The sequence below is a fragment of the Mytilus edulis genome, chromosome 8, assembly GCF_963676685.1.
Source record: "Mytilus edulis chromosome 8, xbMytEdul2.2, whole genome shotgun sequence".
Classification (NCBI taxonomy): domain Eukaryota; kingdom Metazoa; phylum Mollusca; class Bivalvia; order Mytilida; family Mytilidae; genus Mytilus; species Mytilus edulis.
The window spans coordinates 29831709-29953248 of NC_092351.1; the positions used below are offsets into that span (position 1 = coordinate 29831709).

General features: G+C 32.3%; 3 protein-coding genes across 3 annotated transcripts; all 3 read left to right on the forward strand.

The window, feature by feature from the left end:
- Positions 1 to 2144: 2144 nt before the first annotated feature.
- On the forward strand, positions 2145 to 13396 carry LOC139485311 (protocadherin-9-like). The gene is made up of 6 exons (XM_071269724.1): positions 2145 to 5033; positions 9038 to 9178; positions 9560 to 9701; positions 11896 to 12242; positions 12538 to 12654; positions 13101 to 13396. The coding sequence occupies exons 1-4, from the start codon at positions 2400 to 2402 to the stop codon at positions 12213 to 12215; spliced, it is 3237 nt and encodes a 1078-aa protein (XP_071125825.1). The 5' UTR covers positions 2145 to 2399; the 3' UTR covers positions 12216 to 12242; positions 12538 to 12654; positions 13101 to 13396.
- A 15350-nt stretch (positions 13397 to 28746) lies between these two features.
- Positions 28747 to 39210, forward strand: LOC139485313 (delta(14)-sterol reductase TM7SF2-like). The gene is made up of 7 exons (XM_071269726.1): positions 28747 to 28770; positions 30049 to 30183; positions 31653 to 32016; positions 32453 to 32839; positions 33968 to 34048; positions 35412 to 35534; positions 37780 to 39210. The coding sequence occupies exons 1-7, from the start codon at positions 28753 to 28755 to the stop codon at positions 37938 to 37940; spliced, it is 1269 nt and encodes a 422-aa protein (XP_071125827.1). The 5' UTR covers positions 28747 to 28752; the 3' UTR covers positions 37941 to 39210.
- Positions 39188 to 101493, forward strand: LOC139485312 (sodium- and chloride-dependent glycine transporter 1-like). The gene is made up of 15 exons (XM_071269725.1): positions 39188 to 39312; positions 57576 to 57675; positions 58376 to 58562; positions 59072 to 59203; positions 76527 to 76854; positions 77535 to 77667; positions 78327 to 78461; positions 79416 to 79519; positions 80012 to 80136; positions 83088 to 83200; positions 87196 to 87327; positions 92454 to 92553; positions 93521 to 93621; positions 96227 to 96394; positions 97319 to 101493. Exons 2-15 carry the CDS (start codon positions 57652 to 57654, stop codon positions 97514 to 97516), a joined length of 1980 nt encoding a protein of 659 aa, XP_071125826.1. The 5' UTR covers positions 39188 to 39312; positions 57576 to 57651; the 3' UTR covers positions 97517 to 101493.
- The last annotated feature ends 20047 nt before the right edge of the window (positions 101494 to 121540 follow it).

The window sequence follows — 121540 nt, forward strand, 5'->3', positions numbered from 1 at the left end:
GTTTTTGGAATTTTTCACAAAAAGTGTAAAGAAATCTCAGCTAGATACCAAATATTGACTGTCATGATCATTACTCGCTTTCTATCAGTCTAAAAGGTATGTTTTAATACTTTAATGTTGTGTAAATATCAAAGTAGATATTACTTCTTAAACTGTTTGAAATTGTAGCATTAAAATTGCAAGTGTTTGAAAACAATTTACATTCTTTTGAAAACTGAATGAAAAAAGATACATATGCATTCACTATTTTGTCAATTAGGGCTTCGTTTCGTTTATATCTATTTACAATATTTTCAAATTCGTTTAAAAATGTTTTATATAAATTGCAATAAAATGGCAGTAACGGTTTTGTATGACAATATTGTTTGCCATAAACAAACATCTTAAAGAAGGATTTTACAATTTCTTAAATTCACAATAATCTTTGAATTTCTACAAACAAGGTATTTTACAATTTGGTGTTATATATACAAAAATTTTCTATATCTGTAATTTTTAAGATAGGTAAACATGACAACTCATACGGTATTAAGATTAAACTTTGAAAATACCAGAAAGCACTTACAGCCGTCAGTTTTTCTCTTACAAATTGACCAATACAGTTAGATTTTTGATCTAAGGAGTAGTGTTAGTCTCGATGTTTGGTCTATTAAGTGTTAAAATTGACTTTTATTTATAAAAACAAAGTGATTACTTTGTCGAGATAAAAATAAGAGCTTTTGCGACGATACAGTGAGCGAAGTTGTTATGTGAATGCTTTAGTCTCCTATAATGGACAGAATCCTTCTAACATGGATTAGACTACATTGCTTCTAATCCACCAACGCTGGTATGCATTGGAATATGGTACGTTGCTGTCCTTTACAACATGAAATATGGCGGTTCTCATCTTTGAAAGATTACCGGGAGTTTAGAAAAATAAATTACCTATTAATGCACAATTTGATGGGTATTAAGATCGAATTGGACCAAAAGTGAAAGTCTTTTTATCTGTGTGATTGAAGCCTTATTGCCAGGTGTAAAACAAATCTTATCTGGTTCAGAGAAAGTCTAATCCATTCCGAAGCTTTGATATCCTAAAACTCTGACAAATTGAATTTCATCTTTCACGTAAATCTTACGTTATCGGTATGGATAATTCCCCGTAAAGAAATTTGATTAAAAATTTCATGTGGTCTTCTAAATTTCAAAAGAAAGATTTACGAAAAACGGATGGCACTGTTGGTTTTCCTTAATTATAGTGTCCTCAGAAATCCTCAATTTATCTTATCATTAAATATTGATCTCTTGGCTATGTATTTCAATAAATTCGATTTCCTGGGCGAATTTAAAAAGAAAACAAATAAATATCCACAAACTTACTATCGCTAAATTTGTGTATATTGTAGTCATACCTATAAAGTTTTGTGTACACAAAATGTGACAGTAATAAATTTTATAAATAAAAAAAGACTGGAGACAAATCTTTCAAAATTTATTAAAAACATCTACAATGACTTGTAAATGAACTTAATATAATTTATCAATGCACCAAGTGACAATGTTTAGACCGTTCCCTTTTATTGCAGTTACAAGCATATTTGAGCAACAAGTGTCCAATTACTTTACAGTTTATGTGAATATTTATTATTAAGAAAAAACGAAATAATGCTTTGATTTTTCAAAAGGCAATAATTGATCTTTATTAGAAATGTTTCCGAAATTTCTTTTTCTCAAGAAAAATATTTGTTTGTTCACCTTGTGATTTTATTAATAAAATCCGTTTTACCAGTCAATTTTACGATTCATCGAATATTCTCAAGAAATATAAACTGAACTGTTGTCTATTGCTTTTAATTTTGCATCTCAACTTCAAAGTTACAGAAAGTGTTGAATTCGTTAAGTATATTGAACAGTTGATATTACTTCAATGCATCAATAAAGAAATAAAATATAAATTAATCGGCTATTCATATTTTAAATATCCCCAAATCTTCACTCAATATTTCCGCTAGCTATTTACACATGCAGAAGAACTACATTTATTTCAAATCATCTGCCTGATCGAGTCTGTCATTTTCCTAAATATATCACTTTTCATTGGTTGGAATTCAAGTAGGCGGGGCGAAGGTATGTAATCTCAGGTGTAAATACTGTATGTTAGTAGTCTCTTATAGTTTTTATATACGGTAAACAGATGTATTTGTATAAACTAGTGTAAGCAATATTATAATGCAGATGTACAGATCAAAAATAACTTGCGAAAATTTAGAAAGTGTTTAAAAGCAAATAGCCGATGACATTCTAGCGACAAAACAGGAAATTACATTATTTTTTTTTCGAAATATGATTTGACAATTCTGTAATTATTCAGTTTCAGGAAAAACCAAGGATTAAAGTGCTGAAGGAGAGAAAGAAACATGGCTTCTGTTTCGGCATCGTTTTGTTTACTGGTGACATTTTTATTGTGTGTGCAATGCCAAGATCTTTCATACAATCTTCTAGAGGAACAAAATAAGGACACGTTTATTGGAGATGTTAAAACTGATGCCAATCTTAGTATTCCTACAAATGATGCCAGTGATGTGACATTTAGCTTTATCAAAACGGATAACAAATATGAGGACTTATTCCATATCAACGAGAGACAAAGTTCTTTGTACACAGCCCAGAAACTTGACCGTGAGACCATCTGTCCATACCAGGCAGTCTGCATCCTTGGTTTAGAAGTCATTGCTAAAGGTACGAAAGTTAGTTTTTATCAGAAAATCAAAGTTTCGGTTCATCTTATCGACGTAAACGATCACAGTCCTACATTTTCAGTATCAAGTATCAGTAGTGATATTTCAGAAGGGGCTCTAGTCGGTACGTCCATTCACATCTCTGATCAGGGCGCCGAGGACCAAGATTACGGAATATTGGGTGTACAGACCTACCGAATTGAAGATCCTACTGGAACCTCACCATTCAAAGTAAACTTCACAAAGAACGTTGATGGCACGACAAATGTCAAACTGATTTTAATCAAATCTCTAAATAGAGAGGACAAAAGTTTTTATAATTTAAGAATTATTGCTGAAGATGGAGGAACACCTAAAAAGTTCGGTTCAATACAAGTGACAATCACTGTTACAGATATCAATGACAACTCCCCAACATTTTCCCAAACTATGTACAACGTAACTATCAACGAAGATCATCAAGTTAACTCTTCATTTCTAAACGTTTCGGCTTCAGACTCAGATTTGGGGGTCAATGGTGAAGTGTTTTACGAACTTAGTCCAAGACAAGAGAAGAAAAATTTGGAACTATTCGATATTGATCAAAATACTGGAAATTTGAAAGTTGTGGCTTCTTTAATTTATGAGTCGAAGGAATATTATACTATAGTTGTTGAAGCAATTGACAGAGGTCAGCAAGCAAGAAAATCACAGGTTAATGTGTACCTCCATGTTAATGATGTTCATAATAATCCACCACAAATAAATATAAATCTCTTGTCGAATGCAGACTTTGCCGAAATTTCTGAGGATGCCAATCTTGATACTGCTGTCGCTCACATTACAGTGTTTGATCCTGATAATGGTTTGAACGGAATAGTAGAATGTTCTTCATCTAGTGACGTGTTTAAACTCCAAAGGTTCGATGTACACGAATATAAAGTGGTTATAAAAAGTCCTCTGAACAGGGAGACTAAGCCAGAACATCAAGTTTTAGTAAGCTGTCATGACAAAGGTGTGCAAGCTATGACTTCAACAGCAGAATTCATAGTGAAAGTCCTAGATGAAAATGACAACAAACCAAAGTTCACCAAGGATACGTATACAGTCAGCATTCAAGAAAATAACAAAAGAGGAACAGCACTTTTGAAAGTGTCTGCCAACGACTTCGACTCTGGTAAAAATGCTGAACTGACATACAGCATGTCATCTGTGGCTAGGTACGAATTTCACATTGATTCATTGACTGGTCAGATATCTGTCTTGTCAATTCTTGACCGCGAATCAACAGAGAAACTTACTTTCACAGTTTTTGCTACCGATGCTGGTTCACCTAACTTAACCGGAAGCGCTGAAGTTGTTGTCACAGTTTCGGATGATAATGACAAAGTTCCACAATTCGTCGAAGCACACCCCGTCTTTTCTGTCCCTGAAAATTATGCAGCTTATACTTCTATTGGAATTATACAAGCTACGGATGGTGACGAAGGTGAAAATAAAAGACTGACTTTCAGACTAGTGCCGAATCATTCTGTACCGTTTATAGTTCAACCCAATGGTACTATTCAGACAACAGAGCCATTGGACAGAGAAAACATAAGCACTTTCCATTTTCAAATAATAGTAGAAGATCACGGTAAAGTACCAAAAAGTAATATTACTGATATTACAGTTAATGTTCTTGATACAAATGACAATAAACCAGTATTCAAATTTCCAAACGGAAATAATAATACAGTCAGCATATCATACCAAACACAGCAACACACAGTCATCGCAACCGTCGCAACAACTGATGCCGACGACGACACCAATGCACGTGTTACTTATTTTTTCAAAGAGAAAACATATTCAGGTATGTTTCAAATAAACAGTCTATCCGGTCGTATAACTATCGTCAGGCAGTTATCAGTGCACGAGGCTGGAAGATATACCATAACTATAACAGCACAAGACGCCGGAACACCTCCAATGATCGCCGAACAAGTCATAAACTTTGTAATTACTACTCAAGAATTAGGTGGACTTACCGCTAATGACGACACAGAAGACGGCCGACAGTATTTCCTAATAGTAATTGCAATATCTTGTGTCACTGTTGTAATTGCGGTCGTAATAATTTTGACAATTTGTCTGATCAAACGAGCAGACCGACTCCGTCAGAAATATTTAGATTCACATAAGGACGATACAGATGGGGATAAAGACACACAGAAAAAAGTCAGTTTCTCCAACACTATGAACAATTTTGACCAGATACCAAACGGTTCAGTAGACAGTGATGATAATGGTCGCTTGTATCCAGAACTTACTAGGAACACATTGCCAATTGAGGTGAGAATGGATAATTTTGTTCATTTACTTTCAAAATATAAAACAACTTTATTTAACATGAAACCATCAACATTTTTCTTTAGCTAAAGGCCCTTTGTTTTGTATATGGCCGTTGTCAACGTAATTATAGTATAGTCCATTACAAGACAAATGACCACAGCTGGATCCTTGCTATGTCAATTTACATTATTCAGCTTAGGCAAAGTCTAATGTTTATTGTATCCGGAACATTTCTTCTTGTTAGGGTTTAACATCTTATCAACATTTTAAACTTGATTTATAGAGAAGATGCCATAGTCTTTTCTGTGGTCAAATAAACAAAATGGTCTTTTCAATGAATAAAAATTCAATTAATCGGTATAAAGTTTGAATGAAACGTTGAAATTTGACACAAAAACTAATAAATTTCTCTTCATTCTCGTTTAAAGTTCGCCACAAAAGTATGTGTATATCAAGAGTTTATAGAAATCATTAAGATGGACATTTTACATTCATTTTAGTGCTTTATGCTCCTTTAATAGAGGAAAACTTTGAAATATATCCAAGTACAAATTTTATTTTATGTTATGTTGACCACATTATAAAGCCAGAGGGTCAGATCACTGACTAAGCCGTGTCAAAAATAATCATTTTCTATCAGTGTGTGATCAGATATATATACCTTGATAAAGCAAGGTGAATTATACAAATGAAAGCGATTCTTAATCAATTTCACTTGACCTTTTATCTGTGTCCTTCGAATTTGTTTTTTTCTTTTGACTTCTTGTGTTTGATCTCCAGGCTGAATTTTTACATTATTACACTCAGTCCGCTTTGAATTTGAAAATACTACTATGCAGTTAGCAAGTAATATCAACTCCCTTTTATGCTATGGATTGTTGAAATTTGTTTGAAGAAAATTAGTAAAAGACACTTTTGGTGAATTATTTTAAAAATGAAGCTCATTTCTGATAAAAACTGACCGACTGAAATTTAAATGGTTACAAATTCCGTTTAACGAAAAAAAAGTCTTTTGCAGCTATGTTCTTTTTTTTTTTTAAATATCAACATAGGTTTAGTTATTGTATGATAATAATAACTCTTTAGGAATATACAGATTACTACTGGTTAATTGTGTCGTTTGATTGCTGTCTCATTGACATATACCTACATCACATTTTTTATTTATCAAATATTTGAATGTCAAATGAGACGGACACTGATATAAAAGTATGTATCATAAACTAACTGACATTAATTAACCTGTGCATACCAATAGTAAACTGATACATCCACCCAACAAAAGTTTTATCACCCAATAACATAAATTGTAAGCAATTACAAATTTCTCTCATTAAATAGTATAATTGGATATTTTTAAATCCAGATATTGTCCAAGCAATACATATGGATAAATAAAAAAGTATATACCATGACTCATAGTAATTTTGAGCTAATTATTAAAGCGAACAATTTAACTATTATGTTTCCATTAAATGTGGAATAAAATGACTGTCAAAAGATAAAAGAAAGTTAGAATGGAATTGACATCTGTCAAGTTTTAATTAGTTTCATTTATTAAAGGTGTAAATCGCAATAAATTGGTCCTTAAACTTGTGTATTTGGTCTTTCAATTGGTTTAGGAGCAGTTCTAATGACCACCCCATGATCATCCCTCCTTTCTCTGGACAAGATGCTGTGTAGGGAAGTCTTCTTCAGTGTTGAACCCGGGGTGTAGTTTTCAATGTTCCTTTTCATACATAAATGTTTAGTACCCTGAGTAGATGTCCCGAGCTTGGTGTTATTACAAATGGGATGTTGCACGCAAACTAACCATTTAATTTCCAGTCAAACGTAGTCTGAAACGAGTAATTCTTTAACATTCTATTTTGTGGCAAATTTTTAAATTTAGCACTAATTATTTCCGTTCTAATGCATCTTTACTTGTGCGGATAGAAAACAACAACAAACACTTAATAATTCATTAGAAAATAGGAAATGAATTAAAACGTGTAATATAATAAAAAATATCTTATTAAAAAGAAATAGGTTAACATAGCAAAAAAGGCTTATGTGTTTAAATTAAAATCGGCTTTTCATTTGTAATGAAAACAAAAATCGAAATTTTGAAATCCTTGAATTGAGAAGTATATTAGATATATAAACTTATGCCAACGTAGATTAATTTTAACCCTTAATGTTTGTGTAACCAGCTGAGTGGCATAACTAAAAACAAATTTTATCTTATAAAAATATTTTGACTATATATATGGAAATTTAAAGTCATTTCCAAATGAAATTTGTAACTATTGCTATTAAAATCATAATTTACTGCCATTTGTAGTAATAACATAAAAGATAATCCTCTGAAAGCACATTAAAATTCAGCGGAAATCGCTTAATATATGATTCATAAATAATACATAAAATGGTTACAAAAAGTTTATATTTTCTCAATTGTGCATATATTGATGTAAGATAAGATTGAAAAACTTTAAAACCTTTAATAACTTAAAAATGATGGACATTTTGCTCGCGGCTATGTTTGATATTAGATTCAGCGTGTAAAATTAAGTAGTGTATTACAATAAGATATAAAATGTACAAAAACATCTTGTCCTACAAGATCATATCTTCTAAAATCAAAATTTGGAAAATAAAATATTACGTTTTTTTATTTTAAAATACAATATAATTTGAAAGAAACCACATGATTTCATATAGGTGACATCAGGTTTTAGGTAGTTTTGCTATTTAAAAAAAAAAGAATACAAAGTTACAATTTGAATTGAGTACAGTTTCGAATTTGTTTACATTTCCTTTAAAATCTCATTTGTTAACATAAAGGGACATCTTTATAAATTGTAACTTGTGAGGTCATTTCAACAACACGTTTAAGCTGATGGTGTTTCTTTATTTGTTAGATAACCTTTTTGAAACCAAAGACTATCTTCTATCTGTCGCTATAATACTCAAAACAAAACATCTCGTCCGGGACATTACAGTGACTAAAACAACAGCTTGTAATCGGTAGAAAATCTTAAAACATTCTTAAGCCAAATTTGATGAGAACCTGAGTGTTCATTTAAATATTCTGGGACATGAAGAAATGTTTCACAAATACATTAAAAATCAACAAATAGTGTTTATATATACACAATACGTCTTTGTGAACAAAATAATAACAAGATGCGAAAACTGATAGGCGAGCCACGATATACCTTACAATTAAAATTATTATTTAAACCGTTACATTTTACAAATCTTTTGCAATTCATTATAATTCTTTAAAAAATATTTTGAGATAACACAAGATTTTATAATCAGGTGTGAAACAGGTAGTATTCTCACCTTTTCATCAAGTTATCAACCTTAGATGCAATGATATGCAATTCGTTCTCTGAACCACATTTCATAAACAAAGCAAAACACCAGATAAGAAAAAGACCACGGAAACTATATCTTGACTTAGAGTAGTTTTATTCATCATCCCTTTTAGAGGTTAAACAAGTCGTGTATTTAAGGTCTATAAAAGTTTGTAAAGACAAATTATTTTATGAGTCAAAATATCTAGGGTTGCATGTTTGTGATTTTGACGATTTGAAGTTGACACGAGATGATATCATTTTGATAAAGTTGATTTAAATTTCTATTTAAGTGGATTATTATCAGTGATAATATAGGATTTATCGAGCTAGACATATGTCAAAATATTTCATACCATGTTCTGTTGATATATTAAAAATTGTACGTGTTCAAGTCGGTTCAACCACGAATCAGTCCACCTACTGAAACCTTTCATAAGACCAAACCATGGAAGTATTATATTGACTTTCATTTTACTTACATGATCAGAAATATTGGAACAATAAACAAGAAAAAAAATAAGAAAAAAATAAATATAAATATTGGAGATATGACACTACCATCTCTTGCAATTTCAATTTTTATAAAATACTTTGAAATTTATAAATGATGAAATATAAAAATAATCAAAATGTAAAATGTGAGTTTATTTATTTCAGTCGTCACTGAGTTTGTATCCAGCAATAGATCTCCATGGTAAACAGTTAGTTGATAGAAACAAAAACCAGTTGTCATCTTTACAGCTGCAGCAACAGTTACTGGAAACACAACACAAAAATAGGAAACCTACCAATATACTGGTAAATAGCTTTTATACTCTGTAGCTTGTACAACACAAGAACAGGAAACCTATTAATATACTGGTAAATACCTTTTATACTCTGTAGCCTGTACAACACAAGAATAGGAAACCTATCAATATACTGGTAAATACCTTTTATACTCTGTAGCTTGTTTCTTGTTGTCACTATAGTATCTTAGGCAACTATATATTAACGAGTTTCCATACGGCCACCAACAATGAGCAAAACTCAAACAGCATAGCACTTAACAATTCATGATGAATTCAACATAGAAAACAGGCTAAAGAATTGGTACTTTTTCAATTCAGTTTAACTGCAAAGAAGTGTAAAATAATTTATACGATTTTGTCAATTAAAACATAATTTTTGTTTTTACAGTCAAAAGCAAATTTAAAGAAGGTTGATGGTGACGACAACAGCGACTTGTCAGCAGAAGTTACTACTAGTGACAGCGGACGGGGAACCAGTGAACATGAGGACCTCAATACCAGTACAGTGTTATCTTATTCCACAGATTTCGGTAAGTTTCGTTTTTCTGTGTGTAAACTGCTGTTTGTTGATTATAAGTACCAACTCCTTTTAGTAATTTACAAGTTGTATTATCAATCATGGATGTTTTCGAGGAACGTTTCTATATTAACTTGTATAGATTGACGCTCAAAGCAAAACGTTAATAGGAAAGTTTGTCATATTTAAGTTGGAAGACATGGGAAACATTGTAACAAGGATGTTTAAATACAACAAAAGTAGTGTAAAAGGATATAAAAGGAGCAGTATTATTGGATGTATGATTACATCACAAGTATTCTGATATAAAAAGGGTTGTCCCAGAATTGTCAAAATTCTTCAAATTTAAAAAAAAAACTAATGCTGACGTCTATAAATTTTCTCTATTATAATTTTTCGTTGTTGCTTTCTTTTTAATAGTTGTATCATAGTTTATTTTTATTCACACTAAAAATTACCGTCGGACCTTGAAACAATGACTTACATTCCAATAATAAATATTTATTTAAGATACAAGTGTGATACACGGTTCACTACAAATATTTTGGTAGATACACGACCTCATGACCGTCCAATGTCATAATTTATCAAAAATATGATGGCTTAGGGGTATCAGTGTAATAATAGATGGACATAAATTATATAACATATATATCATTGGTCATTATGGATAAAATCAGAACTAAATTATGTTGTACAGCCAGTCATTATATGCACATTGACATTCATGATTTATGCTCCTGTCCGACAAATATTTTAAGCCTAAAACTGCTTCAACTATAATATGTTTTTGATTTACATAGTATGTATCTGTAGGGTTTACAAAGACCATAAAAAATTAAAATATGAACAAAATATAATGTGAAAGAAATTTTTGCCACTTTAATATACAATAGACTTTCAATAAATGAGCGACTAATAAAGTAAAATTATTGTCACAATTTTTATTTACAAATTAAAAAAAAAAAAGATCGATGTGGAGCAATGTACCAAAAATATATAAAATTCTTCGAACAATAATTATTTTCTCAATTTAAGTATTTGAAAAATTTCCTAAATCGTGTTTACAATTCTTCCCACATTATGGGTATTTTAATGTATCGGGTACGACGAGACCACAGCAAATTAATTATGAAATCTAAACCTAGCAGCTGGGTGTCTAGGATAGGAACAATCTAGCCACGGCATATTGATGGATCGGTTACAACCAATAACATGATGGATGTCTCTATACCGCCACTGTCTTCCTTAATCACACATTTTCTGTCAAAATATACAAGTACATGTATGACTTAATCACAATATTTTGACTACTTTTCCTTTCCAAAATGTAGGAGTATATATCGATTTTTAATGATAGTTTACATTCATAATCTATTTTGTGGAGTTTTTGTGTTTTGTGTCTTTTTCTCTTTTTTTTTATTCACGATGTGTTCATGGTCTTAATTGTCTATTTGGTAACTTCAAATAACTTTTGAGTGATAAACATACAGCTTGTAATTTTTTTAGAGGTGACAAATTTGTAAGCTTGTGATATCCCACATCTTTGATACGTAAAATAACGATATTTTCCAAATTATTAAAAGTATGTTTAAAAAGTCTGCTAGAAAAAAAAACTCCTTTCCTATTATAAATGGATACTTTCGGTGACACATGAATTTTTTGTTGAATAATCATTTAAAGAAAACAGTCTTTTTTTTTTAAAATATTTTAAACAACCCTCGCAAAAAATTCCCACAAAATTAATGAAAAGAAGTTCTATGAATCATTTTAACAATAAAATGATTCAAACAACAGGACAGTAAATTTCGCATCTTGTTAAAATATCTACTGCTAAGGGTTACCATTGAATTCTAGTATTTCATATATTGGACCAACACATTAGAAAACAATATAGTGAGACGGAAATATGAGTGGACAACAAAATGGTACATTAAAAATCGTTTTAACACTATAGATTAGAGAGATCGTATTTGTCAATATTGTCACCAGGATTGTCTTACAGTTTCAGGTTTCTGTGGTATACCTGTGGATAATAAAATAAACAATATATACCTTCAAATATTTAAATCTCAAAGAAATGAATCTTTTGATGTTGTCAGTAATGCAGTGAATGACTAGCAACACCTGTTATTTCCAATTTTATTATCTTGTTTTTCATTGTATTTTTCTGTTGATTAATTTCTTTCTATGTTAATTATTTACAGAACAATTGAAGCAAAATCAACACAGAAATTTCTCGCCATTTTACCAATCCAGCCCACGTGGTCGAGAACAGGCCATCTGCACAACAACGAACTGTTCAAATTTTTACCAACAACCAAATTTCAAAAATCTGACTATGTCGTCTGACAACTTTTTTAATTATGAAAATAGTGCAAAAGGAATATATCCAAAAGGAATTTCTCGGAATACTTCTATGACAAGTGGTCATGACGACAGTACTACAACATCCGGAAGTTACGTCATAGATGACGATGATGAATATGTAGATATGGTTCGGCCCAGTAGACAATGCATTGTATGATAAAGTCCTTGGCGGGAGGAAACGAAGGTAAATATGTTTACTATACTTTTAACTTAACTTGACAAAAATAGAGAGCAAAGCATGGTGTCTTTTGTTAGTGACCGCTATGATACTTTTTACAGGAAACCAATTTAGACTAATAATCAGCAATAAAGATATATTTGGTACTTGTTTAACTTGTAAAAATTATTAGTAATTTTATGTGTGGAAAGTAAAATCAACGATGCCAAAAAATATAAGCTCATCTAAACAAGCATCGGCTATTTAAATTTTACATTCTTGTACTTAAATTTAATATTTCTTTTTTGGGTTTTTTTTGCAGTACCAGCTTCAGATGCCTCCAAACTGATAGTGCTATAACCAAAATATAATACGTTCGACGTCATGAATGGAAACGAGACTGTTTCAACTTTAAGTCGAGATAAAACGAAGAAAGCTGGTAGGTAAATTTCTATGTTCAATATTTTATACGAAAGCGTATTATTTATGTTTTAATAGTTTCCAAATTCTGCTCTAACCAATTAAAAAAAAAGTATAACAGGAAAATCTACGTGTCATTGACTATTATCGCAAATTTGCGAAAATCATTTCTTGTATTGTGTTGCATTTACTATAGTATTTTTAATCGTAATCACATTTATTTTTTAACTAAGTAATGTAATAGAAGCATATGATGTTATTGGTAATTTTGATTAAAATGATCTTGACAATGAATTTATTTACTACTACAGCTACCAAACAAAACTTAAAGATATTCAATACAAACATATCATAGAAGCTTTATTTGTATTTTATATTGATTTTTCTAACATGAAATGACAATTTTATCTTTGGTCTATGGTTTTTATATAAAATCTTATTTTTTATTGATTTTTTTCATTTTAGATTTTTAATCAGAAAGACAAAGGATGAAACAGCTGCAGAAACAGATCATGTTAAAAGCTTTGTATAAAACTTGTCGAACGTGGATTGAAAAGACATTTTTTATATGTGAAAATTTGTGTGCCAAATATGTCAGTGCAATATGAAATAATATATGTGTTCATAATTGAAATATATCATAATAGTCCCAAATAAATATTGGTTTATATATATATAAATATATGACCAAACATGTTCATTGTGATATGTACATGTTTTTTACTGATGAAATCAGTACAGAATTAAAAGATATAATTGTTTTCTCGTGTTCAGTTTCTATTTCCTTACAATACAACATGGTCATGTATGTAACAACATACTGATGTTTAGTACAAGCAACTGTAATTTCTAAGTACACTTGCATACATATCAAGAAAAATGACACATAAATTACATCTTCATGTATAATATTAAACAGAGATGACTTGTTCAAAATTGTCACAACCTCTTCCAGGAGAGGTTTATTTTTGGACAATTTTAAATATGTTTCGCCCGTCTATCTATTTTATATGACTCGAAATTTGAAGGCAGGTTTTTATAAATATGCATATAGAATTCATTCACTTTAAAATGAAGGGGCGAAAGATTCCAGAGGGACAGTCAAACTCATAAATGTTAATGATGTGTGAATTTAGTTTATACAATGGTTGGTTGATAGATCGTTGGCTGCTAAATGCCCAGTAGCAAATATTTCATTCATGTTCAGTATAAAAATAAGGAGATGTGGTATGATTGCAAATGAGACAACTATCCAAACAATGTTCAAATGAAGTGACTAAGCAATTATTTCAACCATACGGCCTTCAACAATAAGAAAATTTCATACCGTGTGATCGGATATAAAAGTCCCTGACATGAAAAATATGAAACATTTCACAACTATAACGGCCATATTTACCACAAAACAGTTTACGAAAAACAAATATGACAGACATGAACCAACGACAACCACTGAGCTTCAGGCTCTGGACTTGGGATATGCATATAAAGAATGGCGGGGTTAAACATGTTTGTAGGCGCTCAACCCTCCCTAACCTGGGACAGAGGTGTTTTAGTACAACATATAGAACAAATTATCAAAATTACCTGCAAAAGGGCTGAACTCTTCAGATGGATATACAGAGAAATACAACTAACAAAAACACTAAATGAACGTGGACTCGTACTTGTACAATCCAAAATCAAGCTAGAATAGAGTACTCGCAGTTATTGACAGATAATTCAAAGAAAATAACAACTGAAAAAAGGGCGGTTTTAAAAAGAGAACGGAATAGTTCAACACTGAAGTAAAGTGCAAGTTGATCTGCCTTTTTTCCAACAACCGATATAGTGCTCGATATTGTGCGTGTTCGCTTTTAGTAGTAAAACACACCTCTTTGTAAATAGAAAGGTTCCTCACACTGAAAACTTATTACCTAGAAATACAAAAATAACTGGGGGAATACGGTCAGTTGTTCGGTAATGGTACATTAGCAATTGTTATCAAATAATGGCACCCATCACATTGCTTTAAACTTATAACAAGTACATAGTGGTGATAGTTTTCACATTCTGCAATTGATTGTGTTTGTATTGTTGTTAAACAAATTAACAGTTTAAAAAAGGGAGTAAGGACAGTTTAATGAATAAGGAAAGACAAATCTGAAATCGTGTGGTGAAATCTTCATCAAATACCGTCTCGGGTTGATTGAATTAAACAAAAATATGATTTTACAATAACTATTTAAATATCTTAAAATACAATTGCCTATTACAGAAAAAAAGTGGTGAAACACGAAAATAATACAAAGCACATATATATGTTAATGCAGCTATATTCTAATCAAGAAAACTATTGACGTCTATAAAATGAAACAGCTTTTCAAAGCGATTTATGTAAAGATCAAACGAAACAAATTGTTGCATTTTATTGATCTACTGACAAACATGTACACTTTAATATTTGACAAAAAATCAAAGAGATCAAAAACGAGATATCTTTTGGCTGTTTTTCATATTAATTCGTAAATACTAAAAGCTCTGGAATTTCTGTTCTTTCGATTTCTCACTTTGTCGATACAAATGTACTAATAGCATGCTTTATTGAAAACTGAACTGGGCAAGATTAGAAGTGAAATAAAGAGAAAAAAACATGCATCATTTCACAATATATTTGGTGACTGATATAGAAAGCTTGAGTAATGACATTGTTGTAATGTTTAATAGTAAAATTAAAACCTTCATAGATAATTTACATCCAATCTATGCCCATTTTTAATAAATAGTTTCTCATTGGAAGTCGAACATACATGATCACACATTTAACTAATGTATCAACAAAACAAAAACAAAAACAAAACCGCATGCAACGTTTTATTTGTTATAACATGAGCAACACGACGGGTACCACATATGGAGCAGGGTCTGCTTACCCCTTCCGGAGCACCTGAGATCACCCCTAGTTTTTGGTGGGGTTCTTGTTGCTTATTCTTTAGTTTTCTATGTTGTATCTTGTGTACTATTATTTGTCTGTTTGTCTTTTTCATTTTTAGCCATTGCGTTGTCAGTTTATTTTCGATTTATGAGTTTGACTATCCCTCTGGTATCTTTCATCTCTCTTTTAGTATGAAATAAAGAAACAGCTGGAAACCTCTCATTTAAAAAAAGATTTCGAATTAAATGTTAAAAGAACAGAAAATAGTTAACTGTAAAATTGTAAAACTCATTTCTTTCTAGCATAAACGTATTGTTATGAAATGATAATTTTCTCGAAGATTATCAGTATAATTTGAGTAAGTGTATATTACAGATTACATTTATGTATAATGGAACCGAATCATTTAATAGATTACGTCAGGTAATGAAAAGTAACACTATCTCTTAATTTGTTTGTCCAATGAAATGTGATCTACCATCATTAATGATAATGAGGAGATAACTCCATCATATCATGTGACACAAAATTGCTCGTACATGTTCTATTGTCATTACTCTGCAATTGTAAGAATTTAAATTTTAAGAAATTCTCATTTAAATTTTGAAAATATGATCTACATTTAAAGATGCCCCACGATGTTTTCAGAGTTACCGTTTTATGTAATTAAATCATATAATTACCGGTGAACCCTACACTCTTTGCATGTAAAATATCTAGTATTCAAATAGATAGTAATGAATTGGGGTTAATTGTTTACTTTTTGGAACATTTGTACTGGATTATTTGATAATGCAATCTTTAAAAGATGTTTCGAGTTATTGTGTGTCTTAGACTTAATATTCTTGTAAAACTTGATGATTTTAACAATGTCCAAATATGCAAACCAAAAAAAAAAAAAAGAAAGCACTGTATTTTGTCTATCTTATTTGAAAGATTTTGGCTCGCTTTGTCGCATGCCTCTATTACAGTATTTCATAAATGATGTATTATATACCGTGGAATATGATAAATGATGCGTTATTTTATTGTAACGATGATGTATTTCAAACTTTCTTTTTAAATATGAAAGATCGTTATACATGATTATCATTTTTTTCGTAATATGATGTCTTAACTGTATGTATATACACATTAGTTGCAAATATATTATTTCTAACAAAATACACAAGTCTATAAATGGATGGGCACTGTATACGTTGAAAAGTTATAAACTGACTAAACACCATACAATGATTAAAATCGTCTAAAATCGTCTAAACGTGCATGAAATATTTGCCACTTATAGAAAATGATGATGTCTGATAGGATAATTTAAGGTTTGATGACTTTGACTATGATTGCATCTTTCTATATTGATATTAAAATAAATGATACCAGTTAGCCTTCTTCATATCTTGACGTTCATCTATTATATGATAGAATAAAGCAAATGATAGTACAGTAACGGTCTGATATAGAACTCTAACTATACAACAAGACAGATGACTTCAATTTTTCAATTATGAATTTTTCGAGTTTAAGTACCAAAATTCTAGCAACAGCTACATATGCGCACCTATGTACCTCGTGTCTCCCAGTTGATACGACGTCCCAGGGTCTGCGTTGCCTTTCAGTATATCTTGATATATATAGGGTTTGATTAAAAATTTTTAAAGGTTATATTGAAGTCAGTTCATTGAAAATTTCTTCAGCTGCCATTATAATTTAATGAAAGCTGCAGACTTTCATTGATATAAATGAGTATGGATACGTTTCATTTAAAATCTTGTGGACTGATGCATGTTCCTTCGTTTTTTTTCTGTTGTTATCTGTTTTCTTCAACTTTTGATATTGTCCTCTCGGTGTCTTCTACTTACTTTTTTTATCTATTTTCTCGAGAAATGTGAGGCACATATTTTCAAATACTCGTTCATTTTTGTTTTAGAACTGAGCCCTTTCAAGTTTACAATTCTAGATTGCATTAACAAATGTGACAATTTAAACAAAAATAAGACTGATAATGTGCAATAGTATTTAATTCAAGTATCATTAAACATATCTTCTTACAATTGAAAGTAATGCAAAACTGTTGTTGTCAAAATGTAAGACTAGAAATCAGTAATTTGTGGAAGGGGCCTAGAGTTTGGGATCCTCCTCAATGTCATAGTTCCTTGGGTATCGTCCAATGTAATTTTATAGTTATTATGCTTTTTTTTACCTGACAGAGCTAGACAGTATTGGTTTCCTATGGCGGAATTTCTCGTACAATCAATCGTTTTTCTATTAGATTTACTAAATTATTCATCTTATATGAATGCTAATGGTGCTTAAATTGGAGACACCGCCGTTGTCGAAAGGAAAAAAGACAACGAAACAAACAAAGTATTGTTAGTTTAATGTTCGATTCAGATTGAAAATTTTATATATGGGAAGTTTGTACATAATCTATTTATATTAAATACAGTAGGGAAGTAGCAAAACAACTAAATAATTCGAAAAGTCTGGAATCATAATTCTTTGTTTTTAAAACAACTGGTAGAAAAAAGGTATTATTTAAACTTCTATATGCCCTTTTTAGTTTTCACATTACATCCACTAGCTGATTGCAATCTGGAATTTTGTGCATTATGTATTAAAAACCAGAAATGGGGCAAACATTCACGAGACAGGACCTCATAGACAGAGATATCCAAATTATATATTCAATAATAGACAGATTTTATAGAATATGTCAAATTTTAAAAGTTAATAAGAAATTAAACGGAACATTTCAAAGATTTGCCATCAATACCAAAAAATCAAAATAAAAGAAAGACTAAGATAAAATATAAGACAACAACTGACAAGGTTCCTAACTTTTAACAATACATGAAGCAGGGTTAAACCAGTGTTTTTTTTGTTTTTTTTACAAAGGACTTAATATAAAAATTAGTAAAGGGATAAATATTCAACGCTAAAGAAACAGTTTAATAGATAACAAAAACAAGGCTACAAAGAAAACCATAACACATATAAAAAAATAATTGAAGTTACTTAAGGCAAGTCCAAAGTATTTAATCTGCTGATATGAATTCATGACGTCCTACATTCTAAAATACCAGTTGTACTGTGAATTTCCTGTGCTTCATAGAATATATCCATTGGTATAATTCATAGGAGATATCACTTGTTGTACTGTATATAGGAGATATCAGTAGCTGTTTTCACAGAAGACACATGTTGCTGTACTTTACATAGCCTATCAATCAGATGCTATACTTCATATAAAATATCAGATGCTATACTTCATAGAAACAATCGGTAGCTGTACTTTTAAAAAGTCATTAGCTGTTATTCATAGAAGATGTCACTTGCTGTTATTCATAGAATATATCACCTGTTGTACTGTATAGAAGACACCAGTAACTGTACTTCACATAAAATATCAATCAGCTGCTATACTTCATATAAGCAATCCGTAGCTGTACTTCTAAGAAGTCAGTAGCTTTTATTCATATAAGATATCAGTTGCTGTGATTTATAGAAGGTATCAGTTACTGTACTTCAGATAATATATCAGTTGTTGGTATTCATAGATGATATAAGTTGCTGTACCTCATAGAAGGTATAAATAGCTGTACTTCATAGAAGAAAACAGTAACTGTTATTCATTGAAGATATCACCCGTTGTACTGTATAGAAGATATCAGTAGCTGTACGTCATAGAAGACGCATGTTAATGTACTTCACATAAAATGTCAATCAGTTGCTATACTTCATAGAAGCAATCCGTAGCTGTACTTCAAAGAAGTCAGTAGCTGTACTTCAAAGAAGTCAGTAGCTGTTATTCATATAAGATATCAGTTGCTGCTATTCATAGACAATATCAGTAGCTGTTATTCATAGAAGATATCAGTTGCTGTTATTCATAGAAGATATCAGTTTCTGTTATTCATAGAAGATATCAGTTGCTGTTATTCATAGAATATATCAGTTGCTGTTATTCATAGAAGATATCAGTAGCTGTATTTCATAGAGAATATCATTTGCTGTTATTCATATAACATATCAGTTGCTGTACTTCATATAATAAAACAGTAGCTGTTATTTATAGAAGATATCAGTTGCTGTTATTCATAGAAGATATTAGAAGCTGTTTTTCATAGAAGATATCAATAGCTGTATTTCATAGAGGATATCAGTTGCTGTTCTTCATATAATATATCAGTTGCTGTACTTCATATAATTTATCAGTTGTTGTTATTCATATAATAAAACAGTTGCTGTTATTTATAGAAGGTATCAGTAGCTGTTATTCATAAGATATCAGTAGTTGTACTTCATTGGATATTTCAGTTGCTGCTCTTTATAGGAGAATCAGTAGCTGTTCTTTATAGAAGATATCAGTTGCTGTACTTTGTAGAAGATATCAGTTGCTGTACTTCGTAGAAGATATCAGTAGCTGTAATCCATATAATATATCAGTTGCTGTACTTCATATATGATTTCATACAGCAATGTCATGAAAAACATTTTCGTACTTTTCTACGCTTTTATAAGCATATGCTGGATAAAATTGATTATGATGAAAGATGTCGATCCTAGATTTTTATGCATAAATGAAATTCCGTATGTGCAAACTAGTTGCAGAAACTACAACAAGGACAATTTCAAGAAAAGGATCGTGATGAACGTGTGACAGCTCCTAGTGAAAGCATACGCAGCAAAACTAGAAGAATGCGAGTCTTCTTTTGCCAAAAAGAAAGCTCCCAATTGGACATTGGAATGTACGTACAAGTTCGAAATGTCAAAAACTGGACAAGTTACCAGAGCAATACAGCCGTATGGGATAGATATTTATTTGTAAGTGAATATCGTTGGACAGGGTCTGGAAAAACGAAACCAAGTACTGGACACACACTACTATATGCAGGTCAAAATACTAATCACAATAATTGAGTTGTCATTATAATAAATAAAGAAGCAACAAACATTTTGTTAAGCCGGTAATGGGAACCAATATATGACCACCATATGACATAAAGGTTTAATTTCAAATTTCTGAAAGTCAATGCTATGCACCAACAAATAATGCTGACGAATAAACAAAGAATAAATTTTATGTACAATTACAAACTGTCTCCTCCAAAGTGCCACGACACTATATTGTCCTTGTAATTTAAGATATGAATGCCAAAAAGGATCCAGCAGCACTATTTTGACAACAAAAATACCATGATAATAACAGTCATCAAATCCTTCTATCAAAGTTTTGAGTGAAGCATTATCCTAGGTAATGTCACCACCGATTCCTTCAAAGTAAGATCTGACGTAAGGCAACCATGCATCTATACTATTTCTTATGATTAAAGACTGGATCCAACGAAGCACCCATACAAAAGAATGAAATTCTTGTCCGTCAACTGGAAGACCAAGACATTGCAAACGACCCTGCAGAAATATCAACATTGAGACAACTCTAATAATAAAGGCAACTCAAAAACGCCTATTAGAAAGAAAACAACCACACTATTTTAAACATGTATGCAAGGAAAACAAGTCTAAATATCAACATCTCAAAATCTAAAGTTATATTCATGAAAACCTCATTGCAAGACCCGACCACCATCACCACCAATGGCAACCCAATAGAAAATGTTTACGATTTCCCTTCTCTCGGAAGCATACTCAATATCGATGATAAGGCAAGAAAGATATCGAATTTAGACTTTCAAAAGCACATTTAACGTTGCAAAACTACAACACATCTGGATGTATAAGCCATCAACATTAACAATCAGCAAAAATTATTTAATAATATTAAATCAGTTCTGTTGTGTGAATAAGAATGCTGGCGAATCTTAAAAAACTGACATACAGAAGTCAGAATCATTCCATTACAACTGCCTATACGCAAAATACACAAACTGTTTTTGCCAAAAGAAGCGAATGTAAGAACATCGCCGATGAAATATAGCAAAGAAGTGTTTGCAATGCTCTTCAACTTCGTACTTTATTTGGCCTTTTTAACTTTTTTGGATTCGAGCATCACTAATGAGTCTTTTGTAGACGAAACGCTCGTCTGGCGTAAAAAAATAATTTACTCCTGGCATCTATGCTGAGTTTATTTAGATGTCTAGGATACGTTTTGGGAATTCCAATTAAAAGAACACAGAAAGAAGATCTCAACTGGATACCAACAGGAAAGACAAAACCAGGGTATCACATGGAGGAGAAATGTTGCAGCCGAGCTACTAGAGATTGGATACACTTTGGAACAAGATCAACATGTGGCAAAGAACAGGGAACATGACAGCTTGTTGTAACATTTATTATTATGTTCCGTTCGAGATGGAGAAGATAAGTAAGTTAGTATGTTCAAGCTGTACGCAAGACATATCTAACCATATCATTAATGTCCCGATACACATTTTAATATGCACCCATCATACCATATATCACCGTTCATTGGTGCCTCCTGCTATATATACTGTATTATTTATTATATTTGTAAAAGAATAATATTACAATGATATTATATTATGATGCTTGTGAGCCCATTTTATGGAAGCATCTTCTTCTTCTTCTTCTTCTTCTTCTTCTTCTTTTTTCTTCTTCTTCTTCTTCTTCTTCTTCTTCTTCTTCTTCTTCTTCTTCTTCTTCTTCTTCTTCTTCTTCTTCTTCTTCTTCTTCTTCTTCTTCTTCTTCTTCTTCTTCTTCTTCTTCTTCTTCTTCTTCTTCTTCTTCTTCTTCTTCTTCTTCTTCTTCTTCTTCTTCTTCTTCTTCTTCTTCTTCTTCAATATTAGGATATTGTTTTAGCAGACCCTTCGTCAATTACACGAAAGCAATGGAGCTCTCTATCAGATTTTGTGATTGAGTGCAGTGATTCATACTTAAAACTTATTACAAATGATTCCGTTTATCAAGAGTTCCACAAGTTGACAAATGTGAAAGTTAAATAAAAAATCTTCTAAGTGAACAATTTAACGCATCTATTTTTTTTAAAAAGGAATATAACTATTGACATTTTCGTCCATCCAGACACACTTTGTGTGACATGGGCAATTGTAGGCGGTTCAATGTAACGTTTTACACTCAGATATAACGGTACAGGTAAAGTTGAAGATAAATATCCTGCATTATGATTATTTTTATTATTTCATTTATAAAAACTAATATTGCGAGATTGTAAGCAAAGAAAAAAGAGGGTATATGAAACTAGGACATTTCTTCTGATTATTAAAGTCATTGTTGTAGTGATTATCTTATATCTCAATTAATCATTATACATAAAATTTGACGATTTCATAATTGCTTCTTGGTAAATCGGTTTGCATATTCGACATCAATACAACACATCTTACCAGAAGTCTATTACTCGGATCTCCGTCCTTCACAAGGGTTCATAGTCCATTGTAAGGGTTCCCTATCAATTATTCGGACTTCTGATCTTACTTATACATAACATTACATTTACGTTTCAAAATGTAGGCTATAATAGTTGTGGTCTCCAACCTTCGTCATAGCAATTTCGGGAACACTTGTTGTGAGTACTTACATTTATGAAACCAGTTTTCAGGCTGATTTAACTCTATCAACTTATGAGCAACACGACGGTTGCCACATGTGGAGCAGGATCTGCTTACCCTTCCTGAACACCTGAGATCATCCGCAGTTTTTGGTGGGGTTCGTGTTGCTTATTCTGCAATTTTATATCTTGTGTCATGTGAACTATTGTTTGTCTGTTTGTCTTTTTCATTTTTAGCCATGGCGTTGTCAGTTTAATTTTCGATATATGAGTTTGACTTATCCTCGGGTATCTTTCGTCCCTCTTTTATCAAACATTAAAATTTGTACGATAACTATATTATTAATATTTATCAAACTTCTGAAAAAAGACATAATGCAATACCTAATTAATAAATAATTATAGCAGCCCAAGTTTGAAGACCAACTGATTCAGTACACATAACTAGTGATGCTGGAATCATCAAAACCAAAAGTCTTCAAAGCCGAAATCGAAAACCTTATATGCTTCAGAATAGCTAAAAATCAAATAGGGTTAATCGACCAGCCAAAATCGTGTTAGATGAAGATGAATCATTAGCTTCAGTTCCCTATCCAAGTTTAGCTAAAATTGCTTTTGAATAAAACTTTAGTTCTCTCTTTTTTTAATTTTTACATTACTTGCATCAGAAATGAAAAAAACAAACACGGATGGATGCTTATCTATTCCTTAATCTTCAAAGTTTGTAGATATTTTTATGATTGATTAATTTATTTTTGAAGTGCAATTTCGAACTTTTGTTATAAAGACATGTTTTGCGTTCAAGCTAACTTGTCAACCTTATTGGTAATTAATTAAATATAAAATCATAATACAAATATGTTAACACAATTCCATATTGTGTTTTTAATTAATCATATTTATATAGATTTCAACAATACGTACCAAATAAAGGCAACAGTTAAGTATACCATTGTTCAAAAGTCGTAAATCGATTGAGAGAAAACAATCCGAAAACAAGTAAAACAATGAAAGATAGATAACTCTATTTTTGTCGTACTTGCGATTTCTTAGTGACTTGAAATAGTTATCAAAGGTACCAGGATTATAATCTAGTACGCCAGACGCGCGTTTCGTCTACATAAAGACTCATCAGTGACGCTCAAATCAAAATATTTATAAAGCCAAACAAGTACAAAGTTGAAGAGCATTGAGGATCCAAAATTCCAAAATGTTGTGCCAAATACGGCTAAGGTAATCTATGCCTGGGATAAGAAATTTCTTAGTTTTTTCAAAAAGTTCAAAGTTTTGTATACAAGACATTTATAAAAATGACCACATTATTGATATTCATGTCAACACCAAAGTGTTGACTACTGGGCTGGTGATACCCTCGGGGACGAAACGTCCACCAGCAGTGGCATCGACCCAGTGGTGTAAATAGTTATCAAAGGTACCAGGATTATAATTTAGTACGCCAGACGCGCGTTTCGTCTACATAAAGACTCATCAGTGACGCTCAAATCAAAATATTTATAAAGCCAAACAAATACAAAGTTGAAGAGCATTGAGGATCCAAAATACGCCAAATACGGCTAAGTTAATCTATGCCTGGGATAAGAAATTCCTTAGTGAAAAATTGCCACTAAATCTACTACATAGAGGTTATATCAGACACGTTTTATTCTTGGAGCCTAAATATAACTCCTCCCAAAACAAATATGTAAATATAACAGTACAATATGTACCATTATCTCATTAAACAAAGTTCATAAGCCCTTTTTTATGACTTGCAAATGACAACTTTTAGATTTTAATAACAGCCTTTGAAACGAATTTTAATCTTGAAATCACATTAGTAGACAAAAAACAAAACAAAAACAAGATCCCCGTGTTATTCTGAAAAGATAACCCGTACAATTTGCATTTACAATGCATGGTTTTATATGACAAACACTTTTGTTGAATTGCATCAATTGCACTTACCCAAAAATTGAATGATATTTTTTGGACATTCATATAAACAATGTCCTCATATCAAAACCTCCAGAAAATATGATTTATCAATTTCGGATTGTGACAAAAGGAACAATACCTCTCACTTCTTGGAATGTAATGATATGTATACTCCTTGGTTAATTGATTTCTAAAACTGCTAATTGGTTTTGATATTCAGAAGTCATTATTCCATCTACTATATTGACCCAAACTTTCCCCGTTTGAAGAAATGTCAATCATAAATCCTTGTGTGTTAACCATTTTTCTATGTCAGTTCAAAATTGTAATTATAATAATTTATAATGATATTTTTTTTTATATAAATTTGCGCAAATAATGTTACTCCTCAACATTATATAATTTCTAAAAAAAAAAATATTGCGTTTTTGCATTCATACCCCAGCCATCTTCGCTCAAACCTAAGACAAATTCGCGGAAACATAACACTCCAAATGAATGTGTACAAATGAGTATTTTGTATATTATTGTTGCTCTATTCCTAACGTAATTCAATAAATCAACAGTTGACGGTCTTTGGCCCTTTTGTGTAGACTCTCGGAACGAAAGTTAGAATGGAAGATTTGGATATGTTTGTTTTGATTTAGAAAGTAGTGAATAAACGGTATTTGATTTCTTTTTCCGAAGAGCTATTTTATTGAGGAAAAATAAGTATCATCATAACATCTGAATAAAGTAGATTTAGTCAAAATATAATATTTGTAAATCCATGGACTAAAAATAAACCTGTTAATAAAGTACATTTATTTACGAGCTTTTTCTATAAAGAAAATTCCAAGAATTAAATGCTAGAAAGTTTAGCGGAATTTTACAAAGTTCAGCACTACAGGTATTAATTGGAATCTTGCAAACGAGAGGCAAAGATACAAAAGGGATATTAAAACCCACAAGTCGAAAAAATTGACAATGGTATGACAAAACACGAATAACCAATAAAAGATAAATATCAGTAAACAAAACGAAACGTCAACATAGAAAACTAAAGACTTCAGCAACCTGAACCCACTAGTAAACCAGGTTGGATGCCAAGTGCTTCTTTAATAAATAAAAAAAGGGTTTGCAATGATACTATATTAATAACGGACGAGTCAACAAGCAAATGCCAATCCAATACTTATATAATTCTAGTGAGTATGTTTTAGTATACGCAGTCAACAATGACATGGGGGTTTCCTGTCAAATCAAGTCAAATCAAGTCTTGATTTTGAAATAATAGCGGTACTTTCTTCTTTGGAACCAATCTGACGTTTGCTAAATTAAGATTTGCTGTTTTTAGTTTTATTAGTTTGTTATAGATAGCTTTAAGAAAATAGTTTTCGAAGGGTCTGTTTCTCCTTCAACTTTTCGATTGGTTACATATATATAAATGGAACTAGAACTGTAGAAGACCTGAGTTATTCCGCTTTGTCTGAAGAACTTCCCTTGAACAATCGTTCTTTTCTGACAAAAGTTCAACGTGTACACTGGGTAAGAGTATTTGTTGTTATATAAAAGAATCGTTACCAGTGTGATACTGGATCATGAATGATCTATTATTAAACAAATAGACTTTATCAAAAATAAAATTATATTATGAACTAAAATATATACAACTGCTCTTATTTTTAATGAATAGACCTACAACTGTTCTACTTAAAAAGAAAGAAAAATACTGCTTAGAAAATTATAATGACCATGATAAGTAAAATCAAAATAACCTTGGAAATTAAACCTTTAAAAAACAATCAGTAAGGCACTATGAAAAATATGTTACATACTGCATCTGTTATATATACATACTTTAGAACAACTTTTACCGTCCACATTCTTATTATAGAATAATGTTCGGTGTCAGATCATTCAACTAAAGACAATGTTAACATACATGTACAGGATCTACATTAACATGAAAGGATGTAAACATGGTTAACAAAATCCTCAAACTAAAAAAAAAATGAAATTTATTATACAACTTAAACATGAAACCTTCTATTTTAGTAGCCCTTGTATATACGCTTCCAAAGTTCAAATTAATTTGATTTGAAATCAGTATATATTGTTGAACATGTATACACGTGTTGAAAGAAAGAAACTATGTGAATATATATAAATGACAGTGCATTTTATTACATAACATGATTAAGAAAAGAGAATACAGTTTACTCTAAGTGAATCTCTAGATCTAAATGCGAATTAAAAAAAAGACCTGCTCTAACTTTCTCCGTTATATTTTTACAGTGGTGTACAATTGAGACAATTTATAGCAACATTATAGAACTCTAACTCAGAATATGGACAATTTTATTTTCATGATGTCACTAAGGTCTTGAATTCAGTTTGTCTATTTCAGTCATACCAATGTTTGACCTTTTTCAACCTGACCAAATCATTTCTTTACTTTCAAATTGTTAACCTCTGGTTTGTACGGAATTATAATTACTAGTACCTCATAACTGGATATTTGAGGCACAAAACAATAAAGACTAAATTTGGGGTGTATGAAAAACCTGAGTTATGCACTGTCCCCACTAAGGTCCCAGACATAATATGATGGGATTTCAATTCCGCTTATTTAATCAAAGGCGTATCCAGCAAGTTTTGAAATAAGAATACTAGAGATTTCAATATCAATTGTGAGGATTTTTAATTTCGATTAACCTTCCCGTGGTTCATTTTTGGTCAACGGTTATTCGATTCATATCTAATACCCATCACGGCAAAATATTGACAAATCATATAAATGTTATAAAAAACAAGTTTTATCAGTGACATTTTGTTTCAGTAGATTAATGCATGGCAAAATACCACACAGATGTTGACATATTATACTACACATATTGATTTCAAATCCTCGAATACAATAATGATCTGGTAATATACATTTTATTTTTATATAAATCAATACATGTTTTAACAAATGGCTCTACATTAAGTAAGACTTGTTTTTTTATTTGTTTTATTTAATCAGTTTAACCAAATGAACGCAATGTATTCCTGTATGAAATTACTTTCTAAATGACACATTTTACCAAAATTCTTCGAGATCACCAACCTGAATAGACGAGTATCCACATCATACGACTTTCGCGTAACCCCTTTCCCGTCAATTCTAGGTTATATATTCAATGCCGACGAAAAAAAACAACAAAAAAACGAATACAATTCTTCTGTTTTCAGTGTTTTTTTAATTCTAGATTTGTATAACTGGTTTTAATTAAGTTTCTTATTGAACAGCGGTGTCCTACTATTGCCTTTATTCTTAAATTTATAACCTCAAAATACTCAAAGAAGTGGAGATAAAAAAGAGACATTAATTTGGAGAATTCCTGAAAATGTAACCAAATTAGAAGTTCGTAGAGATAACCCACAACTGCAACTTTGGCTAGTTGTTGGCAAAAGTTGAGTATAGGTAACTAAAACAGATTGACCAAAAAGTAATTTCTATACAATGTTTTACATGCAGACATAAATGATTCCATATTGGCTAGGAATGTCCTTCGCTACATCATTTTCCAAACAGAATGTTGATAACCATTAGATTTTGACCACTTGAGTAAAATAAAAACAAAACAAAAAAACTCAAAGGAAATTGGGGCTATCTATTTCTTTCATAGTCTTCTCATCTTTAAGTAATCAAAAACTTTTAAGTTCGGAATATCATACCTGTACTTAACCTGGCAGGGTTAATTATGTATAAACTGACCCATTAAATAAAGATATCTTATCTACGTTTGAAGAAAATGGACACCACACGGAAGGTAAATACATAATTATTTATAACATAACAATAATATTCAGGCTTGAAAAATGCGATGTTAAAATTACTGGAAAACTTTGTTGAAATCAGGTCTTGGTGTGTTTGCATTCGGATATTTATAGATGGAAATAGAAGCAAAATTAAACAACGATTATGTCGCAAAGCAATGCACATGTAAACCGTTCAAGTTGATCAGTGTTTAACTGTTTTATGTGACGTTTACATTTTCTTACTCCGAACACGCGAAACAATGAATGTGTTTTTTAGTTTGATAGACGCTTTTTGTGCTTTTTGTAAATGTTTATATAAAAAAAGAAAATGTGGAATGATTGCCAATGAGACAACTCTCCACAAGAGACCAAAATGACAACTTATAGGTCACCGTACGGCCTTCAACAATGAACAAAGCCCATAACGCATAGTCAGCTATAAAAGGCCCCGAAATGACAATGTAAAACAATTCATACGAGAAAACTAACGGCCTGATTTATGTACTAAAAATGAACGAAGAACAAACATGTTACAAATAAACAAACGACAAACACTGCATTATAGGTTCCTGACTTGGGACAGGCACATACATACATAATATGGCAGGGCTAAACATGTTAGCGGGATCCCAACCCTCCCCTAACTTGGGACAGTGGTATAACAGTTCAACATAAGAACGAACTATAAAAATCAGTTGAAAAAGACTTTGTTTGTTTTGATATTGTAACACAGTGATGACTGCTGTAACCATATTTTGACCATTTTACCGATTATGTCTGTTTTGTTCACGCATCGTGGTAAATATAACGGAATTTGATGCGACTGTCATACAAGTGAGAGGTTAAGCTCTATAAAACCAGGTTCAATCCACCATATTCTACATTTGAAAATGAATGTACCAAGTCAGAAATATAACAGTTGTTGTCCATTCGTTTGATGTGTTTTATCATTTGATTTTGCCATTTGATTAGTGAATTTGAGGATTTGCCTCGGAGTTCAGTATTTTTGTGATTTTGTTTTTTTATGGAAAAACATATCACCTGGTTAACTATGTATACTCCATATTTTGTTATTACAAATATAAAAAAAGTTACGATAATAAATTGTGTATATTACCTAGCTTTATGATGCTTTGATAATAGATGGTGATGTATCACAAAGTCAAATAACATCATCATACAGTTGGAAGGAAAATATTGGAAGACGATGTGCGTTCACAAAAATGGTAAAATATACGTGTTTCGCAATAATATTATTGCATTTATATTTTGACTTAATATATTTGTAGAGAACATTAAACAAGCCTAAAGACAAAGCAGATAAAGCATCAACAGATGATAACACAGCGACATCTAAAAGTGCAGTCTTCTTCACTTTGTTCTTCACATCATGGATATTTGTCATTGTTGAAAAGTGCATCACAGTAAGTAATAAAATGTTTCGCTAGAATCTTGAAAAAATCATCCATTGAAAGGGTACTAGTAAGTTAATTACTTTTAATTAATGAAACTGTCTGTCAAGGTAGCAACAGCTAAATAACTGTGCGCATTAACACATATAAAGCTGATTTGGTCTTGCATCGGTTACATTGCCATACGCACCATATAAGCGTTTCTCATAAAAACGGAAAACTAATGCATATAAGATTTTATACTTTATGGAATTTGGATGCGACTATCATACAAGTGAGAGGTATATTTAGCTATAAAACCAGGTTTAATCCACCATTTTATACATACAAAAATTTCTGTATCAAGTTAGGAATATGAAAGTTGAATGGATTCCTCAGTATTTTTGGTGATTTTACTTTTCAATGAAAAAGTCAGTGTCAGCAGACTTTGTATATTGCATCTACACCTTTAAAAGTATTGAAATCAAATATTCCGTTAGAATTGTGATTTATTCCTTGATCGTTACATTTAAACGGACCAATGAATCATTTGATCAAAATAAGCGAATTGATCACTGTCCCCGAGGGTATCACCCGCCCAGTAGTCAACACTTCGGTGTTGACATGAATATCAATGATGTGGTCATTTTTATGAATTTCCCGTTTACAAAACTGAATTTTTCGAAAAACTAAGGATTTTCTTATCCCAGACATAGATTACCTTAGCCGTATTTGGCACAACTTTTTGGAATTTTGAATCCTTAATGCTCTTCAACTCTGACTTGTTTGGCTTCATAAATATTTTGAAATGAGTGTCACTGATGAGTCTTGTGTAGACGAAACGCGCGTCTGGCGAACTAAATTATAATCCTGGTACCTTTGATAACTATAAGCACAACGTTAAGATAGCTGTCTCTTACTTTTTTTGCATAAAAGTGAACACCAGAATTGTGATCTATTCACTCATTGTGACACATAATTGATTGCATGCAAACTCTGAAATACCTGCAAATATTGTCTGCATATTTCAAAGTAGTGTAACTGTTTTTTCTATCTGTTGATTCGAGTATTTTTTAAACAGGTACGTTGAAGTGCCGTCTTTGAAACTGTTTGAATACCTTTATACAGTTAGTTTAGACAAACTTTAATAAAAACCAATTCTTTGAAAGACATACACAAACACACCTTGCGTAGCCCAATGATAAGTATTATTACGTATAGAATACAAGTAAGCATAGAGAAAAATAATAAAGGAACCTTGTCATACAAGTCAGAGGTTTAGCTAGCTATAAAACAAGGTTTAATCCACCATTTTCTACAGAAGAAAATGCTTGTACCAAGTCAAGAATATGACAGTTGTTATCCATTCGTTTCATGTGTTTAAGCTTTTGATTTTGCCATTTGGTTTGGGACTTTCCTTTTAGAATTTCCCTTGGAGCTCAGTATTTTTGTGATTTTATTTTTTGTTATACACTTATACTGATTCAAATTTATCATAACAGGGCAATTGGAGCATACTTACAGTTCCAAGATTTCCAAATTATATTAACAGCTACATTGACATTAAAACCTTTGTTATTCTCACCGGGTGGTTTGGCCTGCAATGTATACTGTACATGCTTCCAGTTGGTGGCGAATCAGTTGATGGACTTCAAATTAAAGACTCGGGAAAAAGACTCAAATATCGACTGAATGCATTCTTTGTACTAACAGTAAACATCATGGGCTTTTTCATAGCTCTATTGTCTGGAATTCGAGTGACATCAGTGTCAGATAAACTGCTACAGCTGACCACATCTGGTGTTCTGTTGATTCTTCTTTTCAGCATTGTATTGTACCTCAGAGCTTGTAAATCTGGTAAAACTGGTATGTCTTATTTTCATATATATTGTGCAATTAGTTCGAAAGTTCAAATCATTGCAGGCATTAAGTCTGCGAGTTAACAAATATCAAAGGTTAATTTACTGAGCTACCGCGATACCCTATAGCGGGTTATTTTTGCGGGTATAAATTGCCTATTTTCGAGGCTAGAACAAAATCGTCAAAATAAATTCCGACAATTTATTAAATCCCATACGAAGGTATTGATAAAAGATGGAATTCGCCAAAATATTTCGTATACCGGGCTTATTCATTGAAAATCGCGAAAATTTTAAATAAACCGCTTTACGGTAGTCACGTCTATGTATAACAATTCTTTTTGTATTTACGCTTGATTTTTATTTATACACACAATGACAAAAAATAATTCATGATACTTTGATTCAAGCAATGCTTATGTTGACAATCTATTTTTTTTCAGGAAACAGTTTCAACCATTGGTTCAATGGAGTAGAATTAAATCCAAGATGGGGATTGTTCGATCTGAAATATGTTTGTTTTAGAAGTGGTATTATTGGGTGGATTTTAATGAACTTTATCAACATAGCCAAGGCCTTTGATAAAGGCGAAAGACCATCCGTTACTTTACTGATAGTGGCAGGATTTCAACTTTTATATGTTGCTGATTATTTTTGGTTTGAAGACGGCATCTTGGTATCGAGAGACATTGTCCATGAACATCTTGGATACAACTTATTAGTACAGTTTTTGATGATCCCGTTCTGTTTTGCTGTACAAACACGATACCTGATGATGACGAAATATGAATTACCATGGTATTGTCTACTTGCCGTATCAATATTAAATTGTAAGAAATACATCAGTATAATAACCTCGTGAAAGAGGTTTAACAGTATGATATTGCTCATTGTCACGGCTATTGCAGCCATATTGAATAAGGGCAGATTTCTTTGATTAGGTGGACAAAGTTAGAAGGTACGAGAAAACCTATGCATGTTCTAGGCAAACGTTCTGTTGCAGTGATGTTTTCCTGTGTTTTTCAAATCATTTTCACCTTCACTAAAAATATCCCTCCTTTTCAATATAGCTGCAGTATTAATTGCCATTAAACTAAACGAAGAATATGATTTGGTCATAAAATAAATATAGTACGCTTCTATTTTACATTTTTTATTCTTACAACAAGACAAAGCATCAATTTTAAACATACAAATATCTGGAAATGAAATTATGACTAGTGAAACACATTATTTGTACGTTATCTCTTGTTAATATACAATCTGATTTTTAGTACAAGAGAAAAAAAGTATCATAACAAAACACCAAACTCCAAGGAAATTCATAATGGAAAGTCCGATCACAAATGACAAATGACAATATTAAAATCTCAAACATATCAATGGAAACAAAACAGCTGTCATATTCCTGACTTGGTACAGGTATTTTGTTATGTAGAAAATGGCGGAATATACCTGGTTTTATAGCTAGCAAAACCTCTCACTTGTATCATTGTCGCATATAATCTTCATATTAAAACACATTTGTCATTGTTATATTATAGTTTGTTTCTGTGTGTATTACATTATAACGTTGTGTCGTTTGTTTTCTCTTATTTTTTAGTGTAAATTCACATTGCGATAAGACGTGTCACGGTACTTGTCTATCCCAAATTCATGTATTTGGTTTTGATGTTATATATATTATTCTCGTGGGATTTTGTCTATGTGTGTTACATTTTAGTGTTATGTCGTTGTTCACCTCTTATGTTTAATGCGTTTCCCTCGGTTTTAGTTTGTTATCCCGATTTTGTTTTTTGTCCATGGATTTATGAGTTTTGAACAGCGGTATACTACTGTTGCCTTTATTTTGTACACATTTCATAATATTAGTATCATTAATCTGTTATGAAAAAAACATGTCACATTGTGTTTATTTAAGTTATTTTAGGCCTTATATTTACATATGTATACTTTAGTAATAGGATACTGGACATACAGAGGAAGTAATTCAGAAAAGAACAACTTTCGAAAGAATCCAGATGACCCACAGTTCGCAAGTATATATTATCATCCATAAGTCTTTATAATTATGTGTATCTCCAGTGATGTTAAAAAGCGTCTTGCTTTCGTTTTAATATTGTTAGGTTGGGTAATATCTCCTGTAACGTTCTGTTCTTTTAAAGTTTCAATTTTTGTGTACTCCTGGAAAATTTTACTCAGGAGACGACTTTTTTTATGAGGTCAAGAATGTTCTGAACATTTAAAAATATGTTTGACCATAATATGAATACTTGTTTTTATTTGTGGAATATTAAGATTGTTTATTTCCAAATTAATGGTGACCAGAATATTTATTTCCCTATATAAAGACAACAATTAAATTTTCGTTCCCTTATCCGCAATCGTTTTACGTTTCAGCGATTTATGAGTGTTACATAAAATTATACTTATTTTAACATTGCGGTTACAGAGTAGTACGATGCCTTCACTGACAACAAATTTGATTAGATCAATGATACTGTCAGGGGAAATTGTTTTGCAATCCTTTCAATTATTTCTAGGTTTTGATAATTTAATTGGTGTATGATTATTTAGTTTTTATTCACTTAGTTGCATGCTACTGCAGAAATACCAATTATAATGTTACTGTTGGCGAATTTTCATTTTAATAACAGACAACATAAATATTTACGATGAAATATCAGAAATGTATATCTGTATCCTGCGTTTGGTTGAGTTTCGAATCAATGACAACCATGCACTTTTGAATAATGATTTATCTCTACAAATAACAACAAAACCATACTTTATAGTCGATAATATATAATCAATGGCGCAACATCTAGAAATATCAAAATTCTGCATCAGTTTAGAAATGGTTTGTCATGGGTTAAATCTCAAATTAGTTCGAAGACGTGGATTTTAAAAGATGTTGTGTGGTTGCTATATTGTCTATGATGTTAAAAACGACCTTTTCAAATTTATTTTTAATAAAACTTTTTACTCTTTTTAATCCTGACGCGATTGGGGTTTGTTTTGCTATCAGTATTTTTGCTTCTTCGTTTTAATCAGATATTTTTCAATTCTTACAATCGAATTTAAAGAATTTAATGTTGTTAATCATATAAAGTCATGGCGTTCTATCTTGAGAAAAATAGTTTTTTATACTTAAAAGCTCTGGAAAATAGCAAGGCAATTGTGTATGGTGTAAGTAACAATTTTCTAAACTGTTCTTATTTTCCCGTTTGAATAGTTTTACACTTGTAATATTGGGGCCCTTTATAGCTTGCTGAACGGTGTGAGCCAAGGCTCTGTGTCGAAGGCCGTACCTTGACCTGTAATTGTTTACTTTTATAAATTGTTGTTGTCTCATTGGACTCATATCACATCTTCCTATACCTATTTATGCTTTCGTTTCAGATTATGAAGTAATTCCAACGTCAACCAGAAAGAACCTCCTTGTTTCTGGGTGGTGGGGTTTATGTCGACATCCAAACTATCTAGGCGATCTAATCATTTCAATGACATATGCACTTCCAACGGGTAAATAGAAGTTTAAATGAAGTCTCAATAATAAGAGTTCCTTTGTTGCACTGAACAAATATATTGATATATACAGAAGGAAAAGAAGCTGTTCTATTTTCTGACAAAGAGCATATTATTACAATATAAGACAGCATTTAAACAATATGCAGGTAAACATACAAAGAAAAGAAAAATAAGTTTGTGCATGTATGTACTAAACACACATGTAAATATGTAAATATACGTTTCCAAGTGTAGTACTTCATTCTTAGGCACACTCAATATAAAAAGTACTAGTTTTAATGAAAAAGCAACTGGATATGTAACGTAACTGTACGTAACAAGGTGAGAGACAGATGCATATACAGTATGCATGTATGTACATAGACAATTTGTTTCAACTATTATGTGCAGATGCACTATTACCTGGCATGTCATCCTCTTGCCTGGAGCAGAGTGTTTGATACCAGTTGTAAAGGTATCCGATCACAGAAAGCACCACTAGACGATACCATATGATTGAGTGATGGATTGTTGGTTTATCCTTTCATGCATGTTCACATCAAGAACAAACTACCAATAAATACAATAGGTATGTAAGTCCTGTAATAGGGGACGTTTTGGATAAACGTCGGAGAAGTTTAGACTGCCACTAAAAAATGACGGCAAAACTATAGTTGATAGGAACAGATATTTTGCCTGATAACAGGTATTCTAAGAACCCTTCAAAGAGTTAAAACAATGATTTTTACGTGCAGAGAGCGTGGCACGCTTTCTACATAACGATTTGGATCTAACGTACCCATTCAGACTGGACGTGACTGCGAACTTGTGCATCCCGCACAGTCAAACAGACGCCACACTTCGGCCAATGTTTTAATATTGGTCGGCAGAAGACCAAAAGTGACCATATCTCTATTCCCCCACTCACCCTTGGACGGTCGAAGTATAAATAACACCAATTAGAAAAATATTCATTAAAATAATATAATATGGATGGCAATAAGTCCGATTGTCTATGATCAAATGCTGAAGCAAACAAAAAGGAACATTATTATTATTAGTTTCCACCATATCATCCCCATGTCTAGTGCAGAGAGGTTAGATATATATTTTGCCTTCATCAATCAAATCACGAACAGATATACATATATCAACTTTTTCTGAATTCTCTTCTAATAATTTACTGTACAAAAATTTAAAAACACGAAAATACCTCACAATTATGAACGACAATTACCATATTATATCATCTACCGATTATGAAGATTTTCAATATTCAATTAAACTTAAACTTTGCCGGTTAAAAGGTTAAAGTAAAGTACAGTTAAGAACATACGAACCTTGGGGCGTTTAGAGTATTACAATAACACTGCTAGGTCAGATCAACACACGCTAACACCGGTATAAACGATTATAATATATGATATATTTGAAGTAAAAATTGATTTCAAAAGAAAACGCTTCCGTATCTGCTTTGGTAGAACTGTTTCTACATTACCTACGTTTTATATTATTACAAGTTCCACATTCATTGGTATGTGTAGAATGTTTTTATACGAAACCAAGGTGTTAATAAAGACCCTAGTCGAAGACGGACAACACTATGGCAAAAAAGACTTATATTCAACAAACTACTAAAAGTTGAACAAAACCAATCCCGCCAAAACTCGTGGTGAACTCAAAAGATCCTTGCGGGTTTAGCAGTTCCTGTTCACTATAGTAGCGGCACCTGTACAGTTGCTCATGACAAGAAAAACTTCGATGACATTGGGTAATAGAGGGAAAGCAGGACGGAATTTCTATATCATATGGAACATATTCCAGACTATTTGGAACACAGATATTCAATGGCGTCCAGTCAAATCATGATGGCGACTGTACTACAAATGTCGATGAGACGACTTCAACTTTACCATTCAATAACTTCCCTGAAAGCCGGAACCGTCTAGCAAGTAAATCAGACACGATAGGAAATGCAAGCCCTGGATGATCATTTCCACTGCAAAAGGATGTATGATCAATTTGATTAAAAAAATCTGTTAAAATAATATTGTTGATTTGTAGACTATCATCTTTTATTTATCCTACCGTTCTATTTACTGACATTTTAACCCTCATGCAGTTGTTATTTACCTTACACGAAAAGTATTAGCTCAGCCGCTGGTAGACCATCTTTACTTCTGGGGACGAAACTGATTTTGTATTGAACGTGAAACTGGACAATAAGAACAACAGATTTCTTATTTATTTTTCATTTCAGGTTTCAGTTGTTTCCTGCCTTATCTGAATCCATTGTTTTTGTTTGTGATGTTAGTCGGAAGGGAACGTACAGATGGCGACGAATGTAGGAAGCGGTATGGAGAAGCTTGGGAAACATACTGTCATCGTGTCAAATACAGAATTATCCCATATGTATATTAATGGAGAAAAGCTTGGCAAACACACTGCCAACGTGTCAAATACAGAATTATCCCATATGTATATTAAAATATTAACATGGTTTTTGCAAAATTAAAATTATTGTAAATAAATTTAAACCGCAAAAAGTGGTAAAAACCGTTAAAATGTTATCAGAGAAAAATAAACAAGCAGTTTACTAGAGCACACAGATTGATCCAATAACGCTCCGGTATGTTGTACATAAAAGACGGTATCAGGGGTTACCTTTTTTCATCAAAATCGTACTGTTTTTAAATCAAGTGTTTCAAAAATCAGTTATTTTTGTCTGTCAGTCTCATCGAGACTTCTATATATGCGCAGTAGTCCCGTTACCATTTTAGTTTTTATTCATTTTCTGTGTACAGTAGAGCATACAACTGGTATCCTAAATCGTTCCAGCTAACATTGTACCAAGTCAGGAATATGACAGTTGTTGTCCATTCGTTTGATCTGTTTTATCATTTGATTTTGCAATTTGAATATGGACTTTCCGTTTTGAATTTTCCTCAGAGTTCAGTATATTTGTGATTTTACTTTTTGCTGTCGTTAACTATTACAACCGAAATCCGTGCATTTTGATCCATCGGTGTAACTTTTTCTGAGAGGATTAATCTTTAATGGTTTTGACTTATACATGTTATAACAGTATCAACAGTTCCGTTTTTATGCATCCTTGGCTTTTATTTCAAATATTCGGCTTTGAGGCCAGAAATTAAAGCGCTTCGGACGTACATACAATTTATCTAGTATATTCAATATTTCATATTGTATTAAGACTGCTATTTAACACTTGTCCACGGAAAGATACGCAGATTTGCAAATATTGTATACATTAACGACTTGTTTTCATAATAACTGACATCTGATTCGTTTCAGATACTTATGATATAACCAAGCGACCCTTATCAAATATTTACAATCTAAATTTATCGTCCTTATCATATATACTGAAGCTTGATATAGTGACCAGTTCCAGCGGCTCATCGATACTACACAGTTAATAGTGAGTGACCCTCTCGAATATTACACCATGTTAAAACAATTGGTTGCCTTGGTGATAAGATTCATAATTATTTATAAATTTAATGTGAAAAACGTAATTCTTATCGTCCGCTATTACAGGTAAAAACTACATTGTGTAACATACATCATACACCACTTTGTTGAGTTTTCGGTACGCTCTAGAACTAATTAGGATTTAATACATTATTGTTATCATGGTTATAGAATACAACCATTCCTTCTTTAAAATCCACATTTTAGCGCATGACAACACTCCTCTATTGTTAGAGAATAGCATTAATTTACAAGTTTTGTGGAAATCGATAAGGCCAGCTGCGCGCTGTGTAGTGAGGTAAATATTTTCCATTTTTTCCATTTAATGTAAATTGATAAATCCTATTTATTTGTAATATTGTTTTTATTTTATGTTTATGAAGCTTCATTGTTTAAATATAGTATTTTTTTCATTAAAAATTATTACTCGATTAAATGGGGGTAAAATCCCCGTACGAAGAGCTGACTAATAACAAAGAAAGTGTTGCCCAAGGATTACGATAATTTGTAACATGCTTAGATAGTATTGTGAATGACAATATACTATTTTTCTCAATGGGTTTATGAAGTATTTTATGAGATATACACGTGTATATATATATGTCTCTGATTTTATTTAGCTGCACCATGGCGGAATCAATGTGAGCCCCCTTAAAAAATTTATGGCAATTTTTTTAAAAATAAGAAAACGTTTTTATAACGAATTTTGATAAACCTCTCCGGTCCCCCTTATTTTGAAATTTCTAAAATCCCCACGTGTTTGGTAGGCTTGCACCTAGTCTTCTTCATTGAAATATCTTGATAAATTATAGATGTTAAGTGTATTCGAGGACGGCATGGAAGTGGTGGATTACATTTTTATTGTATCAAAGCTCGTTTAATGATCATTGAGATTGTGTGTTAAAATGTGTATAAACTTAAATAAAGGGAGAAGTTATTGCTTTATAGTTTATTTGTTCAGAGATCGGTTTATAGTTTATTTGTTCAGAGATCGGTTGATTTGTTCCAACCCTGTAGTTATACTGAGAGAACACACTGGAATCAGAAGATAACGCGAGATTTAAACTAGAATTTCAATACCAGAATTATCAATGTGTAAAGTAGAGAACAAAAGAAGGAAACTAATAAAACTATGTGTGTGATTACTATTAAATCATATCAACAAACATAAAGAGCATATTTATGACTATGGCAACACCAAATATCAGAATTCTGTTGTAAATATCAACAGTAGTTTTCTGTATTCAGATTATACAATTTTCTTTATTAATTTAAATTGATATGTCAGAAATTGAAAAAATAGAAATAATCCCAAACTATATGTTAGTAATTCGGCGATTGATGTCATGATATTAGAATTATCTTTCAAAAGTATAACAATCCAGTAGAAATAATTGACTTGTATAGAAAAAAGAAGTATTAGCACATGCGAAATGGGAGGATGTGAGGGGTTGAGGGTTGTCTATCCCTATCTATATATTCAGTTTTCATGTCAACATTAATATTTATCTGACTCGTCTGTATTCCTATCCTGGAGTACTCAACCTGCGACGGTAAAACCGATGTATTATTTTGGCGAAGCTGATAATACAATGAGAATCATTTATATATCCCCCGATTAAAATACAATTTTTTAAAAGCGTTCATACAAATTTATGTATAAATATCATAAATTGGACAAAACCTTTTTCAAAAATTTCTAATATTATATGTATTCATTGTGGAAATACGATTTCACCTGCAGGAATTTATTAAAAAAAAGTGTTATTACACCTAGACTTTTATGGTAACATTTTTTTTACATGACATTTTAAGAACTATTTTTTTTCTTTCGTAAAATCTATCTTTTTGGCTTAAAGTTTAGTGGATAAAGTTAACGTAACAATTTACTGTTGTTTAATTATTTCGTCTAGTAGTTTTTAAGCCAGACTTTAATCTTTCCTTTGTTTTATTGCATTCAAATTGTGTACATTTTGTTCTGTTCGACACATAAGATCTTGTCTTCCTTTACTGTTTATCATGTTTATGAGGTTGGATTATATATAAAGTAGCGTCACTGATATTTTAGGGCGTATGATTGCGTGTTAAAATATCAGCAGGAAAATTACACATTTGCTTTCAGTATTATAACTGCGATTATTCAATATTAATATTGATTCTTCTGTATTGTTTGTACTTGATTTGTTATCTTTATTTTATCATTTTTTTAAATTTCAAAATGTGTTTTTCCTGGTTTTTCGTATATGTGTTCTTTATATTACTTCCTGTATAACCACCAATTGCGATTAAAAAGAATTTAAGGGGGAGGGTGAAGAAATCGAAGACCCAAATTAAACTCTGCATTTCGCAAATTAGGAACCTCGTTAGTGTTGCGTTTTGTGATATACATCTCAACTCAATTGTCATTCTTTGTAGGAACTGCTGGCAAACAAAGCCCACTGACCTTACAATCCTATTTGAGAGTTTCCCTCATCCTGAGTTAGAAATTGTAGGTCTTTTCGTTTCTGCGTGTCTGGGAATTCCAGAAATCTTTAGATAACATTTTTGGACAGAACGATAAGGCAAATTATGAAGTTGGCTCCCCTTAATATAATTAATATTATTAATGGTAATATAAAAAAGAAGATGTGGTATGATTGCCAATGAGACAACTATCCACAAAAGACCAAAATGAAACGGACATTAACAACTATAGGTCACCGTACGGCCTTCAACAATGAGCAATGCCCGTACCGCATAGTCAGCTATAAAAAGGTCCCGATAAGACAATGTAAAACAATTCAAACGAGAAAACTAACGGCCTTATTTATGTAAAAAAAGAAATGAACGAAAAACAAATATGTAACACATAAACAAACGACAACCACTGAATTATAGGCTCCTGACTTGGGACAGGCACATACATAAATAATGTGGCGGGGTTAAACATGTTATCGGGATCCCAACCCTTCCCCTAACCTGGGACAGTGGTATAACATTACAACATAAAAACGAACTATAAACATGATAAAAATCAGTTGAAATGTCTAGTGAATTTCGAACAAACAATTTTATATCAAAATATACCAGAACAGGAAAAGGAAACACATTTGCAATTCGCACACCTCCATACATTTTGAACCTCGGATCGATCGATGTTAACATGCGAGGGTTTTTGTTTGTCACCACTGCCTGAATTTTAGCGAGATTGGCAATGTAAATATATCATATTTATAGTAGAATGAATTCAACGACGGCGATTTTGAATAATTAATTAAAATCGGACACAATTCCGACAACTAAATCACATAAATGAATAATGATATATATATTAGTATATCTAAAATAAAGTTACTTAGACATATAACGATATTGACCATCAGTGTCCTAAATAGATGTCAGACTTCAGATCAAGGTCATTTTCTTAAAAAAAAGTTACAATGGTCAAATGTTTTTTTCAAATCTATAAAATTATTTGTACAAAGTAGGCAGATGGCGAAAGGGACATTACAACATACCATAACTGAATAAATATTTAGGAATAATGTATCATAATTTACTAATAATTTTATTCGCTGGATTAAACAGGAAATATTTTTAATGTGAAGTAGATAAATTTATTTTTATCCCATATTTGACACTATTGCAGGCACTTCCTATTGCAAAGTTTATTTAGGTTCAAATTCAACTATATGACCTAGCTGTTGGGATTTAACTGTTAATTCAAATACCGGTAACTGAATTTGATTTAACTTGGATCTAATTCATAAATATAGTACACCAGGGATCAAATCGATAACTTTCGAACCTGAATTTTTGCAACATTATTTATTATGATTGTATATGTGTGTAGATGTACGAAGCTGACGCCCATAGTTATACTGATTTTAAAAAATAAGATATTGTACATGTACCACAAGGTTCCATATCACAAAAGGAATGCTGGGATTGAGTTTGCGGGTAATTGCCCCAACCATGCAGGAATTAGGGACAAAAAGGTACCAAAACATGCATTTTTCTAGTTTCATGACAATAACTTGTGTTTAAGAATGCGAATCTCTCTAAAATTCTACTACAAGGTTCCATAACACAAAGGGAAGGCTGGGATTGAATTTGGGGGTAATTGCCCCCAAACGTTGAAGAATTAGAGGCCATAACGTACATGACGTAGCCAAAACATGCATTTTTCTAGCTTCCAGGCAATAACTGGGGTAATTACTCTAAAGGGAGGGGGTGGGGGTAAAAAAGATTGGGGGTTGAGTTCCATTTTTTTTTGGAGGGTTCATAATTTTTTTTTATTCAAAATTTTTGAAATTTCATTTTTTTTTAACAGTTTCAAAAAGAAATCTTCGATGGCACATTATTTAGCAATACATTTTAAGATCTTTCACCACATTTTTTGTGTGTAAGAAACCTATTTATGTATAATAATATCATCACATTTCAAATTCAGACAGTAGCAAACTTGAAATGTGTGTCCAAACCTGCCCCAACTGTCCAGGGTTCGACCTCTGTGGTCGTATCAGGCTGTGCTCAGCGAAGCATTTCATTACACTTTATTAATCATTTCTGATTCATTTTGCCTTTTTACTATGATCCATTTGTTTTTTGAATCAAAGACCTTACTTAACACCTAATACAATAATATACATTGACATCACATTAATGACGGTGTTTTTGAAGGAATAAACATGATATCATTTTCTTTGAACAAATAGTCTTTCAAATATAAAATTATCACCTTTTCCTTCTTTTACTTTCTTTCAACGTAAAATCTAAAACACACCAGAAATGGTGAAATATAGTTTGAAGTCTCGGGAAGGAAAATAATGTGTTTTTTAACAAGCTAGAATTTATTTTCTCTCGCTTATTCAAGAATTTATTGAGTCACGTGAATTGTAAATCGATAGGACTTTTGTGTGAGTCAGTAGGAAACTTGGAAGAAACAAATATCGAAAGCTCATCGGTTTGATCTAATCAAATGGTAGATTTGTTTGAAACAGCATGTGCAATATGCCGTCGTCTTAATTCAACAGATAGTATAGGTTTAAATATCATGCACATTTACATGTACATATGTATCTATGTACATATGTATGTTCATGATATAATGTAAATTTCATTTCAATGCGGAAATGTTAAATGCGAGATCATAGTTCAAATAAATCATTATGCATGTTAATGTAATGCACATTCTTTTTTTCTTATTTTAATCTTATAACTGTAATTTTCAATAAACTTATAACTGTAATTTTCAATAATCTTATAACTGTAATTTTCAATAATCTTATAACTGTAATTTTCAATAATTTCAATAATCTTATAACTGTAATTTTCAATAATTTCAATAATCTTATAACTGTATTTTTTACTGATCTTTAACCTATATTTTATAAGACTCTGCGAGTTAATCAATACCAGGAAGAATGGTTATACACAAATATATATCAAAAGCATTAGGTGTTCCATGCGTCAGTACATGACAAATCAACATTTTCTATATAATTTCTAAGACTAAAGTTTAAAAAAACAAGCACTTGCACCATTGATTTTTGTGAAATCATTGAATCATTCATGAATTGTTCCCTTGTTGATAGTATTTCAGTGGCGGATCCAGGGGGGTTCCGGGGGTTGGAACCCCCCCTTTTTTGGCCGATCAATGCATTTGAATGGGAGCATATAGTTGGAACCCCCCTCCCTTTACTCTGGGTTGGGAACGCCCCCCTTTTTAAAATGGCTGGATCCGCCACTGTATTTGTTTTTGAATAGATTAATATTAATCACTTATTCTATTTTTTTGTGGGTTGAACATTTAAAAGTACTAACGCCCAAAATGCACTTAAGCTTGCATACATTTTGCATACTTTAAAACTTTTTATTGGTTAGGCATACGAGGATGTCTATCCATATTTGACTTTCAAAATAAGGTTATTTTTAGACTGACCTTTTTTAGTTTCAAGTCCAGTAGCAAATATTTCGTGTTGTTATGAGATCACATTTACAATATAAATTGAGGTAGAATTTGTAAAGAAGGTCAAGTAGGAATGAAGGCCGCCAACGGTTGACTGTTTCCTAGATGTAAGTTGACCATGTATACTTTTTGTTTAGTATCCAGCTGAAGCACGACTCCGGGTGCAGGATTTTCTCGTTGTGTTTGTGGCCTTCGGCTGTTTTTCGTTCTTTGGTCTTTGGTCGGGTTGTTGTCCCTTGTACACCTCCCCAATTTCCATTCTAAATTTTTATTTGAATCTTTCAAATAGAACTCCAATCAGAACCGAGAGTGCCGTCGGGTTCTCTCGCGGGTAGAAATAACCTGCTTAGTGTATAGCACTGTTTATGTGGGCAATGATCAGCGAAATTCTCCGATTATATTTGTTTGCGACACACATATGTAGCAGTGGCGGATCCAGGGGTGGGGGGTGGGAGGTTCCGGGGGTTGGAACCCCCTTTTTCCTGTACGATACGAGTTGCTGTGTTAAACTAAAATAATTTTATAAAACTTGTCCGGTCAGGACTACCAAAGGTGCAGACCATCAATTACTCCCCCTACTCTGACACAAAATAGTGCTTTTGATGTCCTTGTTTACTTACACTAACCAACAAAGGAGTAGGTCCAGTAAGACCACTTTTTGGCCCCAAAATATAGCAGTTTTACAAAATTGTTAAAATGTAAACTTTTAGTTGTTCATTCATTATACAGTAAAATGCTTCTTCTACATAAATATGGGCTGTTTTTGACATATTAATGCACATTTATCGGGTACTAGCACCATAAAGTCATGCTTAATTACTGAAATCGTCACAATTCTAGCATTTTAGTTAAATTTTAGACGGTTTTCGTGTAAAACGAAAGTGGCCGCATTCGTGTTCATCCTTAATATTGAAATGTAAGTTGTATTTTATGATAATACATAATATATATAAAGGTTGAGGATGAACACGGATGCGACCACTTTCATTTTTGACAAAAAACATCTGAAAAGTGACATGTTGCGGCATATTTGGTAGATTTTTATACGACCGCAAAATTTGAAAAATTTTTCGTCGTATATTGCTATCACGTTGGCGTCGGCGTCGTCGTCGTCGTCGTCGTCGTCGTCCGGCGTCCGAATACTTTTAGTTTTCGCACTCTAACTTTAGTAAAAGTGAATGGAAATCTATGAAATTTTAACACAAGGTTTATGACCACAAAAGGAAGGTTGGTATTGATTTTGGGAGTTTTGGTCCCAACATTTTAGGAATTAGGGGCCAAAAAGGGCCCAAATAAGCATTTTCTTGGTTTTCGCACTATAACTTTAGTTTAAGTTAATAGAAATCTATGAAATTTTGACACAAGGTTTATGACCACAAAAGAACGGTTGGGATTGATTTTGGGAGTTTAGGTTTCAACAGTTTAGGAATTAGGGGCCAAAAAAGGGCCCAAATAAGCATTATTCTTGGTTTTCGCACAATAACTTTAGTTTAAGTAAATAGAAATCAATGAAATTTAAACACAATGTTAATGACTAAAAAAGGAAGGTTGGTATTGATTTTGGGAGTTTAGGTCCCAACAGTTTAGGAATTAGGGGCCAAAAAGGGACCCAAATAAGCATTTTTCTTGGTTTTCGCACCATAACGTTAGTATAAGTAAATAGAAATCTATGAAATTTAAACACAAGGTTTATGACCATAAAAGGAAGGTTGGTATTGATTTTGGGAGTTTTGGTCCCAACAGAATAAGGGGCCCAAAGGGTCCAAAATTAAACTTTGTTTGATTTCATCAAAATTGAATAATTGGGGTTCTTTGATATGCCGAATCTAACTGTCATGACTGTGTATGTAGATTCTTAACTTTTGGTCCCGTTTTCAAATTGGTCTACATTAAGGTCCAAAGGGTCCAAAATTAAACTTAGTTTGATTTTGACAAAAAATGAATCAGTTAGGTTCTTTGATATGCTGAATCTAAAAATGTACTTAGATTCTTGATTATTGGCCCAGTTTTCAAGTTGGTCCAAATCGGGGTCCAAAATTAAACTTTGTTTGATTTCATCAAAAATTGAATAAATGGGGTTCTTTGATATACCAAATCTAACTGTGTATGTAGATTCTTCATTTTTGGTCCTGTTTTCAAATTGGTCTACACTAAAGTCCAAAGGGTCCAAAATTAAACTTAGTCTGATTTCAACAAAAATTGAAATCTTGGGGTTCTTTGATATGCTGAATCCAAAAATGTACTTAGATTTTTTATTATGGGCCCAGTTTTCAAGTTGGTCCAAATCAGGATCTAAAATTATTATATTAAGTGTTGTGCAATAGCAAGTCTTTTCAATTGCACAGTATTGCGCAATGGCAAGAAATATCTAATTGCACTATATTGTGAAATAGCAAATTTTTTTTTAATTAGAGTTATCTTTCTTTGTCCAGAATAGTAAGCAAGAAATATCTAATTGCAAAATATTGTGCAATAGCAAGATTTTTTTTTTTAATTGGAGTTATCTTTCTTTGTCCAGAATCAACTTAAATCTTTGTTATATACAATATACAATGTATATTCACTTTTTACTACCAACTGATAAATTATAATAAATAACATTCAGTGATAACAAGCAGTTTTTTTTACATCTTAATATTTTATGATGTATTTAAATGAGTAGTAATTGTTGCAAACTCCATTAGAAATTTTAATTGAGATTAGTTTTGGAATAAGGGAAAAGGGGATGTGATTAAAAAAATTGGGTTCAATTTTTCTCATTTGAAATTTCATAAATAAAAAAGAAAATTTCTTCAAACATTTTTATGCCCCACCTACGATAGTAGAGGGGCATTATGTTTTCTGGTCTGTGCGTCCGTCCGTCTGTCCGTTCGTTCGTCCGTCCGTTCGTCCGTCCGTCTGTCCCCCTTCAGATTAAAGTTTTTGGTCAAGGTAGTTTTTGATGAAGTTTAAGTCCAATCGACTTCAAACTTAGTACACATGTCCCCTATGATATGATCTTTCTAATTTTAATGCCAAATTAGAGTTTTTACCCCAATTTCACGGTCCACTGAACATGGAAAATGATAGTGCGAGTGGGGCATTCGTGTACTGAGGACACATTCTTGTTTTGAGAGGATTAATATTCAACAGCATAGTGAATTGCTCTAAGAGAAAACAAAAATTTTAAGTTCATTAGAACACATTCATTCTGTGTCAGAAACCTATGCTATGTCAACTATTTAATCACAATCCAAATTTAGAGCTGAATCAAGCTTGAATGTTGTGTCCATACTTGCCCCAACCGTTCAGGGTTCAACCTCTGCGGTCGTATAAAGCTACGCCCTGCGGAGCATCTGGTTCATATTTGAACTTGAATCGGATCGTTTTTAATGACTAAATCAGTTAAAATGTTCTCAATAAACTAATTGATTCAAATGAAATAGACACTTTTAAAAGTGATTAAAAATTGATCAAAATCTTTCGTTAGATGAACCTGAAATTTGAGGCCAAAATCGGTCCTTACCGGACCTACTCCTTTGTGAAAATGAAACTTTTGGTGAAATAGAATTATATTTAGACCATTTTGAGTCAAAATTTACTTGTCTATGAGTTTGTATTAAAAATTGAAGATTAATGCGTTCCACAGTATACTAATTTAAGATTTCCAGAAAACCAGGGGTTATTTTTGGAGTACCTCTTTTTGAAGGTCAGTTTTTTCTTAGAAGGCTTTAAATGTATGTTGAAAATTGGCATCCAGAAAGCTGATACATGTATAATTCAGGCTATACCTGGTTTCTATGAAGTTAAACTGAAGGTAAAATATTTAGAAAGCTATGGAAATTGCAAAACTTGGTTGAACAGATAAATGTTTAATTGATGGTCAGTCTAACCTAAAGTATTTAAAAAAAAAGTAAAAAAAAAAAAGTTTTGTAACAATATTAGTTCAAGAGGTTTATATTGGCGCTATATATTTTCGACCTGGTGTATCTCGCTTTGAATTTGCTTTGATCTGAAGGGCATTCACCTTAAATGTGTTAATCTTTGCTGCATATATCAATCAATTTTGTGGGTATCCCATGCCATTTGAATTGATTCTGCTTTAGCTTTAGACTTAACGATATAATTCGAAACATTGCCACATAAAACCATTTTACTAATACATCTATAATGCTACGTGTTGAATGTCTTCTCAAAGCATCAGCATAGAATTATTTTTCTCTAAACTTTTGTTGTCGATTTTCCATAGACTAAGGTTCTAAAAGAAGCATTTTCGAAGAGAAATTACATTTGATCAAATACCAGTATTGATTTTCCAGTTCACTATAGCATAATTGGATTGTAGAGTTGGATGTCAATAAAATGTTGCCTACATTACCCTAAAAAAAAATGGTAGGTACATATGTACTTGCTTAAATGTTATGCAAACAAAAAAGTACTAGCTTATTTACAAGACAAGAATAATATGTACAACTTAATTATATACATCATAACAACAGAAGACCTGATTGCAATCGTCACAGAGAAGTACCTCTGTTATACTGAGCACAGGGCTAAACGAATCTGTGAGAACATTGATACATATTTGAAATAAACATCTCAAAAGATTAATAAAAAATAATAAGATATGCTATTATTTTGAATTAAAATATATCAAGTTTCTATGAACAAATAACAAGTCTTACAGAAGAAATAAGAAGCCAGATCTAACACCTATGCCTTGTATCATCACACCACTGTTTATCACACAACTGTTTTGTAATAACACATCCTTGTCTTATATCATCACACCCCTGTTTATCACACCACTGTTTTGTATCATCACACCTTTTTGTTATATCATCACACCTTTTTGTTATATCATCACACCACTGTTTTGTATCACCACACGCTTTTCGTATATCATCACACCACTGCTTATCACATCACTATTTTAAATCATCACTGTTTTGTATCATCACACCCTTGTCTTATATCATCACACCACTGCTTATCACATCACGGTTTTGTATTATACCTCATCACACCAATACTTATCACACCACTCTTTTGTATCACCACACCCTTGTTTTATATCATTACACCACTGTTTGTATAACCACACCCTTGTCTTATATCATCACACCAATACTTATCACACCACTGTTTTGTATCACCACACCCTTGTTTTATATCATCACACCACTGTTTGTATAACCACACCCTTGTCTTATATCATCACACCAATACTTATCACACCACTGTTTTGTAAAATGTATCATTACACCCTTGTCTTATATCATCACACCAATACTTATCATACCACTGTTTTGTATCACCACGCCTTTGTTTTATATCATCACACCACTGTTTTTTTATCACCACGCCCTTGTTTTATATCATCACACCAATACTTATCACACCTCTGTTTTGTATCACCACGCCCTTGTCTTATATCATCACACCCTTGTCTTATATCATCACACCACTGCTTATCACATCACTGTTTTGTATTATCATACCCTTGCCTTGTATCTAACATTATACCCCTGTTTTGTTTCATCACAACCTTACATAGTAGTATCACACCAAGGTTAAGTACACCTAATAATCAGTTAACACAATGTTTCGTGGCATTTTGCATACTATAATCTTATATTAAGACCTTTCTTTAAAGGTGATAACACACACATTTTTTTCAAGTGACAAATTAGGAGAGATGACATGAATAAAAACAGCAAACCCTTGAGTATAATTAGAGAAATCAACAATATACCAGTAGACAAAGTCTTTAAAATATTAACTGAAATGTATATTTCGATTAGAAATTCAACATTCGGAAATCCCGGAAGTACACTTATCATTGAAAAGGTTTTTGACTACAAACTTTAAAAATCATATAAAAGTTACGACAATAAGATAACACTATATTTTAAACAGATCAGAAATTTACTTGGTATTATCTATCATCTCACTTCCTTAGTTACGACAATAAGATAACACTATATTTTAAACAGATCAGAAATTTAATTGGTATTATCTATCATCTCACTTCCTGTTCCTGTTCACTTCTAGGGATATCATTGATATTGGCCGATTTTACTTGAACCACTCGAGTTAGCCCCGCGTATCCTGGTTCCAACCCTCACCGAGCCAGGGTTAAACTCGAGAAACTTTTGAATGATGTCAAAGCAATGAGAATATTTTATTTTTTATGCTTGGTCAGGGCCTTACCCTAGAGTTACTTAGAGTTGTTCCGAATATCAACTCTGCGTTCACGTGATAATCTCTTAACTCTGAAGTCGATTGTAGAGTTTCAAGTGAACTCAGCCTATTGTTATAAGCGAATACGTGGGAATGGTCTAGTGCATGACAAAATACCTTAATATAATATTTACTAAATAAAGCGCACACGCAACTCGAACCAGATTTAATAATTAAAATAGTCTCCGACACAGAAAACAAATACACATATGTAGTGTGTGCTTTTCCGGTCTCATACGGCATTATATAATGTGAAGTTCTCAGCTTAGGGTTTATATTTCATAAGCATTACATCATTTTAGGTTTTGATTTTGTTAAATCATAGATGTAATTAATCTCTGACGCAGGCATTGTCAGTAACACACGTCGACGTGGCATGCGCAATGATACATGGGTCCGTAGATTTAGCCAAGAGCGTATACTTTCCGTCGAATAGCCATGATTCCAATATTTGCGCAATTTTATGATATATTTAGATTGTTGAAATCTTAAGTAAATGCACCAAATTGTACAGGCAGAGTTTATTCCTCCGTATAGTTAATATTGTTTTGTGTAAGTCCCATTTGCGTTCGATACTCCCCTGCAATTGGTCTCTAAGCAGTGGCGGATCTAGAAATTTTCATAAGTGGGACCCACTGGCTTGCTTTGAGGGGTCCGTTTCCGTCACGATTCAGTGATTCTCTATATCAACCAAATTTTTTTCTCAAAGGGGCCCGGGCCCCCTCCCCCCCCCTAAATCCGCCTCTGCTAAGGCTTTGGTCGAGTATAACTGATGACGGTTAATTTAGATATAGATAACTGTCGGGCACACTACAATTTGTAACCTACGTTTATATTACTACCTTAGAATCCGTGAGACTGCTGATGGAAGTCAGCCTGAGAGTATTATATAAATTTAGTATCCAGTGTGAGGATTATTGAATGGTACTTTGTTGTTTTTAATTTTCAGTTACTTAGATTGTCCTTTAATGTTTCTCAATGTTTTATGTATTTTATTTTGGAAACTACAAAATAAATATACTTGTCTCCAGAGTAACTTATGGAGGTAATTCAAGAAACATGTCAAAAATAGCTTTTATTAAATAGATTAAAGGTGAATTATAGAAAATAACAGTCGGCGTACTTCTTACATATATACGGGGATAGTTTATAAGATTTCCCGAATATAAGTAAAAGGAGATGTAGGGTATATGCCAATGAGACAACAACTCGACGAATTCAATTATCCAAAGTTTTAGACTGAATCTGTATACAAATGGTTATATCACTTCTTGAAAATCATTAGTACTGAATGTAATGCCGTAACGAGAGAAAAAAGTAGCTGTTGAAATCCATTACCGATTTGCGTCTTACCATTATATTGTGCTATTGTCTACGATTGGAAATTACTATTTAATTCATTCTGAAAGGTCAAACATTTTAGATTGTAACATAATCAATAATTGATACTGGCTCGTGCGACTTTTTACCTTCCATTTTGTGATAGAAACAATTAAAATATTAACAAACTGCTGTAGTTTTCGTCACGCTCCCTGTCCCCGTATACAGAGACCAGTACGAGTAACTTGGATATTGAACTGGAACTTAAATTGAATTTTAAACGTCTCATTATAGTCTTTTTCCGTTGAACCTAGATTAGCCTTGCTTCCTAACGGACTATTTACATTATGAAGGACTGTTACATTTCAATAATGTACTAGTTTTAGAGTTTCATGTCGAAAATAAGAAAAATAAGATTTTTCGACATGTATTAAATTATTTATCATTTAAAAAAAATGGAACCATACATTATTAATTCAAGCATGAAATTCATTGACCTGAAGGTGACATGTTCTTGTTGACCTACATACATGTTTTTGAATTTCAAGGACCATACCACTCCCATTCGTCTTCATCATGTTCATGACTCAGCAGTTTATCTTCAATTTCTGTTATCTTGCTTATCCCTCATAGTGCAACCTCATTTTACCCTAGCCGCATCGTACCCTAGACGCATCGGTTGTAGAACGATCGCCTCAAATGTTTAAATGTGTTGGATCATAAAACACTTTTAAATAGGTTTTTTATATTTCTCCACTAAGTACGCGTCTTATAAAATGGTTGACAAGGAGTCAGAATATTGCACCTGGTTAGGTTGACTTGAAGCTTTTTACCATAAAGGCAAAAAGAGGTAATTTGTATTTTTCCTTACACGATATTCATCATTGTCTTTGTACAACATGCATTTCGCAGTTACTATTTTGGCAAACCAATCTGGACGATTATGATCGTAGAATGTTAGACAAAATTCATCCAGGATTTGATCTAACAGAGTTGATTTTTTTAACCACATAATTTTTATTTACAATTGCTAGCGTAACGAATTAATTTCACTCAACGAATTGCGAAGATAACTGAATGATAATTATTATTTGTCTTGCTTAGTTGGGCTTAACAATGTTTCAAACTCCAGAATATGAATATGAATATTCATGACTTCAGAAAGTTGTAATGTTGTGTAACTATCTTAATTATCTGAAAAATTTTCAATTCCTCTCTAGTATTTTTTTTTTGGATTTCTTTCTTTTGCACATGAGCATAATAATTTACTTATTTAATGCATACTATTTCAAGTCATTATAAGGAATGCAAAGGCAAACAATGAACTTCGGTTCAATAGGAAACCATTAAGTAATTAATGTTAGAACGTGAGAAGGCAAAAGGTTGCTTGGAAAACATGTATTTTACTAATAATGATAACTTTTGTCTATTATGGTGAATTAACTTCCATAGCTGTAGGCTATAGCTACATGTAGTATATGATTAAACATTCAAAACATAAATGACTACATTAAAAAGTCATTTATAAAATATCAAGTGTAGCATGATATGACCACAACAAAAACAAATGGTTAAAAGGGGTCAATGTCACCTCAATTTAAAGTACAATGCAAATGGAAAATGTCTTTAAAAGATGCTGAAAAGTATACAAAATCCATTAACCTACTTGCTAAAGTGCATTCAAAAGAAGAAAAGTGACAATTTCTGTCTTATTTCGCTCAGATAGCATTTTGCTCCATCTACTTTTACCCATAAAGTAATGTTATTTGAGTAATATCAAAATATATCTGCACAACAGTGAACAAAGCCAACACTGTATACTTCATAATGTCCCGACATGATAAAATGCGATAAAACCAACGGCCTTATTAATGACAAAACCTGAAATACACGAAAACCAAAGTAAACATTGACACATTAGAGTTACATGCTCAATCCTGACTTGGAACAGGCGTATATTGAACCTGTTTGCATGCGCTCAATATATGTTTTTAAATCATAATAATCCATAAACTTAAATGGTGTTGCAGCGAGAAAATCAGTCTTGCGCTGCACGCACATCTGAGTATAGTCTATTTTCAACGTTTACACTTAAGTTATTTTCGCCTCTTTTTAACACCACTGTGCTAGGCTGTAGGAGGGCTGATAGCTACAAAAATATATCAAAACCCCGCCGTATTCTTTACCTGATTGTCATAATTCGTGATTTGTGTTGGTGCCTGTGATATTTGTTTTCGTTTATCATGTTTATATACCTTTTGAGCATAAATAAGGATATCACATCCGTTTCTTTTACATCGTTACTCATTTTGTAATCCGAAGCCTTTAGGGAGGTATATATACAACATGAAAAACGTAACGAAATTATTTGCAGTTATTGAGTGTGGATTAAGCTCTTTCCTTGTGTATACATTGCAATACATTCCTGCGAACGCATTGTACATTTGCATTTACATACATAAACACATTTGTACAGGTGCATATTAACATGCACGTGTAAACTTTCACCATGTGAACGAACTTAAGGATAACATAAGAATAGTAAACAATTTGACGAATTTTGATATTGTCATGTTCATAAAGAAAGACATATTTCTTCCAATTAAGGGCCACACAATGCAAAGAATAGAGTTCGATAATTCGAAATAATATATGATTTTTGACCATCGGATATATGTAACAATATAAATTTCAGCTTTGGCGAAGAATAGTTTTCTTAGTTATCACATGATTTTCCATAATTACAAAGAACAGTGTCTGAAAAAATTAGGAGGGACATATGTCAATAAATGACTTTATAGCACAAATCTTGATTGATGCGTAGAGATTTTTTTTCTTATTCATTTCCGTTTACCTGGCGACAGGTAGCCTTGTAAACACAATTGTAATTTTCAAATTTCTACAATAAATGTTTCCAAAGCTTTTAATCCAATTTAGCTATCTCAATTATAATACAATACTAAAACAAATATTTTAATTGAACTTTGTTTGTTTCCAAATAAATTCCAAAAGTTATTGTTTTTAACTTGCTTATATCAATATGATATTATAATAAATAAAAATTGCAAAACAGTTACACGTGTGACTTGGTGCGTTTAATTGTGACCTTGCAGTACTGCATGTTGTTTCTAGTTGCACATTGGGGTAACAATGTATCTAGCAGGCAGTGATGTTTATAAACTTGTCAATGTTATTTAAACAATGGTGGTGATGAGCGATACTGCCAACAATATATAACATTGGATACACTTATAAAGTGATACATATATATATATTTAATCGACTAATATGGCGTAGTGTAATCTCTGGGCTAGACTGGAGTCTTGGATTGGAACCTTGGACTGGACTGAACCGGACTCTGCGACTTGACTGCAAAGATTGTAAAGCATTCACTATTTTAAATAAACGTCTTATTTTTTTAACTGTTCTCCCCAAAGTTGGTTTCTGTTCTTTAACTTTAGTTTGCCTGAACCAAATGTTTTGAAACTTTCAGAAAATGCTTTTTTTTAACACGAAACACAGATCAAGTTTGAATTTTGGTGCCATCACTTCAACCGTTCTAGAGTTATTACCCTTTACCAATGGAAAGAATGCTGAATTTTTAGTTTCCGTTCTCTCACTCTTGTTTGCCTTAACCAAATGTTGCATGAAACTATAACACAATGCTTATTTTCACAAAATACAGATTATGTTTGAATTTTTGTATCGTCACTTCAACCGTTCTAGAGTTATGCCCTTTATAAATATTTCCGTTCTCTAACTTAAGTTTACCTGAACCAAATAATATGAAACGTATACGCAATGCTTATTACTACAGTTAAAATTTTTGTTGTATCACTTTTTATGTTTTAGAGTTATGCCCCTTTACAAATGGAAAAAAATGCTAAATGTTTCGTTTCCGTTCTCTAACTTAGATTTGCCTCAACTTAATGTTATGAAACAAATACACAATACTGATTACCTTTTGTTTGAGCTTTTGATTTTGTCATTTGATAAGGGACTTCCCAGTTTTTTGTGACTTTACTTTTTCTTCATGTTCCATTTTTAAGTTTATTTTATGATTTTGTAATTTTGCTAATGGCCTTTGTTACATATGTGTTGATATTCATGTAGTCATATTCATTGTTATATTTAGCTGTATAAAAAAATGTTTCCATCCATTCTTTATGGAATTTTGAATCATCAATGCCCTTCAACTTTTCACTTGTCTGGCTTACTAACTATTTTAACCTGAGTGTCACTGATAAGTCTTATGTAGACGAAACGCGCGTATGACGTATTAGATTATAAGCCTGATACCTTTAATAACTATTTATCATTACGCTGAACTCTTTTTAATTAAAAGTTATTTTCCAAACAACACCTAAAATTAATATATATTCTTTCTTGATTTTGACCCCACTTCTATTATTGGCATTTACACACCCTTTGCTTGTTGACATCTGATCGATATGACCTTTATATATATCGCATCTATTCTCAAAATACATGAAATATATATTTATAAAATAACAACCATACTTTTAAAGACAAGGTCAGATTTCATACGTGACACATAGTACACAATAATAAATTTCAAAAAATTAAATCGAACAAGGTGATACATGTATTACACACATAAAAATACACAATATAGGATACTTGTCCGACCTTAGTGTCTGCCTTATACAAGACAAATGACGATGATATTCCTATCTACAGCTTAATAGAAAAAAAAACATATCTGGGAGGCCGAATGTCATCATTTAATGCAACCTCTTATGACCGGCAGATTATCAATTCAAATCATATTATTGAAAAAAAACTGCATTGAGTCTAGTACTATATTCCCAGATCAAGTACAGCCATAATAAACAAGATGATAACAAGTACAACAAGTCCAGTCCAGTCTATTCCATTCCAGTCCAGACTAGATATTACCCTTTGCCATGAAGATAAAAATATAACATTACAGATCAACACGTTGCGTATTGGTACATAGCTACCGACTATATTATTGAACACACTTTATCATTCTACATAGACAGTGCTAACCAGAAATATACATGCAGTTCTTTTTTTCTTTGCAGTATTGACTGAATTTTGATGCTATTTTAAAGTGATACAGATCAAATACTGAAGAGATTGTTAACTTATAAATACAAGATGGATAAGATGACAGAAGCTGCGGTAAGTCCTAAAGCGATTTCAGAATACTACGGGAGGTCGGGAAATTGATATCTTCAAAGGTTTGACTGGTCATATCATGTAACAGTTTTCTAGGCATCTGCCTATATAAAAGTTCAATTAATTATGACGCTTTTAGTTTTTGCTTTGACGTCTTCATGCGTCAATGGGGAATCTTTAAAAATCAAATTTGAAAAAAAATACACTTAGTATAAACACATGGACTTGGATTCTACTTAATATCCGACATGCATATTAGGAAAATGGTATGAATTTAAAAGATTTTTTACTAAATAGTGTTGACCTCTTTTCTATAATCATGATAATGAACCCTCATAATGCTGTAAACATAATGATGTGATGGCTGAAATTATCGAAAGATGGTATTCACCGAAGCGTCAAATAAATATTTACATCAAAATTGAAGGTCAATTTTGCATCATAATGTAAAATAATAATTTAACTCTATGTGACCATTCTTATCAAACTTAAAAATTAAATTGATAAGTTCATCGTTTTAGGGTGTTGCATTGCTTTGGGTAGTAAGTAAGCATGGTTAAGACATAATTATATTTGGATCTGATTTAATTCTTATTCAACAAAAACAGTGTTGTTCGGAAATTTTTGAAAAATATAAAGTAAATTACCATATCCAATAACGTAAATTGTCAAAGTTTGATTTTCAATTAATTTGATTTTTCAGAAAGAATTTAATGACGACGAGTCCTCCTCTTCGGACGGATGTTCTACAGTATCAGAAAACAGTGATGAAAACAAAGAACGTGGAAACTGGACAAGAAAGATGGACTTTTGGTTGTCATTGGTTGGTTACGCTGTTGGTTTGGGGAATATCTGGAGATTCCCCTACCTGTGCTATAAAAGTGGTGGAGGTATGTTACTTAACTACAAAAGTTAAATTATGTACAATGAGAGTTTCTGTGTAGTAATTATCCCCCATGCCCTCCTGACCTCGGGATGAAATTAATATGTCCTAGGTGCAAGGTCTCCGAGAGATGTATATACCAGAATGCATTAGTTTGTCGGTTTGTTTAAGGAAAATAAATAAAAACAAACTATGTAGTAATATTTCAAAAATTGATATTGTTACGTTTGATTTAGTAATTAGAAAGTAGCTTCGTTTTCCTGCACACTAATTATACGTTTAAAACAAAACAAGAAAAAACTGCTACCTTGCAAATATAGTATACGTATTCAACAAATAAAACAAGGAAAGATGCATATTTTGTGTATCCGTGTAACCAATATATGATTTGATTTTGTAAATTTATCTCAATATAAAAAAATCAGAAAAAAGACATAAGAAAACTAATAAATCGAGTTTCCATTAAATTTTGGAGTACTTTTTGTTTTAAAGAACTTTTTCGATTATATCTTTCAGGAGCATTTCTTATACCATATACAATATTTCTGTTTTTGTGTGGTGTGCCATTGTTCTTCTTGGAAGTATCATTTGGACAGTTTGCTAGTCTCAGTCCTATTACAATATGGAGAATATGTCCGCTGTTCAAAGGTAGGTTATTAGTTTCATGACATTTGTTTCGCTAATCTGGCTTCAGACTATAACTTTGACTCCATAATAGTATGTTGTACCTAGCAATAAGAAAAAGAATGCCATCAGAAATAGTTTTAAAGAAGAATCTTTTTAACCAATTTGGATCCCAGCAGGGTCACTGCTTTGGTGTTCTGCGCATGAGTAAAACTTGCTATATAGGGAATGTTGCTGGATTTCAAATATTTTGACCACGAGCATCACTGAAGAGACATGTATTGTCGAAATGCGCATCTGGTGCAGGAAAATTGGTACCGTTAATGTTATTGATGACGTCGACTTCTGCATTAATCTGTAACATGGACACATATGATTTATGCACTTGGGCAACTGTAAGGTTATAATGAGACTGATTGGTTTAATGTTGATAGGCCTCACTTGGGCAACTGTAAGGTTATAATGAGGCTGATTGGTTTAATGTTGATTGCCCTCACATGGGCAACTGTAAGGTTATAATGAGACTGATTGGTTTAATGTTGATTGGCCTCACTTGGGCAACTGTAAGGTTATAATGAGACTGATTGGTTTAATGCTGATTGCCCTCACATGGGCAACTGTAAGGTTATAATGAGACTAATTGGTTTAATGTTGATTGCCCTCACATGGGCAACTGTAAGGTTATAATGAGACTGCTTGCTTTAATGTTGATTGCCCTCACTTGGGCAACTGTAAGGTTATAATGAGACTGATTGGTTTAATGTTGATTGCCCTTTCTGAGGAGACGTCTGTAATGTTGCAGTTATATTACTTTATTTGGCCCTTTATTTTTTTTGGATTCGAGCATCACTGACGAGTCTTTTGTAGACGAAACGCGCGTCTGGCGTAAATATAAAATTTTAATCCTGGTATCTATGATGTGTTTATTTATAATTATGTTAGCATTTTATAAGTTGATTAATTGACATGATTTGAATTTGGATGCATGGATTAGATACTTCGGAGGATTTTGACTAGAAACTCACCAGTTAAACTCACATTATTTGTACTAACTTTTAGAAGTGGATGGTTAGGTGATGAATGAATGCATGGAGAAGACGTTATAAGTTGAAAAACTTGGGTCTGATCATATTGTCAATGTTTTGGGCAATGAAATATGTTTAAACTAGGGGACGAACAAGCAGTTACATTTTTCAAAATTTTATAATAAACCTTGAAATATTTTATTTTTTACAAAAGTCGTTCAATAATGCTGGTTAGCTATATAGGTACTTATAAACTTCCTATATAAGTTCTTTTAGTAACAATATAATTTCACTAGAGTGACAATTGAAATACACTTAGTGTACTATAGAATTAAGATAGAGAATGTCCTATTTTTTTTACCCTATCAAACAGATCATTTTCGCCGTGAAATTCATACCCTCTTTCCTTCAATCCGATCTCGATCGATCCAGTTATTGCAATTAAGGTTATTTGTTTCGTCAAGAATATGCATGCCATGAAATATTTCCCAGTGGCTAACAACAATCAATCAATCAATCCTTCTGACGATATTGATCAAATAAACATTTAAGAAAAAATATGCGCAGCATATACATTGGTACTAGTAAGTACATTTGTAAGGTGTATTGGTCAAGACAATTATATCAATCATATTCTGACCTTTATGAACATGATGAAATACCACAAACAACACTATTCTTCTTTTCTCTTCATAATAGGCGAAATAATGTTTGTTAGAATGTCCAATTGAAAATTGTTCTGAATATATTTGTAAGAGGGACAAACACTGCATATTCTGTCTTGATTCCGTTTATAGTAGCATTGAATGCAATATTTAATGGCAGCTATGGGGACCAAACATATTTCTTAAATGCAATCAGAAACTGATATAGTTTGTTATCATGTTTTGTTTAGTTGGATGAATACAGGCAACAGTAGTATACAATGTATCGGTGTTCAAAAGTCATAAATCGATTGAGAAAAACAAATCCGTGATACTAACTAAAACTATTATTATTATTCTTTCATTCTGAAGATTTGTTTGCAGTATATTGTTTTCAGATTAATTTTTAGGAAATCTTCACAATTTTAGCATTTTAGCTAAATTTTAGACGGTTTCCGTCCTAAATGAAAGTGACCGCATTCGTGTTCATTCATAATATTGAAATCTAAGTTGTATTTGATGATAATACATAACATATATATAAAAGGTTGAGGATGAACACGAATGCGGCCACTTTCATTTTTGACAAAAACCATCTGAAAAGTGACGGTTTCTGGCATATTTGATAGATTTTTCATATTTAAGCTTGAATCGGAGCGTTTTTAATGACTAAATCAGTCAAAATCTTTCACATACACGAATTGAATCAATTGAAATAGACACTTAAGTGTTTAAAAAGTGTCCAAAATCTTTCTTTAGATGAACCTAAAATTTGAGGCCAAAATCGGCCCTTACCGGACCTACTACTTTCTTCAAACATTTTTTTGAGAGGATTGATATTCAACAGCAAAGTGAATTGTTCAAAGGCAAAATAAAATAATTTATAAGTTCATTACACCACATTCATTCTGTGTCAGAAACCTATGCTGTGTCAACTATTTAATCACAATCCAAATTTTGAGCTGAATCCAGCTTGAATGTTGTGTCCATACTTGCCGCAACTGTTCAGGGTTCAACCTCTGCGGTCGTATAAAGCTGGTTTCAATAGTCGTAAATTTTTCTTTATCAGTAATTATGTTTTTGGGGAGTGAAAATGTTTTTTTACTCTGCACTGAAATGAACTAAACGTGTTGTAAATGATAAAACTTTCTCAGTGTCAAATACTTGCTATGAAAATGCCTTTGAGGAGGTTTTTCTTTTTATGTTGATGCATTTTTTTCTTCTTCTTGTTTTATACATAATTATGATGATATTTGCACAAATATTAATACAAAATATATCATTTAGTCGATTGAAAATACCGAGGTAAAAATGCACTGCAATAATAATTTTATGATATTAATTATATATATTAACAAATGAGTTATATTTGTTACTGAAAACAATTGCACCATATTATATGTCGTCAGCTACAAATGCAGCTTACATGTTTTATTTTGCCAGCTTTATTTATTTTCTTTGCCAACTTCACATTGCAGATAGAGATGCAATATCTTTTGTTTTCATATTTTACGTTTGTAAATATTTCTGTGTATATATTGTGGTAGCCCTTCTATGGTTCCCTTTACTATGATATGTGCAAATTTATATTTTATTTCTAGAAAATTATGAACATTGAAAATAGATATGAAAGTGAAATAGAAATGAAAGCAATTAAGTGCCTATATAAAAAAATATGCAGACATGTTTTAAAGCGCAAAATTATATTTATGAATTTGCATAGAGTTCATAGTTCTTTGATATGCTGAATCTAACCATGTATTTAAATTTTGGATATTGGACTATAATATAGCCCGTAACAGAGAAGTGATCGAATTGATGTTTCTTTACCGTCAAAATTAGCTACGTTATCGATAAACTTAATGAGGTAGTGACCAAACTATTGGTACACTAACGTTAAAAAGATTGACAATGCTGACAAACTTTCATGTGTCGATATTCATGTTTTATACCGATAATATTGAAAATAATTGTAATAATATTAAACAAAATATGTCCATGCACCATTTCGATTGGGCGAAAAGTAGTCGTTTCTTCAAAGTCAGAACAGAAAAAAAAAGATTTATAGACGGACGTCTTGATAGTATTTGTCTATATGTTACACAAAGCTGGTTCTTTAATAAACGTTTGTATCAGGGAAAACATTTTTCTTTGACTTTTAAAACATGTAAGGGAAACGGATTTCCTAACCATTCACATATAATATTCCGTATATATTTCTGATTTTTTGTTCGATAACGTAAATTATACGACTTTTTTTATGACTACGTGAACTCGTGCCATTTATTTTTGCTGGTCTTTGGGAAGACAATTTACAATTGTGCAGTGAATGGAGGCACTTATACATAAACTTATAATTCTGTCTGGAAACAAAAATAAATTCCCAGTTTCTAAATAAACATGTATGAATATACATGTATTATATGTCGTGTACATGATTGGATTTTGTAGAGATAACTACCGCACAGAGAAAGTATCATGGATTTCGAGGCTTTTATATTCAAGGTTTTGTATTCTACCCTTGTTGAAAACATGTGGAGACCTCTACAGTTCCTTAAAACATCAATTATCTTTTTGTAAATTGAGTGCCGTCCCCCTGAACTTGCTAACACTTGAGTCATATCTTTTCATTTTCATATTTTTCCCCCTGTTTGTCTCTGTTTTCTTGATTGTTGGAACGATTAGTGGTATCTAACAATATTTACGAAAACTTTCTGAGCACTATGAATATTTCTTCTCTGTCGGATATTGATCATTACCAATGATAAAATGAAATGCCGTACATCACATCTTATAGAGGTTTAAATTTCAAATATTCGTCAATTAATAACTTAAGATATAGAGCAATTTTGTCTTCAACATTTCAAATGTTAAAGGGTACATTTGTATTTTTACTTCGATTTGAAGGAAATTTATTTCAGATTTTTCTGTGACAAAGTACAAGAATGTCGGTATTGCAACAATGTATGATTGACATAATCCCGGGGACATAATAAACAGATAGGTATGAAAAAGAAAAGATATGGGGTATTATGTATCAGACGAAAGAAAAACTATAAGTGTTGAATCCAATAAATATTCACAGTGCAAGCAGTATATAATATCTACATTGAGCAAATCGATGAGGTCATGTTTATTGTAGAAACGATGGATGCGACCCCGATAAAGTCATGATCAATGTTATTCAATCAATGAGTATTTATGCTATTCAGTATTCATAATGAATTTATCTGAGTCGCAGTCATTGTTTCTGTGGTAGTAAACATAAATTCGAATCGCACTGCTAAAAATCGGTGATTTCTAAAATTAAATGAACCTGGATACAGTGATGCAAATAATTCTTTATAACAACTTTCAAAGAAACTATCTATAAACTACAGCATGTACAGTGCAATTCGTTCTTATGTTGTATGTAAACGTAAGCTATATTTGCCTTTTCATGGAAACGAAAGTATAGAGATTACAGACGATATAAAGAATATATGAACGCTTTTATTTTCTTTTTATTCACTGTGACAATAACCAATAAATCAAACATTGAACATTCCTGTCCCATTGAAGAACCCTCTCGTGTCTGATGTGGTTACTTCCCCCAAACTTAGAGAAACAGCAAATTTCAGATTTTCCTTAATGATAGTTTGAAATCGTTCTTGTTTCAAAACTGTTTTCGACTTCATGAAAACTGGCTCTGCCGCGCTGAGATCAGGCGAATAAACAGGCATAAAAATCAGTGTTACACCCATCGGCGCGAAGAAATTTGCAAGAGTTACCTCTGCCCGGTTCCTGTGTAGAGGTGAATTATCAACGATTATCGTATCCCCAGGAGAAATAACGGAGATTCCATTTTCCGTATTGGCATGCGATGCTTCTCCCATAAATTGTAAGTATGTGTTTGTATCGGATGTTCCGTCTACAAAGTTATGATACATTCTCCCATTTAGTCCGACGATCAAATTCAAGGTGACATTAGGATTCGGATGGTATCTTTCCACCTCCACACATCTTGTTCCAACTTCCGAATGGCCTCTAGTTCGATTAGCAACTGTGACCACATAACCCGATTCATCCATAAAAAGAATCTTATTTGCATCTAAAGTTTGTATATGATCAATGAAAGCTTGTGTGTAACGTAGATTTGCAGCAGTAAATCTCTCTGCCTTAGGCCGAGACACCTTTTTGAACGTCATATTCAGATCTTTTTTAATGACTCTGCAGATTGTCATTCGGGAAACATTATTATTGGGCACAACAGAGTTGTGAAGGAGTTTTTCTCTCAATTCAGACAAACTAATAGTTGGTTTTTCCATCTTCTTTGCAAGAATGTATTCTTTATCAGGATTTGATAATTTCGGTTGCAGTCCTTTGTGAGGTTTACACTTCATTTCTTTATCTATACAGAACTGTTTCCACATTTTTCTCACGAAAAAGTCAGTCACCTTTAATTCCTCCGACACTTTTGAAAATGTACCCCTTGGTATTGTTTGGTTATCCGAATTACCACCATATTCTAAACATTTGTCAATAGTCAGTGTTCGAAAGTCATCTGATAATTTGAACCCCTTTTTAAATCTCCTTCCGTATTTGTTTTGTCTCTCCATTGCAAGGCGCAAATGTCAAAAGTAAACTATCAAATAAAGAATTAATGACCAAATCAATAAGGCGCTAAAAAATCTGTGTCCAGAATGAACCATTTATTTCGTTTAGGGGAGAAAACAATACTTAAAAGAAATTAAAAGGCATAAAACGACCGGACAAAGCTTAACCAAAATATAGTAATAGCAATCGTCTAATGCATGAAAGTTGTCTTAGAGCATCAGGATTTTTTGCAAACAAAAAACTTAAAAGATTTTCATATGTAGGACCTTATCCGGCGGCATTGCTTTAAACTCAACTTTGTTTGGCGATGCACATTCTGAATCAATGTGTGTCTGCATGTTTTGTAAGCAATATTTGTAATTCTTATTTTAATTAATAAGTGGATAAGATGAAATCAAATCACGTCGATCTGGACTGCAAATTTGATGATTAAAATACATGTACATTTTCCAGGAAAGGACATGATTTGAAAAGAATTGGTGTCGGCCCCAAACTTGAACTGATTAAGAGAAAACCGAAACTGTGCTGATTCAATACTCAAATGTTGCTTTAATAAAGATCAATATAAGTTTGTTGATAAAATTTGCTAAGTTCGCTAAAATGGAGCTGTCAAATTTACATATTTTCCATGAGTTTTATAAATTCGCAGAATTCAAAACACAACAAAGAAACAATGTCTTGACCAGCAAAGACTATTTTTCTGTTGAGTATTATATTTTCTTTGATTTGACTCTCGTATGGCGATTTTGAGGCACTTTGAAAATACCACAAAAATATGGGACCAAAATGTGGCCTTACCGAATCTACTCATTTGAAGATTTATTAAAGAAATCGCATCGAATAGTGTAGTTTTAATGTTTGTGATTTGCTAATTTTGTACTCGGATACATTAAATAAAAAAAAATTAACATAAGACAATAAAAAAAAATCATAAATTCCCAAATTTATTAAAGACTCTACAGTGGCCGCCTGTGCTGTTGTTGTGATTTTCTTAAAAGTCCTTCGACATCAAATTCAAATAAAAACTTTCTGCCAACCAAGATAGTCGCAACGTCCGAACTTTGTTTAACATAGGACCATGTGGGTTATTCATTATAAAAATCTGTTTATCTGGAAATTTTTAATAAATTAGAACTAATCTCATGCAGGTGTAATGATCATTTGATAGGTGCTAATAAGAATTGTATTCGACGGCCTTGCACACCCAACTGGACGGCCACTACTGTCGAATCCTAGCTTAATATACATGTAGGTACCTTTTGAAAATCCGTTAAATTTTTTTATTGTCTAGATTTATTTTCTTTATTGAAACCAAACTTTTGTGGAATGACTATAGGATGGGTAACTCTGATTTTGTATCCGGTGATCCCGCCCACCAATAAGGATGGCCGCGATGTCCGAACTGTGATTCATATATAGGACCCTATGGGAAATTACTAATAACCTTAGGGGGGGGGGGGGCTTGGTATTTTCCTAAAAAATATATGAAGCAAGATTTCCACCATGTAACCCAAAAAAACTAATGTTATATTTTGAAGAAACAAAATTATTTGCCGCGCAGTTAAAACAGTACAAAAATATTCGCGCGCTACTCTCAAAAAAATATTCTCTTTCGACAAAAAATCAAGCCCCTCCCCGCTTAACCCTTTTCAATTAAATGTTAAGAATTGAACATAACCGAAGGACGATGACAACCATTTGACTTTCTCACAAGGGCCGGGTATATTTTCTCCTATCTTGAAATGGATTAAAAAGAAATGGATGAAGTCTCAAAGTATAGTCAACAGAGGCCTACAAGAAGGACCTCCCTTTACCTTTTAAATCCCATGTTTTTTTCTTATTCTGGACACAAATTGACAAAAAAAACTTTATGTAACAGGTTTTTTTCCCTTGGAGGGGATGGGATTGGTTACCACTATTTTAATGTGACCTGTACAATACTGCTACCATAAACCTCCTGGACTTTTTTTGAACAGTTATACCCTGAGTATAAGAAAATTGATTTCAGTCCGGGGAGCGTCTGATCAAAATTCTAAACAGTCAACAGAAAATCTAATTGTATCTTTCATCGCCAAAAAGATATCCATATTTGATTTTTTTTTCTCTATCAATTCAATTCATTTAAATAAACACCCCCACGTCTATATAATGGACTGTTCTACTGACTTCAAAGGGGCTAGACACCGCTAACTTAACATCTGTTCACTCAAAGTTACGACACGATGGATACCGTGAGAACGCCAAAACGCTTGTCCATTGAGGATTTTTTGTCATCCGTAAATACTGATCTCCTTCAGTATGTTCCAGATTTAAGGAGGCTTGGATTCACAACTTCATACTACATGAAGTTTTTTCAAGAAAAGGATATTAATGAATTTGCGTCAACTGTTCCCGAGGCACACAAGAGAAATCTACTAAATATGGCAGCAAAGCAGAGAACTCCAAACTCTCACCTCGGACTAGACTGTGACATTTTCAAAGACCGAGAGACAGTGAAGACAAAGAAGGCATTATTCGCGCCAGTGAATGATAACAGCCTACATGGCCTTGGTCAATATGCCATGGATACCAAATGTGAAGACGAAAACACTTTCGTTTACAAAACCCCACTTCAGGAAGAAATGGCTACTTTAGAAGACGAAACTCGTGTTAAACAAGTTGAATTAGAGAGTGCCACTGAATTTCTGGAATCACTTACTACAAAATTTAGTAACCCTCTTATTAATGGGGACAGGAGCCGACAGCAATGCGGATTGTGTCACATGCGTAGTGGACATACTAAAAGAAATTGTCCTCAGGGGCCGTGTGTATCGGCAATGCAGTGCAATGACATAGATAAGCATCCACAAGAGAAGAAACAAGTAAACGACGCTGCCGAAAGTAAAAGACAGTTAGAAAAGGATCTCAGCAAATTTCAGACCGATTTAAAAGCTAAACAGCTGCTAGAGAAGCAAGTGTCGTCATCTTTCACAAGTGTCATCACACCACATTTAGTGAATTCCAACCCTGATGATTACACTTTCAGAAGTAATAGAGAAAACGGAAGACTCTTGAAGTCTCAAAAGATAAATTGTCACAGCTACATCCTTGAGCAACATTACAAAGGGAAAATTCCGTTGGATCTGGAAAGGGAGCGAAAGAATTTCCCCCAAATCATCGAAGAATACTTTAATAAGTTCAAGAGACTAGGAAAAAAAGACGTTCGACAAAATGACCCAGTTAGGAAAAGACTTCAGGAAAATCCAACGTTTAATGTAAAGTTTCCGAAGTTTGGTGACGAATGTTACAATTCAGCTAATACACGACAGGCGCCTACATCTCACACTTTTCCCAATCCGGAAAGTTCTGATCCAAGTAATGGAAGAACACCTGAAAATTGTAACCCTCCTACTGGTTTTTATAACCCACCACATACCCCAAATGACACAAACTTTACATACATGTATGGCTACCAGTCTCAGGGTTCTCAAAATTCGACAGTGCCCAATTCAAACTTTGAAGAAAGAAGTTGTGGAAATCAGAACAATTGTTGGCCTGAAGAAAAGGTTTATTATCATCTGTGAATTACCTAACGTGCCGTGGGAAAATAATGATCGTCGAAGGAATTTTTATTTGATTTTTTGATTTTTTGATTTTTTGATGTGTATTAATTCACCGGGGAGTGACCGGTGACATATTCTGCAAGAGTTTAAAGAATAATTTGAAAATTAATATGTGATTTTATTTTTTTTGAAAATTGATCACTTTTGTTTAGTAAGAATATATTGTTAAATGTCTGTTTATTTCTTCTTGAACATGAAAAAAAAAAAATATGGGGTAAATGTCAGAGATAACACCTTGACCACGAGAGAAAAAAAAAACAAGTCTTAAAGTCTCCACAAGACCTTCAACAATATAAAAAAGAAGATGAGGTATGATTGCCAATGAGACAACTATCCACAAAAGACCAAATGACACAAACATTAACAATTATAGGTCACCGTACGGTCTTCAACAATGAGCAAAGCCCATACCGCATATAGTCGGCTATAAAAGGCCCCGATAAGACAATGTAAAACAATTCAAACAAGAAAAATAACGGCCTTATTTATGTAAAAAAAATGAACGAAAAACAAATATGTAACACATAAACAAATGACAACCAATGAATTACAGGCTCCTGACTTGGGACAGGCACATACATAAATAATGTGGCTGGGTTAAACATGTTAGCGAGAAACAAGGTTGGATTTCCAATTCTTGTGAAAAGCTCTAAATCGTGTCAAATAAATAAACGTGTATGCCTAAAATTTACCTGCTCTTACCTGCTGTACATGTAACAAAACATTCAACTCAAAACAACGAAGACAAACCTATGACCACAATTCCTGACTTGGGTCAGGCACAGGAGTTAAACTAGTTCAGTGGTATGCCAACCCTCCCCAACAAGTTGTCAAAGGAAAAATCAATAAAAACAAAAGCAGTAACAGACGAATTACAAAAATCACACAGAAATTCACCCAATCTGCTTTTTGGTAAAGAAATATGGGTTAACAGATATTTGTCATTTCTAACTGAATATTCGTTTATACATGGATGGTTAGACTGCACGCAATTATATATCACAAAAGTAAATACACCAAATACACCTAAAAACATTATCCAGTAGGAAAACCTTTTCAATTATCTTGATTCGAGCGTCACTGACGAGTCTTAAATAGAAGAAACGCGAGTCTTGCATACTAAATTTAGGTCTTGCTCTTTTATGACTTATATTTAGCATTGCAAATTGACATCTGATTTTCATTGGCAAGAATAGGAACAAGAACGAAAATTGGGATTGGCTGGGGAAAGCTGTACATGTGGGGTAGACCAAAATTTACATTCGTAAAATCAAAGCTATATCGTTAGAACGAAACATTTTCATTGCTTAGAAACAGGTGTCAGGGGATCGCACTCCCATGTCTTTGATCTAGGAAGTTTTGGCTACAAACAAAACATGTATTTTATTAAACAAGTGCAGTCCTCTCAATAATAGTATACAGTTTGGTATTTTCATGCACAGACATTTTGAAGATATGAATACTTATTAAATGTTTGGAATAATTCATTGCATTGTATACCGAGTACTATTAATTCATTTTAGACGCGGTATTTCTATAGCTGACAAAGAAGTGTGAACATTTGGTAGCATTTATACTTCCACGGCCCACCATGCTTGTGTAAATGAAACAACTGATTAAATAGGAACCAAATTTTGAAAGAATCTTGATCGTTTCCAGCCAGTTCTTGAAAATGTTTGGTCGCCACGCTGAAATAAAATTGCCACTTGCCAAATCTCGACATATCTGCTGAAATTACACTTGATTAGTCTCCTTCAAACGTTGAATCCAGCGACTTCGATCCTCAACCAAGACGATTGCCATTATGCATCTTAGTTTAACATCTGACCTTCTTTTCTGGAAAAAGGCACTATTCAAGGCCAAATATGTTGTCAAAAATTCTTACTTTTGAAATCCAGAATGTACACATATAAAAAGTAAGATGTGGTATTATTGCCAATGAGACAACTATCCACAAAAGACCAAAATGACACAAACATTAACAACTACAGGTAACCGTACGGCCTTCATCAATGAGCAAAGCCCATACCGCATAGTCGGCTATAAAAGGCCCCGATAAGACATTGTAAACAATTCAAACGAGAAAGCTTACGTATGCTTTTCTTAAAACCCGAGTTAATTCTGACTTCGTATCATTATTACCAGAGACCCTTTATCAAGAAATAAAGCTGGGATTATCTTTTTGTTGGTAAAGTGGAGTTTTGATGTCCCGGATTGTCAGGTCTCGAAATTTAGGACGTGAAAAAGCCCGCCGGAACTTTGGTTTAAATCTTTCTTTTCCATGTAGAACGGTGTGAATTATTCAGCTTGAAGCAAGAAAACTCTCGATCAAACGAAGGAATCTCTGGTGTTAATTTACCAATTTTTGTCGAAATACACATACAATGTATACATTTCCTCTTGTCCGCGTTAATTGAACAACTTAGTGCTAACAAACATCTGCTAAGGCACGAAACATTTGATTTTCAGGAGAGGAAAAGGGGGATATATAGTTATATATCTCAGGATATTTTAATAACCGCTTCGCTGGTCAGATTTTCATGCCCACATCTTTCATAGGCGATGTGGCATTAAGATTTACCCTTGTCTGTACGTCTGTACGTCCGGTCTATGCATTTTTTGTCAAATATATATCGGCTTGTGTATGTCGGATTGGTTTGATATTTGGTCTGAAGCTTTATCAAGGTGAAAAGTACCGTTTCTCCCCTTTTCAGGTCTGTCATTTGTCTAATTCCTGTTTGGCGGGGGCATCTGTGTCTCATAGACACATTTTATATTAAAGTTTATACCGGAAAATTTTGTTGACAATTTTTTTTTCATATGACAAAATATTGAGGCAGCAGATTTTTTAAGTCAAAATCAGGGTCAGAATATTGTTTTCTAAAAACTACCAGGCTCGTTCCTCCATGAAAATTAAATGGTACGTGGCTAAAGTAAAAAAATCCCACATGTTTAATTTCAAAATTTGACCAGATTCTATTCTTAACTTTCGAATAATATACTAGGATAACATAGTCCTGTATGGGACGATTCTGTACTCATTCTTCACGCGTTGTTGGGTAAAGATTTTATTGAGGTCGCACTAACTATTTCTACAGCTAAGATCAGTTACATGTAACATGATCTCGTCGATTCGCACGACGAAGCCATTGTTTATGACAGAACACACATTCTAGATTATGTATTTTTGTTTCCGTCAGTTCGAAAGTATTTGATCAAATCAACTCCTTTGTATTTCATAATATATTTCATGAAAAAAACCATATGTTCGATTGAATAATGCTTTCCTCGTAACAAATGATAGATCATGTATTTGCTCCTTTACCGTTAAAATGAAAATGCCAATGACAGAGGTTGATTACAAAAAATGTTACTGTGTTAAAAAAACTTCGACTTAAACAATGAAAACTTACACGTTGGACATGAAATATTTTGTCGATGAAGAAAATTGAATTATGTCACTTCTGAAATAAGTTTGTCGATAACGTAATTTATTTTGACGGTAAAGAAACGCGAATTCGATCACTTCTCTGTAGTATCGAGAAGAATATTTTTATTGATTTTTTTCATGATTTTTGTTGAGTGTGTGATAAACAGCAAAAGTAGGCGAGACACTGGGTTCCACGTAACCCTTGCAAATTTTATAATAAATACCTATTTGTACAAGAATACTTTCTTTATAGAAGTATAGATCTGCTGGTTATAGATTGTTTTTATAACTTTCATTATTGTGACGACGCGCTATGAAATTCAGATTAATTTATAAATGAAGTTGTATATACATTTTTGGTCATAAACACATATTTTTTAAACAGTTCGACGAGTGCGTCAATGTTACAGTAGTCAGTTTACTGTAAGTTATTAAGCTTGGCCCGATTAATCTGTCATTTATGGAAACTAATTCACCACTTTCTGAGACATTCATTTTTATTTCACCATCGGACATGAGGCTACATTTGTAACTAAAGGAAAACTCTAAAATTAAAGAAATTTGACATGATATACTGAAACTTTCTTATAATCAATTAAACGACTCTATTTCTTAGATATGTAATTTTTCAGGGTCAAACTTTTTCTTTGCTAACGGACATTTTGAGATTTTTTATTGTAAACAATGGTGTTTTTTTTTTTTTAAATCAACATTCAAAATTTAGATTTTCACGAACATGAACAGGAAGCTGAATTATTGCACATCTATGTACTACTTAAAATTGTACTTCGATCTGTGGCGTCCTTAAAATGTTCTGACCGTCCTAAGATTTAATGTACAGAAATCTTTCGGTAAATTGAATTCAAATCCGAATTGAACGTTTCTGACACACACAAAGAGAAACCAGAATCTCTTGATGACCAAACGTAGGTACACATTGGGGCGATTTAGAGCTTTTCAGAAGGAGTGAGATTCGATCCTTGTTTAAAGTCTTGTGGATACCTCTAGATTTTTAAATTCCCTCCGTTTTCCTCATGGATGGAGTGTGGTCTCTCTGTAAATTATCGCATATCTTTTCATTTTCTATTGACCGAATGTTCCATGTGAAAATTTCCTTTGGATCATATCTGTTTAACATGTTAAACTGAATGTACAAAACAGGCTCAAGAAAAGGCGAAATTTCTTTTTTACACCCGAACTAGAAATCCTTTTTTTCTAATAGAGCACCTTACATTATCGTCAATGAGTTCAGGCATGTGAAAAATTATATAATCATACACAAGACAGAAATCCTGAATTTGCTTTCAGTAATAATTTTTAACTATTTAATATTAAGTAAATATGAAAAAAAAATATCAACAAAATTTTCCCGTCTATTACTAGAAAAAAGTTTGACATGTGAAACGGACGAAGACATATTCTAACAGAAGTACAAATACCAGTCCTCCCTTTTGTGTATACATATGAGAAAACATTTCAAAGTTATTGATTGAATTCAAATCCATCACACATACGGTGCACATTATAGTCCGAAAAAAATAAAGGACTATATTCCTATCAAACCGTGACCTTTTTAATTGTTTATCAGTATATTTCTTATAGTTTTGGGTAAAATTGTAAAGGAAATAATACTATCAAGACGTCTTTCCATGAATCTTTTTCTTTTCTGGTCTGACTTATTTTCAATATTTTCGGTATTAAATTTGATTATCGACACATGAAAGTTTGTCAGCATTGTCAATCTCTTTAACGTTAAAGTACCAATAGTTCGGTCACTACTCAATTAAGTTTGTCGATAACGTGGCTAATTTTGACGGTAAAGAAACATCAATTCGATCACTTCTCTGTTACGGGCTGTAGGTAAATGTCCAATTCTAAATTTTTAATTTTTTAAGTTTAAGTTCTTAAACCACATTCATTCTGTGTCAGAAACCTGTGTTGTGTTAACTATTTAATCACAATCCAAATTCAGAGCTGTATCAAGCTTGAATGTTGTGTCCATACTTGCACCAACTGTTCAGGGTTCGACCTCTGCGGTCGTATAAATCTGCGCCCTGCGGAGCATCTGGTTCAGTTATGAACAGATTTAACAATGGACTGGATCAATTTCATTGTTGAAATAGTAAATTATGCAATATCAAAGTTTTTATTCAGGCTTTATGTTTTTATCATTAAAAAAATTAGAGTAGACAAAAACATATAAATCATGCAATGTGTTTGTTTTAGCAGTATTATGTTGTGTACTTGCCTTTATTTAATGTGTTAGCATATTACCATTGAACAAGAGCGTCACACTAAAACCCCTGTAGAAGAAAGAATTTGTCCTTTGTGTCTCATAGAAGTAGAAGATGAATTTCATTTCACTTTAAAATGAACACAACTAAATATAATTAGAGACCAATTGTTTTCCAAAATTAGTTCCATCTTTTTTAAACATGACTAATGAAGCAAGATTTAAATTTTTGTATACGTGTGGTGAGACTGATATAATTAGAATTATTGTTAAATTTATAAGTGACATGTACATTTCTAGAAATGCTTTCTTTAGTACTAAATAACTTTGTGGCACCACCTCCTTATATAAATATACAATGTATATGAATTTGGTATGATACATGTATATATGTTTGTATGTTTGTATGTTTTGTATTGTCTTGGTATCAATCCTGTAATTTTGGATTTCAAACCAATACAAATTACTTACTTACTTACTTATTACCAGGACATTCCTTTCACCAAGGTCAAATCGGTGATTGCGAATATTTTGAACGCTGTCGTTTGATTTAGGGTTTTCCGTTCAAATATACCATGTTTAATGTAATGCTGTATGGTTTGTTGATTTTCTTTTGCACTGTTTGCACTTAAGTGTCTACTAGTTCTTATATTCTTGATATTTGTTTGTTTATCTGACCGATAATCTTTTGTTGTTTGCTTTGTAATTTGTTTTATCAGGCTCATTTCTATGATATCTGATGCTATGTAAAACAACAAATAGTCTTGTCTATTTAAGAGAACGATGATGCTATACTAATTATTGATTGATACAATGCATCGAAATATACTACTCTGACAGTTAATTAAGGGATAAGATACAACCATAGCTATCATGATGAGTACATTCATCATCTAAATTGAGGAATATATTTTATTTTGATAAGTTGATTGCCTAATGCCTTGTGAAACAAATCAACCTTACGTTATAAAGCTTTGGAAATCTCTACCAGTGTCTATCAATGTCTGAACACAAAAGTTTGTTAAATTGCATAAGATTTTATTGCAATAACACTTCATTTCCTTAAAACTATTTTCTTGTAATCTCGTTAGATTTGTTCAGTAAACCAACTTATTTTCGCGGATACTTAATTTCGCGTTTGGTCCTATCTAGTCCACTTCGCGGCTATTTGATTTTGCGATTTTCTAATTAACTTGGGGTGGTTAAATCAGAAAAAAACAAAATTATACATATTCGCGACGATTTAAATTCGCTTTATTTTGCTACTCGCGAAAGTCGTGAAAATAAATCGCTCGCGAAAATAAGTTGGTTTACAGTAATTGAATATGGTATAAATACCTAAAGAAATATAAACATAATTCTCAAATCTGAATTGACTAGGATTGTCAGTTTTCAAGTAGAAAGTCGGTGGTTTTTCTGCTGGCACTCTGGCTTCCTATTACTTAAAGCTGACCGTCAATATATAGCCAATAGTACCGGAAGTGGCGTTAAACACCAACAATATAATCAATCAAACACATTAGACCTCAGTAAGGAAATATTACCAATGAATTTAAAGTTGGCTCAGTAAATTGTTTTTATCCATTTCAATATAAAATATCTTTAAGTGATAATTGGAATACATATATCCATTTATTATATCATTGATCGATTAACTACAAGGAGCAATCAATAAAAAGAACAGCCGACTTAAGCTAAAATCGCAACGATTCCTCTTTTAAAAAAAAATAACCGTAATCATTGCATGTAAACTTATAAAACACGTGTCTAAATTCTTTTCACATTTAACATCAAATTATATATTTTCTCCCTTGCAGGTACTGGAATAGGAATGGCCATTGTATCTGGAATGTGTTGTCTGTACTACAATGTTTTGATCGCCTGGACACTATACTTCCTGTTTATGTCCATGAGGACAGTACTTCCTTGGAGCACATGTGGGAATGATTGGAATACAGAACATTGTTTCGTAAAAGATAAAGATTCTAGCACATCATTCAAACATAATCAAACAGTTACAAACTTTACAAATTCAAAATATAGTTTACTCCAACAATCTAGTGTTCTGATAAACAGCAGTAGTCTCATGAACAGTAGCAGCATTTTGAAACCTAATTACACATCTCCAAGCGAAGAATTTTGGGAGTAAGTTATATTGCCGATTTATGAATTAAAAGGGCTTTTTACTCATATGTGTTTGGGTTTTGAATATATATTAATGAAAAAAAGTACAAGTCATTACAATTGTTCATCTGTACTATGACATTTTCTAGACATTTTCCTAAGACCTAAAAATTATATCAGAGGTTTCTTAAAGTTTGGATCAAGCTGCATCATAGTTTGCATGCTAAACTTTGTGATGCAGTTCACGTCCACGTTCATTTCATGTTAATGACAACTTCATTATACATCTGCATTTTTACACATAATGACCAATTATGTCATTAGAATTTAAATTTCATTTAGAATTTGATGTCAGGAACAAGCAGTTTCAAGAACCTTTTTAGACATTTGTTTAAAGATTCTGGCTTACGAAAATTAAGGAAAACTGAACTGCGTGTCATTGGGGCTTCTCAAATTTTATCTAGACAGAAGCCTTAAAGTGGTATTTTAATTTGATATACAAAAGTTACTCCTTATGACACAAAGTCCAACCCAGTGATATTAACTTAAGAGTAATGTATCTTGTTTTTTATTCAGGCAGCTACTTATTTACATTACATTAAAATGTTCTACAACTTAATAACCTGATTCCTGATTTGTATCCCAAATCAGCTCCATTTACATCTTATTCTAGTAACGAGATAACAACTATTTTATTTTAGAAAGCATGTACTACAAATAACAGATGGCATAGACAACATGGGAGAACTGAGATGGCAACTGTTTTTATGTCTTTTGGGATCTTGGATACTTGTGTTCCTTTGTCTCTGTAAGGGTGTGAAATCGTCAGGAAAGGTAATGAAATGAAATTCAAGCAAGATGAAAGAGATTTATTTATCATAATGATATTTTATTATCATGATTATGAAAGTGTCCGAACATCATGAATAAAAATGTTTGATGATACTTGGTGCAGTCAAATTGGTACCATCAGTATCATTAATGAATTGTAAATGAAAATCGTACTTGTTTATACAACATGTGCCTTACCCTTTTGTTTCTGACATTTTTTTATAAATTCAAAACATATTTTATTAATCATCACCTGTTACTTCAATGTTTTTGACATTTAAATATCGTTGAACATGTATATGCACTTGTAGAATACTATAGGTCTTTCTGTTGTTCTCAAATGTATACATGAATGCTAATCAAGTGACAATCACATTGGCGTCAACGTATACTATATCATGCATATCGGATATGTCAAAATCGGCTGTTCTTGTTCATCGTATTACAACACAGCAATGTTCTGTCTTTTGTAGGACTGCTACTTACACTATCATTTGAATATTAACCTTTTTATTGTACAGGCACATGCATTGTTCTTGATAGACACATTGTTATTGTATATTTCTAAAAAGTAATCAATTGTTTTTTATATGTAAATTTAGCAAGGGATGATGAAAAACTCATATTGTATGAATAAATAAGACCACATTTTTGTTTTTCAGGTTGTGTATATAACTGCTACATTTCCTTATTTGGTATTACTTATTTTATTGGTTCGAGGAGTCACTTTGCCTGGAGCTGTTGATGGATTGAAGTGGTATCTCATTCCAAAGTGGGAAAAATTAGCAACATTTCAAGTACTGACATTTACTTATTGGTTTTTATTTTTATTAGCAAATTTTATTTTACTGAATATACTGTAAAAACTGACTAAGTATAGAACTGACTTCCATTTTATAAGTCACGTTATAGCAATAAATACACGTACCATTCAGTAAAGTATTTATTCTATTTAAAGTATGAAAAACGTGACTATTTTAGTTTTGTCAAAATATTGTTGTTATTTCAAAGATTCCGTTATGATTTCAACATACATTTATATGTCTGTTCGCGGTTTAAAGATTGAGTTTTTCTTGCATACTTTTTGTTATTGTTTTTATCATTTTCAGTCAGCCTCTGAAATAATTTTCTTGATTTTGTGAAAAAAAAGACGTAAATGTTGTTTTGTAATCTGAAGAAACATTAATCAATTCCTGTGTGGTATTAAGTGTTAAGGCTAGCTTAAGTAGTTACGTAGGAGGGTTGGTATTGATTTTTGCATTTCAATTTGGTTGATTGCTGTAAGAGGCATCAAGACTGATAAACCTGTCGACTCTGATCTTTTGAATTATACATGATCATATAATGTTACATCAACGTGAGAATATAGATTTGCCTTGTTGCTTCAGTTTACTTGTCCTTGAAATCAGTTATCATTGCATCAACGAAATATTGTACAAATACATCCTAACGATCTTCAAATTGAAATTTATTATTTAGTTCAATGAAAAAAATTATCAGTGTAGATAATACTGTTTTAAAAACAAATTATAAATATATGGTATACAAGTTCATACCAACTATCATCTATCGAACTTCATTTCTAGAAAGATGGAAAATGAAACTGAATGTGTAAGGCGCATCAACATACATAGGTGAACTTTATAAAGTTTTTTCCCTTTTGTTAGAGTTGACAGTGCTGAGTTAAACAAGTTTACTTTGTCACAAATCAAATCAGAAGCTGTAATTAACGTACCAAATTCATTTTTCAGGTATGGGGAGACGCTGCTGTACAGATCTTTTATTCTGTGGGAATGGCGTGGGGAGGACTTATAACATTATCTAGTTATAATAAGTTTAATAACAACTGTTACAGGTATAAACTGACTTTCAAGCAATATATTGTGGTGTAATTCAGTTTTATTTAATAGTTCTCTATATTTCTTTCACATATACAAATTATAGTTAATATATAAACAGCACACTAACAACATGATGATCAAAGTCATCTTTGAAATACTTATCATGATGTCGAAAGAGAAACATTTTCAGATTATTAAAAATTGTGGAAATTCTATTATCTGTCCAGATTATTCAAGATCGAGTGAAAAAAAATAGCAAAATAAGCATACCTTGTTATTGAATTTAAAACAAATAGATAAATACAAATGTGCAAAATTTCTCATTCAATGATCTTCAGTGATAATGTGTACTGACATCTTTGTTGCCCCATTTGAGCAGTCGTCATCAAAATGCATTTATAACTGTTTTCATGACAATGGAAATGTTAAAACAAACAATATTTAATAGTCTTTTAATTTGAAAAAGTCGCTTATGATAAGGTTTTTCTCTCTTAAACCATTTGCAGACAAGCTATGATTGTTCCTCTAATGAACTGTGGAACCAGTGTTTTTGCTGGACTTGTGATATTTTCAATCATTGGATTTATGGCCCATGAAACTGGTGTTGAAATAGATGAGGCTATTAAACAAGGTACGCATGCTATTGTATTAATGACACTCACTTGATTATAATTCATAAGAACAAAACTCAAGTTTGTATGGCTGTTTTTATAATCGAAATGGCAAGAGGCTATAAACAATATTCGACAATTTTGGAAGTTTAGGTAATCATTGCTACTTGGAACGAATTATATTACGAACGTTACAACTGCCATATCTTTGCATTTGTAAATGCTCAAAATGTTGTTGGTGTGTCTCTCACTATCCAAAATATGACGGACAGGTTACAGGTTGAAACTCAGCTTAGATACCAAGTTTCAATTTAGCACACCAGACTCTCATTTAGAATACACAAGTCTCACTTAAAAAATAATTCAACAATTAATAAACAGTAGAAAACATTGTTAGTGTTAATAATTTGGTTCTGATCCACCAAACAAAATGGCGTCAAGGAAAGGAAATGCTGTTATATTAGAACGGAGGGAAATAAACATAATTTCTTATCTCTTACCGTTTGGCAATACCAATCGAATTTGCTTAAAAAAGGGAGTCTAAATTAAAGTACGAACATTTTTATTTTATATTGAAGATGTTGGAAGTATATAGGGAAACAAATCTGCAGAACCATTCATCCAATTGAAAAAAGACATGTTTCTTGTATATTAAGGTGGTACCTAACACTACAGGGAGATAACTCTGTAAAGTCAGCTTAACGTTTTAATAACGTTGCGTTGTAAAGGGAATATTAAGCTTCTCAATGATCAAAATTGGTGTTTGTCAAACTGCTATATAACCAGTGTATTTTTTCTGACAAAACGGTTGGTTCAAAATTTTTGAAATTTTTATATTTTTGTTAAAGGGTCAAAGTAAATACTTTGACAAAATTTTATGGAAATTAAACGAGCCAAAGACATTTTAGTGAAAGTGTTGGGTACCACCTTAATTGTTGAATATTGTTACTTTAATTTCACTTTAATTTTAATTGGTTTACAAAATGACATTTGACAAAAGTTAAGTTAACTTTTCAAAATAATTAATTAGTTTAAGGACCAGTCCCACTAGACCACGATCGCACCACGCTCACCGCGATCTAAAATAAATTTAGATCGTGGTGAGGTCGCGGTATGAGCGGCATGAAAATGTTAATTTTCGTTGCTTTCACGATGCTACTACGTCCTAATTACGCTTCTACAACGATCCCGCTACGATTAAACCACGTTCTCCCCGCGCTTATTCTCCGACCTCACTACGCTTATGAAGATCTTTCTACGCTCTTCACGTTCTTACTACGACCATACCACGAGTTATCCGATTGCAACACGATCTTACTGCGATTATAGCACGTTCTTACCACGATTATACTACGTTCAATACTGCGATCTTACTCCGTTCTCAGCAATACCGTTAATATCATGTTTCATATCAATATAGTTCCATTCCTTCTATTTCTGATTAAAACGGAAATTTCTCGGAAACACAGATGTGTCAATATATATAGAAAGATGTGGTATGAGTACCAATAAAACAACTCTCCATCAACGTAAAAATCTATCAAAGTAAACCATTATAGGCCAAGGTACGGCCTTCAATACGTAGCCTTGGCTCACACCGAACAGCACGCTATAAAGGGCCCCAAAAAATACTAATGTTAAACCATTTAAACGGGAAAAACAAACGGTCTAATCTATGTAAAAACGAGAAGCATGGCTGAGCCGTCAGAGCAAATGTTTAAATGCATTCAGACAAACAAAATCTAGGGAGGTTTTTTTATATATTTTATGTGAAAATGACAATAAAAATGATGGTCGTAGTGTGAACGTAGTAAGGTCGTGAGAAGAGCGTAATGAGGACGGCAAGGGCGTGCTATAATCGTACTATGATCGTGAACAGCGTGGTAAAGTCGTAGTGGAAGCGTTGTTGGGTCGCGGTGAGAACGTAATGGTCGTAGTAAGGTCGTGACAACGTCGCTGTGAGATCGTAGCGCAATCTCTCCGAATAGAATCACGCTCTCGCTACGATTGTACAGCGACCTTTGCGATCATACTACGATCTTAGTGCGCTCTCACTACGCTTCTACTACGACCTAATTTCGCCACGACGGCACCACGATTGTTTTGAACATGTTCAAAGATGGCCACGCTCTTCACGATCTTGAAGACCTCACCACGACCGTGGTAGGACCTTACTGCGACCTACACGATCGTACCACGATCATCAAAATTTGCATTTTTTTTCACAGATCGTAGTGCGATCGTGGCCTAGTGGGACTGGGGTATTACCATTGACTTATTCCAAATTTATATTTTTATTTCTTGAGAAGCAGATAATTAAATAAAAGCTACACGATGCTATCATAATCGTTGCTAATTGGTGGTAAAAAATTCAAATAACAAATATACCCAACTCCAAGAAAAAATTCAAATCGGGAAGTCCCTTATCAGATGGCAAATTCAAAATCTCAAACAAACCAAACGAATGGAAAACAACTGTCATATTCAAGCAATTTTCTCATTTTCATGTAGAAAATGCTGGACTCGACCTGGTAATCGGGGGGAAATTTATCAATTAGCTGTAATGTTAAATTTACAATGAAACCGCAGGAAATGATTACAAACGTTTACATTGAAATATGTGATTTGTTAACATAAAAGTCATATTGTCCTCATGAACTATTACGCACCTGTTTCCATACGTGTTCAATAATTCATGTACAACTACACAGTAAAATTAGCTCACAAAATAATGATGACTTCATATAATTTACTAACATTCTATGCTATTTTGTAATGTAAATTGCACATACATGTCTGTCTGTGTATGTTTTCCCTAACTACATTATACATTTTAATTTTATATTGCTGAAGCCTTACACGGATTTGTTAAAACTTAATATTAATATAAAAATTAATATATCCTTTGATGAAATCTAACACATTTTACTCGCATATATAGATTATTTTGAATATAAACATATTTGTACAGGTCCAGGTTTAGTGTTTGTTGCCTACCCAGCAGCCCTCGCCAAGCTTCCGATATCGCCACTGTGGGCAGTCTTATTCTTCCTGATGTTGCTATCTGTAGGATTGGATACACAAGTAACTTTATGAAATGTTTAAGTGTATAAGTTAAATATTTAGTGCATGCTTCTTGAAAATGCGTATGTCCGTTTTTCTAAAATACACATATATAATTTATGTTTATTTTGGTTTCTAGAATATAAATTGTCACATTAATTTAAAAAAAAATTGTCAATTCGTACGGGCACATGCATTTTATAACATTTTAACAAATATTGGTAATATTTCAGCTAGTGTTAAGTTATTCTATTTTATATAGATCTCTTTTCATTGATCACCTAATTATTTGGAACACCTCCTGTTTCCTGATTACAATCTGTTTTATGGACCTCTTCGGTACAGATTTATACAAGCATGATTATATACAGAAATGTTATGTATTATTATCTTATGTACTATATAAAAAGGCAAAATTCAAGGATCAATAGGTGTCTTTATTTTTATATACATTTATTAGAGGTATATTTTCAGTACTTTAATTTTGAATTTTCACTGCAGAAGGATCTGCATTAATTCGAAATATAAAACATATACCCCTATTTTTATCGCTCACGAAAAGTTGTAAAATTTATCCGTTAACATTATTTTGGGGATAATTAATATTCTTTTAATACAGATAATAATATAATAAAGATAAGAATGAGAACAGTTCAAAATTTTAATTGTATTATAATATCCTTACAGTCACCTCTTGTTGGACATATTTTATATTAAATCTTCAGACACTGAACGCATTAATATGAACTTTGTTTCAAATTAAGTTATAGGCAAATATTTTTCTTCTTGGTTAAATCAAAAGTTGACTAGAACTGTCCTCAATCTCAAATGACATTAAATGTAGATAAAAAGAGAAGGCATACATCGAAGATAAAAATATTTAAATCCTCGTCCAACGTTATGTATTTACAATACATAACTTTGAAGTGTTTGTCTTCCTTAAAAAAGAAAACAATATTAAGTAAACTGCTTTGCGGAAATATAATAATGTACACATGCTAGAAGGAAACTGATTTTTCTTTAAAACCACTAAACGTACTTCATGTACATTATTTTATCAGACTCATAATATTTCTCTTCAATCTTTTTAAAAAATAAGTATTTGCTTGAAATGTTGAGTAAACTTGTTAATGTATAGGTAATTATTTAAATTTGAGCCAATCATGTTATTGTAAGATTTTTTTCTTAAGAATTTTATTGCAGAATGGAGTATTTTATAGCATCTTAGTATTTGTTAAAGTAGATGTCTTTAAAATGATCTAATGTGTTTGATATTTATTTTTTAACAGCAAACAGGTAAAGTCCCAAGGTAGAGTGTATATGCGCATGAGAGGTTGAGTTGAATATACATTATGTCCACAAATATGTTTGAAAAAACTGTCTTTTCAGAATTGATTTTTGATTATATTTTAACATTAAGGGTAAAACAGTTAATTTTTTGAATAAGTTGAGAACGAACCGGAAATCTTTCATAACATTTTTTTTATATTCCTAATTTAAAAAGAATTTCATGACACAGCCTTTTGTAATCAAAACTTTTAGATTTGCACAAACTATCTCAAATAAGATTATGTGGACATATATTGAATGAATGTTATTGGAAAAAGTTTCTCAAATGCTTTTAAGTTATATTAAAAAGTAAGTTTATATGTCAATCGGTCTTAGGATATGACATATTTTCCCACTAATGGGTAATTTAAAAATGAGGCAAATATAAAATTTACTATCTTCCCACTATCCACAATACACTAGTGTCTTTAGTAAAAGAGAAATTGCTTGAAAGGTGATTATAAAGTTTGACAATTAATACGAACATATATATATATAGTTATCAAAGGTACCAGGATTATAATTTGATACACCAGACGCGCGTTTCGTCTACATGAGACTCATCAGTGACGCTCAGATCAAAATAGTAATAAAGCCAAACAAGTACAAAGGTGAAGAGCATTGAGGACCCAAAATCCCAAAAAGTTGTGCCAAATACGGCTAAGGTAGTGCTGGGCTGGTGATATCCTCGGGGACGAAACGAGGAACACACTTAACGTTATGACCTGGGCTTTTCAAATTTAACTACCTAACATTGACTTCTTTTGTAAAAATCTGAATCGGAATCCATTCATCATTACAACATATTTATTCAGTATTTGCCAAACATAATATATATATGCCATTAGAAACTTCACATGTACAATCATTTTATCTAGGGGGAAAAAGTGAACGATTGTAACAATCCGTTCAAATTGCAGTACTTGAACCTGCAAAATTAAAAAAAAAACACAAATTAAAAAAACTATTAATTGAAACGTTTAAAAAGAGTTGTAAAAAGCGTTTTAAAAACATTTAAATGCTGTTTTAGTTAAATGTTTCACTTCTGTAAAATGTTTTTGTAAAAACATCCTCTAGTCATGGCAATTTTTCGTCCTTAATAAAACCACTTTTATGGCTTGTGAAGTGACCGGATTTTTTTTCAAATAGTTTATAAGATACAGCTTTGAGAGATTTTTTTCTGTGCGAGAATTTGTGTGGTAGCGTATGAATACTATTCATATCCTTGGTCCAAGATGATTTGTTGTGCTGCTGAACAAAGGAAGTCAACGTAAAACAGAATTATCATCGCCGGATGGTGGTAAACAATTCTTGATATAAATATTCACTATATATATATATATACATATGAACGGTGCATTTATGAATTTTATTATCTTTCTTTTCAAAAAAATGATTCGAATTGATTCATGTAATTTAAAGAAGTTATTCAAGTCTTTAGATTTATAATATTTCAGAGTGTATGTGTGTAAAGACCAAATGTGAAGAAATATAAATTTCTATCAAGACAGAAATGATAAGGATGTAAACTTATTACCTCCCTTTTTGTGAAAGGGTTGTTAGTTGAACTATTCATGAAGTGCACCAATTGGTTTAATTACAAGGTATCATGGTAATCACAAAGGTCATATAAGGTCAATAACTGTTCAATGACATATGTTGTCGCTAATATGATACGTTTAAGTTATGCTTAATGGCCAAATGTACTAGCTTCTATATGATTTTCGATATTGTGATCTTATGCATTCATTAAGTAAAGACACTGTTGATAAATAGTTTATAAAAATCCATATTTATTTTAAATTTAGAAAATGACAAATCAGATATTTTACAAGTTATGCATTCACACACTTAATCATGCATGTCATATTAGCGACACAATTATGTGATTTGCAGGTTCCATTGTATTTTTGTTCTCATATACACCCTTATTTCTATTTGATATTTTAATGCCAGTTTTATTTAAATTTTGATTTCTGTAAAGATCTATCAAAATTATAGAACACATAGAGTTCTTAAACCTAATTATTTATTAATTTAAAAGAAAAAGTTCTGATACACGATTTTCTCTAATCCATACTTATGCTTTCAAATATAACGCCACAATTTTTTTTAGAGTTTCATTTAATCAGAAATCACAAACAAAAGGGTGAATGATTTTTTTTATTGCTGAATCAAATCTTTAGGTGCCTGAATCAAAACCAAACCAGTGTATATTTTTCGGACCTTGATAAATAATTACCTGATTGATAATTCATTACATACCTATAACTGTTTGATACGTATTAAATTGGATGTGTCTTATGCAACAACAGCTAAATGTAAAAGAAGAACAAATGTATCGAAACTTATTCGACAAAACCATTTAGTAAGCGTTAATGTTTTCCTAAATTATGGTGTACTTAAGAACAGAACAACAATATTTTCTTTGGAAATAAGCAAATGCATGCATATTGTAAAAGTTGGGAATAAATGAAAATGAAAATATAAGGGAATGTTTGGAATACATTAGTACTGTCTGCAAAGTTTAGAAATGGTTTCCGTTTCGAAGTTTTTAATGTTAATCATTCAAAAGAATTGTACCTTTTTTAAAACATTCATTTCCCAGCTTCTTATCGATATTTCAATAGTACGTTTGTAAAAAGTATTTCTTGTTTTGTAGCATATGTTTATCTTTCTAATTGTAGTTTGGAATGTTTGAGACAATGATAAGTGCATTTATAGATGAATATCCAAAATATCTACGAAACAGGAAAATGCTGCTTACTGCATTTGTGTGTTTTGTAGAGTTTTTATTGGGAATTCCATGCATTATGGAGGTAGGTATTTGTAGAAGAAATTATTATCAGTAAAACTAAGGTTGAACGAAGTAAGTATACATTATCATGGTGTAATACTACGTTGCTATTATGTCAAAGAAAAAGTGCTTTAAATGACGTCCTTTAACTCAAACAGCTACAGTACGATGTAGACTAAGGCTGCACATTTAATGTCTGTGCAATACTTACGGTTCATTCAAAAGCGCAGTAGCTGTATTTGGCGTTGTTGATGACCTAGTTGTGTTGTTTTTCTGGTGCTTATAGTAGAAAACATTGAAGTAGCTAGAGAGAAATTACAAACAGTATGCAAATTTCAATCGACAAACAAGTAAAGGTGAGCAAAATTGTCATTTGATTTGTTCTAATTTTTATTGCGATCAAATGATGTATTGGGACAATGTTTATGTTATAACTAATCTCTTAAAAACTCAATAGAAAACTCTGAATAGCATAACTCAGCAAGACAATTTCTACAATGAAAAATCGAAAAAAAATCGTCGTAGTTTTGTTATATGAATCATTCGCAATTTTAATCCATTGATTAGGTAAGACTGCAATTTGAAGGATTCAGTCTTTTATTAGCGTCTAGTCTAATTTCATGATTCGAAAAAAAAAAACGTCTTGCTTAGCCCTCCCGATACCCTTTTCCTGACTTAAGTTCAGAAACTCATTCATCTGTAAATTGGTTAAAAGTGAAATGTCTGTGTCAATTGATATGACAGTTGTTTCCGATTCGTTTGATGTATTTGAGCTTCTGATTTTGCCATTCGATAAATTACTTTCATTTCGATGCCACTGATGGTGGATGTTTCGTCCTAGAGGATATCACCAGTCCAGAAGTCAAATTGTATAAATAAACTGTTTACAAAAGTAGGGATCATTTGAAATTTTTTATCCCAGACATAGATACCTTAGCCTTATTTGCCACATTTTTTTTTGAATTTTGGGTCCTCAATGCTCTTTAACTAAATACTTGTTTGGCTTTATAACTTTTTTATACGACCGCAAATTTTGAAAAAATTTTCGTCGTATATTGCTATCACATTGGCGTCGGCGTCGTCGTCGTCGTCGTCGTCGTCGTCGTCGTCGTCGTCGTCGTCCGGCGTCCGAATACTTTTAGTTTTCGCACTCTAACTTTAGTAAAAGTGAATAGAAATCTATGAAATTTTAACACAAGGTTTATGACCATAAAAGGAAGGTTGGTATTGATTTTGGGAGTTTTGGTCCCAACATTTTAGGAATAAGGGGCCAAAAAGGGCCCAAATAAGCATTTTCTTGGTTTTCGCACCATAACTTTAGTTTAAGTTAATAGAAATCTATGAAATTTTGACACAAGGTTTATGACCACAAAAGAAAGATTGGGATTGATTTTGGGAGTTTTGGTTTCAATAGTTTAGGAATAAGGGGCCAATAAAGGGCCCAAATAAGCATTTTTCTTGGTTTTTGCACAATAACCTTAGGTTAAGTAAATAGAAATCTATGAAATTTAAACACAATGTTTATGACCACAAAAGGAAGGTTGGTATTGATTTTGGGAGTTTAGGACCCAACAGTTTAGGAATTAGGGGCCAAAAAGGGACCCAAATAAGCATTTTTCTTGGTTTTCGCACTATAATGTTAGTATAAGTAAATACAAATCTATGAAATTTAAACACAAGGCTTATGACCATAAAAGGAAGGTTGGTATTGATTTTGGGAGTTTTGGTCCCAACAGTTTAGGAAAAAGGGGCCCAAAGGGTCCAAAATTAAACTTTGTTTGATTTCATCAAAATTGAATAATTGGGGTTCTTTGATATGCCGAATCTAACTGTATATGTAGATTCTCAACTTTTGGTCCCGTTTTCAAATTGGTCTACATTAAGGTCCAAAGGGTCCAAAATTAAACTTAGTTTGATTTTGACAAAAAATGAATCGGTTGGGTTCTTTGATATGTTGAATCTAAAAATGTACTTAGATTCTTGATTATTGAAGTTTTTTGGTCCAGTTTTCAAATTGGTCTACATTAAGGTCCAAAGGGTCCAAAATTAAACTTTGTTTGATTTCATCAGAAATTGAATCCTTGGGGTTCTTTGATATGCCAAATCTAACTGTGTATGTAGATTCTTCATTTTTGGTCCTGTTTTCAAATTTCAAATTCTACATTAAAGTCCAAAGGGTCCAAAATTAAACTAAGTTTGATTTTAACAAAAATTGAATTCTTGGGCCTCTTTGATATGCTGAATCTAAACATGTACTTAGATTTTTGATTATGGGCCCAGTTTTCAAGTTGGTCCAAATCAGGATCTAAAATTATTATATTAAGTATTGTGCAATAGCAAGTCTTTTCAATTGCACAGTATTGTGCAATGGCAAGAAATATCTAATTGCACAATATTGTGAAATAGCAAATTTTTTTTTAATTAGAGTTATCTTTCTTTGTCCAGAATAGTAAGCAAGAAATATCCTATTGCACAATATTGTGCAATAGCAAGAATTTTTTTTAATTGGAGTTATCTTTCTTTGTCCAGAATCAACTTAAATCTTTGTTATATACAATATACAATGTATATACACTTTTTACTACCAACTGATAAATTTAAATAATCTTTACCATTCAGTGATAACAAGCAGTTTTTTTACATCTTAATATTTTATGATGTATTTAAATGAGTAGTTATTGTTGCAAACTCCATTAGAAATTTGAATTGATATCAGTTTTGAAAAAGGGAAACGGGGATGTGAAAAAAAAGGGGGGGGGGTTAAATTTTTCTCATTTCAGATTTCATAAATAAAAAGAAAATTTCTTCAAACATTTTTTTGAGAGGATTAATATTCAACAGCATAGTGATTTGCTCAAAGGCAAAAAAAAACTTTTAAGTTCATTAGACCACATTCATTCTGTGTCAGAAACCTATGCTGTGTCAACTATTTAATTTTAGATTTAAAAAGTTTGAAGAAGAAATCTTTAATTGATTTGTAAAATCTTGGCATTTGTTTTGTGTAAAAAAAACCATGTAATGTCAAAAATTTGATCACAATCCAAATTCAGAGCTGTATCATGCTTGAATGTTTTGTCCATACTTGCCCCAACTGTTCAGGGTTCGACCTCTGCGGTCGTATAAAGCTGCGCCCTGCGGAGCACCTGGTTTTATCTGAGCGTCACTAATGAGTCTTATGAAGACGAAACGGCGTATAAAATCCTAAGCCTGGTACCTTTGATAACTATTTCAGTTTCAATTTTCTTATGGGTTGGATATTATAATTATTTTACATATATTGAAGAAGTAGAATCATTGAACTAATAGGGAACTGTGGCTTGTTACGATTGTTCCATTTTGTAAAAAAGTAGTGATTTGCATACAAGGCAAAAAAAAAATCAGTATCATACAAGCTATGATTAATAATTAAAAAGATAACATGTAATGTATAGGTTTTATCTATGGTGTACAAACAGAACAAAGAAAATCGACCTTAGACTATTACACGTGCTAATCTACCTTTGTATTTTATGCTTACCTGTCTGTTCATTTATGAATTATAACGAGGTCATGTGCCCTCGACAGTTTTTGTCGGTCATGTCGGTAGTAAATTTGGTGCCGTGCAGTCGAGGAAAACATGCGAAATGTTGATGCTTTTATAACGAATATTCAGACATCGTGTATTGTTCTCAATGAAACTTTGAAGTTCTGAATTACTTTTTAGTGGATATATAAAAAGATTTAAGGATTTGAATAATTCCATTGCCATTAGGCTGCCCTTATAACTATAAGAAGAAAGTATGAAAAGTCACTTGAATAAGAAAACTCTATATTATTGGTATAATTTTGTCGTGCATACAAAATATTTGTTGGTTCATATAATGCTATCGAGCTGTCGTCGTCGATGTCGTCTGCGTAGTCGTTATAACCGAAGACCCATTTGGTTTCGGAAATTCCAGATAAAAACTCTAGTGTAAGTGAAAGGATCTCTATCTCTGCGCAGGTTCAATACAATAAAAGGAAGGTTGGGATTGATTTTTGGGGTAATGGTACCAACAGTTTATGATTAGGACCAACAGCAACCATTTTTGTTGTTTCTCGACAATAACTTGATTGTAAGTGTATGGATATCTCTGAAATTGTACCACAAGGTTCCATATCACAACAGGAAGGCTGAAATGTGAATTCGGGAAATTGCCCAAAACATGCAGGAATGGCCAAAAAAAGGGCAAAAAACAAGCATTTTTCTCGTTTCCAGACAATAACTTGTGTTGACGTATATGGTTCTCTCTAAAAAAAAGTCCTACAAGGTTTCATTCTGGGATTGAATTTGGGGTAATTATTCCAATGAGCGGGGGAAAGGGGGCAGCAAAAAAGATAGGGGTGGGGACTTATTAATTTTTTTTTTATAAGGGTTCATATTTGTTCTTCAAAATTTCAAATTTTTTGAAAAGTTTCTAGAAGAAATCTTCAATAGAACAGCATTGCACAAGAGCATAGTAGTGCGCAATAGATTTTTCATAGATCTTTGACCACATTTATTTTGTGTAAGAAACCTATATAATGTCAAAAATTTAATTGCAATCCAAATTAAGACAGTATCAAGAGTTTGTTCAAATAAACTCATCATAGATACCGGGATTAAATTTTGTATTTACGCCAGTCGCGCGTTTCGTCTACAAAAGACTCATCAGTGACGCTCGAATCCAAAAAAGTTAAAAAGGCCAAATAAAGTACAAAGTTGAAGAGCATTGAGGACCTAAATTCCTAAAAGTAATGCTAAACACAGCTAAAGTAATCTATTCCTGAGGAAGAAAAGCCTTAGTATTTCAAAAATTCGAAAGTTTTGTAAACAGTTAATTTATAAATATGACCTTATCAATAATATCTCATGTCAGCACAGAAGTGCTGGGTTCTGGCCTCGTGATACCCTCGGGGGAATTAAAACTCCACCAGCAGTGGTATTGACCAACTTTCCCCGACTGTTCAGGGTTCAACCTCTGCAGTCGTATGAAGCTGCGCTCAGCGAATCATTTTGTTGTGTAATGAAAATTATAACTCTATGTAAAATGAAAATGAAAATAAATGGAAGACTGGTTGTGGTTACCTCATAACTAAATTGAGGAAGTAGCAATTTCGTCCAATATTCATATTATTTACTGGTTACAGGGAGGGATATACGTGCTGCAGATCATCGACTGGTACTGTGCTGTCTTCTCTTTGATGTTGCTGTCATTTACAGAATGTGTTGTTATAGCTTGGGTATATGGTAAGTTTACACACAGTGAGCATTGTAGTAGTTCAGTGAATACTATTATATAATTGGACGATTGTATTGTTACATATAGATCAGTATTGGTAAGGGATATATATCGTTCACAGCTTTCAGCACTTCCTTTAATTGCGTTTTTGAACAATAGGTACAATGCGATGCCGCATTACGAGAACGCTATATGCCCTGAATTTCACCATTAGGTTATAGAATACAAAAGTCTATCTACAGTTCGTTCAATTCATTTTGTAGAATGTACCTTGCAGTTAAGAAAACGTTTTAGTTTTTTATTCACAATTTTGCAACATTTATAAAAGAAAAATCTTTGTATTTTGCATATGGTTTCATTTTTTTATTTCATCCTTACTGAACAACATCTTGCAAATAAAAGTTTGATTCCCTTTTAGAATAATAATAAGACAAAAATAAAGGATAAACACACATGTGACCTTAATTGATGAACAAATGTTCTAAATAGTAAACCAAAAGCTTACCAAAAAATCAAATGGATTTACTTTTTTTAATTGAACACTCCGTAGAAAATTATATTAACATAAAACAAATCTGATACTGAATGATCAGTGTACATAAACCCATTCATGACATGATGAACTCTGAAATACATAAAACCAGAAAATTCATGATTACTTATAAATATAAATAAAAGCAATAGTAGTATATCGCTGTCCAGTAGTCATAAATCGATTTGACTGAAACAAATCCTTGTCACGAACCAAAATTAAGGGAAACACATCAACTATAAGAGAAATAACCCAAACAACAAACACACTGAACAGCTTCATAAGCTAACGCAAACGTACATGGATATTCTTTTATTTAAGAATGATATTGTTGAATTAATGATTTACAATTATACAAAATCATAATCGTCTTGAATTGGAAGGACACAAAACAAAGATGGATAAAATGTGATAAGACTAATTATGATCCTTTTGTGTGACAGGTGCTGACAGATTTTTAAGTGACATCGAACTGATGATTGGATATAAGCCGTCAGTATGGTGGAAGATATGCTGGAAATTTATAACACCAATCGTCATTATAGTAAGTGTTCTGAATATATTCAAATGTAAGCGTTTGCTTATCTACAAATGTAAGTGTTTTGAATATATGCAAATTCAAGCGTCTTATCTTATTAGTAAATGTACAAATTAGATATTGATATGTCATCTACACTACTACATTTTAAATTCTGTGTAAAAATTGGATATGAAATAACACTTTTCTGTTTCGGAACAATATATATAGTTATGCTATGTATATTCCCTAAATAAATACACCGTTAAATCCGGTTTGCTGTCAAGCTGCAAGCCTTTTGTTAATATTTGATCTTTAACGATTTTGATACTATTAGCTCACCTGGCCCACAGGGCCAATTGAGCTTTTCTCATCACTTTGCGTCCGTCGTCTGTTGTCCGTCGTCGTTAACTTTAACAAAAATCTTCTCCTCTGAAACTACTGGGCCAAATTGTACCAAACTTGGCCACAATCATCATTGGGGTATGTAGTTTACAAAATGTGTCCGGTGACCCAGTCAACCAACCAAGATGGCCACCATGGCTAACAATAGAACATAGGGGTAAAATGTAGATTTTGACTTATAACTCTGAAATCAATACATTTAGAGCAAATCTGATACGGTTAAATTGTTTATCAAGTCAATATCTATCTGCCCTGAAATTTTCAGACGATTTGGAAAACTGGTTGTTGGGTTGCTGCCCCTCAATTGGTAATTTTTAAAGAAATTTTGCCATTTTTGGTTATTATCTTAGTATTATAGATAGAGGTAAACTGTAAACAGCAATAATGTTTAGCAAAGTAAGATCTACTAATAAGTTGACATGACGAAAATGGTCAGTTGACCCTTTAAGGAGTTATTGCCCTTTATAGTCAATTTTTAATAATTTACATTAATTTGGTAAATTTTTGTAAATTTTTACAAAATATTTTCCTCTGTAACGAAAGGGCCAAGTTTATTATAGATAGAGAAAATTGTAAGTAGCAAGAATGTTCAGTAAAGTAAGATCTAAAAACACATCACCATCACCAAAACACAATTTTGTCATGAATCCATCTGTGTAATTTGTTTAATATGCACATAGACCAAGGTGAGCGACACAGGCTCTTAAGAGCCTCTAGTTCTAAATGTTATTTCTGAGACACACAGACGCGAATGAAGATAAGAGAAATGAAGGACTTAATTTGCCAGCATATAACGTTGGCCACAGTACATCGTTATATTATTTGAAAATTATTTTCGGCAGATAAATTGTTCAATTGAAACTTATTTCAAAAGACTAACACTGAGTATGTGACAATCATATTTTGTTAACTATATAACGTTATAGTAAACACCATAGCCATCACAGCTAAAGATAGGAAATCGTAGCAAAATGCAAGTGACTTTTAATGTTCAGACTGTCGACCTTCTTTCAATTCGTACCAAAATTATTAGATGACACAAGGAATTATGGTCCTTAAGTGTTGATTGTTTTCCAATATTAGTTATACTGCCTTTTATCATGAAAAATATATTAGATAGGCATTAACTTTATTTTGAGAAATAATCATCAACAATAGCTGTCCTTATAGGGGTTATTGTCTGCGGACTTTAAGGCCAATTTAAGCATTAATGTCAATTATCTTAAATACTTAAATAGGTAGATAGAAACATTATCCAGCATTTATTAAGATTAGCAATACATGATCTTTTTAAAGTATTCAACGTGTGTAATTGGTTTTGGTTTTTAAATAATTCAGCTTCAAGCATTTATGAAAGGGCATTATTTGTCGAAATACCTCTCTATACTTACTACTTATAATTGATGATGAGATTGGAGAGAAACTCAGGTTTTTGATTATCATTAAAATATCGATACCATTTATATATTTATAAACTAGTTCACACAAATAACGACTGCGAATTCAATACCCCAACATCGATTTTTTTCAGAGATGGCAGGGAGATGGTTTTGTCAACATTAACGTAATAGTCAATAAAAGTTACAATTATTCAGCTGAAATCAATCACCATAAAAACAATTATATTGAAAATTATTATGTTCTTCCAAGTTCCATTTAAGAGCTATATGATTGAAACTTAACTTAATAACTAATTACTTTCTTGGATAATAGTATTAACCGTTGATGTTAAGATATTCACTCGTATGACTCACTTTAATATTGGTAGGATCATTTTGCATATGATAAATGGTTATTATGTATCGTCATTTTGATCGATAATTGTTTTCAGGATTTGTAATCTATTACACTTTTCGTATATTTATATTTTACATACTAGTATATGTCTAACGTCTTCTTCTTTGTATGATTTACTGCCTGTGAATGAGTATGTTATGAACCGCACAGTATTTGTTCGGTATGACAAAACAGTTACTACCATATGATAATGAGTCGTGAAATATTTAAAATTATCAACCCTGTTTAGAGTTATTCACCTCGGGTATAACACTAAACACCGTTGAAAATGTCATATATATATATATATATATATCATACGTCCTCAGAAAGCAGTGTTTGTTAATAATGAAAACAAAATATATATATACAATTTGAAAAAAAAGAAAATAATATTTTGTCGCTTAACAATAGATGATATTCAGATATATGTTTATTCTCTTTCTAACAGGGCGTTTGGCTGTTCAGTGTAATTCAGCTGAAACCTGTGTCTTATGGTGATTATCAGTATCCAGATTGGGCAATTGCTGCTGGCTGGATGTTAGGGTTGGCTTCGATCCTACCATTACCAGCTTATGCGCTATTTGGAATTCTTACAACTGACGGAACTTTAATACAAGTAAGTATCGGCATTTTAAAATTCTACTAAGTAGACAATTCATTAACAAATTAAGGATATGTAGGCTGTTGCAAATGGCTAACAAATACATATATATTCTTTCGCAACTTACAAACTGATTACTTAACCATACATTTGAATTACCAAGAACTCAATAATTGCTCAAGACAATACTTATCAGCCTTGATAGCAAAACACATCAGAGAGTAAAACTACCTATCGTCCTTCCCTACGCCTATATCGCTCTGCTCTGTCGCTCTGCTCTGTCGCTCTGCTCTGTCGCTCCGTAATTCTCGTATCAAGGCTTCAAAACGAGACGTCACAATGTTAGAGGAGAAGTTATCAGCGGCATCACAATGCGAGAGGAGACAATATCAAGCTTGGTTTCGTCAAGCGTCAAACTGTCTTAGAAAGTGGGAAAAGACCAGTAATAGAACGATAAACAGATAATCGGTTTTTCTTCGTATAGATATCGTAAAATATCAGCCACTCGACACAATGTGAAACTTTTTAGCTCGTTCGCTGCGCTCACTCGCCAAAAAGGTTCATACTGTAGCTCGCGTCTAATAATTTACGATATCGATGTATAGAAAACCCGATAATCTATACTTCTCAAAAGTGCTAACTGAAGAATGAATATTAAAGTTAAACATTGATCTGTTCTGCGTTCACCAGTCTTAATTATGTATTGAAAGCAAATAGTTCCGTCCATAGAACTTGTGAAGTTTATACTTAGTTAAAAAAAAACATCGTGTTATCAATGTATCGAAAAAATTCATTTAATTTCGTTTTCTAGACATAATATTTAAAAATAAAAAACATAAAAACATTGGTTCATATTTTGATATACAAAGCGACACCAATTTAATCAATAAGATATGTGTCGTATATAGGCTTTTCTGATTCATCCATCTCCTTTTACAGCGAATAAGTAAGTTAACGAAGCCTAGCCCACTATGGGGTCCAGCGGTAGAGAGATATCGAATCAAATATGAGGCAAGCAGGTCATCTTTAGGTACATCAGGAGAGATATATTTTCCACCTACGATCATGTGTGGCGACGACAACTGTAATCCTGATAGTGAACAATGTGCTCTGTCCAATACAAAACATATATCATAACAAAATCTAGGAGGATACTGTTTTACCAAAAACATGATTGTTTTTCTATTGTTTGATTTTGAGAGACGGGGCACTGCAGATGCCTGAATTATGTAGTCATCATATACGTTCATAGTCATTTTTTTCATAGTCATTTTTTTCATAATAATTTAATTACCTTCATATTTAGCACATTTTCTTATGCAATCGAAATCTTAACGAATATAAGATTGTATTTTTTCACCATTGTGATCCATTTCGACCCATGTATATTAGGTATATACACAATATGTAATAACAATTTACATGAAAAAGGCAAACACATGAATAACACTGATTTCATAGTTAGAACGACATGTCTCACAAGAAGTCTACTCACTGCTCACTCGACCGCTAGATAGACTATCGTCATTTTATGGAATATGTGAATAGTTATTTTCAATTTTAATGAAGACGTTTTTGACTCGCAAATAGTTTGGCCTTTCGCATCACTGAAGAGACATTTATTTTCTGACTACTGATCTGGTCCGGTAAAGTTATTTATGAATATCATTGTAATGAAAAAATACCAACTAAGAAGAGAAGTTTACCAAGACAGATATGATAAAGAAATCAGTTTTAAGGAATAGATTACACATCAATAGTTAATAAGTTAATAATTAGTACACGGTCATTTTTGTAGTGGATATGGTAGATTACTGGTATGACTTGTCGCACTAATTTGAAAGAAGGTATAATCCAAATATGTTAAAGTAACATGAATTTGTTTAAAGGAGGCATGTGAACATTTATGTACTGTAAATCAACTGATTCCGCTGATGGTTTGTTTCTCGTTTAGCCATTTCCAGCCAGCATTGCTGCGATTTATTTTACTTAATGTAGTTTAATAATGAAAGATTCAAGTTTTACGAATAATTTTTGCTTTATTTTTCTTCTTGCGAAAGTCGCGAAAATAAATCAGCCTTGTTTCCTTGGTTTTTTTGATAGTGCAAAATTACCGACCTGATTGTAGTTTCAAATGCAAATATCCTGATACTTTATAGTTGGTAAATAGAAGTTCTTATTGTTTGTTATATTGTATATGACATTTAAAATGTGAATCTTATTCACGTGTCCATTGTTCCAACGCATTTGTATTCATTTTAGGGACATATTATTGAACATAAATCACCAGAAGACCAAACAGATTGTCATCATGACCACAATGAAGTGTTACACGTGCATTTTATTTACGTGTGCATTGTTCATATCATTAATATTCATTTTATTTGGTAAAAATTACCAGTAGACCATCAGTTGTCATTTATGTTAAAACTTGATTTATAGAGTTAGTACTTCCAAATTTGTTTTGAAATCGTCTGTATATTCGTTTATGCTATGTTAGCAGATTGTCTGTGAAACCGGTGGTTGTCGTGTTGTGTTTGTTTCAAGACAACATAGCTTTTATGACAAAATATGTTTGACTGACGAAAGATGTAAATATATAATAAAGACTGTATATATGATATATTAACAACAGCCAAAAAATAAATCAGAATGTCTTTTAACGGGTTATAAATTTCAGCATTATAAGTTTTATAAAATATATACTCTGTTTTCATTTTTAATGAACCGTATAATTGATAATGACCTCATAGCCGCAATGCTTTAATTGAAGGGACCAATATTGTATATGCATGTGCCAATTTCCCACCAGAGCTCATGATTTTACATGTTAGACTATTGTAAAGTGCCTGTGACCAATGAAATAATAGGATTCTATGCTTCTTTTTTGGGGGGTAAAGTATGAATTAAATCATATTGTAAATAAGGGACTATTCTACTCACAGATCAACACAGAAATGTCTATACATTGGAAGCTTTGAAATGTCGAAATATATTTTATATAACATTAGCATTTTAGTAATAATGCATGCGCTTTCCTAAACACAAACTTCGGTCTACAAGTTGGTCAATGACTATTTCAAATATTCTGATACAATTAAAGCAGAAACTTCAGTTTATTTTTTAATATATGTAAAGAATATTATATTTTTAAAATTTCACTTGAATACATCAGTTGCAGTAAATAGCCTAATACAAAGCATTAGTATTTGATAAAAATGGGGGCGTTTTGAATGGGAAATTGAATGAAGTTTGAAATTTATGATTTGAACTGTGTATAAAAAAATTGCTTACGTAAACATTAATTGTTTACACTCAAACTCACAATTATAACACCTTATTGTATAATTCTCACCAATTCATTGTACCGTTGTGCAATATACATGTTAGGTCTTAAAAAGGATTTATTAAAATTTTCTGCAATTTAAATCCCTTACATCTCTTCCACATTTGCATAGAAATTAATATGCCAAAATATAAAATCACGTATAATAACATTTGCCTTGACCATGAAATGAATTCTATATTTAAGACTAATTAGGATTTGATTTGAGCATTTGGTACTTTACAATATTCTGCGTTTGTAAGTGGGGGCTAATATTTTTTTTTAAACTATCGTAGCTTATCATGAAGAAAAGGATTATCGTTCTTTCAGAAATACATTTTAGTCAATTGTCTGAATACAGATAATATTAGTCATATTTATTTCATTCTTTTTCTCTGTAATATTTACCAAAATATATTGTGTTCAATTGAATAACAGATGATTTTCGATTGAACATTTGTCAATCCCAAATACACCTGACAAACATATAGTCGGTCGTTTTCGAGTGAGATTCAGTGGCGGATCCAGAAATTTTCATAAGTTGGGGCCCACTGGCTGTCTAAGAGGGGGCCCGTTTCCGTCACGATTCAGTGATTCTCTATATAATCAACCAAATTTTTTCTCAAAAGGGGGGGCGGGCCCCCTTCCCCCCCCCCTAAAACCGCCTCTGAGATTAAGTGATTGTCGATTTTCAATATGACATTGCATGTTGTGAAAACGTACTTATAATCGTGTTTCTATATTATGTTCGGTGACTGACTTAGAACTGGAACATAAATTTAAGATCAGTTAAGCCCATGTGCTTTCATTTCTTTTTATCTAGTCATAAAGCATTTCATTTTATAAAGGTTTAAAAAGAATTTAGTTTAAATTATCACAGCTGACAATAAACCAAAAACCTCATTATATTGATGATTTATTGGTTTACTCTTAAACTTTTATATATATATTTATATAATTTTCGATTACTCTGTGACAGTGTCCCCTTTGTATTTTCATTGATTTCATAGTTGTCCTACATAATCCATTATAATTGTTGTATACATGTGTTGTTGCAAGTGACTCATGGAAGTAGAAATGGATATAAAAATATTTTATTTCTCAAAATTACCACAGTAATAGAAATGTTAAGCTTCATACTATGTATTTTCTACCAAAGGGCTAATACGGTCTTGTGGTTCTCAAGACACTCGAATTTGAAGGAAAATCCCTATAAAAATGTTTATGTATGACAATTACAGTTTTAGTCTTGCCTTCATACTTAACTCAGAATGTAAAAAGTCCTTTTCTTATTGGAGAAATAAAAAGGTAAACTAGAAAGACAACATGCAATTGGTTATTCCATGCAGTTAGTACAATGTTGTTGCAATATTGTGGAGAATAATGACGATGGCTAGGAATGGAACAGTAATAGTAGTTGAGATGTTTTCATTTGCATGAATTTAGCTTGCTCAACAGAATGTTGTTTTGTGTAGATGCATATGCTTTAACATTACTTCCTGTGGAAGACTATTGCTGGTAGATAATACATAAATTTTTATGTTTTTCGAGATTTTAAATGAAAGTATATGTACATTTAGCATTAAAAACTTTTATTAACACAAATGCTAGACTTTTTGGTTTCATTTCATCAAATCAATCATAAGATACCGTTCCTTAAAGTATTAAGATGTATTACAGTTTTTTTATAAGGGAAATAAAGAAAATATTTCTGGGTAAAATTTATTTTTTAATGTCTCAAATTTCCTCCTTGCTATTGTTTTGGTATTAATAAAATATTATTGTATAACGCTTTGTTTTGATGATATACACTAACGTATAAGATTTATACATTATCATGGAGGTTATTGATGTGTAAATGAATGCCCGTTATATCTTCTGCACACGACACAATTTTATGATGTTGTTCAACAGTGTTCAATCAAACACAAATTTGAACACTATTTTTCATTTGCAAAAATATTTTTTGACTACAGAACTTGGAAATCAGAGTAAACAAAAAAAGCATCTTACAACTTTGACAATTTTATTTGATCACTCATACACATTACTTATGTGTAACAAGAGGAATACAATATTTACATATATACAAACAATACAAAACAATGGTGTGGCATAACAGATACCGCTGCATAATTAACAAAAAAGGAGATCGGAATTTATATGGTAGCCAATGAAGAGTCATAAGTCATAAGTGTTGGAGTTAGATGTTCACACTTCTTTTTGCGGGTTACTAGCCTGGCAGCGATGTTCTGAATGCATATATTAAAGCATTACCATAATTAAGTCGCGACGTCACAGGAGAGCACACAAGAGTTTTCCAAGTGTTCTCCGTTATATATGATCGATTCCGTTTTATGTTACGAATATGATGGAAACAGTATTTGGTAATTGCAATGGTCTGTTGCTGCATGCTGAGGGTTTGGTCAAAAATTTCTTCTAGATTTCGAACACATGTAGATTTACTTACTATAGTTCCATACAAATTTAGTTGTAACTTACTAATACTTTTGACTTTGTGGTTTGAGCAATGACAATCAATTCGGTCTTGTCCTTGTTTAACTTTAACATATTTGTACACATCCAAGTTTTGATATCTTCCAAACAATCTTCTGGGCTCTGTGTTACGTCATCCCAATTTACTTGGTAAATTTGCGTATCATCCGCATAACAGTGGTATGCCATGCCATGCTTCTTAAGATTTCACTAACCGGGTACAAAAACATGAAGTAAAGTCTCGGTGCAAGCACGGATGACCTAATCCATTTCTGTACGAAGGGGAACAACTAACTTTTTCAAAATTTTCAAATTCATTAGATAATAATCCATTTTTGTTAAATGATATATATTTCATTACATTACATTGTGAAGATAACGTTGTAAAATCCATAGATAAGGTGCAGATCCTTATTAAATAATAACAAAATTATTGGGAACTATTAAATATATGTACAAAGTTTGAATACACTAAGTGTTTATAAATGATTTTCATCATTGATAAAGAAAACGTATCATCTGGTAATTGTTATAATTTTAGTGACTGATTTATATGAAAACTATTAATTATATTAGAATATATTTGAAAATATATATAACATCATGTCTAATTACAACAATTTTTATTAAAGAGAACTATAATTAAATCATATCTAATTTTAGATTTACATTATTAGTTCATGAAAATAAAGTTTGAGTTATTTTCCTTTAAACAGCAATGGTTAAACTAAGATATGTTTCATCAAAAATTAAATTCTTGGTATTCTTTGTTATGCTGATTCTAACAATTGTAATATAGATTTTGGATATTGGACCATCATAGGTTAATGTCCAATTTCAACATTTTTAGTTCTTTGACCACATTTATTTTGTGTTACAAACCTATGCTGTATCAAATATTCACAATTCAAATTCAGAGCTGTTTTAAGTTAAATGTTTTGTCCATATTTACTCAAATGTTCAGAGTTCAAACTCTGCAGGAAAATCTGGTTTGCTGTCTCTCTGACAGCCTCTTATTGTTTTTATATAAATGATGTAAGAGATTTGAATATAAGTAAATAGTTGTCGCCTTAATGTATTTGTTTTCTGCAAAAAGAAAGCGTACAAATCAATGTCTGATATTGCTATGTTATCTGGCATCAAGAACGTAAGAGATAACAGCTTTGAAAGTCATTAATGAATAAACACATTTAAATTAGTTTGAAAAAAAAACCAGACAGCCCATACTATTTTTTAGAAACTATAAAATCACAAAACTAATTAATCAAAAGTGGTAGCGTTCGGTTGATACGTTATTGATAGTGCTTTAGCAGTGGCATATACAGACAAACATTACTGCGGTATTCAATCAAATTAAAATATATTATGGTTTTGTAGTCCTCAATCGTGGTAGCCCTACAATTTCTGCCCATATTGCATCTTTCTGTCACCATGAAATCAATAGAATGTTCGTGATAACAATGGATGTCGGATAATTCCTGTTTTCGCTTTTTTATCCTCCGCTTCAATGTCACACTAGCGTGTGGTTTATTCTGTTTTGCCTTACGTCAAAGATTTTACAGAACTATGCATCAATGACAGAAAATGGCGTAAGATCCCGTAAAGTGTACAGCAAATCCTTCAAACACCTAGACCTAAGTTCCGATACAGCTTCGAGATTAACAGGATATCTGTCACAATTTCAACACATAAGAGAGGTCGAACAAAAGGCTTCATATCCTGCGATTAATATTTTTTCATATCTGTTGCATACTTCGATACAAACTGAATTTCTTGTCGTTATACAATTGCAGTGGGTTTTAAATGGTATCGCACACGCAAAGTAACGATTGATATTAGACAAACAAAATATGTGTTTTCTTTTGTAAAGGCAAACTAAAGTCTACAGTCAAGTTCCGATCATGATCTCCATAATGTAGTATGTATGTGTATTACATTTAATAGTACAGAAAGAGTGCACTTCAAGGAATTCAAGAAAAACAAAAACAGCCTAATGAAGATGATGTTGGTATTGCCGGTACTAGATTTACAGAATACGTACATGAAACAGCAAGTCAACAGGACGAATGAACAAACGATATCTAGAGCAAAACGTTAAGTCTTTAACAATAAGAAGGTGTATACACATAATGTCAAGATCTGACAGATCAGGCGTCTACAATCTTTTTTAAATTGCTGAACAGAAACAATTTTGACTCTGTCATCTACTCAATATAAAAGATTAAAATCTGCTATACAAATAAACACATCATAAACACCAGAATTAAATCTTTGTAATCCAGACATGCGCTTTGTCTACAAAAAACTACACAGTGACGCTCAAATAAAAAACATAAAACAAGCCAAATAAAGCATGAAGTTGATGAGCATTTACAATATTGAAAGAATTTTGGCAAATACAGCTGTGGTAATTTGCTTCTGGAGTAGGAAATCCTGAGTTCTTTTTAATAAGATCAGTTTTATGAACAGTTGATTTTTAACTATAATCATAATGATAATTCATGCCATGGCGAAATAGCTGACTACTGGGATGGTGATACACTGGGTAAAAAACCTCAACCACAGAGGAATCGACCCAGTGGTTGTAAATATACTCATCATAGATACAAGGACTGTTGTACACCAAACGAGACACAAGGACTCTTTTTCGCCAAACGCACATTTTGGCTACAAAAAAACTCATTAGTGACATTCATAACTCAAAGTTACAAGGGTCAAATAATGCATTAATTTGATGAGCAAATCGTTGATGGTTTTAATTACTTGTTATGGTATGAAATTATCATATGACTTTGATGACACAAATGTATACATATTTACCTACACACCTGTTCTAGAACCAATGCCCTTCACCTGAATTTGTCACTGTTTTGAATTTATTTTACTAGTTTGCGAAAAATATTCATACAATTACATACGATAGAGATTGTAGTCCCTTAGCAACACGAAAAACTGTGAAACATTTCTTTGTTGAAATAGTTATTAGGTTTTGTTCACCTGAATTTGTCACTGCTTTGAATTTATTTTACTAGTTTGCGAAAAATATTCATACAATTACATACGATAGAGATTGTAGTCCCTTAGCAACACGAAAAACTGTGAAACATTTCTTTGTTGAAATAGTTATTAGGTTTTGTTCACCTCAATTTGTCACTGTTTTGAATTTATTTTACTAGTTTGCGAAAAATATTCATACAATTACATACGATAGAGATTGTAGTCCCTTAGCAACACGAATAACTGTGAAACATTTATTTGTTGAAATAGTTATTAGGTTTTGTAATGATTAAGATTATACACAATGTTGACTGCTGTACCCAATTTTTAACCTTTTTACCTATTATGTCTGGGTTTTTTTCCACACATTATTGTCAATATAATGAAATTATATGCGACTGTCATGCAAGTGAGAGGTTCATCTAGCTGAGAAAAAAAACCCAGGTTAAGTCAGGAGAATGACAGTTCATTCGTGTTTCTGCTTTTTGGTTAATTATTTTTTTTATCTAAATCTAAATAGTTATTGATTTTAAACTAGGCTTATTGAAATCTCGAAACTCTAAAGACCATTTATAATAAAAAGAATCCAAAAAGCGTGATGCATCTATAACAAATAATGGTAAACTACATTGATTGAGTGTGTGTAATTCGCAATTTTCTTTAACCTCAACATGCTATATTCACGACATCCCTTTACTGAATTACCAGAATGCACAATTATATAAAGTGTTTACCTATCCCAAGTATGCACTGTGCATAAAATACGGAATGCAATAAGATATACTTCTGTTGTAGACTTTCAATTACAACTTACAAAGACTGTCGTTTTTAACAAACTTTTCACATGAAAAGTTAGCTTCCGTTTCTCCATTGTGAACTTCCTGTTTGTATATAGTAGCACTCAAAAGCATAAGAGCTTGTGTTACCTATCATCTTTGATACGGACGTGCTACTTACAAAAACATTTGTGCACCTAGTAAACGTAATGGTGAATGTCCTCTCTTCTCTTCGAATGTCTAATGGACGTCATCATAACTTTATAGACCATTAAGAAATTTGAAAGATGACAGTAACTGTAGCTATGTTTACTTTCTTTTTATTGTGGGTCATTTCTCTTTTTCATAGTTGAAGTCTAAAATCATTGTTCAACACTTTTCATCGGATCTGTCGATCGTCTTAAGAAAAGACAAAAGGAACATCGCCATCGTCTTTTTCGTTAATTTCATTTTATAATTTTAATGTAGAATTTCCCTTTGCAAAACAACAATTTCAAAAAGGTCATTTATTGCTTTTCGTTTTTGATGTACTTGTATTTAGATTTAATTCACTGGAGTAAATTAACGAATTTTGAATTAAAAGTATCTTTCCTGTGGCTTAAAGCATTATTAAATGTTTCTCTTTAATTCAAATTTAAGGAAACGTTATCCATGTTATCGACTTTGTCCATAAATGAAGGTAACATTAGTTAACCCATATTCAAATCTCCTAAACCTATTTCGGAGAGACAAATCAAGCTACGGAACATAAACCCAGGGCATCGAATTTATACAAGACTTGGGTCTTCAACAGTTTATTCATTAGTATCTTCAAATATGCATGGATTTTCGATTCTAGTTCACATTCAAAACAGTAAAATTAGAGGACTATGCTGGTATCTGCATGTATAGATCCAAGACCGCGAAAACATGTCTGAAAATGGAGTTAAGACACAGACATATCGTATCGGTCGATCATGGTGACCATAAAACATTTATATACATGTTTATAGTGTCGATTGCATTAATTTTTCTTCGTAGTTCTGTAGGGGCACTTTTTGTGTAAGAAGCTTTCTCCTGTTATTTAACGAATTCCGTAGACAGTTTTGCTATTTAACAATGACGCCGTTGATGACCATATACATACATACATACAACCTGTCGATAAACTCATTTACATAAACGTACAAAGATGATATCAAAGAGAAAGTTCACATGTTTTAAGTTAAAAGCATTAATCTCTTCACAGCTACATTCGTTTGTCTTGTATATTTGTCTTATTTTGATCACAAATAAGGTCTTTATATAGGTTTTATCAAATATTTATAATTAGATTTCTGAAAGATAATTTGCGTAAAGAAAATCTTCTGTGAGATGCATTTATTTAGAAGTGCAGTACAGAGCAGAAAAATCGTACAAATCTCATTAAAATTGAAATGATGATTTAGAACATTACCCAAGGTATAATAAAGTTCAGTAATAATTAAACAAGTTGCTTTCTTTAAAAAAAAGAAATGCAATCGTAAACCCAAATGCTTGTTTGGCATTATATATATATTAGATAATTGTTTAATAAAGATGTATTGTTTTATATTACTTTTGTTGTGCATAAGAATTAGAAACTGACATTGCCTGTTTACCTTATGTAATACCGGCTTCACACATCAACGTATAGATCCGACGTACGTCGGCCGTGCTAAAAAAAAATCATGCACGCTACCAATACGCTAGTAAATTTGATGCATTCAACCTGTCAATCATATCTGTATCGTGTGCACAACGACCTAAAACGTGTATTGGGTGTGCGTAAAGCGTACCTATGCGTTTCTCCTAGTCTTTCTACATTCCCGACTGCAGGTCTGTCTATATGTGAATGTTTGTCAATAAGTCTGTCACATTCGCCCGTCTGTTTACATGTTTACCAGTCCGTCTATGCTCACTGGTTCGTCTACATGTTCACTAGCTTTGAAATAGCTTTCGGTAAGTGCGATTATTTCAGTGATTTGTGTCTATTGTTTTTATGTAAGTGATTATTGTGCACCTTACCCATATTTTTAGGGACGCGAATTGCAACTGATATTTTACAGTTTTTTTCTTGCGATGTGTTGTCCTTATGGTTTGGTTCATTAGGGAGGATTGGGTTTATGGCCACCACATTGTTTATGTACCAATGTCCATTCTAAAGCCATGAACATGTAGTACAGTGGTTGTTGTTCATAATTCATGTCGGTCAAGTTTTTTTCGTAAATTATTTTGTTATCAATAAGGCTATTTAGTTTTGTTTGATTTTTGTTTTTAAATCTTAATGGTCGGGGCATTTAATAGCCGACTAAATAGAGGGTTTTTTTTCATTTTTGGAGGCCGCTCGGTGGCCTTTAAAGACTTACTACCACGTCATTGTAACTCTGGTTGATACTTGTATCATTAGTGCTGGACCATGGTCGATCCTATTCACTTTGAGGCAGGCGGGATATTTTTGTAGATCTTGTACAGCTCAAACTAATGGAAGTAGTTCCTGTACTTCTATATCTTGTCCCATGTTGCATGGTTGGAGAGGGTGTAATATCTTCTGTAGGTTTGATGAAGTTTTACCCGTATCGGACTTCTTCTCCTAAATGAAAGCTTTAAGGCGACGAGTATTTTTGTATGCAATGTGCCCTTAACGTGTCTCAAACTTATCTGTAGCGTTTTCAACGCTCGTGCAGAGTGTATATTATGTACGTGCAGTTTACAGTTATACGCTTGACAAACGCTTGAGCTGAATGAAATTTTGTATGTTCCATTAAAATTTTCCTGAAGGAAAAGCGTTCACCAAGCGTATACCTTTGCTTTTCGACGTACTTCAGACTTTTGGAACGCGAGTTTGTGATGTTTTTTTTTTTTTTTTTTTGTGAAGGGTTTAAATGCTTGCGTAGCGTTCCTCTGGTGAGCAACTAAGTTACGCATTCGATGATACGGACTTTGTTAATTTTCTTTTTTGACTGATTATTTTACATTGTCTTTTCGGGGCCTTTTATAGCCGACTATGCTGTACGTGCTTTGTCTGTTGTTGAAGGCCGTACGGAGACCCATAGTTTGTACTTCTGTGTTATTTTGGTTTCTTGTAGATAGTTGTCTCATTGATACCAAACCATATCTTCTTTTTATATTCGATATCTTATCGCCGACCTGGTTAAGTCTGCTAAAAATGCATGCATGATTCATTTTTAGGTTATCAGTCGTAATGAAAATGGCACATTTAATTCGTAGTTTCATTGCTTGAAGTATCATTTCTTTCATCTGCATGGTCAAATGTGTATTTTTTTTAAACAAATTTTAGATTTAGATTTCAGTCACGATTATTTCCCTCCTTTTCATATTGAATATCTATACTTATCAGTCGCATTTTAATGACGAAAAGGATTCAGAGGTTATTATGTGACCTCCTTGTTTTAAAAAAAAGGAAATAATGTTGCAATATTTAAACAAAGAAAATAACTTTAAATTTGCAATATTAATGAAATAGATACGGACATAACTTTTATAATTAATTTTAACGTTATATTCAATAAACGATTTTTTTTTTGAAAAATCCTCGTGTTTACACCTATTTGAGGCACGTATTTATGATTCCCATGTCCTTGGTCTATCCTAGACGTAAAATTTCAAAAAGTGCTAATACTTTTTTTTTAAGATTTTATTTTTAATTGTTCTCGTTCAAAATATTTTATTTTTTCATTTTTAATATCTATTTAATTTTATTTTTAATAACCATTTTTTTTTATTAAAGTTGCAACATTTAACAAAAAAAACAACTGTAATTTATATGCAAGAAAGAATCCCTTTAATTTCAGTATAAAAAACATGTACATCTTCACTTAACGTAAAATCTAAAATAAAATGCTACTAAAACTCTTTCTAAAGATTTTATTTTTAATTATTCTCGTTCAGAATATAAAGCGCATTGTTTACATGAAATCTTATCTCATAGCTAGCACAGCTGGTTACATCGTTTGACTAATTAAAATACTACGCATGTAGGTTAATATTAGCAGCTTGTAATCGTGTGCAAGAAAGTATTATATAAATTTCAGATCAAACGTAAAATATCTCTATAGCAACTTAAGATGCTAATGCATATTCAACAGATTAGTAAGCTATTGCGCATGCATTTGAAAAGTGGTCATAGCTATTGCGCATGTATTTGAAAGGTGGTCATGGAAAGAACAGAAGTGTTCCGAATAACATCCGGTGTTCCGAAAGACTACATCACTCGTCCAATATATACTGCGTAAACCCTCAGGGGTTTACGCAATAAACTCATCATAGATACCAGGATTAAAATTTTCATTACTCCAGACGCGCGTTTCGTCTACAAAAGACTAATCAATGACGATCGAATCAAAAAAATATAATAATTGGTTGGCAACGTATTATTCTGTCTTTAGTTTTCTGTAAAGTGTTTTGTTGCTGGTCTTTTGTCTGATTTTTTATGAGTTTGTATTTCCCTTGATATGTTCTGTCTCTTTCTGAAGATTTTTCTGAGAAATACTATAGTAGTCCAATGGACAGAAATATTAGTTGTAGAAACTTAGCAAAATGTATTAATTTTTCGAAATTCTGAGGATTTTGTTATCCCAGGCATAGATTACCGTAGCCATATTTGAATTAACTATTTTGGGTCATCAATGCTCTTCAACTTTGTACTTGTTTGGCTTTATAACTATTTTGATCTGGGCGTGACTCATGAGTCTTATATAGACGAAACGCACGCCTGACGTATAAATTGTAAATCCGATACCTTTGATAACTATTAGCAAAGATGCAAAACATGTTATTTAGCAAACAAGGCACGCTTTTTGTCTACATAAGACTCACTAGAATCAAAACAGTTGTGGCTTTTCTACCTCAGGAATAGATTACCTTAGCTGTATTTGGCAAAACTTTAAGGAATTTTCGGTCCTCAATGCTCTTTAACTTCGTACTTCATTTAGCCTTTTCAACAATTTTGGATTCGAGCGTCGCTGATAAGTCTTTTGTAGACGAAACGGTCGTCTGACGTAAATATAAAATTTTAATCCTGGTATCTTTGATGAGTTTACTTGAAGTCTAAATCTAGTACGAAGTTCGAGAACATTTATAGCCGAAAATTTGGACAATTTTACAAAATACTTCTAAGGCAATCAATGGGTTGAGGTAAAATAAACAAAAAAGTAATTCGAATAATTTAACCTTTTAACTGATCAAGTATATATTTAGGGTAGTTTAGACAATACATTATAGGTTGTTTACATTTCCAGACGAGACCTTAGACTGAGAAGTGGTATTGATGTGAAAGTCGTCAATTTGACGAACATCCGTATATTATTTACATTATAGCAATACAACATTGTCGACTACTTTATCATCCGGTACGAACACAAAACGCTTACCAAGTACTTAAAGTTTACTTTTGACCCTGGATATGAGCGTTTTGTCAACACATTTATTTATTTCTATCTATTGAAATATGAAACATATATGTGAAAAAACTCATCATAGATACTAGGACTAACTTTTGTATATACGCCAGACGCGCGTTTCGTCTACAAAAGACTCATCAGTGACGCTCGAATCCAAAAAAGCTAAAAAGGCGAAATAAAGTACGAAGTTGAAGAACATTCAGGACCAAAATTCCTAAAAGTTTTGCCAAATTCAGCTAAGTTAATCTATGCCTGAGGTAGAAAAGCCTTAGTATTTCAAAAAATCAATATTTTGTGAACAGTTAATCTATAAATGTAACCATATCAATGATAATTCATGTCAGCACAAAAGTGCTGACTACTGGGCTGGTGATACCCTCGGGGAAATAAATCTCCACCAGCAGTGAATGTCTACAATATAAAACAGATGTATCCACAATAAGCATACATTTACTGAAATGGTAAATGAAGTGATTTTTATCCCGTCTTGCCAGTTCTCACCATATTTTGCAGAAGAACGAAAACAACTGTCATTAAGTTGCGAAAAGCTTTTCAATTTATTTGCGATGATTGTCAATATTTTGGTCCTTTATGCAGAAAGGTTATAAATGCTCGTTGTATACAATGAAGGGGTTCCTTTGACAACATGGACTTGGGTAATTTCTAAACTTCGATTATTCCCAGTCTTGCGTAAAAGGAACATGTTTTCTAAAATAAAGTCTGATTAAGCTGAGGTACTCAAGTGTCTCAGCAGAAAGTTTTCTTGAGAAAAAAATCATTACAAGATACAAAGACGCTGTAGATAAATATTCTGTATCAACTTCGCAAATGATACTTGATGTTCTTGAAGTATGAATCTAGGTTAATCATTTATCAAAAAGAAGATGTGGTATGATTGCCAATGAAATAACTCTCCACAAGAACCCAAAATAACACAGCAATTAACAACTATAGGTCACTGTACGGCCTTCAACAATGAGTAAAGCACAAACCGCATAGTCAGCTATAAAAGGCCCCGAAAAGACAATGTAAAACAATTCAAACGAGAAAACTAACGGCCTGATCTAAATAAAAAAATGAATAAACTATTTAGTCCATGTTTGGCAGTATGATTTTGACGCGGTATTTATACACCCACCATTATGGTATTATGCTATGGTAGTTCTTTGTAGTATAATCTTTCATTTCTTCCTATGTACTTTGTCTATAGAGTGTCTATATGCAGTTTTGTTTTTTTCTTTTGAAATAATTTTTTTTTGTTTGATAGTGATTAAGATTATAACACAATGTTGACTGATGTACCCCAATTTTAGACAGTTTTACGTATTACATGTATTTTTGGTTTGCTCACACATTATTGTTAAAATAAGTGAATTCTATGCAACTGGGATACAAGTGACAGTTTTAGCTAGCTTTAAGACCAGGTTTAATCAATCATTTTCTATATAAAGAAATGTATGTACCTAGTACAATTGTTTTCCATTCGTTTGACTATTGATGTATTGATTTTTTATTAAACAAAGTAGGACCAACTCTTTCAATTTAATTTGTCTGTTAGTTTTGGAGAAAAAGTAGAAAAGTCAAACATTTCAATACAATTGCAAGGTGAAAGAGTATTAGATTGTATATGTTGTGTACAAGTTATAATTTTGCACAAATTATTATTTGTATTTTGACTTTGTAAAAATTGACATAAATTCAATAATAACTTGTACAAAAATATTGGTGTAAAAAAGGCATTAAATAATTGCTATTAAATGACCACACAGTACACCTTAGTTTTTAAAATAAGTTCTTTATCATTCGTTTCAGGGTGTGATTGAATTATGGAACTGGGAAATACACAATATCTTTTGATTCCCACTTTTGAATTTAGAAGTGTTGTACCAGCATTTGCATTAACATGAAAGAAACCCCTGGCAATCTGTATTTTTATGCATTTTAACTGCCCCACGAAGCGAAAGTTGACGCTCAAGAACCGTTGCTGTGAATAAATATGTGTATTTCACAGCTTTAATATGACTTTTAGACAAGGAAATATCCTGTTAAAATCCATACAGCTGTTCCAATTGGGTACCCAAAATCGTTAAATTAAACAATTAAGCCTCATATTTTGAGGATCACGATTATACTGAGGTATATTAATAAGTATATATTATAACATGTCCTTTTCCATATTGGCCCTGGTATCATCCCGAGACTCCCATATCGGCCTCGAGGCTTTAGCCGAGGGCCGATATGGGTCGAGGGATGATACCCGGACCAATATGGAAAAGACATGTTATAATCTTTTTATCACATGTTTAAATGCTGCAGAAAAGAGAAAAAAAAGGTCAATTATAACAATTTAATGATACATAAAAGGTAAAATCTTAAGCAATTTATCACAAACGTGTCGTTAAGGATGCAATGACGTCACGTCATTAGGAACAGGGCACAATATCAATATCTCTTTTTTGCCCCGGGCAATTTTAAGGTTATTGCATATGCAAAACCTAAGGTATTCATAACAAATATGTGATAACGACATTTATCCCAAACAACAAGTTCTGATAATTACTGTTTCGTTTTCTCGGTAAGATTTTCTTCTTGTGTCTATTGGCAATACAGCATACGCTTCTTGACAAGAATGATCGGTGTTTTAATGTCATTGTCATGCTTCAATTTAGCTATAACCCCATTATGATTGTCCTTGATGTACACATGACTGTTCTTTCATGTATCCTTCTCTGCTAGGTTCAAAACGTTTTTGACAAGTTTATCATACTGATTAACGATGCTGGCCATGTTTACACTATTACATCAACTGAGTAAATGACTAAAAAGGTGTTCATAAACACCTTAGATATATAACTTTGGAAACTTGTTAAAGCAATTGACCCCAAATTAAGTAATTAGCTAATACATAGTGTTCAAGAAGAGTTAAATATGAAAGACAAAACATGCAATTCCAGATTCTATAATTCACTCAGGGAGCTACCATTTGATTTTAATGTGTGTGTGTAGGGGGGGGGGGGGTGGGGGATGGGGGGGGGGGGGGGGGCCCTAGGATGAAATTTGAAAAAATAGGCAGGACAGGAGTTTTGAGTAAAAAAAAAGGCAGGATGAGACACTTGCAAAAAAAAAAAAAGTCAGGACGAAAATGCAGGACAAAATTTTTCATCCTACCATCCCCCCCCCCCCCCTAAAAATCAAATGGTAGCTCCCTCACTAGCTCAAACAAATGCTAAAAAACTAATTTTTGTATTTTGTTTGTAAGGTTTACTATGTGGTCATTTAATAACAATTATATCGTCTTATAAAACTATAAATTATAATTTGTACAAAATGATAACTTGTGTACAACATGTATATATTCTAAAAGATCTTTGGAGATTTTTTAACAGACACCTGACTCACGCCACGTCTACAATAGTTAGTTTCACAAAATTTTAAACCCAGATATGATTGCTGATCAAAATGTTGTTAATAATAAAGAAAGATGTTTCGTAGAGCACTTGGAAGACCAACATGTAGCAATATAACGTTGTTTGCTTTGACATTTCTGTATAGCTTAATAGTATCTATATTTGGTTGTGATAATGCGGCGTAAAGCAACCAACAATCAATCAATCTATCTTTGGTCACGTTTTACGGTATAGGCTACACAAAAATCATTCTTTAAATAACTTTTGAACAAGTTGATTAACAGTTTTCTCAGTGTTTTTAACCGTGTTTGTTGGAATTTATCATATTAAAGTTATAAAGAATAATTTATATTAATAAAAAAAACGTTCAGAAAAGCATACTACTTAAAATAAAGATTGCTTTTCATATACAAATTCGTGCAATACGTCAATAAAAGGTTAAATCAAACAAAACTGTAAAACTAAATGAAATAGACATCGAAAAGTCAACATACGGTTTTTGTTATTAGAAAATTGTCTGTTCAAAATTTCAAATTAGAATGTATATGCCTACCTGTCTATTCACATCAAATTCTATAATGACAAGAAATATGAAAATAATTATATGTACACGCAAAATTTATCTGACAAAAAATAAATAAACATTCCACACGCAACACGATCTGTAAAATTGCCAAATGTAAACTACCTACAAAATTTCAACAACAAAAAACAAAACAATATTAGGCCAAAAATGATCCTGAATGACTCATATGATAAATGGTGGCTTCTTTTTCTACTCTACTACGGCATCAAAAAATCATACATCCCTTGCCCATCCCAACCCCCATCATATAAGAACAATAACTTCCATACTGGTTCCATTGAAAGATTCACCATATTGGCTCATTTTTTACGCATGTTATACTGCTGATCCTTTTTTATATAACGTCCTTTTTTTACGGTGAAATATGGTATTGATAATAGTACGGCGGCTTTGTGAAAATTGTTTTTGGAAATATAATATAGATAAGATGTCTTCAAAACCCCTACTTCCGGTAAAATCCAACATGGCAGATATAGTACTAGAATAAGCTTATTTTTAGGGAGGGTAATTGAAATGTGTTTTAAAGTATTGGTACTATCATTATATTGTGCAGGAACCTTTCTTTTGTGCTTCTCGTGGATACAATGTATAAGACATATGTCTTCTTTAAAAACACCTTTCTTCCGATGACATCCAATATGGTGGACATAAAAATATTGACAATTTTTCATTTTGATATTTAACTTTTTTCAAAATATAAATAAAACGTTTTTTTAGCTGGTCATTAAACTTTTGGCTTCAATTCATCCTCAAAACCATTAATTCTATTCTGCTTCATATGTTTAAATACAAAATAAACATTCCGGTAAAAAAAAAACCAATATGGCGTAAATTACAAAGATGAATCCATATCTTCGATGTAGAGTTTTGGATAGATTGATTCAAACAAAAAAAAATCACTAAAGTTCTTAAACATCTTTAGAATGACTTATTTATGGCCGCAAATACATGTTTATTCACAATCGGAAATTTTATTTTCCAAATTTACAGAGTTCGTGGTATGGTTTCTTATATCTATAATGTACAAGCTCCTGATAAGATGAAGAGGCCTGCACAAAGAGTTGTCCAAAAGGGTTCCCATGGATCATATTTTCCCCTTCGCCATTCATAAGAGATGGACTAGTTAGCATAGGAACCAATACCAAGCTTGTTACTCATTCGCACCCGCCATGGTATATTGCACGTTTTACTTGCTGAAAAAGACTAGACCGAGTCGTGGGAATAGCCTCAATAAGTATTTCCTCTTCCAAAAACACATTTTTCTTGCTTCGTTAACCCCATCTGATAAGTTTGTTCGATCTTACAACAAAACCACGTATCGTTCTATCAATGACATTTTCAAATCCATGTCTGGTGATGTTGGCTGATCAATCATTATTCTAAATGATAGAGTCACATCTTTAAACACCATCCATACCCCCAACGCAGTTCCTTTTCCAGCAAACGTGTAACCTCTCAATGCCTAGTGTATTTGAAAGGTCATGGATAGATATATATTTGAAGCTTTTCCCACTTCCAAATGCAAGCCGAAGTTTGTCTGCCCCTATGTGAAACAGCAATGAGAGCAACATAAGTATCGACTGTTCGAGTCATGACTCAGTTAAGTCTGTGTTTCACTGCATCAGACACATGCATCTTGATTCAAGTGTCAGCCTCTTCATGTGAACATGATGCTAAGCTTGAAACATCACCATGTGGTTGATAACACAGAACATCCTGAGCAATTGTTGCCACAACTACCTTTTCCTCAAAAATCTATTGAGCGAGCTGTTGCGAATGAAAACTTAAAAGTTCTTTCTTATTGTCGTAATCTTGTTTTGACACTGGATTCGTCTGTGTTTTCCCTTTCTCCTAAATGTAGCTCTTGCTTCTTATAACAAATGCTCATGATATTCTATCTTACTTACCTCGAGATGAATTTCAAGTTTATCACAATATTCACATTATGAGACGACAATAGAATCATGGTGCATGTGTCTGATGCAATGAAACACGAACTTGCACGAGTCAGAATTCGAATAGTCGTTACTGTTTCGATATTCCGTGACAGGGGTAGACGAATTATGGATTGTGTTTGGGAGGGCAAAAAGCTTTGGATAAATATATATCAATGACCTTTCAAATGCACTTGGCAATGAGTGATTACACACACTTATTGTGATCCATGTCTTTACCAGTTGATATATGGTTCTCTGATTGCTTGAAAAGGAAAAAAAGACTGCGTGGGAGACATTGATGGCAGTTGAAGATGTGACTTTGGCATAATGAATGATGATTGATCAGCCTAAATCACCGAGGTTTAACTGTAATCTCACACAAACTTATCAGATGGGGTAAACACGGTTAACGAATCAAGAAAATAACTATTTGCGCAAAAGGTAATACTAATTCAGGGCATTCTCTCAACTTGGTCTAGTTTTTTCCAGCATGTAAAACGTTCAATATAATAAAGGCAGGTGTTTAGGGGGACGAGCTTGGAACTGACTCTTATGCTACCCAGTTTAGGCGCTAATGGATGGCGAAGGGACAAAGATGATAACTCTTTCTAAGGCCTCATTATTTTGTCAGAAGCTTGTACATTGTGGATAAACTGGGGAATGCGGTTCAATGCTAACAAATGCTACATCCTAAGCATCAGAAACAAAAGCCATAAAATCTACAGTTTAAACGGACACATACTACAACAAGTCAAGCATAACCCGTACCTATAGGCCTACAAATTTCGAAAGACCTCAAATGGACCACCCACATATTAAACGTGGCGAAAAAAGCAAATCCAACACTAGGCTTTTAAAGAAGAAACATGAAATACTGCCCACAAGATTGCAAAAAAAATACCCAGCTTACATCTCGCACGTTGATCAACGATGGAATATGGAGCCATAGTAAGTGACCCCTACACGGTTACAAACATAAATAAGCTAGAAATGATTCAACGTCAAGCGGCAAGATTTATCACCATAGATTACAAGTTAAGAGAGGACGGATGTGTCTCCAATATGCTTGTCCAACTGGAACTACAAGACCCCAAGACAATCGGAGGACGAACAAGCTAGAAGTTGATATTTATGTACAAAGTGGTTTAGGGGCTGATTCCCGCTATTGAACCAGAAAAATTTCTCACAAAAGCACGTCCTAAGAGAAACATAACTGCCAAGAAGTTCGAAGAATATCACGCAACAAATATTGTGGAAAAGCAAGAAAATAATCACTCTAAGTCTTTTGACATTCCACTAAGCAAAACACCACAATACTCAAACTTATTCTTTGTAAAGACAGCGATCGCGTCGAATCAGCTAGACGACACTGTAGTGCGCGCATCAAGCGTAGAAATGCGTCAAATCTACTCTTACGCCTCGTCAATAAATCGGCGGCGCACTCTCAAACCGTTATATTAAAGCCAGAATTGGTATCGACAACGTATTCATAGAGATACAGATACAGATACATAGGATGTCGCGGTCGTTGTTAATGTGGAAAATCGAGTCTCCCGTTCACTGCTTTGCTTGCATGTGGTGGTAACTGTGAATAAACATGTATTTTAGGCCAAATAGTAGTAATTTGAAAAATGTTTTAATACTTCAGTAATTTTATTTTGTTTTAACAAATCTATCTTAAACTTTAAATCCAAGATATTGATTGAGGAGAAATTTACACCATATTGTTTTTTGGTTTTTTTTACCGGAAGTGGAATTTAAAAATATACAACAGAATAGAATTAGTGGTTTTGAGGATAACTAGAAGTCAATATTTTAATGACAAGCAAAAAAAAAAGAACAAACAAAAAACATTTTCTTAACATTTTGAAAAAAAGTCAAATATTAAAATAGAAAATTGATATTTCTATGTCCGCCATTCTGGATATTACCGGAAGTAAGGTTTTTAAAGAGATATGTCTTATACATTGTATCCATGAGAAGCACCAAAGAAAGGTTCCTGTCCAAAGTAATGATAGTACCAATACATTAAAACACATTTCAATTGCCCTCCCTAAAAATAAGCTTATTCTAGTACTATATCCGCCATGTTTAATTTTACCGGAAGTAGGGTTTTGAAGACATCTTATCTATATCATATATCCGAAAGTAGTATATAACAAAGGTTGGTACCAAATATTATGTTCGTAGCATGATAATAACACCTTTTCACATACTAGCCTTCGATATAGGACTGATTTAAGTATGATGTCCGCCATTTTGAATTTTACCGGAAGTGAGACATTTTTTTCAAATGCCTCCCTATCTGAAATAAAAGAGTAATAGTTGAGAAAGGTCTATGCCAAATTTCATGCTTGTAGCAGGATGTGCACAATTCGTCTGAAACATGCTTGTAGCCGTCGGACTATAACAACCCGTTTAAATTTAGATTCGATTTAGTTAAATTTATTGATTATACTATTTATACAGCTTTGAATTTGGATTGTGATTTAATATTTGACGCAACATACATGTAGGTTTCTAATCATTTAGTTTTAACCTATTGTGATCTATTATGTTCCAATATCCAAAATCTAACTAGTAAAAACATATAGAGATTAATCATAATATTAAAAACATATTTAGATTGAACCCAAAAAATCAAGTTAAATTTTGGACCTTTGGACATGAGTGTGGACCAATTAGAAAACCGGGCCAAACATCAAAAATATGATATATATAAAAGATTTTCTTAAAACTCCGTTGAAATAGGTAGCAATTTGTACAAAGTATTAGAAAAGTACATTTTTGGGCCCTTTTTAACTAAACAGTTAGGGTTATAACCTCTAAAACTAATTCCAGTCTTTCTTTTTCTATTGTATGGAACTTCGTAGTACGATTTCAACGAGATCCATTTACACTTATACACAAGTTATTTTCCTAAATGGTCCCGTTGACGGTGACGACAACAACGTCATACCATTATACGACCTCAAATAAAAGTGTTTTGTGATACAGGAATGAACATTCCTTCAATAGTTATATTTGTCATTGCATAGGTACATGTTTTTCTCATACTGTCACAGTTTAATATGACGTCTTAAATAAATTTGTTGATTGTGCGTTGATTGATGTGTCAATTATGGAAAACAATTTGTTTGTTTGTTGTGTTTGTACTTTATTCCGATCTGACGAGTAAAAACACTTTCAAACTAATTCCATATACAGTTTGTTTATATGTTGTGCTGGGGTGACATATGGTTGGTCATACGAGGTCATATTGTGGTTTACAGATTATTCATGACAAATGTACATACAAAGGTGTTGGTTTTAACGAAAACAGTATGTCTTACATATATCGATGATATTGCTCACTCGCTAAAAATCAGAAGACTTAAAGCATGGAAGTAAAATGAAGTCAATATTATAATTCCACAATTATAGACGTCTATTACTTTAAAGTTAACAACAAAATCATATAAAATAAATCATTTATTATAGTGACATGTGTAGCATAATCGATATTGCATATTAATAATACATATAAATCCATAAAAACCCAAGTTTTTTCTGGCTGTTTAACAGCTCCTATACACGGTCAACGATCAATAGTACTTGGATTCGGATGACAATTTAAGCTTATAACTTATCATATGAATATATAAATAAAGGCAACAGCAGTATACTGCTGTTCGAAATTCACAAATCGATTGAGAAAAAAAAACCAAATCCGGGTTACAAACTAAAACTGAGGGAAACACATCAAATATTAGAGAACTATGACAGGACAGAAACACAACATTAAAATGTAAAACACACAGAAACGAACTATAATATAACAATGACCATTTCCCTGACTTGGTAAAGGACATTTTAAGTTAAAAAAAAATGATCGGTTTAACCTGGCTTTATGGCATGCCAAACCTCCCACTTTTATGGCAATGTTAAAAATAATATTAAAATGACAAAAATACATGACAGGACTAATAAATAAATAACACGAATAATAGCTAACAAAATGGACTAGGTTTAAAATTTAATACGCCAGACGTGCGTTTCGTCCACACAAGAATAACCAGTGACGCTCGGATGAAAAAAAAATCGAAAGTCAAAACAAGTACAAAGTTAAAGAGCATTAAGGACAAAAAGTTCCAAAAAGTTGTGCCTAATACGGCTATGGTTTTCAGCCCGGGATAAGAACATCCGTATTTTTTAGAATAATTCATACTTTTGCAAAC

Coding starts and splice junctions, on each gene's coding strand:
- LOC139485312 (XM_071269725.1), top strand. CDS start 57,652: ATGGATAAGATGACAGAAGCTGCG. Junction 77,668..78,326: donor GTGTGAAATCGTCAGGAAAG/GTAATGAAATGA, acceptor TTTGTTTTTCAG/GTTGTGTATATAACTGCTAC. Junction 83,201..87,195: donor CTGTAGGATTGGATACACAA/GTAACTTTATGA, acceptor TTCTAATTGTAG/TTTGGAATGTTTGAGACAAT.
- LOC139485311 (XM_071269724.1), top strand. CDS start 2,400: ATGGCTTCTGTTTCGGCATCGTTTTGTTTACTGGTGACATTTTTATTG. Junction 9,179..9,559: donor GGAAACCTACCAATATACTG/GTAAATAGCTTT, acceptor TTGTTTTTACAG/TCAAAAGCAAATTTAAAGAA. Junction 9,702..11,895: donor ATCTTATTCCACAGATTTCG/GTAAGTTTCGTT, acceptor AATTATTTACAG/AACAATTGAAGCAAAATCAA.
- LOC139485313 (XM_071269726.1), top strand. Junction 30,184..31,652: donor TTGTTGAAAAGTGCATCACA/GTAAGTAATAAA, acceptor TTATCATAACAG/GGCAATTGGAGCATACTTAC. Junction 34,049..35,411: donor AGATGACCCACAGTTCGCAA/GTATATATTATC, acceptor CTTTCGTTTCAG/ATTATGAAGTAATTCCAACG.